At 39.4% G+C, this 120,717-nt stretch overlaps 3 protein-coding genes and 1 long non-coding RNA gene across 7 annotated transcripts; 2 read left to right on the forward strand and 2 right to left on the reverse strand.

Moving 5' to 3' along the window:
* The first annotated feature begins 1,778 nt into the window (after positions 1–1,778).
* On the forward strand, positions 1,779–16,504 carry spag5 (sperm associated antigen 5). Its single transcript, XM_005456969.4, has 25 exons — positions 1,779–1,920; positions 2,735–2,806; positions 2,899–3,027; positions 3,122–5,412; positions 5,529–5,721; positions 5,926–6,042; positions 6,205–6,297; positions 6,454–6,588; positions 7,351–7,470; positions 7,573–7,665; positions 8,795–8,929; positions 9,030–9,123; positions 9,246–9,393; positions 9,556–9,606; positions 9,777–9,951; positions 10,088–10,221; positions 10,627–10,795; positions 12,132–12,231; positions 14,698–14,944; positions 15,118–15,250; positions 15,401–15,481; positions 15,574–15,723; positions 15,970–16,044; positions 16,162–16,242; positions 16,339–16,504. The coding sequence occupies exons 2-25, from the start codon at positions 2,768–2,770 to the stop codon at positions 16,408–16,410; spliced, it is 5,055 nt and encodes a 1,684-aa protein (XP_005457026.1). The 5' UTR covers positions 1,779–1,920; positions 2,735–2,767; the 3' UTR covers positions 16,411–16,504.
* A 1,109-nt stretch (positions 16,505–17,613) lies between these two features.
* Positions 17,614–19,675, reverse strand: foxe1 (forkhead box E1). The gene has a single exon (XM_019359982.2). It carries the CDS (start codon positions 19,302–19,304, stop codon positions 18,198–18,200), a length of 1,107 nt encoding a protein of 368 aa, XP_019215527.1. The 5' UTR covers positions 19,305–19,675; the 3' UTR covers positions 17,614–18,197.
* A 28,388-nt stretch (positions 19,676–48,063) lies between these two features.
* Positions 48,064–119,145, reverse strand: sh3gl2a (SH3 domain containing GRB2 like 2a, endophilin A1). Of its 4 annotated transcripts, none has more exons than XM_013275767.3 (12): positions 118,776–119,145; positions 57,435–57,503; positions 56,900–56,972; positions 56,475–56,618; positions 55,988–56,121; positions 55,736–55,894; positions 55,316–55,419; positions 55,050–55,165; positions 53,403–53,417; positions 52,440–52,451; positions 51,089–51,093; positions 48,064–50,953 (listed from the first exon to the last, which is right to left on the reverse strand). In XM_013275767.3, the coding sequence occupies exons 1-12, from the start codon at positions 118,818–118,820 to the stop codon at positions 50,750–50,752; spliced, it is 1,080 nt and encodes a 359-aa protein (XP_013131221.1). In that variant the 5' UTR covers positions 118,821–119,145; the 3' UTR covers positions 48,064–50,749. The 4 variants fall into 4 exon arrangements, with proteins under 4 accessions (XP_013131221.1, XP_005457027.1, XP_005457028.1 ...); XM_005456970.4 differs by having other exon boundaries at positions 48,064–50,946; positions 51,082–51,093; XM_005456971.4 differs by lacking the exon at positions 51,089–51,093 and having other exon boundaries at positions 48,064–50,946.
* On the forward strand, positions 56,938–93,698 carry LOC112847033 (uncharacterized). Its single transcript, XR_003220316.1, has 3 exons — positions 56,938–57,024; positions 58,517–58,664; positions 93,449–93,698. It is a non-coding gene; the product is annotated as an uncharacterized LOC112847033 (long non-coding RNA).
* Positions 119,146–120,717: the final 1,572 nt, after the last annotated feature.

Below are 120,717 nucleotides of genomic sequence, written 5' to 3' on the forward strand. Positions count from 1 at the left end.
GTAATGTCATGATTTATTTGTTCCTCCCTTTCATCAGGCTTCTATTACCTCCCCCCTAATTGATCTTTTCCTGCTTCTCTGTACTTTATTATCCCTTTACCTTCTTGCTTAAGTATTTATAAAAGTGTGTATTATACATTGTAGATTCACACAATAATCTCAAGACGCTTCTGATCTTTCAGTGCCATTTTGACAGACTTTTCCAATATTGTATAATACAGATCTAAGAGAGGAAGAAAAACACACTACATGAAAGTGATTTATGGTGTTTTATGCAGAGCTGTGTGAGTGCACTTGAGTTCATGGTGGAACGATTTCAGCCGAAAAATGTGAAACACTGAAAATCTAGGTCATCCATCAGGCAGTCGTAGGGAGAACATGCAAACTCCACACAGAAATGCCCGGGCCATGTGGTGGATTCAAACGCTACTGGAAGAATTATCATATTTATTTTCCGCGGTCACCACATCATAAAAGTTGCATGTATAACATCACCAATCAAATATGAGAAAGACACTTAAATGTGACTTTACCCCAAAATAATAATTATAAAATAATAATTTAAAAACATTTGTGTGCTTTATGCATATTATTAACTGTATTTAAAGCAAAAATGTAATTGTGCCAGGGTGTGGTTTGGGGCTCAGCTGCAGGGGAGGGGTGGAGCAGGGTGTTCAGGGTGCCGTGTCAGGGGAGGCTGACACACACCTGAGCTCCATCAGCTGATCATGTCTGTCCTGCAAAAGATGTGCAGGGACTTGAGGTGTGTGGTTGTGTGTGCTACAAGCAGGGCAGCTGGAAAGTTGGGTCTGTCATTTTCACTGCATTACAGGTGACTCCACTCATCCGTCCAACAGCTTCTTCAGTTTGCTGCCATCAGGAGAGACTGAAGAGCCTCCGGGCTAGAACCATCAGACTGAGACACAGCTTCGTCCATCAGGCTATCAGCATGCTGAATTCACTCCCTGCTCTCACACACACGAACTCCAGACCTGCATTCACCTCTTCCCTCTGAATCCTCCACCCCCAAAACACCACCATTGCCTTTTCACTGACTGCGGCCCCCCAGCCCCTCGAATCTTGCCCACAATCACTATGATTGTGTTGGACACTGCTGTTTATATAAGATTGTATAGTATTGCGTTGTGTTGTACATAAGACTCTATTTTATTTTTATCTTTTTATCTTTATATTGTTTTGGTGTACACTGAGGGGCATGGGAACATTGCAGTTTCAAATTCCTGTGTATGACTGTACATATGGTCTTTGACAGTGAAGCTTATTTTGACTTTGACTACAGTGTTGATGACACAGAAGAAGATGCTAGGCAGATGGTGGGATGCAGCTAAAAGAAGAACTGAAATATTGTTTGGGTGGATGGGTGGTTTGGTAGACACCAAAGCTAAACAAAACTGTGTCATTGTCCAGACTTATGGAGCGTATGTGTCACTCTCTGCTCTTACACTTGTTTCCCAAAAAAGGGTGATTTATGGGTAATTTTTCCATGTAGCTACATTGCTTCCAGCTTGTAAAGCCATAAATAAGAAGGCAGTGGAAATAACTGAAGAGTCAGATATTATTTTTTATGCAGACACGTTTTAATAAAACGCTGTCATAAAACAAAACAAAACAAAACAAAGATACTTAAGAGCCAACATAAAAGTGTCAATTTTCTGTCAGCAACAGGAACATGCTGGAGCAATTACATTATTTTCCCGAAGGAGGCAGCAATGAGTAAAGGTACAGCGCTCAACCATCTAGTGCTTCTCTCAACCAACGAAGAAGAGAAATGGACCAATAACAGTGCTGCTATTCGTGTTTTTGAATCAAACGCGGTGGATGGTAGTTCAATACAAGATTTGTTTACCCTGTCCTCGTCTGTTAAAACGCTGGTTGAAGTTAGCTGGTAAAGTTTAAAAGGTAAAATACTTTTATATGATTTAAGGGCGTTTGCCTCGGACAGCTAAGCTATTAATTAAGTGCTTCTGTTAGAAATCTAACTAGAGTGAGTGCAATTTACGGTTAGCTATCGACTTGTACCGCTCTCTTAAACTGTAGTTTACGCCCTTGCAATATTCACTCTTAGCAACACTTTCTGTGAATTTCTTACATTCAGTCGATTTCCGAATTTATTAAATTGATGCTTTAAATGGCCTATTCTTGTCAACTAGGCCAATACGTAACGTCATGTCAGTAAGTGAGCTTCTTAGCTAGTTTGATATGACAAGCAGATCTCTGTGCAGGATTTTAAAGAACATTCTCACATTTTCTATCGTAAAACAACAGTTAAACTCTACAACATGGTTGTTTGCTGTAATCGCCTTTCCTTTTGTTTCTGCTCCGGAAGAAACCTTTATAAGAAGAAGACAACATCCACACAAGGGGTTATGATGGGGCTAATTTGAACTTAACAGACTCTCTCTGCACAAACGAAATGTTTAAAAAGTTCCACCTAACTTGTCTTATACAAACTGTTGAAGTCTCGTGATCGTGATTAAATTCCGGAAAGTTTTTGCAGTCAAGGAAAACTGGGGTTTGTCTTTCGTAACTTGAAATCACATTATTCTCTAGTATGAGGAGCAAGACCCTGTTTTAGCCTTCGTATGGAAAGCCAACTATTTTAATGCGGAGATATTGGTTTTGCCAGAACATTTTACAGCCAAATAGATTAATTCGCATTTAAATCAAATTGGTAAAATATGAAATCTTTTGTCTTCCTGATTTTGTCCTCCAGTTGTAAACATAGTTTTCTGAGAACTTCAGAGTAATGGCTTCCAGGAGTTCAAGTTCCACAGGGGAAGGCTTGGTAAGACTTTTGTACTCAGTTGTGCATCATGTACAGTGTTATATCTGAGCATATTAGTTAATGGTGAATAATTCAACCTTTGTTGATGGTAGCTCTCCAGCCGATCCAGCGAGCGTACCCCTCTGAGAAGTCTGGACAATGAGATTCTGCACTTGTCGACTCCCTCATCGAGGTTCAGATCAAAATCCCAGATCAGTAGCGATGCTGGCAAAATGACAATGGTGGGTATACACTAATACTTACAAATGTAATTTGTTTTTTTCCCCTTTTTTTGGGGGGTGCTGTTTTTTAACCACTACTTATTTTCATTAATAGGGTGATCTTCCACTGAGTGAACAAGAACCCCAGTTGTACTCTTCTCCATCCACCAAAACGATACAAACCAATCTTCCAACAGCTGATATGACAACTACTCAGATTGCTTGTGGACTTTCCGATATAACATTTAAATCCTTCACTTGTGCTGGTGGTGAAGTTGAGATATTAGGCTCTTTACTGCATGCAGAGGAGAGTATTATTTTACCTACAGACCAGGGTACATCTAACACTGAATCTGAAGATGGCATCATCACTGACAGTGTGATAATGGAGTCATGCTCTGATCACATCGAACATCCCTATCATGTTCTCGAGAAGAGCGACCCTTACTCTGTTAACATCAGCGCAGCACTTCCCTGTGAAACTGACAGCACTACACTGGTTTCTTGTGATCTGGATAACAAACAAGCCACAGAAGAATCAACAGCTTTTCAGAGTGACTGCAGTGGAAAGGCAGATCTCACTTGGAAATCCTTCCTTTGTGATGGAGGTGAGGTGGAAGTTTCAGATGCCACCAGATTACACAATGAAACGATTCCTCTGCCCAAGGAAGAGCTTGGTGCTCCTCTAGAGTACGACAGTATAAATTTGACTAACTGCTTTGGTGACTTTGACCAGCAGTGTCAAGAGGAACATGCTGATCATCCATACTGTAGCCACGATGGTGGTGTTGATCCTGTCATTAAGGCTTTATCTGAGACAACAAGTGGTTCAGAAAAACCTGCTAATGGACTGACCGATGTAACCTTTAAATCACTGAACTGCACTGGAGGAGAGAGTGAAATTCCAAGAGAAGAGTCAGTTGTTCTACCAGCCAACCATACTGTTACCAGCAGTGAGACACATGGCTATGCCATAGATTCAACTGAAATAGCTGGTGACTGTGATTTACAAAATGATAATACAATTGGTCACTTTGATCATCCATACAGTAATGTTCAGACTCATTCAGCACCTCCATGTGACAGCCTTTTGACTACCCAGGAAGCATTGGCAGACAGCGCTGAGGATGTAATGGCCAGACACTACAGTGGTAGCCCAGTGGTATCTGATAGCCAGGCTGGGAACCAAGGTGATGTCACAGCTGATTGTTTTATTCCTGCTGAAGATGAAAAATTAGATGAGGCCCAATTTTCCAAGAAGAAGACATCCCTTCTGCCTGAGGACCAGATTGTAATCTGTCCCCTCAGTGAAAACTATGTGTTCACTTCCATCACACATGATTGTTGTCAAGATGCCTTTGAAGATGCTAACAGCCAACAGAACAATGGTGAAGCTGTGGTAGCTACTGACCCATCAGCTGTTAGCAGATCTCTGGTGGCTAATGGATCTTTAAAAGCTTTGGATACTGAAACTGTAAAATGCAAAGGGCAAGAAATGCTTAACTGTACGGTAAATCCTGCTGACAGTGCATTGCCTCTCGTGGTTCAGAATACTCAGATTTCTGACTGCAGCCAACTTGCAGGTTCAGCAGAGAGCCCTTCAGCTGTGGAAATGCAACAGCAAGATCAAGAGGAGCATGTCTCTGAAGTGAACTCCACCACAGGACCCGCTGAATCCAGTGAGGAAAAAGACAGTGCCATTGGCTCATCTGGAAATGCACCTGCTCTTTGTAACTCTGCAGAAAAATCTCATGCAGAGAACCTTACTGATGTACTGAAAGCGCTGTCGGAGTGTCCCTCGGTTGCCTCAGTTTTGCAGTTGGGACTGTTTAGTCCCGTTAGGAGAGCTTCTCTGTCTTTTTTAAAGACTTGTGGGGATCCTGCTAAAGGCAAGTTTGCAGCTGATGACTCTGCTATTGAGGGTGAGAAAACATTGTTTGCTCCTCTTAATGCTGACCATGCTGGGTTGTGGGCGGAGCAACTGGAAAGCCCAATGCCTCGTCCTCTGTTAAACTCCACAGCCTTAGGTCAGAATCCTGGTCTGAGCCCACTCAAGGAGCCAGTTAAGGATTTGGGACAGAAAGTCTGTGCAGAGCCTCAGACTGAAGCTGAGAAACCGCTGCTGAATTTCCCGCTGATTTCCGATGGTCCGTTTCAGCAGCAGCTTCGACAAATGGCAGAGTTCCTCATGATGGCATCTGGAAAGATGGGCCCTGCTGCTGTCTCTGCTCCTGCTCCACCTCCTGCCCCAGTCAAAGCTACTCCTGTAGAGTCTCACAGTGTCTGTGTGGGCAGTAGTCCTGTGAAACTGGTTGACCACAGCCTCAATACTTCTGGCCTGTTTGAGAGGAAGAGAGAATTCTCTGTGGCCGATTCCTGCACTATGACTAACTCGCTCCTCTGGAAGTAAGTGCCCATTGTAAATTGGTCATTTATTCAGCAGTTGTGAGTATAGATAAAGCTAAATCTGCTTTTAGTATTTTATTTGTTTGCCTCTCAGTATTCTTTCATTGGTGTTCCAGTTTACCTCCAGGCAGCCTAGAGTCCCTCCCAAGACAGGAGCTGGAACAGAGGTTAATGTCTAGCATGACGATGGTTGAGGCCCTGGTGCAACAGCTGACTGCAGCGAGGGCACAAGGATGTCCGGTTGCAGGCCCTGCTCCTTCAGACCTCCGGGAGAAACTCGTGCAGACAGACCACACCGAACTCAGTCAGGTAACTGTTGACATCTGCATTTTGTTTAAAGAGGACCTGTTATGCTCATTTTCTACTCTATATTTAGATTTTTGGTCTCTATTAGAGTAGCTTTGTATATTTCACAGCTTAAAATATTCCTCAAATAGAAGCTTTCAACTCTGATCTCATTTTATAACAAAGAATTACAGTTTAAGTAGTCATTTGTTTATATTTTATAACTAGACCACAATGTATAGAGACCTGTATGTGGAGGCTTTGAGTCGGATTGGGGAGTTGGAGCTTGATGGGAGTTCTCTACAAAACCTCATTCAGAGTCTGCAAGACATGAAGGTCACCATGGTAAGTCACAAACAACCACACAGCTCATGTTGTTTAAACTGGGATAAAATGCTCAAACACATCTCACTGACTTTAAAGGTGTGCGTGTGTGTGTGCGTGTGTGTGTTGAGACGGTCAGTATTTTCTTTACTAAGAGTAAAGTGTGTGTATTTGTCCCAACAGACTTCTGTCAGAAGTGACACGGACGCTGCTCTCTCTAACATGAATGAAATGGGTGATATAGTCAGAGAGGACCATCAAAGCCTCTTTTCACATGTACGTACAACATGTTACCTCATTCTGTCTCATACAAGTTAAACAGTATGCTTGTTTTTGTAATTATTCATCAGCTAGTTATGGCTTAATTTGTTAGTGTAACATGATTATGCGCTACAGTTGAGTTGAGGTATATTTTTCTCATGTTGTTTTTAGTATGGGCACATGAAGTCTCTACTTGAGAAATCAAACGACATACAGAGCAGAATGATGCAGAAGGTCAAAGAAGCTCTTCATCAGAGAAATGACATGAGGACTCAAATGGAAGAAGCCTTCACAGCAAAGGAGGCAGTAAGTCCTTTTGTGGTGTTTCAGTTGTTTGGTCTAAATGCAGAGGAACGGTAACCTCCTGAGGAGAAGGGTGTACTATGAAGCACGTTTAATACAGCCAGCCATTCTTTGCGTTAGCTGTCTTGACAAAACCTAAAACCCCAATGAGAGATGAAGCTGGTTCTCAGCTTTCTTTGTTAATCCAGGCTTCCTGCTTCAGACTCTGTTCACAATCACATTAAAGGGAGCATTTATCTGCCATTCGTCTTCTGCATAAGTCTATTAAGAATGTCTGATTGGAGCAGGTTGTGCTCAGAGCATTGGGAAATGGAGATCTATAAAGGTTATTGAAAAATATATCAGTAAAATGGACATTAGTGTTAAAAATAAGATAACAGAGTAATGCTGCAGAGAATCATTAATGTGGTAAATTCGTTAAATGGTGTTTATGTTATTGCTCAGTGCTGCTGTTTATTTCAATTTAAGCAAAAAGTAGCACTTAGAGCATACTAGAATCAGTTAAAATGTTGCATTTCCAGGTTATGTGTTTAGGATAAGTTACCATGGTGATCTAGCCAGGTTAAAAAGAGAGCCACCTTTGTGACACACAAAAACCCCCCTCTGTCTGTTGAACATAGCTCACTGTGTACACACCTCTGCTTTAGCTGACCAACAGTTTTTCTGGAACATATAAAAATATCTGCAGAAGTTATGCTGGCTGTGTGTTTAAGAGGATTATTTGTTCCAGGGGTATTAAATGTGTGTGTGGTTGTGTGTTGTCAGGCTTTCAGTGCGATGGAACAGCTGAGGACACACTGCGCCACAGAAATTGCACTTCTGGAGAAGAGTGTGGGGTCTCAGCAAGAGCTGCTGGCCGCCCTAAACCAGAGCTATCCAGAACTGGTACAGAAAACAAGCCAAAAAATAAACGGCTCAATAATAATTGTATTCAAAGTAATATGTGAGTGTAATTTCTTTGTTTCTTTTTTGTCTTTACTAATGCAGGTAGGGTTAAACAAGGCTTATAATGCAACCCTGGACTCTGCTTCAGATCTTTTGTCTGAAACCATGGATGAACAGTCCGCTTTGATGAAAGAGGTACGCTCATACTAAAAACCTTGGACTGTGACAGTCAATGAACATGTATCACAGCAGTTTCTATATGATGGCAAAGAAACAAAGAACCAATGTTTTGGTTCCAATTCTTATGTTTTCATTTTTAGTTTAATCTGTGTGACATTCGTAGCAGCACAGTGGCTCCGTTTGAATGGTGATCACTGCTGTTGTAATTTGTGGGTTTCTAAAAATACGAGGCTTTGGTATAAAATCCACCACATGAGCATCCTGTACATACAACAGTGCTGTTTTAGGTTATTCTCATAATTACTCATAAGTATACATTGATTATCTTATAATTATGTCTTCCAACAAATTGATATGCTCTCATAAAACTGGAAATAAAATGCATAGGAGCATGTGCTGGTTTGTGGAAGCCCCTGTGTTACCATGTTGAACACAGTGGCCGAGATGGACATCAACTAATCATGTTTTATGTATGTGGCTATAGACCGGCTACATGCATAGCACGCCAAAGACTCAGACGAGCTCCATATCTGTTTGTTGCCGTTCGTGTCGTGTGCCATGGAGGCAAGTTGCATTTTCTGTCTGCACCTTCAGACTCAAGATATAAAAGATCACACCTATGTTTTATCGGTTTCCTGAGAGGCGGTTTCCTTGGCACAGTAGATTGAAGGAATTGCAGAAAGGGAGATTATGAAGGTGACACAGAAGTCACTGTCGTTCTGCTCGATATTTTGTCTTTTTATGTTTGTTTCAGATTTATTTTTTAAGCATGTATATCCTATAGTGGCCACTGTAGCTACAATTATGCTCTTGAATTAGGTGGTGTAAGAAAACAGAATTCAGTTGGCTGTAATCTACTGCCATCTAGTGGTGAGATTTTTATTTTTCTTCCTGCAGTGTACCTTTTTTAAAAATTCGGTGTTTTCTTGTACTTCATCCAGTGTGAACTACACTAATCAACTGATAGACAGCAAGCCAGTTTCAGATCTGAAGTTCGTTCACATTTATGTCTGCGGCCCATTTAATGTGTTCTAATGTTGTTTAGTTGAATTTTAAGGTGCTCTAATACAGCCTTTACTATTAGAGCATTTACTGCTTTGTTAAAATGTGCTAATGCGTTGATGCTAATGCCATCTGTCTATAGCTCTTCATGATCAGGAGCCTTCTGCAGAAAACTGCTCCCATGCTCCTGAAGCTGAACGAGAAAGCTGCTGCTGCTTTGAGAGAGAGGGATGAGCACATTTCTGCAAGAGACCAAGCTGTTGAAGAGCGAGAGCAGGTAAGGCATCTGTTGTATTCAGGATATTTACAGCCTTGTACCTGTAGTCAACATGTCTGATTAAAATTATTCATTTGCTTAAAAAAAAAACCCTCAACAGATTATAGAAGAACTGAATGAAACTCATTCGAATTTCCAAGCTGCCAGGGAACAAATTGGTGATTTAAATCTGCAGGTGACAATTCTGACATCAGGTAAAAACTGAAATAACTCTCTGGCTATTTCACTCCCTCTTTTTCAAAATGCTTTCTTTCTTGACAACCAACGGACTTCAACTTTTTTTTTTTTTTTTTTTTTTTTAAATAAATAAATCCAGAGATGGGTGTACTGCGAGAGAAGTTGACTGAAAAAGAAGAAGAGACGGGTCAGCTAGAGAGGAAGGTGACGGAGCTGTCTGCCACAGTTTCCTCCACGCTGGCGTCCTACGCTTTCTTGGAGCAGGCCCTTGCTGCTGAGACTACAAAGTATGATGCTACTTATTGATGACAGAAATCAAGCTTAGAAATTTAAAAATGAAGTGAAACTGGGTTGGTGGCTACTTGTTAACAGGATACACTTTGAAAGGCAAAAAAGCTCTGAATTGCAGCACATGCTTTAAAATATGCCTTATTTTATTTTTATTTAAGATTGCAGGAGTCGTGGAAAGACAAACAAGAGGCTAAGGATCGAGCAAATGAGTAAGTGTTGGTTAATAGTAAAGGATTAAAAAAAAAAAAAAAAAAAACGAAAAAAGAAGACTTGGAAAGAAAAAAATGTAACCAGTGGTTACATTTTTACTATAATTTTACATAAATGTTGCAGTATATAACCGAATACTGCTGTGTTTTTTCTTTTTGACCTTGTCCAGCTTGGAGGCATCACTGGGTCAGTCGAAGCAGCGGGTGTGCGAGTTGAGTCGGGCTCTGGCTCAGAGTGAGGAGCAGCTCAGTCAGCTGCAGTCCCTCTCACAGTCTCAGAGTCTGCAGATCCAGCAGCTCCAGGATGTCTGTACACAGCTCAGTGGTGTGCGGGAAATGAACGAGGTGAGCATTACAGAGGGTATCTGTCTCATTTAACTCCAGAGAAGCATGAGGCGTTCACTTATTACAGGAATAATATGTGACTTCTCCTTGAGGGGAGGATGTTAGGTTTAATTTTCCTGCTGTCTGTGTGCATCAGTTCCTACAGATGGAGAATGAGTTGGCGAGGGAGCAGATGGCAGAAAGTGAGCGTATGCTGAGGGAAAACCTGCAGAGCCTTCGGGAGAGGAACATCCAGTGTGAGGACCTGAAGAAAGAAGTTTGTCAACTTAAGTGAGTATAAATAAGCCATTGAGGGTGATGTACTTGAAAAGCCCAAACTGAGCCTTAAAAAAACTATCGGATTAAATTTATCATTAAACAAATTGTCTGTCTGGGGATGTCAAACTCATTTTACATCGAGGGCTACATACAGCCCACTTTTCTAGTTCTTAACTACGCTGGTGTAGTATGAATGGCTGTGGGGGCAGGTCTATATCAACAGGAAAAACTGTAAAATGTTCAAAGATTAATACTCACATACATATTTTCTGGATTGGAGTCTTTTGCCAGGCCTAGTCTGGGTCCCTGGGCCTTATGTTTGTAATAATAAATCTTATTGCAAATTCTTCTCATGATGTTTAACATTTTGTTGGCACACTGAATGATAACTTGCCTCTGTGTGTTTGTGTGATGGAGGCTTGAGAACGGGAATTTGCAGGAAGAACTTAAAGCCACAAGGTCCAGAGCCAGGTCAGCAAACCTGGAGCTTGAAGAGAAGATGGCTCAGGCGGTCACGGAAATCACTTTGCTGCATCACACACTGAGGGGACTGACCAACAAGCTCCATGATGAACTTGATGAAAAGGTAAAACACTATCAGAACTAGGCCCGGGTATTGTCACTGATTCCTACAACCGATTCAATTCTGATTCACAAGGTTTGATTCGATTCAGTTACAATATTGCACTTTTTATTTAACCTGTTAAGCCCCAGGGGCTTTTCTGAGGTTCCTGCTTGAGAATGACATGCCCAAAGCGAATTGACTATTTCTCTGCAATTATAAACTCAGTGTAAACTATCTAGGTATAAAAATAAAGCTGGCACTTGTGAGACTTAATCAGAGGTGTAAGCATCACAGCAGATGCCATTGTGTCAAGGTTACTGAGGATAAAACAGAAAATATGAAGGAGTTTTTCCTGGCCTGGTCTGTTATAGCAGATAACCCCCTTGATATTCTGCAGGAGATCAAAAACTGAAGAAAACCATGAATCAGCATATGAACATTACCTGATGCTGGCTTTTAGCACTCGACGGCATCTGTAAACGGAGGGATCCGCACTTTGTTTATATCGTTTTGCAGAGCCTGTTTTTCCTGCTCTTTATTCTTTTGATGTTTTCTCTGTTTGGTGGTTGTTGAAATGGTTTTGTGAGCTTTCAGCTGAGATTCTGACATTTCTGGCAAAATATGTCTATATTTAAATCAATTTCAGGATTTCGATTTAAATTGTGAAATCTTTTTTTTTCTTTTTCTTTTTCTTTTTTTCTAATTTTTATTTTTTTTTTAAACCCGCCTCTAATCAGAACCCAGCAGAACTTTGTTCCTCACGCTGTTTCATGTGCTTGGACTCGATTTCACATCAGTCATGCATTCATCTGCCTTTGTAGGTCTGTGGATGGAGCTCATGTTACTGGCTTCTTTCCCTTTCCGTTTGCTTTGTACAGCCCATTAAAAGTGTAGTTACAATAAACCCTTTTGTATTGTTTAGATTGTCTATTTTACTACTTTAATGCTCTGTTTATTTTAACCTTCGTGTACAGTGCTTTGTGACTGCCTGTCTACGAAAAGCGCTTAATAAATAAACTTACTAGTTTTGGTAATGGTGAAATGATGCAGCTGGAAGCTAAATTTCACAGGTGTTAGATTAATTGGGCCCTGATATGGACTCCACTGTATGTGCAGATGATCTGCAACAAGTAATGCAAATGCATAGAGTATGCAAAGCTTAATTTCTGAAATTAAAAGAATGCGTTGTTGTAGTCAAGAGCTCTTGACATTTGCAGTTGTAATTTGGACATCAGAAGCAATAGTTTACAGCATTTATAAATCATCTTGTAACATCATGTACTATGGAAATGGTGCTATAGGTGCAGTACTGCAGGGATGTCTTTTCCCACTCGGATTTAAATGTCTTACTTTTCAGAAACCACAGATGTGTGAAGAGTCTCAGTCAGTCGACAGCATCATGGTGGCATCAACTGCTGAGAGAGAGGAAGTCAAAACAGACAATCCTGCTGAATCAGGTACTGTTGTTCACCCCATGTGTGTCAGTTCACTCATAAGAAACATGCTAGTTTTTCTTTTTTAATTGATTATTTAAAAAATATAACATGTCAGCATTTGTTTTTATCCTAAACACAACAGGAGGCACTGTGATTGTGATTACTCATTCTCATCATTCTGATTTTCTATGTCTTTTTTCTAATTGCTCTTTGGGTAATAACACAGTTACAGCTGGAAAACATGGTTGAATTTAGTCACTTATAGATAGGGATGGGTATTGATAAGATTTTCACGATTCCGATTCCATTTTCGATTCTGTTTAACGATTCTCTTATCGATTCTTTTTAAAAAAGGAGAACACTAAGGTCGATTAGCTTAGAACTTTGTTTTACATCTTCTCTTTGAACAAGATAGAAATTTAGGAGTAGCATAACCTTACAAACCCAACAGTGAGATCTTAAGAGATCCAGCCTATGGCTCTTCAATGAGGTGTCACAGGGTCCCCGGGGGAAAAAAAATTGTAAATGTAAAATAATAAAATAAATATTCTTCTCTAGCAATAACAAAGTATAACATAAATTATTCTGTAGCAATTACACAAGAATATCCAATAATGTCCCTACAATTAAACACATTCACTTACTGAAAATCGGGGGCATCTGCTGTGGCAAATGGCTGCAAGCCTTTGACCACAAACTTAGTCACTGCTCGGTGACATTCGTCTATCCTGGCCTGAAAGGAGACGCTACCGATAGACTGGAGCGAGAACTGCCAGCGAGCGCCAGCCAGACTCTGTCTCTCTCATCATGGTCACCTAAATGCACAGTAATGGCAGGTTTTGTAATAAGGCAGATCGTGCTAACATAATATGCACTGTTAGTTGATTATTTACCTGCCGCATTAACGGGAGAGGACGTGCAAACGTTACCGCTGCTGCTGGGTTGAGATTCACGAGTCCGGAGCGGAATTAAAAACAGGACATTCATTTAAGGTTATCGCGTGTTTTGTGAGCAAATGCTTTTGCATATTCGTAGTGTTTCCTCCCTTAAATGAAATATCTACTTTGCAAGTATTGCAAGTTGCCCTGTTGTCATCCGTTCTAGTAAAGTATAACCAAACTTTTGAGCGTTTGAGTAAATGACGCTCCGCAACGTGGTGACGTTATTTGGGGCGACTGGAATCGATTGCAAAAATGGCAAACAATTCCAAGGAATTGAAACAGTGGGAACCGGTTCTCAACAAGAACCGGTTTTCCATACCCATCCCTACTTATAGAGTCTCATTTTAGTAGCAACCTCCATCAGATGTTATTGTAACTGCTAATGAAGCTTCGACTCTTTCAGTTGATCAGTATTTGTGAGATGTTTTGACTGTGCACCCCTCTTCAGGTCATGCCTCCACATCTCAGCTGGGTTAAGGTCAGGACTCTGAGCCAATACCTGAACTGTCAGACAGTGTAGCATGCGGGCTGATCCCTCCTGGTGGTGTGTGATGGCATGTTTCCTCCAGACAGTCTTGTCATTTCATTTGTCCACATAACATTGACCCATAGTGAACTGTTTGTTTGCACAACGGCACATTCCTTTGCTGCATCTTCCAGTCAACACATGAGATTTCATTTCTCTGTTCCTACTTTTGGGGTTTTCTTTAGCCTTACAAGTTGCCATGGGGATCTTTGCATCCTCTTGTGGAGCGATGAGCAGCTTTTCTAGCTTGTAACGCTTCATATACGGTGCTGTGACTCCTCGTTAAGAAGAACAGGTTTTCTCAGTAACCAGACTTTACATTGTCGTGTTACTGAGGCACACCTCCTGCAAACCACAATCCACAAACACCTGACTTCTGTGGAAGTTTTTAGCACGGAGGTTCACTTTCTTTTTCAGGCCTGTGAATAATCACTGTGTGTTTTCACATGGAAAGTATGGCTGTTTGTTTATACAGATTATGCTGTCTGTAGTTTGATGAAGATCAAACTATTCAAATTCAAAATGTTTTTACTTCACTTGTAATGTGGTCCAGTGTAGTTATGTTGTTAAGCAGCTGCAAGCAAGTCTCTTTAAATAGTCACGCTGAGATTCCCTCAGAGAGCAGTGTGATTTGAATGTCTCAAACATGATTTGAATACGTGCTCAGCATGTCGCATGTGTCTCCTTTATGAAAAGGAGGTATTAATTTCATTGTTTGAAGGCTTAGTGGTCCAGTACCAAAAAACAAGAAGGCGTCAATAATATGTAATCTAATAATAATCTAAAAAATGTTTCTTCAATGCTTCTTTTCTTACCAACTTTTATATATGAGCTACATATGCACTTCATGTCATCCTGTTTTTCCCTTTGATAAAGGGGGTAGTGGTCAATCTTTTGCTTATAGGAATCATTTTCAGGTGGGAATTGATCTGCACAGCCATCAGGGGCTGTAATTTAAAAAAATGTACAGATAATAATAATAAAGAAATAAACAACAATTAAGTTTTACTCTCTCTTCAGTCCCTTCAGACACTCTCGAACCACAGCGTGAAACTTTGTTCAGCGAGACGAGCGCCTTCACCCGCATCGCAGCCATCACTCCTAAAAAGAATACGAGCACAGTCGAGATTCAACCGGAGGAAGAGGAGCAGAGCGGCCTGGCGGAGCTGCTCACTGGCCTGGGCAACACCGTCACCGAGCTCGTCGGGACTCTGAAGCTGGTGCAGCAGCGCAGAGACGCTCAGCTGGAGGAGCTGCACAGCCAAGTGTAAGCTTTGGCCTCTTTTGGTGGTGTAGAAAACAAAGTGTGAAATGAATTAACTGTTCAAAAGTTGTTGTTTTGTACACATGACATTAACATCAAATGTAATCCAATTATCTTGTTGCTTTTTTTCTTTAAAAAAACAAACAAACCAACTAATATGTGATGTGTTATTCCAGCTGTGGCCTGCAGGTGGAGCAGCGGGCTGCAAAGAACAGACATGAAGCTGAGGTTTTTGAGCTCAAGCATCAACTCAGCCGTCTGGATCAGCTGGTTGAGAAGGGAAATCAGGCTCTGCAGCAGAAATCTCGGGTAAGGATGACTTTTGCTGGACATCTCTTCTGTCCTCACTTCATATGTGATAAGAAAGATCAGGATGGGTGCGGAGGACGGCTGACCGATGGAAATTTGTCGACGCAGAGAAAAACGCTGAAGGTTTATTTTTATTTTTTATTTTTTCAGGATGAGAAAACTCTGGCTAAGTTGATAGTTGAAGTGCAAGAAACCCAGGAAATCCTAAATAAACAGAAGACTGACAATAATGTGAGGCACCCAAATAATACTGATAATGTTTCTAAGCTACTTTGTGTTCTTGTAGTTTTTATTGTCTAAATGCAAATGAACGTTTTCTCCAGGAATTGAGAAGGGAAGTTACTGAGCTTCGTCGCGCTCTCCAGCAGTCGAAGGTGGAGTCTGAATTCCTTCGGGATGAACTGAGGAAAGCTGGCGGCCAGTCGACTAAACCGGAATATTTCATGGAAGAGAACATCAAGTTATTAAAAGAGGTATGATTTATCAAAATCATTATTTATTATGTTTTTCCATAGTTTTCAAGTTTTAAAAAGACTGAGTTCAGATTTTTTTTTTTTTTATTTATTCATGTTTTCTTCTTAGATCAGTTTTATGGTTTTATGTATGTTACTTAAGCTGCAGCACTTGTACAGCTGCTATTTTTAAATGTGCTTATAAATAAAGTTTTTGTTTTTTTCCCCCTCCTCTTTTCTCATAAACTTCTTCCATTTGATTCGTAGGTGGACAAACTGAAGGCCAGTCTTCAGGAAGCCGAGCAGGCCAAAGTAAAAATTCTTGAAAGGGCAAAGAGACACGTAAGCATCGATCGCGTTCCTGACTACCTATCAGCATTCACACTGCATTTATTGACTTAGAGGAACATTAGATGGTCAGCTGATGTGAGCGTTCATGAGGATGTTCATCTCTTACAGCAAATCATCTATCAGAGCAATCAGCAGAAAAGTGAGAATGAGCTTCAGATGTTAAACAAGATGATCAACAGAGTTCGGGAGGTGAGAAATGTTTCATACCATGGAACATATTCTGTAAACCACAGTGTGTTTGGATGTTTGAGATAATTTGCTGCTTTTTTCCTTTTTGCCTCACAGACCTTGCTGTCGCTGCCGGCAGTTGTGAAGAACTGTGAACAGCTCCAGCAGCTCGTTGAATACATTGGCTGATGTGTTTATTTCCCCCGTGTGTGTTTATACATGTTTTAGTCTGCCTTCTAAATGTTCGTATTGTTATTGTGAATAAAATAATTCTTTAACTCTCCTCAGGTTCTCTATTATTATTATTATTATTATTATTATTATTATTATTATTATTATTATTATTATTATTATTATTGTTGTTAATTTATTTGTACATCATGAAAAGATGCTATTAAAAATGATTTTTCTTTGCTGATATTAACCATATCTTTTATGGACACTGAACACACATGCTGAACATGTAAATGTTTACTTCTCCATTTTAATTATAATTTTTAAGTCGTAACGGCAACAAATTTATACTCTTTAAACTCAGAAAAGCTTTTTGTCGCATCTTGGTCTAGTGATGATTCTTTGGTGTACAAAGATGTGCAGTTTTAAAAGAGAAAATCTTGCTTTTTCCCATCACATCAGAAGTTGAGAGAGTCCTGTGTCTCATTCATATTAAACTACAGTGCGAGTGGGTGTAAATGCCACATTACTGCCACGTCTTCTGCTTTTCAAGGAGGTGTGTGCCATCATCCCAGATGCAACAGAGTTGAAATAAAGTGTTTTTTTGTTTTGTTTTTTTAAATAAAAAAAATTTGTTTTCACAAGGCCATGAAAGAAACTGTTATCTATTTATTCCAAAGATTTTCACAGCATGAAGTGGTAAAAGAAAACTTTTTAAATTGGAGAAAAAACAAGTTGCATCCATCACCAAAGAGTTTTTTTTGTTTGTTTTCTTAATTAAAACAATCAATTGTCTTAACTGTAATTGTTTTCTCACGTGTCTCATCTTGTCCGATTTGCAGGCTTTGTGTGGAAGAGGTTTCTGGTATTATGTGGTCTTAACGCAAAGGCATGAAGCATCGGGTGGCAAGTCTATTCATTTTCTTGATTAGTGGATTTGTATGTGGCCAAGTGCTGCGCTGATGTCTCGACATGGCGGCTGAGACCGGTCACGCTTACTGGTGTGGCTCCAGACAGCACTTCAAACCGGCTGAGCTGACCCAGAAAGCATTACAAGCACAAAAGAAAGAGGATTGGGCTTATTTGTGTGTGTGTGTGTGTGTGTGTGTGTGTGTTCCTGCTTTAATTTTGTCTGGACCTTTTGGCCCTCGTTACTTTATAATACTTAAAATTATAATTCACTTGTAGTTGATACAAATATGACTTTGGCACAACTGCTCGTCACAAATTTAAAATCTTTTATTCTTATAGAACAAAGGTGCTTTAACATTTGTTTATTTCCAAGAAAAGCAAACTAAAAATGCATTTTTACTTGGCAACAAAATACAAGCTGATATTTTTTTCACACAAGCCACTTGCTGCAAAGCCTATGACCACGAAGCACAATAATTTATACAAATATTTCATTTAAACTCAACAGTAGTGTAAAATATTCAACTTGCACATTCCAGTTGTAACAAAAAAAATGTAACAGCACACAAAATTATATGTATTTTACAGTCACATACTTGCTGTTTAAAAGGCCTAGACATTAAAACCAAACAGCTTAATGGATATCTAAAGTAAGTTATTATCAGCAGTGAAAATGGGTTCTACAATTACTCAGAAAATCACAGTGGTGTTAAGAGAGGTCAGTCTGCTCAGTTTTGTCCTTGATAAATGTCAAGAACAAAGACAAAGCAGTGGGATTTTGTGCACAGAAATGTCTGGCTCATTTGGTGCCGTCTCAAGTCTCTGTTTTAAAAAAAAAACTAACAAAAAACAAAAGGTAGTGAGATGCTGGGCTTTACATTCTCTGTAGCTTACATAGCAGAAACAAAACGGTCCATATTCCCCGGGTAGGTGGGGTGTCTGAAGTATCCCCCAGTGTTTCCAATAGGACCTGCAGCGCTGTTATACTGGGAGAAAGACCCCAGCTGCACTGGGGAGACCCTGCCGTAATGGTCCACTGTTTCTGCAGGGCCGTGAGCTGATGCGTGGATCCGTCCTCCTGCTGCGTACCCCATGCCCTGGGTGTGACCCTGTCCGTACGAGCCCTGGTGTGCATGTTGGTGCGGATGGCTGTTTTGTCCAGAGTAGGTGAACGCCGGATGTGTAGATGAGCGGGGTGGCACAGATCCCCCGCACGGTTGACTCTGGAAACCCGGAGCTCCCAAGCTGCAGGGACTGGATCCATTCGGAAGCCCTTCGGGACTGAAGCTCCGGCTTTGCTGCTGCATCACCTCTGGTCCTTGACCTGCCAGCATGCTGGCTGGAGTCGGATGTCCTATGATGTTGTTGATGCTGAACATGCGGGTCTGACTGTGCCCAAACCCTGGAGGCGAAGAAGAGGGATAGTAGGCAGAGGGCAGCTGCTGTCCATATGTGGGACTGAGTGTCATGTTGGGATAGACTGAGTTGGTGTACGCAGCTGGTCTGGTAATCTGAACGGGGGAAAAAACTGGTGTTTCATGCACATATGAAGTGTATGTGCTCAGGTCGCAGCGCTTAAACCTCTTCCTGCGTCTCAGAAAGCTGCCACTCTCAAACATGTCCTCAGCGTTTGGGTCCAGTGCCCAGTAGTTGCCTTTCCCAGGTCGTCCTGGCTCTCGAGGGATCTTGATAAAACAATCATTCAGAGTCAGATTATGGCGGATTGAGTTTTGCCATTTCTTCGAATTGTCTCTGTAAAAGGGGAAGCGCTCTGTGATGAATTTGTAGATACCCCCCAGTGTTAGTTTGCGGTCAGGGGAGTTGGCAATAGCCATGGAGATGAGGGCAATGTAGCTGTATGGTGGTTTCCCGCGCTGGAGAGGTCTCTTCCTCCTCCGACCCCGTGGCTGCTCCTCTGTCTGCGGTGGAGGATTGGAGGCAAGCAAGGTGGTATCTGCTGGAGAGTCTTTCTCCACTTTGACCACAGGCATTGTCATGGACAGCTCAAAAAAGGAGATAGATTACTTACTGGAAAAGCTGCACAGCAGAAGTAGTGGCACAGCTTTGACGTTGTTCCCTCTGTCAGAGAAAACAAATTAGTAGGCAGTACCCCGACAGTGCAAATCAAAACAGGAGATCTGTCCGATATGCAGTCCTGCTCCAAGTTCGCATTCGATTGTAAATGCTCAGGGTCCTGAGTCCAAACACTTCAACAGTTCTTCAAAAGCAGTGGAAGTAACCTCTTTTGTGAAGTCCTCTTTCGTTAAATGCGGGTCTTTATTCAGTTTATTCCCGTAAAGTGTAGTCGGTTTAAGGTGAAGAGTTGAAGTGTGAGAGTGCCAATTGTTGTGCTTAAGGTGTGTGTGCGAATGAGTCACTCAGCTTTACCTGAAGAGTGTATTACCTGCACAGACAACCTGAAGGGCCACGCCCCCTTGAACATCACATGCTCTAACATACCTAACTTCAATACGGCTCTTTTGTTCCCCTCTATCAAAGTCTGCATACTTTGTGGAGTGAAGTTTGGTTTCATATTATTTATTTAATTTTTTTCAAATACATATTATTTCAAAGTTTGGTGAGCTATCCTGAAATGGGAAAAAAAAAATCTAAAAAATATTTGTGCTTAGAGTTTCAAATGTTTTAACTGATATTATTACAACTATTAAAAAAAACAACAAAAAACAGTAACATGAGTGTATCAATATGCATTAGTCACAGCTATCTTATCTTGTTTTTGTTCTATAATTGGCCTTTATTTAGTTTCAGTAACCAAAACTGTCAAAACAGATATTTTTTCCTGTTTATATTCAAAGTTTACTTTAAAGCTGACCTCAGTTTATTTTAAAAAGTCCAAAATGGTCCACGTTGTTTTGATGTTTAACACTAAAAGACCTCTTTAGTGGTAACTTAACCTATGAGTTGTTTTTCTATCTTGCTTCCTTGTTTGTTTTGTGCCAGTGGTTGGCCGAGCCAGCTGTGTTAAGAGATGTAAATGTTGTCCAGACAAAGGCCCTCCTGTGATTTCAGCATGCAAAATATAAGGCATCATCATAAAACCTGGGCGCAACCCGAGAGACGGGAATAACCAACTCTTTACATAGAGATTGTTCACTGAAATTGGTAGCGATACTTGGAATAGTTTTAAAGCCAGCTTTAAACAGGTGTTGGTTTCTCTGCGTTTCTGTGGTGCACAAACTGTCGCATGTGCAGCTGATTTGATGTGAATATTGTGAAAAATACATTTCATTGTCGTCAAAGGGTGGAGAGTATTCTGATACTGCTGGTATGAACTCTGGGGACTCCCTGGGTTAGGGTTCACCAGCTTAATCTCTTAAATAAACCGAAAGGAAAACAGAGCAGCACACTCCCTTGCGTAAAGCTGCGCAGGGTTAACACTGCGAGCATGTGACAGAGTCTGAGCAAGGAGAGAGAGAGAGAGCAAACAGCCCGATGAAAAGTTTAGGCCTGTGGGGAGGGCCGCAGATGTGCTGTCCTGGTCTGCAGCTGCAGCACCCTGTTATATGAGGAGGTGGGTGTGGTATGTCATGATGTGAGGTACTTTTTAAAGTTTTTTTTAGAGTAACATGACAATCTACTGTACATGCAGCGCCTTGAAAGAGCATTTCCCCCGTTTCTGATTTCTTTTTTTCTTTCCTTTTTTAAAATGCAGATTTGTCACACAGACAAAGAAAACCTGAGTAACTGCAAAACGCAGTTTTTAAATAATGATTTTATTTACTGAGAGAAAAAAAAGCTATCCAAACCTACCTGGCTCTGTGTTTTTGCCTCACTTGTTAAATCACAAATTAACTGTGATTAACCATATTTTTATTTTGGAACGCAGAGTTCAGTTTCAGTAGCTGCACCCGGACCTGATTACTGCCGGTCCTGTTGAGTCAAGTAATCGCTTAAATGGAACCTGCCTCATAAAGTGAAGAAGGCTAAAAGATCTTGAAAACAATCAGCCCACAATCAAAAAAACCCAAACTCAAATACATATGAAAATTTAACTATTAAGTCACTTAATCTATCAGTCTGGAAAGGGTTAAAAAGCCATTTCTAAGGCTTTGGACTCCAAAGAACCACGGTGAAAGAAACTTGGAACAGTGATGAACCTTAGGAGTGGCCGGCCTCCAAAAATTACTCCAAAAGCACATCGAGACTGGGCAAAAATGACTTTCATTGGAGAGTTCCAAGGAAAAAAACACTGCTGGCCGAAAGGAACACAATAACTCGTCTCACATTTGCCAAAAAACATCTTGATGATCCTCGAGACTTATGTAAAATATTCTGTGGCCAGCGGAGACAAAAACTGAACTTCGAGTCGCGTTACATCTGTATAAAACTAACAAAGCATTTTATAAAACCAACATCATACTAATCTTAAACAGAGCCTTTAAGAAAACAGACGCATTAGAAAATCCTCCAGTGTGTCCGAAATAAAACTATTCTGCAAAGCATGAACGAGACAAAATCTTTTCACAGCGATGCAAAAAACTCCTTTTTAGTTACTGGAAACAATTGATTGCTGTTCTAATATACAAGGGTGAAACAACCAGTAATTAAATTTAGGGGGCAAATACTTTTTGACTCTGGGCCGAGTAGGTTTGGAAAGCTGTTTCCATGAATGAATGAAATTTTTATTTAAAAAGTGTGTTTTGTATTTTCTGATATTAACACTTATTTTCTGATCTGAAACAATTAAATGTGGCATGTGCACAAAAAAGTGAGAAATACAGTACCTGTATTGTGTTAACTGTTGCTTTAACGTCACTTTGACTTTGCTGTCAAACTTGCTTTCCAAGCTCAAAGGCAGCTGAAGAGAAACACATGTAATCAAGTGTAATTGCTCACGCATTTGGCGCCAAGAGTTTTTAAGAGGATGGATAGATTTAGTTTTACAATACCAAGGAATCTACTATAAAACTTTCCAAGTGCAATAAAAACATTGTTGTTTTGTGGGTGATTGGGTTGAATTTATTTGCACAGTACTCCTTAATGAATACGATGTTCTTTATAATAGTTAAATTTTCAGATTAATAGGTTATCTCCTCAATATGATACATGCAACATTTTTAAAAATAGTTAGTCAGCTAAACCCAGAATGTATTCCTATAGTGAACAGTGACAGCTCTATATAGCAATCAGTTAGCTTTAATTAAAATAAATAAATACATTTCCAAGCTCCAGACTGTAAGTAGTATTGTGTGCTGAAGGTATTTTTTATTAGTCAAAGCTACATGATGATCCTGTTGATCAAAGGAGACCACAAGAGGCATCCTTTGTTCAGTGTTGTACAGCATATTTTTTTATCTGCTCTTTATCATTTACTATGTTCATGTAAATACAAATGGATTTAGATATATGCTCACTGGCCGCTTTGTTAGGTACACTGGTTCAGCTGTCTGCTAACACATTCTGAAAATCAGAATGACAAAAAAAAGATGATTTAAGTAACTCTGAATGTGGGATGGTTGTTAGTGCCAGATGCTCTGGCTTTAGAAACTGATGGTCTGCTGGGATTTTCCCACACATCAGCGGTTTACAGAGAATGGTCTGAAAACAGTAAATATCCAATGAGGAGCAGTTTTCTGGGTAACAAAAGCAACAGTAACTTAAATAACCAGTTCTTACAATCAAGGCATACGGAAGAGCATCTCTCTGTGTTACAGCAGCAGAAGACCACTTCCTATAAGCTGAGAACAGGAAACCGAGGCTATAATTTTACCAAATGAGCTCAATAAATAGAAAAGCAGAAGATTAGAAAAAAGTTGCCTGGTCTGATGAGTCTTATTCCTGCTGCAATGCTTGCATGGTATGGTCAGAATTTGGCATAATGATCATGAACGCATGGATCCATCCTGCCTTATATAAAAGATTCAGGCTGCTGCTGGTGATGCACTGGTTTGGGGTATATCTTATCTTAATGACCTTGTAGTATCATATTACCCCATTAGAGCACTTCGCTCTCGCACTGCAGGCTTACTTGCTGTTCCTAGAGTATTTAAAAGAGTATTTAAAAGTAGAATGGGAGGCAGAGCCTTCAGTTTTCAGGCCTCTCTTCTATGGAACCAGCTTCCAGTTTGGATTTGGGAGACAGACACTCTACTTTTAAGATTAGGCCTAAAACTTTCCTTTTTGCTAAAGCATATAGTTAAGGCTGGACCAGGGGACCCCGAATCCTCCCTTAGTTATGCTGCAATAGGCATAGGCTGTTGGGGGACTCCCATGATGCATTGAGTTTTTCCTTTTCAGTCACCTTTTTCACTCACTATCTGTTAATAGACCTCTCTGCATTAAATCGTACTTGTTATTAATCTCTGTCTCTCTTCCACAGCATGTCTTTATCCCGTCTTCCTTCTCTCACCCCAACCGGTCGCAACAGATGGCCCCGCCCCTCCCTGAGCCTGGTTCTGCCGGAGGTTTCTTCCTGTTAAAAGGGAGTTTTTCCTTCCCACTGTCACCAAAGTGCTTGCTCATAGGGAGTCATATGATTGTTGGGTTTTTCTCTGTATGTATTATTGTAGGGTCTACCTTACAATATAAAGCGCCTTGAGGTGACTGTTGTTGTGATTTGGCGCTATATAAATAAAATTGAATTGAATTATATCTTCGTGTCACACTTTGGACCCCTTAATACCAAGTGAGCAACACTTCTGGTATCCTGGGTATTGGAAGATGGATACATCATATCACAAAGCTCAGATGATCTTAGTCACAATGGCCTCATATGATGATTATGATGAAGTTTTTGACATTTTTCAAACCTGTTTCAGTCATTCACAGGCACTATTTGTAACACAACTGCAAAGAGTTCACTGGTAAAAGTAAAAAAAAGTGTTGCAATGATTTCCGTACCAATGATAAATAACTTTTTTTTTAAACGACACTGTAACTACAGGGAACAATGAAATAAGTCATGCATTCTTATCCAAAGAACCATCACGCTGTGTTTGATTGATGGTTTTTCCATCTGACAGATTTGATGGAGGTGCAATGTAATTGGCAGAAGACCTCACCCTTTACCTAAGACACCTTTTTATGCTTGACGGTCATGAACAATTAGAGGTGAGTAATTTCTCAGGTATCCGTTGTTGCTGGAGCTCAGGTTCATAGTTGCCATAGTTTGCTCATGCATCTTGATTTGGCTCTCATACAGCATTTACTGTTCAATATTTGTTCATGAGCCTTTTATCTCGGTGTTTGTGCTGGTGGATTAAATATACTGCTGAAAACTTACACCACTGTCAACATTTGTGTCCAAGAACATTTCTGACATGCTCATGTGCTTCAGTGTCTTAAATTACTTTGTCAACGCAACAAGGTTTCGCTCTTTTCAGAAACGGTACTTTGGTTAAAAGTATAATCCAATCATTAAGAAAATGTTTTTATAGTTTATTTCACTTTAAAACTGCAAAACTGTCCAATTATCCCCTCACTCTGCACTTCCCCTGAGCTCTGCAGGGCATTTTGCAACAGTCTCCTGCAGCTTCTGCTGCAAACAGAGCCCCTAATCCCCTGTGAAGTGTACTTAGGGTTGGCATCACTGAGTAACCCTTAGAGCCTGTTGTCCACAGCTAAGGGCCCTGGAGCCATGCGCCGATGCTGCTGTGAGAGGCCTCGACCCGTCCATCACAGCGCGGAGTAAAGACGCAAATGGCAGCTGGTGGCTGCGACAGCTGCACGCGAGAGCAGAGCTGCAGCCAAGGCAAATGAACATCTCTTCAATTTGTGTCTCCCCTATACTTCTCGCTGTGCCTGTGAGAAACGGCTCTATCCAAACAAAGACAAACAAATTAGACATTTGAATTTGAACACTTGACTTTAACCATTCAGTGGCTGTATACAGGTGGCCTTCTACACTCATACAGGAACAGGGACCAGGATAAGGAATAATGGAAAACTTTAACAGGTGATGTGGTAGGAGGAGAATACAGTATATTTTTTAAAATTGAATAGATAATTATTTTCATTAAAAATGCAAATAAAGCTACTTTTAGGTTTAAAAAATGTTCTGGTTTGTTACCTTATTTAATTTTTTGTATTAAAATGTATGATATTAAGTATTAGTATGTGTGAAACTGCCGAATTTGCAGATCCTTTTTAAAAGATCGCTTCCTTTAATCCTCTAGAGTCAACAGACATGCCGGCACATCCAAATCACATGACTGATTTAGGATGACCTAGCAGCACGACGCAACCTCGCCGAGTCTCCGTTTCAACTTGTGCCAAAAGTGCAGACAAAATATATACCACCTTTTAATTCTAACAGTACAGTTATGTGAATTCTATTGACAGTTTGATGTATATAAGTCCTACACCACAAAACTAGATTAAGGCCAACAAAATAATCATGCTTATGTGGTCTATGTTGTGGAAAAATCTTATTGTAAATAACACAGAAGCTTTTTAGATATTTTATGATGTTTAATGATACTGTTAAACTATGTAAAATAATACGTAAAAAAACCCCCAAAATGTTCTGAATCACATTTAGTTTCTTATTTTAGCTCATCTCAGTAGATATTTGTGATCCTTGTATTCGTTTTGGTTTGATATTGCAAGGCTCTATTTGCTAGCAATGGTTGGTGATGCTCTCCTGAAAGTGCGTGGTGGGATTAGGGTTAGGGTTTAGCGTATACAATGACTTTGACCTCAGGCTTATTGTGAGACTATCTTTTAGGCACAAGTGGGAAGTGAACTGCATTCTTTGTGAGTTGTGCACCATTTAGGTCTTCTTGGGAAACATAATAATATTGTGGTCGTTAAACAATTTAAAAATATTTAAGAATATATTAAGTATATTAAAATATACTAAACACATCCCTATAAGACTCGTTGAGAAAGATTATGTATTTATTTAAAATGTTTCTTGTTAGATTAAGTTTTTTATTTGTCTTTTACAGTTGCGTGTGCAGTGTGCGTGTGTTGAATTACTCAGATCACTGTTGAGAAATTGAAAGCAACTTGTTTGCATTAGCAGCTGCAGGGGCTTGGTGGGGATGCAAAGTCCTGACGGTTGACTTGCTCCAAACCCGGGCCAGTTTACATAACTGAAGCACTGCACTGGCAGGGGTACCTGCCGTTAAATCACTGTGTGAGTGTGTAAGTATGTTTGTGCGTGGCTGTCAAAAACATACTTATTCATAGACAGCCAACATTGTAAGAAAAGGTGGATTGTCACTGTGGACTTTTGTTGTAGAAGAGAAGATCTTTGATTGCTCTTTTTCTTTCTTTTTGTCCTTTCTCCCTCCCCTCACCCCCAGTAGGGGGGTTCAACCTTCAGCTGAACCCTGAGCCTGGTTCAGCTGAAGGTTCCTTCCTGTTAAAAGGGAGTTTTTCCTTCCCACTGTTGCCAAGTGCTTGCTCATATAGGGGATCATCTGATCGTTGGGGTTTTCTTTGTATCATTGTAGAGTCCTTACTTTACAATATCAAGCGCCTTGGGGTGAGTGTTTTGGTGCTATATAAATAAAGATGAAGATGCTTCATCAGTTTCATAGACCTGTGGCAAATACATGATATTTTATCTTTTGGTTGTCGCATGACTACAATTTCAAGTCCTCAAAGTTAAAATATCTTCTGTAACTCATGGAAACTGCTTGGTAAATGGTGCCAGGATGGGCGGCACTAACCATCCCAAACATTTATGCAATGAAGTGTAGTGAGGAGTAGAGTTGCATACACTAGTGGAAAATGAATCCCAATGCATGACAGCACATAAGAGAGCAAACAAAATAGAGCAACAATAATGTATTTACTTTACAATTAAAAATGATTTGAAGATCTCATTGCAGAAATCCTGATAATGAGCTTATTTCAGGTTGTTGCTGATTAAATGTGCGACAGTGATAAATTCCTGTAACATCTGTGCTGTCAGGCTTTGCCTTCTTCTGCCCCTCTCACCTGTAACAGTTTGAAAAGCTTCCAGGACTGTTTAAAATGTGCTCTGTTGTCCCTATTTAAACATTCTGATTGTCTCCCTTTTTGTAAAACTCATCTTTATATCGTTTATTTCAACAATTAGTTGTAAAACAGCTATCCGATCATATGCAGAATGATTTGTTTCAGTCAGTTTTCAGAGCTCATCACAGTACAGGAGCAGCATTAGTGAAGGTTACAAAGGATCTTCTTATGGGCTCTGACAGTGGAGTCCTCTCTGTGCTTCCCTGCTAGACCTCAGTGCAACATTTGACATCACTGATCACAGTATTTTATTACAGAGACAAATTAAATGTACTGCCATATCTAGCTAATTGACTCCAATTTATTTATATAAACTGGGAGTTCCACAGGGTTCTGTGCTAGGACCAGTTCTGTTTATATTATACATGCTTCCCTTAGGCATAGCAAACATTTTCACTGCTATACAGATACTAATCAACTTTATCTATCCATGAAGCGAGATAACATACACCATAACATACACCAGCTAAAACTGAGCTCATTATACTCATAGAAAAATTATATCTACCCAGATGCTTAATCTGGATGGCATTACCTTGGCCTCCAGTAACACTCTGAGGAATCTTGGAGTCATTTTTGACGACAACATATTGTGCTGGACTGCTTTCTTGTATTTGTGTTCTGAAACATCTTGTCTTAGAGTGATGCTGAAAAACTAGTTCATGGATTTATTACTTTGAGGCTGGACTCCCGTAATTCATTATTATCAGGAAATCCTAAAAACTCCCTGAAAAGCCTTCAGTTAATCCAAAATGCTGCAGCAAGAGTACTGACAGGGACTAGAAAGAGAGAGCATATTTCTCCTATATTGGCTTCCCTTCATTGGCTCCCTGTTAAATCCAGAATTGAATTTAAAATCCTTCTCATCACATGCAAGTTCTTGAATAATCAGGCCCCATTTTATCTTAAAGACCTCATAGTACCGTCTCACCCCAATAGAGCACTTCACTCTCAGACTGCTGGTTTACTTCTGCTTCAGTTTGGACTCAGGATACAGACTCTCTCTCTACTTTTTAGATTAGGCTTAAAACATTCCTGCTTGATAAAGTGATAAATGTCATGTAAATTCTGTGACTTTTATTCTACCTCATTTGAACATGTTACAGCTTGCACACCTAGAGTTCAGGGGCAAAATTAATTTCTACATGACATTAAACGACGCTGTGTTTATCTGTGTTACCAAACACTGGCAATGGCTGGCCAGTAGAAAGATAGACCAGATTATCCACAAATCAGAAGGGTTATTTGACCCCGGCTCCGCATGTAAAGTGTCCTTGGTGTAAAATGCTAAAACCCAAACTGCACCACATATATCATGAGTGTATGTATATGTCTGATAAGAATAAACAGTGCTCTGTGAATATGGCTTTAGTGCAAAGTGCTTTGGGCGGTCAGTAAGTGCTATATAAATATCAGATTATTAGAATGTTTGTTCATCTTTCTTAAGTTTTCACCTTCCTAAGCCTGCCTATAATGCTCAGACCCGAGCCTCATCAAGATGGTCCTCGAAAAAAAGGCCACACATATGGCAAAATAATTCCCTTAAACAGAGTTGTTCAAATACAGTTCATTGATCAGTTTAACTGTTAGTTCAATAAATAATGTCTGCAACACACAGGAAAAAGGTAAATGTTTGGAGAGATTTTAGGAAGAAAAGGTTGCAAGTTTTGTTCTTTTTCTTTGGAAAAAATAAGAAATGTTGAGGATTACCAACCTTATCCTTCAAATAAAACTCACATTGGTGTTTCACATCTCTTTGCTGAGGCATCCAGGTGGACTAGTCGTTCTGCACTATTTATTGAAGCCAGCCTGTCCCTGGTTTGACTCCAGACAGGTAGCTGTAACACGTGACATTCCTACTCACTTCTCTTTGTGTATCTTTCTAGAGTCAAATAGGTCATGAAAACAGTAGAAAGGTATGTCACTAATAGAGCACAAGAAGTGTTAGATTACCAACACTAAGAAGTGTTAGATCTTTGATTATAGTTGAAAAAAAATCCAATCAATCTTCATACACAAAAGGACAAGTTGTAATCATTTCAGCCTCAAAAGTCATGCAAACACATTTTCTTTTAATTGAAAGTGTAAAGCAATGCTCATTACTGCTGCAAGATGACTGCAGTGACCTCACTCAGAGAGAAAAGGTTCTGACAGATAAACACTTCCAACACAATATTAAGAATAAGCCACTAATTTGCTAACTGTTTATTTATATATTTGTTCTATTAGAATCACCTTCTTTTTTTATCACTATTCATCAGTCAGTTATGGATCAGGTTTTTCTTTTATATGACTCAAACTCTCTGACTCACCCCTTACCTGGTACAGTATCTCACTCCTTCTCTTTAACAGTGCACACAATTAAAGTCATGCCTGGTTGCAAATGTCAGTGCATCTATGTCAGTTGGGCTCTGTTAGGATCTGTGTGTCAACACCTCATAGATGTCTCAGCCTGCACACGGCCCAGGCAGCCGCACATGAGCATTTTTACCCATGCCTGCACCTGAAAGAAACCTCCATTGCACAATAGGATTGCACGTTAGGTTGGTTATAGAAGTCGAGCGCCATCCTTATTTTGTTCTACTTCATTAACGTGGCTTCATTTTTCTGCGTGTGTGTCTGCTGCCTGACACCGAGGCAGAGAAGAAGCGCAAAAAAAGAGCGACTGAGAGCGCTGTTGTTGCTACAACAGTTTTGTGGCTTCGCTAAAGTATTTCCCATGAAGTAAGGCTTTTGCTGTCTTGTCTCTTGAGTTATGCGATACATCTTCACTCTGTGTGTTTGCAAAGAATGGCACGCAATGCAACCTACAGAGAAATGCCACATAAAAAAGCAGCATATTTTAAGCTTCATTTAAAAGGACCAATTTTTGTAATAAAATATGATATTTTGCTGAGAGTTTGAAAGGGATAATGCTCACATCATTAGGGTACATACAGAACTACTGCCACTAGTATTGGTTGGATTAGCCTAACAACTGTGATATCACCCTTTGAAGCCTCAGAGCCATCTACAGCCTTTTCTTTCTTTTTTGTATTTTATGACTCATCATGGGATGGCGTGCAGAGTTATCAACTTAAGCCAGAAAACGTAGCTACCTAGAGGTGCAAGCATACCCTTACTGCATCAGTGTGACATACTGACACAGCCACCTGTTAATTAGTGCTCGGTAAAATACAAAAGAATTACTAGAATTTCACACAGACTGCTTTGATATGGTGCCAATACAGTTACTTGCACAACAGGCCGTATAACTTGTCAGATAATGGCACTGAAAGCAACAAAAGCCATCTATAGTATATAACGGCCTAGTTCAGCTACCTAAACCAGCTAAGGTGACAGCTAACCCTGACAAATGTATAAAAGTTTGTCATATGATGTCGTGCCCTCGTTGTTCAAGAGTTGTCCACCATATTGAATTCAATCTTCGATCACTAGGGAAGAATGTGTATTCCCCAACTTAGTGGTTGCTGGTTGCTGCTATGTCTGGTAGATGGCGACTTGTGCAAGCACTCACAAAGTAGTATCCGAGCAATCGTAAAGTTTGATAGAGCTCAAGACCGTTCACCTTCAAAGTAAAAGCTACTTTTCAAAAGATTCAACTGTCTCTGTTTCTGGTATGCATCCCACTTTATCACGTTTCAGAACTGCCACGCTAACTGTCGTTGTCTGCTAGCATTCACAAGTAGGTTGTCATCAAACTGTCGGGATATACAATTTTTTTCCATAGTCACTGCTGGTTGCCAGATGGTTGCAGAACATACACACAATCATGGACAAGTTAGCAAAACTACCAAAACCTGTAAAAGCCTCAATAGCACCTAGCATCCTGTGTCGGCATTAGTTTATACTGAGTTATAAAAAAAAATGACGCTCCATACAGTTAATGTAGTAACATTTTTTATTTATTTATTTTATTATGTAAGCTGACTGTAGTATTAAACTTACTGTAGAAACCTTAAGAGGTATCAACTTATTAATTTTACTTGCAGCATGAAAGCAGATACGCGAACAGTAAATATTGTGATAAGTGGAATCAGGTTACAGATAGGCCGAACGTTTAACTTAATTTATGGCTTGACTTGGCCTCAGTTGTCCCTTTTGTCTGTGAGAGTGCCATGCCTCAACCTTATCTCTGTTACTGCAACAATAATGGGCAGTTCACTTTTTACGTCTCATATCTTAACGTTGCTCCTTCAGTGGTGCACAACAAGGCTTTTGTGTGGCATTGCTGACAACTTTTCACCACCGCCTAAATCCTCCGATTCCTAAGCAGGAAGGTACAGGTATTCATCCTGCTTCCACTGATATCCCTGAGCACAGAGTTGTGTTTTCCCAGCTGTCAAACCCCTGACATATCTTTTAAGCTCGGCAGATAAAGCACTTGTGGACAGGGCCTTGGCTCCGAAAATGCATGTTTGTCATTATATGATGTTAGACCAGTTGATTTTTTTTGATATGTGAAGAGATGATAGATTTTTATACAAAGGAAATTACCATTTAGTTTGCCCCACATCTACTTGGACCACACAGTGCACGCATAAACATAAGGTATAAGTGTAAGAAAAGTTTATTAATCATTTGGAAGATTTTATATTTCTGTGTAAATATACTTTCAAAGATGATCAGATCTTCCCACGAACCCTAAAAGTAAAAAGACCATGCTCTATATGATCCAATTTAATCACATTTATTTTGTGGAGAGATCTTATTTTCCCGTAAACCTTGTTGGTGTGATTCGAAATTAATTGTTTCATCAATTATTTCAACCCATTGCAGCATAACATGCCAAAACTGCAACACAAACACCATGTTTAAAGTAGAAGATGAGTTTCTTATATTGGGATACAGTAAAAGCATTCCCCAGTCTGTCTGAGCGTAACCGCAGTCAGTCTGAGTTGGACTGCCATTGTTTGGAGACAGCCTGTAATCAAAAGTGGTTACCCACAGGTTGTGGGTGTCAACCACAATCGACAGTTTGTCTTAGTCACAAAGAGATTGCCATCCTACTTTTACTCTGATGTGAATGATTACTCCAATGAGTCTGCTGCTTCGTGGCTGACCACATAGTGGGGACCATGTAAAGTTACAGAGTGGGGACACTGAGTGCATAAAAGCTGCAGAGTTTTAAACCTCCTCTGGCATTAATAGAAAAATCAACACAAAAACTGTTCACTGTCACAGGTTTCCAAGACTGAGCAGCTCTTGTAGGTGACTTACTTTTGTTCACATAGTACGTTTAATATCAACTAATTTCCCACAACTGATTCAGTTTTTCTTCTTTTAGAAAATTAGAAGATCCAGGTCCTATTTTTATAGAAATAAACATGTTCAAGGAGTTCACAAATGTTCTCTTCCTGTTGATAAAACAATAATATAGAATAAAACACAACTGAAACAATATGCAGAAGAAATGCACGTCAAGTGGCATTTAAATAAAACCTGACTTACCTTCAGTCATCATGAATCATTAAAATGTTGCCAAATTGTTACCGATTTGATACAAAAACCAACTTATCCCTGCTGCTATGACATTTAAAATCCATCCACTACCTCAAGGGATCATTATAATATTGTATCCAAAGAGTTTATGACTCACTGGAACTGATTTCAGCGTTGCTACATGTGGTGCTGATGAGATCTGTTGAAACTGTTAAAACGGGCTTTTGCTATCGTCGAGTTAGGGTATCTATTTCACTACCGGTCATCATAATATGAATGTGTTTACTTTCCAGACAAGTGAGTGTTACTCATCCAATCAAATCAAGACGCAAAATGCTTCTTCTATTCATCCTACGACTCCTTGAGTCTTTTCAAAGAGGTCAGCGACCAAAGCAGCTGTACATTCATCCCTTCATCACTTTGCTAAGTGAAAGCTTGCCGATCAGGCACAACATTTTCTGCCCTGTGGGTTTTAGATTACACCATCTGGCTACTTGGTATTTGCGATGTGAGATGATCTCCGTGCATACATTCACCGACTTGAGCATGACCACTCAAACAGGATGTGGTTCAGAACAGTCCTCGCGCGCGCGTGTGTGTGTGTGTGTGTGTGTGTGTGTGTGTGTGTGTGTGTGTGTGTGTGTGTGTTAAAAGTAGAGAGCCACTAGTATGTTGGGTGTTGCAAGTCTCACGCATACCTGTAGCTGGGCTGTGCAGAAGGAGGCTGGCCTTCTGACTCAGCCTTGCATGGTAACTGCCAAGTAAGACAGAGGGAGAAATCTAGACTGGTATGCTGTTTATTTCAAGTGCCACCTGTGTGTCTGTTACTGTGGGATTTGTATCTCCTCAATCACTGACACATGTGGATTATCTGTACTTAAGGGAAAAAGCCAATGCAAGCCACATCTTGTGTGCAAGCAATCAGGCACTCAAACACAACATATCTTTCCCTTTGTGGATTGAATCTTCTGAAGAGCTGCTACCAGTATAATTGCTGTAATTACCTGGACAACAATGTTATTTCAGTGTAACTTTTTGCATTTGTAAATTTATTACGTTTATGAAATCAGACTGAGCCACCCTGGGGCAGGACTGTTTTAAAAGCTTTCAAACCGCGTGTGTGACATAACTGCAGATTTATCCTCCCGGCGCTCGGCTGGCAGGATGATTGGTGATGTTTGTGTTTTTTGTCATGAGGTGCTCTGGACTTGTGCCTGGCAAATATCGTCAAACATGGATACAAATACAGGTTAATGCTGGGTCAGCTGCTGAGGAGATATTACAAGCGACTGAGTGAGACAGAAGGATGAGAAAATACTATTGAACAATAATGATAATCTCTCTCATCAAAAACCTGGCTTTCCGTCTGTGTCGGTGCAGGTGGAAGTTTGCCCTAAAGCAAAGTAACTTTCCTTTTCTTTGTTTAGCTTCCACAGGTTCTTGTCCTGCTCTATTCACCGTTTGTGCCATCAGGGGGTTTATACGAACTTGCATAATGTACTGTGTGTCTGCTCTAATCCATAAAAAAACACGGAGAAGGAGGTCATCAGAGGTTCATAGATTAAAGGCCTCCATTATAATCCAAATATCAACAGTCCTAATACATAAAGCTGATACAACCGAAAAACAGATGTAATTTATGGGGAGCGGTTTGCTTTTTGTCTTTGTAAATTTTCATCCATGGTGGAAAGCTATCATAATAAAAGGGTTTGCTGTGTAATCTGGCTAAATTATCATCTGTGCGTTCATCTGAGTGCTCCCCTTTCTCACCACAGATCTCAGAAGTTACCCTGGTGATTAAAATGCCAGATGACAGACGGTGAAAACTAAAGAAAGTGACAGTGAAACTAAAGTTCTGATAAAATGAAGTCAGCCATTCGGAGACAAAGAGCTGCCTCTTTCCTGAACCTCGGGCTGAGACACAAAGTGCGCATAGGAGATAACACAAAAGGTTAAAGACTCGGTTAAAATAACTCCGCGACTCTATATTCTGAGAGTGCGTAAGGCTATTCTGAATCAGTTTTAGCCAATAGGATTAAGTTTTGTTGCTTGACAAGTTATTCTGGATTCTTCCACCAAATGACAGACTTTATTTTTACATCTTGGGCACACTACTGCCCAGCGAAGATCAATTCTTATTAAGGGTCTAACAAAGAAATCGTTCGATCACTTCACGCCTGAATCTGAGACCCTGCGTCTGCAGGAGTAAGAAAAAAAGGGAAGAAATTAAAAAGAACAAACGACTGTAAATCGTGTGCGTGCATGCTGTTGAGTTGTGTGTGTGTGTGTGTGATTCACGCCGTGCTTACACACCAATAATCTTGAGCACCCACACGCTGTCATGCATAGAGAAGTTTCAGCTGCACAATAGCAGTGTGATGGGTGTGACTGTCTCTGGGATTAAAGTAGGAGAATAGATCCAGAAACAGACAGGTTCTACCGCCTGGCTCGCCGAGACTCCTCCTTAACGCCGAGCGGGGGAAATCCTGACGCTCTTTAATGTCACGGTATCTGGAGCATTACAAGTAATCTTATTGTGTGTGATCTGATCTTAAATGTCAAGCCTTTCTTTTGAGGTTGTCAGCCTTGAGCCCCTTTTGTAAATGTGAACTAATGAAACACCTTTATTCCCCTACCTATTCCGACCCACCCCCGCCCCCCCCTCGCCCTCCCAGGTTAATTGATTTGTTTGTGTATCAACTTTTTGTTTGGCAGACCATTTGAATGGACTGACGGATTTGCACACCAAATGTTGTCCCATTGCACTGTTTTGCATGCTGCGCGGCTGGCCCTTAACCTGGCACCACTTGTCATGAGAGCCCTTCTCCCTGGTCTACTGTTGGCTCACACTCACAGCCTTTATAGGCCAAACCACTGTGGAGAACAGGAATAAGCTACATGGAATTTAATGTGCTCAGCACTGCCAAACAACCCTATTCTTCGTAAAAAGCCAGATGCAGCGGAGAGCAAGCTTATTGTTCTGTGTTAAATATGAAGGAAGTTTCCATTGACTCCTTACCTGAATCACAGATTCATTCTGTGTACAGGTGTCGGAACAAAACCTTTCTGAATAATGATTTTACACCCCGCACTGTAAATACAACTTAATGACCCCATTTATCAGAGTTTTACAGACTCAACATCAACTGCTTTAATACACGCTTATGTGAGTCACTGTTTTAATTTTTATCTCCCTATTTGTCTCTTTCTGAATACTTTCCATATGTTTTATTGGAGTATGTCTGTTTTTTTTTCTTTTTGTGCACATTTGTTTACATTTGCACATATTTAGATTTCTGCTCGGACACTGCAAACCTTAGTGAATAGTTTCCTAATTTTTCCAGTAACAAGTCGTTGTGTTTTATGTAAGAAACTGCTTTGTTTCTACTAATGAAAGTGGTTTCCTTTTGCATGTTTCTATACGAAAGCCTGCAAAAGTTTCCAAAGCAGGGCAAGGAAGACACAGGAAATGTGTGTGGGAGGAAACTCAAGTTGAGTTGTACTCATCATCCATGAAGGGTGATGTTGCTTTCTTTTCTGTGGTTACACAATATTTCTGTAATGAATGTAAGTTAGAGCAACATCACTGCTGAATTAATCTAATCTAATCTAAGAGTAATTGTACCTGAGAAGCCGTGTGTGGGGGACTGGATACACAGGATTGGCTGGCAGAGCAGCTACGGGCTTTATACACATCTCAGTCCTGTAATCACAAATATAAGGCACATAGAGGGTTTCTTAGGTTAAATAGAAAAATGTGGAAAAAATAGTAGAAAAATGTTGCTATGTACAGTTTTGATTCTGCCTTGAGAACCATTGTTAGGCAGCTGCAGTGATCCTGTATTACTGTAGTTATATTTGTGTATTTGACTGATTCGCTCATTTGTACTAATTTCAAACTACTCACACCAGCAGCAGAACACGAAGAGACAGCCGAATCGACTCTGTGATTCACCTCGAGAAAACTAGCACACGGTAAATAAAGTGATGACACTCTGTGGGATGTGCTTTGGCAACACTGCTTTTCTCCAGTTGATCCTTATTAGCTTTATTTAACTTTGCATTAAATCTCCCCAAATGGTACATAATGTTGTTAGCACGGCCACTGTCTCTCCTCCTGTTTGATTCAACATCCACCCCAAGATTGCCTCCTTAAAGCTGGAAGTCTGAAACTCTTTAGGAAAAATTTGGTATTTTACGGCTTCATTTTCTCACGTTTCCTGGGTGACAGACCTCCTCATCTCTGGAAGTCACTCCAGGGCCAGAAACAATCTCAGACCTGACAGCCGACTGTGGCGTCAGACCCTCAGAGACCATCATGGTATGACTAACCAATTTTCAATAACACACCCACGCACCTGCGTAAAATACTGTTGCTTGGTAGTACCTACATACTTCTTTTAGTCCCTGCCTCTTCTCTTCTTTCTCTGGCCCTGCCATAGCTACCTGACCTGTCTTACTACCTTGTTTGTCATCTGCAATCACTTGCTCTTTGAGCAGCTATGACAGACAGGGGTATTAGCTGCCTCAGTCTAGTGTTGAGAGCTGGGCTTCCCTGCTGAATAGAGAAACTATGTATGAACACCACAGGAAAACATGTAGCGACACACAATGGCACACTCCCAGTAACAGCTGCTTCTCACAGTGTGTGTGTTAGTGCTCTGCAGATTTAACTCTTTTATTAGTTTCTTTCTTTTTATATAAAAATTCCTTTATTTTTGTTAAGTGTTTGTCTCTTGTTAGTGTTATTTAAGTGTGTGATAAGTGACGGAAAATTAGAAAAGAGCAATCAGATCATCTGATATCTGACTTTTAATCAGATTATTAACACAAATCAATTCATTCCTTAAATGCATTTTACTGTTAAAGGGTGTTACTGTGTTTTATACACTGCTGTGCTGGTATTTTAAAAGTGTATCGTGCTATGGCTTAAAAAATACAAAATTTCTCCTCAAACTGTAGTGGAAAACTGCACAGGAGTCAGTATGTACGCAAACACAACAATTACTGTATTATTCTCGACCACAGGTAAACACAGAGCGAGGAGGACAATGAGGATGCCTTTGTGTTCGTATGGCACAGAAATCCTAATCCTGAACTATTGTTACCTTCATTAGTTTCAAAGTAAAGAAAACATGCTTTTCATTATGTTTAATAATGTTCGTTAAAGCAGTGATAGAAAACACTCTGTAGTAAGGTACACTGAGACATTAATACCTAAGCAAACAATTAACACAAATTTATTATTATTATTTGCTCATATTAAGATATGTCAGGGATTACATTTACACTGCTAGAAAGAGGACTTTCACTTGGCCTGAATTTTACATCACCTTACATGTGCTGATAATACAATAAAACTGTTATCGGACTAAATCTCTGTTGAATCAGTGCGTAGTAATGAGAATACTTCTTTGTTTGTTTTGTTTGTTAATGTCGATATTCAGTTGAATTTATATGCTTATATTATCAAGTTGCTCCTATATTCACACAGTACAGGGCCTTAATTTTAGGAAGGAGTTTATTCTATCAGACAAATATAATTTCTTTAACATCATTCTTAGTTCTTTTTTAGCTACACATGGCTAAAGTTAGTGTAACTGTAATTTTGCTTTTTTTAAAATCGCTTTATTAAAAATGTGTATGTAGTGCAGATGATGCATTTTAATTTCAGTGTATTTACTCTTAAATGACTAACGTCATCTCTATGGTACAGTTTTTTTTAAGAAAGCAGTGACATTTATTAAATGTATACGTTTGAAAAAAAAACAAACAGTGATTAAAATTATTAAATTAAAAGTGTGAAGTATATTACATGAGTCAGAACAGACTAACTATTAGAGACATCCAAATCAGTTAAACAGCACCATAAAAATATAAAATATTACATTTGTTAGGTTAGGATTGTTTTCAGCGCACAGTTGTGTTAGACTGCATCAGTTTTATCTACGTGTACTTGATAAATTGGCCGCTCGTTGTGTTTGCCGTGTGTGGAAACCTCGAGATGTTGATTTAGCCGTGGGAGCAGACCGCTTTGTCCTGCGTGGTGTTGCTGGTGTCTCTGCACAGTAAGACATGTTACAGATGAGCGTAGACAGCAGAACCGGCGTTAATGCCCCGCAGCCTGTGGGTGGTAGCAGGATTTGATACTTGTTGTTCCCTCACCTTCACTGAATGTGAGGAACACGTCTGTGATTGGTGTGGGTTCTTTGTGGTCTGCTGCGGTTTGGGGTTGGCCAGAACAGAGATGCAGCGTGCCATTCATGCATTAAGAGCTGCGGTGGATTCAGGTGTCAAAAATGATGGAGTGGTTGGCTGTCCTGCCAGTTTAAGCTTGCCATGGCTGGCTAAGCGAGCGACTGACAGAGTGTGCAGCAACGCTTCTCTTTACACGCACACTAAATGAATCATTGATTCCGACTCGTGCAGACGGGCCTGTTCAGCTTGATTTTAAAAGAATGACTTTGTGAACTTTGATCAAAATAGCTTCTTTGATTAAAAACAACAAATCAAGGCAGATAAATGTATTGTGAAGTAGAAGAAACAGCTGGGAAAGGTCTAAAAGCAGCTGTGGTCAAGGATCATTTGGATTTAAGCAGCTTGATCAGTTGTTAGAAATTTTCAGGAGCCTCTTAAGTGTGTCAGGGTCTGTAACACCGGACGACATCTGGAGACACGATGGCTGTGAAGGATTATTTCTATTCTTTTTCTTTCTTTTTTTTTTTTTTCAAAATGAAGCTGTCGTCTCGGTGATACAGCATCCAAGCAGGCCACCCACCATGAGCGAGGGTCTAAAGGAATGCTTTTTACTGGATTGCTTGCCCCCCCCCCCACTCACTTTCCTCAGACCTTTAGTGTTTGCATGTCTGTGTGTGTGTGTGTGTGTGTGTGTGGGGTGTGTGTGTGTGTGTGGGGGGGGGGGGTGACACAGAAGCGTCATCACATACATTACCCGGACAACACGAGTGCGTGCTCGCGTAGTCTCTGTGTTTTTGTTTGTCTGGAGGTGGATTTTCCACGTGTACTGTGACCACCAGTGTAGTGGCTTCAGTGTGGCTTTAGCTCTTTGTTTTAATTTGTTGACAGATTATTCAGGGAAATGGTAGAGAAAAGGGTGGGAAGTGTTTTATTTTTTAAATCTTTTTTTTTTTCTTTTTCACATGAATGATTTAGACAGAAAATTATGTGGCAACAATTTTGATAATCTTTTCCTTTGTTTATGGGGAAACTCCACAGAGGATAAAGAGAACCACTGCACAAGAACTAATTTCCTTAGTGGGCATTTGAGGCTTGCTCTAAAAGTAAGTTAATCCCCATAGACTCCAGTACTTAAATGCCCTCCTTTACAGCATTAAAAAGCATGTTTGCATCCTGGCACTGATATCTCTTTAATAATGACTTTTCTATAAGTCATCAGAGTTAGGTGCATGGTTGCCTTTGACTTTGCTTTGTCTCGACACAGACAGCTGTCTTGTAGGCCTCACCTCCAGTAAACAAAGTAACTGAATTGGATTTCTCAGCCATGTTTGTGTTGTTGGAGCATTTTAAGAGTATTTTTTATGGAGCTGTCTGACGACTACTATAGCTTACTCAGTTATAGAGCTCATTCAAGAAGTTTATGCTTTAGTTTCTTGTGAGTTTAATTCTAGTATTTTAGTAGTTTTAGTAACACTAATTAGCAGATTCCACCTGCACAGATTATGATGACAGACAGTATAAAACACAGACCTGAACACCATCAGCGATGGTTTAGAAAGTCCCATTCTGAAGCTTTGATGAGAGTTGAGAGTTTCTACCATTGCAATCTTGGTGCTTTGCTATTGGATGTGATTACACAGTGGCCTATGTCTGACTGTGAAACCACATGCTCATTGGCTAACAACCTATGATTATCAGCCAATTTATTCCTCCTTTCTGAAATGTAGTATGACCAAGATTTAGAAACTGGTCTTACATTAATATTTACCCAAATATGACCCAAAATGAGCAAATGAGCCCATAAACTCTTCGGGAAAGTGTTTAAAGAAGTTGTGTCAGAACGCCATTTTCCCATGCCTTTAAGTAAAAGTTTTGCCTTTTGAAACGTGTTGGCTCCAGCACTGGAGCACAGGCAAACCTTCATTTCCAGGTTGTATCATACTTTTTAAATTTGGTGCAGCACCTTTGTTGCAGTCAAAAACCCAACAACCTCCAGGAACCTGTGCCAACCTATTAGGAAATATGCATGTCTCTAGCAACCAATTGTTGTAGCAAAGGTGGACAGCTCTTTAGTAGTATGCGGATGAAATCAGGTGAGAGACCTATACAGGTGGCTAGGGATGGGTACCGGTATCCTTCTGACATAAACGGTAGTAACCAGACCGAAAAGCAGCGCACATTTCGGTGCTTTATTTCGGTGCTTTATTTCGGTGCTTTTTTCCCCTGAGATGTCATACACTTTGGATTCTAGCCAATCATTTTACCTTTGCAAGCGTAGTAGGCGGGCCCAGGTGTATGTTCTTTTAGAGCAGAGCTACAGATTAAAAATGCCCAAGGCCAAGCGATCAAAGTCTGGCTGTACTTCACAGCAAAAGATGCAAACTCAGCAGCCTGCAACAAGTGCTTTAAGCTGATACTGTGATTCTGTGCAAAGGAGGTAACTCCTCGAATCTGATGAAACACCTGGCGACGCATAGCGGTTTTTTAAAAGCCGAGAAATGCGCCGTGTTTGATAGCTTGCTGCGAGACCTCACACCGAGCACATCTACTGCAGGTGGGTTGCCTGTTATCGGACCCGGAGTTAGCAACATCCCCCAAAAACCCGAAGAGGATAGTCCTGGCCCCTAGCCCTGTCAGTGTAGCAGAAATGATGACGGATGATGATGGCAGCAACAGCCGTTCTCCTCTGCGTGAGTAGCTTCATGTTGTTCGTGTGTAATTAACGTTGAGTACGCTAACCACGTTATTAAATTAATGCATGTAAGGTGAACTAGCAAACACCGTCGTAGTTACATGCGGCTGTCTTCTTGTTTGATGGCAGATACTCCCTTCACCCTGGCCAAAGAGGCTAAAATGACCAAAGAAAAAGTGGAAAACAGTTAAACATGAGAGGTTTTTGGACAAAGTTTGTGTTTTTTTCAATTGTTTAAGCACTGCTTCCAGCCAAGAGTGATACCATATATGCCCTATAGCTGCAGAAAAGGCTAACATTGTTATCTTTTTACAAAAAAACAGCTGAACATGAGAGGTTTTTGGACCAATTTTGTGTTCTCCATTCTTTAAGCACCGGTTCGAGCACCGGTTCGAGCACCGTTTAAGCACCGGCACCGTTTCAAAAGTACCGGTTTGGTACTGGTATCGGATAAAACCTAAACGATACCCATCCCTACAGGTGGCTACTAAAAAATGCAGCTTTACAGCACCTCTACGTTGGCTTCATTTTTCAGACGCAGAAAGCTTTTAGAATCTTTTATACTGTTTATCTTTATGAATGGTGCAATAGGTTTAGCTGATAACTTAATACTCTATTCAGCAATGTAATATTGTAAAAAAACGCAAACTAAATATTACAACAAAAACAAAAATAAGCAAAAAAAACCCAACACACCGCACAGAGCACTGAGTCCAAAACCAGCACATCGTATCACATCCATCTTTTATTTGAGGACATGTCAAATCAGAATGTGTGTTTAATCTTTTTGCACTGGTGCTGGTAGAATATGTTTTTCAGCTGTACGTTCAGCAGTTAGTCTCCAGGCAGTTGGGTTTCTTTCTTTTTTTTAACCCTTTGACCTTTTGACCTCCTCCTATTTCTGAAATCAATCTACTGCCCTTGGGTTTCAGCTTCTCACGTGGGAATATTTGCCATCTTCTCAAATAGCAAACTAAATGTGTTATAATTTTTTCCCGTATAGATTCTGTGACTTAAGAAAAATAAATAAATAAATAAAGAGAGAAAGAAAGAAAAAAGAAGGAAATTTGTTAGATCAATCAATAATGAAAAACAGTTATTAAGCAAAGCTCACTTAGCTGTCTTACAAAGTACATCCTGTCCAGACATCCACTTCAGTATTAAAGAGAGCTGTGTTTTTGATGTTAAACTGATTAAAGATAGAGTGGACGTTTCTGGCACAACTTCTTCTTCTACCGTTCTTCTCCATACACCTTCTGAAGAGGCCCAAGCTCCAGCAACATCTGCAGTATAATGAACTATTTTATTATGTGACCACTGTGCTCGGTCTCATCAGGGTCACGGTAAATCATCACTATCAATAAACTGACATAGCCAGACTGAGCCAGCACAGTTCTGGAAAATCATCCTTTGGACAGATGAACGCAAGATCGACTTCTACCAGAATAATGGCAAGAGAAAAAGAATGGAGAAGGCGTGAAACAGCTCATGATCCAAAGCCTACCACATCATCTGTAAAACACGGCAGAGGCAGTGTGATGGCTTGGGCGTGCATGGCTGCCAGTGGCAGGGACACTGGGACACTGGGACTGGGACACTAGTGTTTACTGATGATGTGACACAGGACAGAAGCAGCAAAATAAATTATGAGGCCTTCAGAGACATACTGTCTGCTCAAATCCAGCTAAATGCAGTCAACTTAATTGTTTCATAATTCAGATGGACAATGACCCAAAACATACAGCCCAGGCATCCCAGGAGTTTATTATATATTATATAAAGCAAATAAGTGGAATATTCTTGAATAGCCAAGTCAGTCACCTGATCTTAGAGCAGTTCTTAGAGCATGCATTTCACTGTTTGAAAACTAAACTTTGGACAGAAAGCCCACAAACAAACCGCCACTGGAAGCCACTGCAGTTAAGGTCTGGCAGAGCATTACAAAGGAGGAAACCCAGCATCTGGTGATGTCCATGAGTTCAAGACTTCAGGTATTAGATATTGTCAGGTATTGTCTAATTACCTTTGAGTCCCTGAAGGGATTGTGTTAAAAATGCTTTTGTTCCTCATTTTTTTTCTTTTTCTTCAACCCGCTGAATTAAAGCTGCACTTCAGCTGCATGTTGATTCATCTAAAGTTCATTGTGGTAATGTACAGAACCAAAATTTGGATAGTTGTCCCTGTCCAAATATTTATACACCTAACTGTAACTAAGGTAAAGTAAACACTAGACATGTTCTGGTACAAGTTTAAATTGCTGAAGCATCTGGATGTAGTGTCCTGCTAGTGTTAGTCGCTTTGATCTTCTGCAGATATCTCAGGGTCACCAATATTTTGGCCCTTACAGCAAAGTTTAGTCTTCACGTACAGCAAGCTTCCACCTGCAAGCTCTCATCAACCAAAACCCTCTCGAGGTCTTCTCAGGTGCTGTGGTCATCTTCACAATGGCTCTCTGCAGTTTTTTGCTCTCTAAGAAGATTTTTTGAAGGAAATAGTGGACTGATGTATGCCAGGAAACCATGGTAACTGACTTAAAAAGGGAGTGACACTGCGTGCCATCCTAAATCAAGTGCCTCATCAACTAGATCTTGGTATTTTACTTTCTTCAATTCATGGGAAATGGATGGTCTGTCCTCCCAGGGCAGTGTGGTCAGTGACACTTCTTCTGGAAAGACAAGCTTCTCCCAGTTGGAAATTTGGTGTTTTTTAGTTTTGAATGCTGGGATCTGGTGCTTATTAAACTACTGATTATTTTAATGATTATAAATTATAATAATCCTGATTGGCAGATTATATTTGCTTCATTGCTGCATTGTTATCATACATATGAAAAGGAGCTAATAATAATACTTTCAGAAAGTTGAATGGATTGAAGAGTTGCTTTAAATGTATGATATGCTGAGTATGTTTCATGGAAAGGAAGTCATGCTGTCGCATAAATGTCACAAGCATGCCATAAACCTAAATTATAAAATAGTACAAATAAACGTCGTACCACCCTGTCCCTTTCTTTTGTTGTTTTTAAACTTCAGATATAAAATAATATAAAATAACAAATATAACTGAACCAGATAGCAAGCTTTAGTTCCCCTCCTAGAAACTTGCCTCCCAGAGCACCTTAGGTTTATCACCACTAGAGGATGCTTTACTTCTAGTGAGTCTGACAGTCCAGCGGAGTGAGTGGGACTCAGACAGATAACTGGCAAGGTTCAATATTTAAGAGGATACGCCCTGTATCCACAATATCCAACTGTACTCATATGACAGCGCTCATTACTGTATGTTTTGGTTTGCATATGTGTTTGTGGAATTATCTTTCCTGCACAATGTCAAACAGAGTGAAGGCTGTGTCTATATTTGCTGTGATCAGCAGAGCGACAGGCCACAGGGTGTGTGACACTGAAAACGACATGCACTAATGCTGTTCAAAAGACAGCTGACAGGCCACAGTGGAACAGTGCTGTAGGTGTCCCTGAAGCGAGTCAGTGTCGATGCAGCAGACCAGTGTGTGTTAATTTATGTGTGCATGCAGAGGTGGAGAGGTAAAGTTGGGGGGTTAAACTGTGTGCTTGAAAAGAGGGTGTAGCCAAAGTGACTCATGGTAAGAGACAACGGTTGGATACCTAAAGTCTTTACTGGAGTTATCTGGAGTATAATGATCTGATTGTTTTGCATATTCAACTTCCTTCTATCACACATGGGGCAGCCAGCAGAGTCAGATCGTCCCAGTAAATAAAAAATATTCTATAACTTACTTCCCTGTTCACAGAGATAAAAAGAAAAAATGCTTTCTCCCAGCAGATTACCCTAAATCACCATTCAGGGCCATTTTTCAGGTAACAGTGCCAGCTTTCTATATCTGGTGTCTGTTTTCGTGTGTAAGTGAAATGAAGGTTTTGGATTGTTAACGAAAACTGAATAAATCATAAATAAACCAGAGGACAGTGCCTTCAGCTTTAGCAAGTACAGACAGACATCTAATACAGTCTGAGGGAATGAAGATAGTCTGACAAGCAGTTAATGAAGGATATGGTTTCAGCCACTGTGCAGTGGTAATGTCCTGAAACATTATACAAACAGTGAATCTGAACATAAAAGGAACTTTAAAGTTTGAAAACTTTTGGTAATTTCTCAAAAAATAAACACAAATAAGTACATGTTGAAGTGGAGACGGGTACTGGCTATTCATTCTTACAAAGATATCAGTCATCAGAGGGTTACTAAATTGCCCTCCATCTACCACAAAGTTTGCTTTTATGCAACACATCAAAGTTTATTCTGTAGAAACAGCTTCTCTGACACCACAAAGCAGACAGATTACCACAACACACACTACTACTGCATTGATGGTGATTAAAAAATCCCACAAAATTGCATATTTTGTTTGATGTGATTATTTTGGCTAATGTTAATGCAGAGAAAATGGTTTTTGGTGTGGCTCTGATGAGATTGAAGAAGATAAAATATTTGTTTCCTGTGAAGGAAATCTGCTTTTTCCTCCAGTTTTGACAAATCACGTTCTGTCTTTGAAACTCTGCAGCAAAAATCACATGAATGCTATAAAGGAACATACAGCACTAAGATCAGCACTTATAACAATAATACTAATAAAATGGTAACAGCTTCTTTCTTTGTAGTTAATCTTCTATGGTGTTTTTTTATGGAGTTGCACATCTGATATCTAATTTGTGTTTCTGTTACTCAATTTTCTACAATTTTTATTTGTTCAGTGTCATAATACATCTATCATGTATTATTATTGAGGCCTTACAAACCTAAAAGCCTGTGCAAAATGTGCTTAAACAAGTACTCAGTGGTCTCTGTCCAAGAAATCTTTACACCAGACGCTTTATTAAGTGCACCTTTCCTAGTACTGGGTCGGACCCCCTTTTGCCTGCAGAGCTGAATTAACTTAATTCTTCATGGGAAAAACTCAACAACAGAGTAAACACCAACAATCACATGACCCTATATGAGCAAGAACTTTGGTGTCAGTGGGAAAGAAAAACTCCTTTTTAACAGGAAGAAACCTTTAACAGGCTCAAGGAGGGGCAGCCATCTTTGAGCTCACTGTCATGTTCAGGACACCAGTTTGAGATGATTGGGCTTTGTGACATGGTCTGTTATCCTGTTCGATTTAATGATAATGATACCCATTAGAAGACTGGCATGGTCAGCAAAAACAGCCAGGTTGGCTTTGGAGGATGTTCAGTTGGTGCAAACGGGCTCAAAATGTGCTGAGAAAATTCCCCCCATCATCACATCACCAGCAGCCCGAAGCACTGATCCATGCTTTCATGTTGCTTGCATCAGACCAGAGAGTTTTTCCCCCCAATCTTCTGTTGTCAGTTTTGGGGGATTCCACGTGAATTGTAGCCTCAGTTTCCTCTTCTTAGTTGACAGGAGTAGCAGCCTGTGTGGTCTTCTGCTGCTGTAGCCCATCTGCTTCAAGAATCAATGTGATGTGCATTCAGAAATGCTCTTCTGCATACCTGGCTTGAGTTCCTGTTAACTCGAAGCAGTCTGGCCTTTCTTCATCAACAAAGATTTTTAACCCGGAAAACTGCAGCAGCTGAAGTCACTTAAATCCCCTTTCTTGATCCTCAGTTTGAATTTCAGCAGGTCATCTTGACCATGTTTACACACCTAAATGCACTGGATTGCTTGCTTGTGATTGGCTGATTAGGTATTTGCTTTAATGAATGAACAGTTGTAGTTCTAGCGTGTGCTCCAGTTTTATTACTGTGTGTGTAAGCATTTCGAAATGGTAAATGGACCAAGTGCTGCTATTTCTAACCACTTAATATACTGCTGGCTTTTTAATGTGTAACATTGTATAATTTACACTCCAGTTATGTGTTTTTAAAAGGTAAAAAACTGAAATAAATTAAATAAATTTAGTTATATCCGTTTAAATTACAGGAGAAAAGCATTATTAAGAGAGTGTGATGTTGAAGTATTTAGTTAAGTTGAAAGCTTGAACAAATTTACTTTCCAGTACTGCTGATAGCGGCTGCTCTACAACATTGCTACCATAATTCCTTGTTTGTATGGGTTAAAAAAGTTTGCTTTGTATATCCCAGCTTACACATGCTTGCAGTGTGTTTAATATCTTTTGGAGCCTTTAAGATGCTTGAAGCTACAGCCATGCTTTTGATGACGTTACACTAACAGGGTTATTTAAACATGTCAGCCGTCTTGAAAACACAAAAGAAGATTCTCATACCTGACCCATTTTTCCCCCGCTTCTCACAACGCATCATGAAAGAATCCAGCAGGAAAATGAATAATGCATCGACCTTCTTCTATTTGCAGAGCTAAGTCGACACCCCGCTTCCCCATGTACTGAAAATAACAGAGAGGTGTAGCGAGGTGCAAAAGCTAGTGTTACATGATTCCACACTGAGCTTAGGTTTAGTGTAGATGTGGACAAAAAGATTGTTGTGTGAAGGGAAAATTGTCCAATAACCATTTCTTGGTATTTATTTGAATAAATTACACAGATTTGAACTGAATTACACATTTTTTTTCTTTACATCAAGCGTACAGTTTTAGAATCCAGTGCAGGAAACAAACAAAACAAGAACAGAAGAAAAAAAACAGACAACCCCCCCCCCAAAAAAAACAATCCAAAGACAATCATGTGCAGCACATAATCCCTCCTGCCACATTACTTCCGGGTTAGATACTATATATACATCTATAGAGTATGTGTATACTTCTGTCACAATTACAAAAATAAGATACGTTACTGTAGATGCGCGACTATACACACACACACGCACACACGAGGTGAAAACAAAACACAAAAAGCTGTACAGTCCTCATTGAGGGCAAAGATACACACGATTGTTAAAAAAGTGAACGACAAAAAGAAGGAAGAATTTGTTACGTCTTAAAAAAAAAAGAATAAATATCTCTTTAAAACTGTATCGCTAGACTCCAGCCAACAAAATATACCATCTGTTAACATTGTGCTTCCCTTTGGAAGAAAAAAAGAAAAGAATACATTAAATATGGGTTATCAGCTGATTTTGCATCATTTATTGTAATTTTCCACACAAAGAAAAAAATAGTAAATGTTTATGTTTTACATTTATTCTGTGTCTCATAAAGATGTCTTATGCTGTTTTTTACTCTTAAAAGTCCCCCCCCCAGTGCATGCTTCTCATACAAGCATAGATGAACTGAAATAAATAAATATAAATCAAGCAAACAATTTTATGAGAAACGTGTGAAAGGTCCACCGTCATAAGCATACTATGTCTTATAAGACGAATACATTAAACATTCTTATAGGTTTTCTTTTCCATATAGATCTGCTGAACATAGTGAATTGGTCCTTTGATTGAGGAGACATCCGTGTTTGTTTTAACGTTGAACACTGTCAGAGACAGTAGATGTTAAATACCTCAGCATCAGAGGTCCTCTGCAGCCCCATCCCTGTGCATAACTCGAAGAGTATGCAAACCCAAATAAGCCGCCCGCCCCCGAAATACACGCACAACATTTCTACAAGATGGGTGAAAATAAATAAATAAATAAATAAATAATTGAATAAAAACAGTCAGCGCTGCTGCACAGGCTGTTCTGCAGAAAAGAAAACCTCAGTGATAAAACGTGCACTACAGCTCCCGACTGGGTCGATATGAGTCCTTGGTTATCGGTAGATCACTAAAAGTTGGGGAAGCAATCTCACATAATACTGCATACGAGCATATCGCAGGTTGGAAAAAAAATCGGACATCTACAACAACATCTAGTTTTTTCTAAGCTCGGGCATGACGTGGGAAAGGGGAGAGAGGGGTATGGTTTATACGGTTGTATAACCGTGAAGAAAAAGCTTTTTGTGTTTGCATAATTTTAACCGATATATAAAATTTCCACCAAGACAAAAAAAAAGGAACGAGCTCTCATTGGACTCCTTCCTTAAAACGCTCCTGCCTAGTATCATCGGTGGCTTACAGAAGCTAAACTACAGAACACTACTTGGACTAGTAAGGGATGCGGGAAGAAGAGCTACGCCTTCTTCAGCTGCACGATTATATGGTTTCCTCAGGTGTTAAGATTTATACGTCATTATATCACAACACATCAACCATGTTTCACACTGCTGATAAAATACATGTCGGAGGACTGAGACTTACACACCGGAGTTTTTCTTTACATCACTTCAAAACAGTTTAAACTTCACGACTTGCTGTTTTTAGAAAATCATGTCATCACTTCACTAATCACTGGCTCGGGCATGTGTCACATACTTAATAAAGCTTCACCTCCTAATAGAATACCAAAGAACTCCAGGTTGCAAGCTTAAACTTGTTCCCATCAAACAGACTTTCTGATACCTTCCTGCTGGAGTTTCATTTTTATTTAGGTTTTACAAGTAACTTTGGTATAACATATGACCAATATGTTACAACACATGCACAAAAAAACCATTAAAATACTGTGTTACATGATGAATCTGTTGAGTTTTGTCTAAACTCATTTAAACTGATTTTTTTTAGGACATGACAGGAACATAGTTTCACCCAGAACTGTCAAAAGAGGCAACGACAGTCGAAAAAAGGAAAAGTGAAAACAAAAATATTCAGTTAAACATTTTTTTTAAAAACATGAAACCAGTTGAAAACATGCTTGAACTACAGTCTTAAACATGAAGCATGTGGACCGATTATTTTGTAGTGGTAGTTTGAGGGAAAAAAGAGTTTCTATCTACTGCAAAGGTTTCCACGAAACACAGAGATACAGAGTGTGATTTTGCAAGCCTGCGCTGAGAAGCTTGTGACGGACTGACAGCCAACTTAAAGCGAGACAAAAGCCGGGACGGAAACGGATAAAATGACTACGGAAGCCTGAAGGTGACTCGTGGGATAAGGGGGAAGCAAGACTATAAATGCTGTTTTGTTTTGTTTTTCTCCCCTCGCTTTCTTTAAGAGTGCTTCCTTTAAGTTATCATCAGTCTCGCTCACATCTTCATTGGTTATTGTTTCGTTGCCGTTTTGACTCCTTTAAAGCGGAGTGCAGGTGGATAAGTAGGAATGTTTAGGAAAAGGTTACTGGGAGTACTTGGAGGAGGAACTGGAGGCCAGGATTTATCATGTCGCAGCTTCGGACACTGCTGGTAGTCGAGACATCCTAGTGGGGCAGTGGCACCAGGATATCCACGTAGTTGATGGGAAAGAAGCCCGAGTTGCCCTGCAGCATCCCCTCGTACCAGTTGTCATCGATCTTATTGGTAAGGGTGATGATATCGCCCTCCTTGAAGCCTAGCTCACCTTCGTTCTCAGGGTCAAAATCGTACAGCGCACGACAGCAGGGCTGGTCCATGGGGGCTGGAGAAGAGGAAGAGAGCGGGTCGGAGACATAAACAAATAAAAGGAGAGTTAGGAGAGGCAGGCGAAGGAGATCAGACTCCACACATTGATTACAAGCAGAATAACCACAAGAAAAGCTTGTGAAAGGCTCACCTGGAGACCTGGCTAAAAGAGGGAAAGACAGCAGGAGACAAAGCAAAAGAGACACAAAGCATCAGTAGCCGTGAATATAATTAGCGTTTCAAAGAGCAGTTTAATATTTTAGGAAATGTCCTTATGTATTCTCTTTTTGGCGTAGTGTTCAGAGTTGTTGTGCTATAGCCTGTGTGGCATTTCCTAACATCTGTTTTTGACACGATGTTAGGAAACTGGCTCATCGTTTTCCCTGTGCAGGTGCAAAATACAAGTGAGTGTTATACACCCTTGAGCCTCCAACCTCAGGGGGCAGTAATGAGCACACTACAATTTGACAACAGCACATTAAAAGAAGATAGTTGGCCCACGGACGGCTTGGAAGAACGAAGCCAGTGTGGAAATCCTTTTTAACTGCATTCTATGGCAACACCACCAGATGGCGATAGCTGTGGTTGCGAAAAGACTTCTGGCCCTATTGAGGTTTATGGGAAAACAGGTTTCTGGCTTGACCTCTGTAGACACTTTCCTGATATATTTATGGGCACAGTCATTATGGTCAGATGCAGGATTATCTGCTGTAAGAAACTGCGCGCTCGTTTACATTTAGAGTCAGACCTGTGCGTCTTTGTCACATCCGTATTTTTGCAACCGAGACAGTAATGGGGTAGACACTCATCCTGAGGATTCAAAACAGGACTTCAAAAACCAGACAGTCTGTGACTGTCTGTGTCTTTGAATTACAAAAGAAATGGCTTATTATGTCAAATATATTTCTGGTTATTTGCCCCAACTGTGTTAAAGAGTCGGTGCACTTCCTTTAGACCTCTTTGACCTGAACTAGACTAACATCATCTAGCTTGGTCCTGTCTAAAACTTGATTGCCAGCAGTTTTCCTTTTCACAAATTAACATGGTATACATCATTTGTTGAAGGGTTTATTATTTAATCTGTTTTATCTGGCTCTGAGCAGTTTACAAGGACCTCCAAAAAGTTAATGTTAACTCTCTTAAAAGAATATTAGTGAGGTTTACATGTGCCAGCAGGTGAAATTTGTTAAGATGAGCTGCTACACTGATCTGTCAGTTGGTTGGCTATAGCTTTATATTTATTGTCCAGACAGGGGTGTCCTATGTTCTTATGTAAGGCTCAGCAAATACTCAATCAAGAACATTTCCAAAAATGTCAGATTACTCTTTAAAGAAAAAAAGAGCTCAAGGAAAGTGAACAAACGGGGGTTAGCACTGCAAACAAACAAATAAATACAAAAAAATAAATACAAAGACAAGAATACACTTATTCAAAAGTCCATTTATGGAAGGATAAAAATAAGAGTGATAGCGAGATGTGGCATCTCTTCCCAAGTCACTCTTGCTCACCTGGAGATCTTGCTGCAAAGGAGAAAGAAAGAAAAAAAGAAGGGTGTGTGATGAGAATTTTATCACTCAAATCTTCAGATGGAGAAATGATGAACTGATGGAATTACAGTGATCACAGCGATGAAGAGTCAGTAGACAAGAGAGCAGGAAGATAAACAAGAATTTGAAAAGAGGTGGGAAGGCCATAGACTGTAGACAAAAGATGGACATAACCCCTTACAACATCAACCTCTGTGTTTGCAACATCTGTGTTTGCAACATCTGTTTTGAAAAACATAACAAGCAAGAGAACCAGGACGTGATCCCAGTATACCCTGCTAATGACTTTAAACTGAAGGCTTTGACTCTAAAGCCATTAGAAAAATGGTTAAAGTGAGAAATACATTTTACAAAACTGGGCTTCTTTTAGCAAACCGAAGAGTTGCCCCCTGCTGGCCATTAGAGGGACAAAAATGCAAGTATGAAACCATAAAACTGTGTCCATCTTTTATCTACAGGCTATGAGAGAAGCAGACAGACAAAGAAAGAGTGGGGGGGTAAAATAAGTCAGAAAATTCACAAAAGAACGAAACAGAAACAGCAAATGCTCGTCCGTCGATGCAGTTCTTTAAGTCATTGTTGAGAAATCTTTGTTAGTCAAGTGGACGGCACGTGATTTTCTGCTGTTTGTTTCATCCACTTAAAACTGACAAGTTTCTCTCACACAAAAAAATATTAATTAAAAACAAAAGATGTATAACAAAACAAAAAAAGAAGAAGAGATACTGTGGTATCTCTCCTGGATTCACTGTTGTCTCACCTGGAGACCTTACTGCAGAGACGGAAAAGGGAAACAACATAAGGAAGGGGTGCAGGAAATAAGAAGTAGTAGTTCTGAGTTTCCAGTGTAAATGAAGACGGGTGATGATGAACTGATGATCACACAAAGGTAGAAAAAAAAAGCACAAGTTTAACCTGGCTCACCTGGAGACCTCGAACCTACAAGAATTAAAAAAAAAAATCATAATGGGAAAGAGAAGAGTGCAGAGTTGGATTCATTTGTTCTGGATTGATGAATATTCTGTTCAGTTCATGTTAAAAACTGTAAATGAACAGTAGGGGAAAAGATAAATTAGGAAACCAAAAGATGCACTGTAAATTCTCAAATATATTTTACTTCCTTTATTGGCTGCTGCTATTTAAAAGCAACAAAATCATATTGTTCTTCTGCTGTTTGAACAGCTGGTTTAAATAGTTAAAAAACTGTTTGTGCTTTTGTGCATATTTGCTTTTATCTTGATAGCAGATCGACTCCTTTTTTCATGCTTTCTTTGATGTTGTTACTGTGCCGCTTTGCTGTTAAAAGCAGAAACCTGCATATATTATATTTCATAGTAAATAGCTTAAATGGGAGCGCTGAAGATGTATTCTTTTCCAGAAGCCTTTTATTGTGAAATATATCGAGCAGAGCGTTACTGCAAGCAGGTCATAAAGTCAAGCTCTGCCCACAATCCAAGAACAGTTCCTGTCTGACTTATCAATTTCATAATTCTTGACACTGATGTCTGGTCTGATCTGTACCCTGGGGACGAAGGCCTGCTGTTGCTCTCCCTCCTTTGAATTTCCATGTATGCGCACGAAAGGGCAGAGACATTTGCTCTCCACACACCCCAGGCTTTTACACACATGCATGTGAAAGGGCAGGTGGGTGCCGATGCAGAGCGATGCTGCCAAGTACATTTAAGGGTCTACAATCAGACCTGACTGCAGCATGTGAAAAAGAACGTTTGCACAGGACTCTGTGCAGAGATACAGTGCAGACTGCTTCCATGGGAATTAAGAGGGTAAGTAGCAGTCAGATGCTTAACTGATCGTCACCAAGCGTGACCACCACTACTATAAAAGCAGAAGTTCCGGCAGTTTGCTGATCTGGAGCATTTGGGTGGTTGTTAGCACAACGCCACAATCTTTCCAGGGGTGGACATCCCAGAAAATTCATGCTGATGCTCAGAGAAACTGCAAAAACCCCAAGAGCTACATCTCAGACTCTGCAGGCCCCAGTTAGCATGTTTAATGTTAATGTTCATGACAGTACAATTAAAACTGAACAACTGAAGACTGGACTAAAGTCTGGCTTGCTTGTAGGTTTTTCCAAAAGAAAGGAAAAAAATGGCGGCATAGTGTTGCAATGGCCCAGTCAAAGTCCAGACCCAAACCTGACTGAAATGCTGTTGTGGGACCTTCAGAGAGCTGTCAATAAAGGTGGGATGATGAGCTGCTGAATCATGAGGTGTACTGTATATAGCTTTTTGCTAATGATGCTATAGTCCTGTGAAACTCTTTGACCATTTGAGTCAAATATTAATCAGCGAAAGGTATGAGTGTGAGGTTTTATTAGTTAATCTGTTTCATCTGTGTTAGTGTTGTTTTTTATTTGAGAATTTGCAGTGAAAATGAAAAACAGAGAAAGGTTAAATGAAGGGAAAAAAAATAGAAAGTAGCCCAGAAACTATCCTTGAATACAAAATTAAACTCATGAGATTCTCAAAATTGAGATGAAAGTATACATATAGTACCAGGACTAGTTTCTGGGCATCTTCCTGAACAGTGAGTTTGTATTCTAGTTCTCACCTGGAGAGCGAGCACTGTGGACACCTCCATTTTGGCTCAAATTGATGGAGAAGTCCATAGACGTGCGCGGTTTTGGGACAAACTCTTTCCTTGGTTTGATGGAAGTATCCTTTATCCTAGAAAAAGCCAAAGAATCCCTCAGAGCACAAATAACCGGATTACATTAACCAGATTCTGTTTCTCTGGCTTTGCTGCATTACTAAATAATACTTCAAACATGTAAATCATGAAAAGACCCAGTGGGAGAGTGAAATGTCAGTACTGACCGTTCATCGATCTTACTGGTCAGCTGTGTGAGGATCTCGGCAGCTCGGGTGTGATACTCCACCTGAGCGTGAACCAACGCGGCCAGCTGGCTCACCTGTTCAATCTGTTGATGCACAGGGAAGAAGCACAAGATCTACTACACATCCATACAACAGGCTGATCAGTTTCTACTTTAAACCTTTATCACCAAAGTTTCATACAAATCCAATGAACTTATTTTTTATTTTTGACTGTAAAACTCATCTTTCAGGAATCATTTGTATTTTTTTTCTAGGACTCTAGGACTCTCCTTTCTCAAGGACTTAATGTGAAGCCCACCAGGTAAAATCTAAAATCTAACCAGGATTCACTCTCAGACATGTTCAGAGGTTCACATACGTCATGTGTGCTGATGAATTGAGGAAGTGCATAGTGCTTACATCACTCTCCAACAGGTGGAACATGCTCTGCTCAGCAATCTCCTTGGAGTCATCAAATTTCTCAAGCGCTTGTTTGATTTCGTCATCCGTCACTTTGCCCTGACGTTTCTTCTTATAATCAAAGTCCAGACGTCGACCTTCCAGTTTCTTCAGGTGGTGCTGAAACAAGAAAAAACAGACAGGTGATATGAATTCCCAACCCAGAGATGATTTTCATGAGTCCCCCCCCACCATGCCGCAGTGTCAGAGTACCTGAATCTCCCTGAGATCTTTTTCGTGAAGGTTCTGCAGAGGATCAATAAAGTTCTGCTTCACCTCCATGTCCAGAGCATCCTTAACCTCTCCAAGCTCACGCATGGCTTCTCCAACATCAATCAGAGCAAGACCTACAAAAACAACACAAATTTTGTATTTAGTCGCCACGTAACATGTGAACACGGATTTTGATTTCAGTGTATGATGCAGAAAAATAAGGGGATTTTAAGTGTAACTCTCTCATTAGAGCCTACAGCAGATTTTCAAAACAGGTGCTTCTCTTTGAAAAACATCTTAATGTTCAGTCGTGAAAAAAGGCAGCCTGCTGTGCATCTTGGCTGAAAAACAGACTCATACATTTTTCATGATATTTTTTTCCTGCGTCCTTGAAGGAATAAAATCGTGCTGCTTTGTTCTTGCAGAGTCTGTAAGAAAAGTGTTTGTCAGACTTTCTGTGACCAGCTTTTAATGCGCTGCGGCTCACCAAAGTTTGACTCCTCTCCGAGGTCCCTGCCAAACTTCTGCATGGCCTCCCCCAGGATGACCTCAGTCTGGGTATAGCCCGGCCCCTTCTCTTGGCCTCGGATGCGTGACATGGAGTTCATCATGCTCATCTTTGCTCTTGTGGCTAAGGAGACAGAAAACTAATGAAATCCGATTCTTCTGGGATTCACGTTTGAAGAAATTAAATCTGCAGTCATGATCCATGGCTAAATGGCTAAAATGAGTTTATTGTTTACAGGATGTTTAATTTGCAGATTAATGTGAGTTTTGTTGCAAAATACAAGAAGAAATTAAGGCTAATAAGCATTTTGGATTAACCATTAGCGAAAAGTGGTAACACAGGTAAAGGTCAGCCAGCAACACCAAAAACCAATCCTGAAGTTTGTGGGATAACCATCATGTTACCTGGGTTTGGCTGCAGATACTCAGTGGTCTTTGTGATGATGTCCATCACCGCTCGAGCTGTGGTGTCCACCCTCTGTACACCACAACGTGGAAGGAGATACACGAGGCAAAGAAAAAAATTACAGGTAAGAAATGACAGCTGCAACAACATTATTACACGAGGATATCAGATAGACCACATCACCACACAAGTACTAACACATATCCGTGCTCTGCTCATATCCAGGTGTAACATGGAGCTGTAAAGTGGGTGCAAATCCCAAAGCTATTAGACCTTTTCAAGCGCACTTCTCTTGCAGCTTTTTAGTTTAAATTCAGCGTTGGTGCAAATATGTGTGAAACATGTCTCCACAACTTTAGAGTTTTTACAATAACGTCAGTGTACGAAAACGAAATCAGTGGATTCTTGACCAACGTTCTCTTTAAATGGTCCGTGTTAGTCCAACAAAGTTTTGATAATCCAGTAACACAGCAATAATTTCTGGAAATTATTGAACAACAAGGTGATAATGTGAACGTGTGAGTGCAGTCGTGCCTTTTCCATTACAGTGAAGTCATCATCAAGCTTTGTTCCTTCTGCTCCTCCGACCTTCTCGCTCACTCTCTGCAAAACAAACAAACCAAAAAAAATGAATAATCAGGCCGGCAAATCGTGAAAAGGTGAAATGCTGCGAATGCAAGAGGTCAAAGAAATTTCTGTGATTCTCAGTGATGACGTTAAATTACTGAATCTGAACAATATGAAAAAAGCCCTGAGCAAAGTACAGGCACAGATAATAAAAGGTTTCTCATAAGTGCAAGCTTAAAATGAAGATTCATCATTTTAGTTTGTTTTTATTTTGACTCTGATTAATAATTGAGTTTGCTCTTATTGCTAATATGAGACAATGACGAAAGAGGAAAATTTGTCCGCATTGGGTGACACGGTCATCACTTTTTCATCTTGGTCTGTATCTGTTTGAGTAGATGACTTCAATCTGCCGCTCTCAGCAGCTGGAGCATCCTGTATGTGGATATAAGCTCTTCAAACATTTTGATTTCTTTGCTAGCCCGTGCTAAACAGATCCAACCCTCTGACCCTCCTCAGGTGGAAATGACACGAAATCTAAACACAAGTTGTCACCCTGAAGACATAAAACAGGGTGTCAACGATGAGTGCAATATCAGTCTCAGTGATCATCAGTGAAATGAATCTGGTATTCCAGAGACTGCTGCCAAACACCAGTATAACTTGCTGCAAGATACAATGCATTTATTCCTGATATTTCTAGGGGCAAAGTGTTCTGAAGAAAAAAAAAGAAGAAACAAATTAGCTAAATTTAAGGGAAAACATTTTATGGTTAGATCGGAGTCTCTCAGGTAAACTCACGGACAGTTTAGAGCATGTAAAAGCCTTAAAGTCTGATGAAAATAAAAAGGCTTCCGGTTAGCTCCTGCTTTTTAAAGTTCAGGTTTAGTGTTGACGAAATTCACCATCATGTCTCATTATGTCTGCTGATAGAGATAAAATAAGTACGGGTGCCCAACAAGCTGCAAGCGTTTGCATTTATAGCCTCAGACATGGCACGAGGTATAAATACAGAAATAACTCCCGTGCCCTCGCTCTAACATTTCCAGCTCTGCCACCATCGGGACCAATCTGTGATACGTCCGGGCGCCTTGAGGGGGCAGCAGTCTGACACAACGAGGCCAGACACAGCCCTCAGAGGAAAAATGCTTTCAGGGAATGTCACGATGCGTGACTGAAGAAATCATGAAAGCTAAGGTCAGTCGATGAAATCTTTCCTTGAGCGGGAATAACACTGTACACCAACACGGTTGCGTTTCCTGTGCTGATCACATCTTTAGTGATGTGGACTACGAGGAGCTGAATTATCTCTTGTTATGCGAGCAAAAGTGAGACATGTTTTTCCCTGCTGGTGGTGGTGGGGGGTGATGCAGAGGGATGATCTGTGACAGACAGAGCCGGCAGGTTTATAAGGCTAAGCCTGTGGCAGCAGTTTATGCAGTGTAAGACTTTCTGAGGATTGGTGCTTTATGAGTCATCGTAGCAAAGTCTTTTATGATCTCACTGGTGAAAGAGCTCAATATTCTGACAGCAACATACACACACAGGCACATATTGTACAAATCCAGCAGCCAGATACATTTCCTGTCATTAATTTCCCCTCGGCATGAAATTCTCCTTCAGCTGGTGACAGGTACCTGCCCATGCCTGGCTTATCAGGTGTGTGTAACTTCCTGTTCTTAATCACGCAACAAATTCTTTCTCCTGCCAGACTTCAGGATCAAAGACCGAAAGGGATCAGGAACAAAACAACCCAATAAAATGGATGAGTGTGTTTTTCAAATGTGGAAAAAAAAAGAAGCTGGAGTAATTTATATATGGTTCATGCATTCGCTCATGAGTCACAGCTGTAGTGACACTGCTGCCGATCAAACAGGCCAGCTAATTACATCCTGAACTACTTTACACCTGGAGTGTTATATATAGGCAAGTGCATGTGATTGCTGTGCGTTCCCAGATGCACGAATGGAGCGAGCTGACCGATTACAAAAGGAAAACAAAGACAGGCCGTGTTTTATGTAGAATTATTAAAAAAACGAGCCCACTTCTACATGTGTTTGACTCTGAGCACACGCTGACGTGTCTCAGCTGACAAAACTGACAAAGATTGGGACAAAATCAAAAAGATTTATCTTTTTCATTTTTAATTATAATCTAGTCGGTGTGTCAGCTCAAAATAATTAGTACAGAATAACAGCTGTGCATAATGATCCAGTCACAGGTTTGGTGCCTCTGCAGGATTTTGCCAATTATTCTTTCACCACAGAGAGAATTAGATGATTATTACTCTTCCCATCCGCCCCAGGTTTGGCATGAGCGAGGAAAGTTTTGCTGGGTTTTCCATAATCTTGCATTTACAGGCTGAAATGTCTCCGTCAGGCTTCTCACCTGCTGTCTACAGAACCAAGCAAAACACTGCAGAAACAGTATTCTGTTTAACACTCAGGATTCATACACAAGTAAAACAGACAGTGAATATATATATATAATATAATGTGTATGTGTTAGTCCCCATAGGGAAATTACTCCTCCGCATTTAACCCATTCACCCAGTGAAGCAGCAGGCAGCCACCAGTACAGCGTCCGGGGAGCAGTGCGCTCAGGGGTACCTCAGGGTAGCCGTTTAGTGGATTCGAACCCCTGACCTTCCGATCATGGGACAACCACTTTACCTACTGAGCAGTCCCTGCCTCCTCCTCATATGTGCACACGTTCAATATGCAGCTATACAGTATACAGCAAACTACACATGCTCTCTCACACAGCTTTAGCACTGAATCTACACAACTGCTTTTCTGGATGTGGATTTAGAAGAGCCTTATAACATTAAATATAAAACCTATGCAATTTATTCACCTCAATTCGTTTCCATCAATTCAACATGAAAACTGTTAATTTTGTTGGTGTTAAAGAAGAAGATGTGCAGTGTTCTTTAAAAATCCCTTTAACCGGATCGTCACCTGTAAAATTACGTGAGAATTTAAACACTATTTGCCCGTCAGGACAGAACAAGCAAACATAGTGACTTTGGGTGGGGCAAACTAGATGTAATTTCAGCCCTATGTAATTTTCTCCCTATGAACCTGTATGTTTCCCATAACTAATGACTTATTAGTGTGAATGCTTGTAAAAGCATTCACAGTATTGTTGTTGTAATCTTTATTATTATTAGTGTGAATGCTTGTAAAAGCATTCACAGTATTGTTCTTCTAATCTTTATTATTAGTGTGAATGCTTGTAAAAGCATTCACAGTATTGTTCTTCTAATCTTTATTATTAGTGTGAATGCTTGTAAAAGCATTCACAGTATTGTTCTTCTAATCTTTATTAGTGTGAATGCTTGTAAAAGCATTCACAGTATTGTTCTTCTAATCTTTATTAGTGTGAATGCTTGTAAAAGCATTCACAGTATTGTTCTTCTAATCTTTATTATTATTATTATTTCCTATTCCGTACGTTTTTCGCCGACTATCTCCTTCAAAACCGTTCAACTTAGAAAAACCATTCAAACACCGTTAGATTCCTCTTCTTTTGGAATGGTGTGCTTCTATTTTTCTCATTTTTAACATTTATATTTTTAATTTTATTCACCTTTTTTCAACAAAAATTTCCCATGTATTTCAATGGGGAGACCCTTCAAATCCTCATTCAACTTACTCATTTTCAAACTGTATCTACTTCAACATACGTTGACATAGAGCCACCATTCAAACTTTAAAACGAAGACAAGACATTCAACTATTCAACTTGTATTTATCTTTTCAATATCTGTTATACTTTTTCTTCAGTTCCAGTTTAAGTTTCATGATGTTTTTTCAGCCGTTTCAGAGTTTATAATGGGTGTGTATGGGACGGAATGTTGGGGCTAGAGTGAGACAGCTCAACTGCTAGAGTGAGAGGAGCAAAAAAATTAATCTGAAAATCTTTTTTAAAACTGCTGCTGTGTCCACGGTGTTTGCTCTACAGGTATGATTTTACCCTCAAAACGTAGCCATCGCTGTCCTCTTTCATCCAATGTGTTTACTATTGTACTAGGTGTTATGGTTCTTTCATAAATGTCACAAATGCACAGCCTCCTCCCTCCAACTCCTCCATAGACTCTAATGTTAAAATGGCTCAGAAGGTTCGTTTGAAAACCAGAAGTACAGGCTGTCTTTACACTGTCACCACGTCCATATAATAAACTCCACAAGCATGAAAACTGAGAATTAGGTAGACTGGACATTGCTGTCGCTCACGGTGAAAGAATTTTGTCAATAGGACCTGTACTTTTCATTTGGGAGCGATTTGTTTCGACCTGACTTTTCTGTTCATTTTAAGCAGCAAAAGTGAGGTGCATGTCTGTGCGCGTGTGTATGGAGCCAGTGGGTGCAGTCACTATAGCAACCAGGCTCACACCTGCCTGCCTGCCTAACGAGCTCTCTCTCACTCTGCCAATATTCATCTTAAACACTTCTCTTTCAACTGCTGCTGTGTCCACAGTGTTTGCTCTACAGCCATCATTTTACCCTCAAAACGAAGCCATCGTTGTTCTCTTTCCAACAGCATGTCTTTCAAAGCTCAGAGATGTAAACCTTTAAAAGTGTGTGGATCCAAGTGGAGGGATTACACTTTAGTCATTCAGTGATTCAAAGAATATGAACTTTTAATATTCATTCAGATGTTTTCTGACTCTAAATTTTCTGTTCTCATTTCTTAGGTTTCCCAAATTTTAATTTAAAAACTTTTCAGCTATTTTCCAACTTCTTTTGTGTGAACATCAGCTTTCAAAAGTTCTGCACTTTTGTTTTCAGGTTAAAAACTCTGTATTTTCCAGCTCATTCAACATTTTTATTTTTCACTTAAAATTCAGCAATTAATTCATTTCAGTGCATACATTCAGATTCAAGCATTCACACTGCAGTTTCTTCAGAAAATGCACTTTCTAGTTATTATTTCCTATTCCGTACGTTTTTCGCCGACTATCTCCTTCAAAACCGTTCAACTTAGAAAAACCATTCAAACACCGTTAGATTCCTCTTCTTTTGGAATGGTGTGCTTCTATTTTTCTCATTTTTAACATTTATATTTTTAATTTTATTCAACTTTTTTCAACAAAAATTTCCCATGTATTTCAATGGGGAGACCCTTCAAATTCTCATTCAACTTACTCATTTTTAAACTGTATCTACTTCAACATACGTTGACATAGAGCCACCATTCAAACTTTAAAACGAAGACAAGACATTCAACTATTCAACTTGTATTTATCTTTTCAATATCTATTATACTTTTTCTTCAGTTCCAGTTTAAGTTTCATGATGTTTTTTCACCCGTTTCAGAGTTTATAATGGGTGTGTATGGGACGGAATGTTGGGGCTAGAGTGAGACAGCTGAACTGCTAGAGTGAGAGGAGCAAAAAAATTAATCTGAAAATCTTTTTTAAAACTGCTGCTGTGTCCACGGTGTTTGGTCTACAGGTATGATCTTACCCTCAAAACGTAGCCATCGCTGTCCTCTTTCATCCAATGTGTTTACTATTGTACTAGGTGTTATGGTTCTTTCATAAATGTCACAAATGCACAGCCTCCTCCCTCCAACTCCTCCATAGACTCTAATGTTAAAATGGCTCAGAAGGTTCGTTTGAAAACCAGAAGTACAGGCTGTCTTTACACTGTCACCACGTCCATATAATAAACTCCACAAGCATGAAAACTGAGAATTAGGTAGACTGGACATTGCTGTCGCTCACGGTGAAAGAATTTTGTCAATAGGACCTGTACTTTTCATTTGGGAGCGATTTGTTTCGACCTGACTTTTCTGTTCATTTTAAGCAGCAAAAGTGAGGTGCATGTCTGTGCGCGTGTGTATGGAGCCAGTGGGTGCAGTCACTATAGCAACCAGGCTCACACCTGCCTGCCTGCCTAACGAGCTCTCTCTCACTCTGCCAATATTCATCTTAAACACTTCTCTTTCAACTGCTGCTGTGTCCACAGTGTTTGCTCTACAGCCATCATTTTACCCTCAAAACGAAGCCATCGTTGTTCTCTTTCCAACAGCATGTCTTTCAAAGCTCAGAGATGTAAACCTTTAAAAGTGTGTGGATCCAAGTGGAGGGATTACACTTTAGTCATTCAGTGATTCAAAGAATATGAACTTTTAATATTCATTCAGATGTTTTCTGACTCTAAATTTTCTGTTCTCATTTCTTAGGTTTCCCAAATTTTAATTTAAAAACTTTTCAGCTATTTTCCAACTTCTTTTGTGTGAACATCAGCTTTCAAAAGTTCTGCACTTTTGTTTTCAGGTTAAAAACTCTGTATTTTCCAGCTCATTCAACATTTTTATTTTTCACTTAAAATTCAGCAATTAATTCATTTCAGTGCATACATTCAGATTCAAGCATTCACACTGCAGTTTCTTCAGAAAATGCACTTTCTAGTTATTATTTCCTATTCCGTACGTTTTTCGCCGACTATCTCCTTCAAAACCGTTCAACTTAGAAAAACCATTCAAACACCGTTAGATTCCTCTTCTTTTGGAATGGTGTGCTTCTATTTTTCTCATTTTTAACATTTATATTTTTAATTTTATTCAACTTTTTTCAACAAAAATTTCCCATGTATTTCAATGGGGAGACCCTTCAAATTCTCATTCAACTTACTCATTTTTAAACTGTATCTACTTCAACATACGTTGACATAGAGCCACCATTCAAACTTTAAAACGAAGACAAGACATTCAACTATTCAACTTGTATTTATCTTTTCAATATCTATTATACTTTTTCTTCAGTTCCAGTTTAAGTTTCATGATGTTTTTCACCCGTTTCAGAGTTTATAATGGGTGTGTATGGGACGGAATGTTGGGGCTAGAGTGAGACAGCTGAACTGCTAGAGTGAGAGGAGCAAAAAAATTAATCTGAAAATCTTTTTTAAAACTGCTGCTGTGTCCACGGTGTTTGGTCTACAGGTATGATCTTACCCTCAAAACGTAGCCATCGCTGTCCTCTTTCATCCAATGTGTTTACTATTGTACTAGGTGTTATGGTTCTTTCATAAATGTCACAAATGCACAGCCTCCTCCCTCCAACTCCTCCATAGACTCTAATGTTAAAATGGCTCAGAAGGTTCGTTTGAAAACCAGAAGTACAGGCTGTCTTTACACTGTCACCACGTCCATATAATAAACTCCACAAGCATGAAAACTGAGAATTAGGTAGACTGGACATTGCTGTCGCTCACGGTGAAAGAATTTTGTCAATAGGACCTGTACTTTTCATTTGGGAGCGATTTGTTTTGACCTGACTTTTCTGTTCATTTTAAGCAGCAAAAGTGAGGTGCATGTCTGTGCGCGTGTGTATGGAGCCAGTGGGTGCAGTCACTATAGCAACCAGGCTCACACCTGCCTGCCTGCCTAACGAGCTCTCTCTCACTCTGCCAATATTCATCTTAAACACTTCTCTTTCAACTGCTGCTGTGTCCACAGTGTTTGGTCTACAGCCATCATTTTACCCTCAAAACGTCGCCATCGTTGTTCTCTTTCCAACACTGTGTCTTTCAAAGCTCAGAGATGTAAAGTTTTTAAACTGTGTGGATCCAAGTGGAGGGATCACATTCTAGTCATTCAGTGATTCAAAGAATATGAACTTTTAATATTCATATCGATGTTTTCTGACTCTAAATTTTCTGTTCTCATTTCTTAGGTTTTCCAAATTTTAATTTAAAAACTTTTCAGCTATTTTCCAACTTCTTCTGTGTGAACATCAGCTTTCAAAAGTTCTGCACTTTTGTTTTCAGGTTAAAAACTCTGTATTTTCCAGCTCATTCAACATTTTTATTTTTAACTTAAAATTCAGCAATTAATTCATTTCAGTGCATACATTCAGATTCAAGCATTCACACTGCAGTTTCTTCAGAAAATGCACTTTCTAGTTATTAGTGTGAATGCTTGTAAAAGCATTCACAGTATTGTTCTTCTAATCTTTATTATTATTATTATATCATATTCCGTACGTTTTTTGGCATCTATCTCCTTCAAAACCGTTCAACTTAGAAAAACCATTCAAACACCATTAGATTCCTCTTCTTTTGGACATGACTGCTTCTACTTTTCTCATTTTTAACATTTATATTTTTAATTTTATTCAACTTTTTTCAACAAAAATTTCCCATGTATTTCAATGGAGAGACCCTTCAAATCCTCATTCAACTTACTCATTTTCAAACTGTATCTACTTCCACATACATTGACATAGAGCCACCATTCAAACTTTAAAACGAAGACAAGATATTCAACTATTCAACCTGTATTTATCTTTTCAATATCTATTATACTTTTTCTTCAGTTCCAGTTTAAGTTTCATGATGTTTTTTCAGCCGTTTCAGAGTTTATAATGGGTGTGTATGGGACGGAATGTTGGGGCTAGAGTGAGACAGCTGAACTGCTAGAGTGAGAGGAGCCAAAAAATTAATCTGAAAATATTTTTTAAAACTGCTGCTGTGTCCACGGTGTTGGTCTACAGGTATGATTTTACCCTCAAAACGTAGCCATCGCTGTCCTCTTTCATCCATTGTGTTTACTATTGTCCTAGGTGTTATGGTTCTTTCATAAATGTCACCAATGCACAGCCTCCTCCCTCCAACTCCTCCATAGACTCTAATGTTAAAATGGCTCAGAAGGTTCGTTTGAAAACCAGAAGTACAGGCTGTCTTTACACTGTCACCACGTCCATATAATAAACTCCACAAGCATGAAAACTGAGAATTAGGTAGACTGGACATTGCTGTCACTCACGGTGAAAGAATTTTGTGAATAGGACCTGTACTTTTCATTTGGGAGCGATTTGTTTCGACCTGACTTTTCTGTTCATTTTAAGCAGCAAAAGTGAGGTGCATGTCTGTGTGCGTGTGTATGGAGCCCCTGGCTCAGTCACTATAGCAACCAGGCTCACACCTGCCTGCCTAACGAGCTCTCTCTCACTCTGCCAAGATTCATCTTGAACACTTCTCTTTCAACTGCTGCTGTGTCCACAGTGTTTGCTCTACAGCCATCATTTTACCCTCCAAACGAAGCCATCGTTCTTCTCTTTCCAACAGCGTGTCTTTCAAAGCTCAGAGATGTAAACCTTTAAAACTGTGTGGATCCAAATGGAGGGATCATATTTTAGTCATTCAGTTATTCAAAGAATATGAACTTTTAATATTCGTTCAGATGTTTTCTGACTCTAAATTTCTTTTTCTCATTTCTTAGGTTTTTCTAATTTACATTTAAAACACTTTCAGCTATTTTCCAACTTCTTCTCTGTGGATGTCAGCTTTTAGCAGTTCAGCACTTTTCTGTACATTTCTGTAATTTTGATCTCATTCAAAATTTTTAACTCAAAATTCAACAATTAATTCATTTCAGTGCATACATTCAGATTCAAGCATTCACACTGCAGTTTCTTCAGAAAATGCACTTTCTAGTTATTATTATTTCCTATTCCGTACGTTTTTCGCCGACTATCTCCTTCAAAACCGTTCAACTTAGAAAAACCATTCAAACACCGTTAGATTCCTCTTCTTTTGGAATGGTGTGCTTCTATTTTTCTCATTTTTAACATTTATATTTTTAATTTTATTCAACTTTTTTCAACAAAAATTTCCCATGTATTTCAATGGGGAGACCCTTCAAATTCTCATTCAACTTACTCATTTTTAAACTGAATCTACTTCAACATACGTTGACATAGAGCCACCATTCAAACTTTAAAACGAAGACAAGACATTCAACTATTCAACTTGTATTTATCTTTTCAATATCTATTATACTTTTTCTTCAGTTCCAGTTTAAGTTTCATGATGTTTTTTCAGCCGTTTCAGAGTTTATAATGGATGTCTATGGGACGGAATGTTGGGGCTAGAGTGAGAGCTTCAACTGCTAGAGTGAGAGGAGCAAAAAAATTCATCTTAAAATCTTTTTTAAAACTGCTGCTGTGTCCGCAGCGTTTGCTCTACAGGTATGATTTTACCCTCAAAACGTAGCCATCGCTGTCCTCTTTCATCCAATGTGTTTATTATTGTCCTAGGTGTTATGGTTCTTTCATAAATGTCACCAAAGCACAGCCTCCTCCCTCCAACTCCTCCATAGACTCTAATGTTAAAATGGCTCAGAAGGTTCGTTTGAAAATCAGAAGAGCATGGTGTTTTTACACTGTCACCACGTCCATATAATAAACTCCACAGGCATGAAAACTGAGAATTAGGTAGACTGGACATTGCTGCCGCTCACGGTGAAAGAATTTCGTCAATAGGACCTGTACTTTTCATTTGGGAGCGATTTGTTTCGGCCTAACTTTTCTGTTCATTTTAAGCAGCAAAAGTGAGGTGCATGTCTGTGTGCGTGTGTATGGAGCCAATGGGTGCAGTCACTATAGCAACCAGGCTCACACCTGCCTGCCTAACGAGCTCTGTCTCTCACTCTGCCAAGATTCATCTTAAACACTTCTTTCAACTGCTGCTGTGTCCACAGTGTTTGGTCTACAGCCATCATTTTACCCTCAAACCGTCGCCAGCGTTGTTCTCTTTACAACACAGTGTCTTTCAAAGCTCAGAGATGTAAACTTTTTAAACTGTGTGGATCCAAGTGGAGGGATCGCATTTTAGTCATTCAGTCATTCAAAGAATATGAACTTTTAATATTCATTCAGATGTTTTCTGACTCTAAATTTTCTTTTCTCATTACTCATCTTTTTCTAATTTACATTTATAACATTTTCAGCTATTTTCCAACTTCTTCTGTGTGAATGTCAGCTTTTAGCAGTTCGGCAATTTTGTTTTCAGGCGAAAATTTCTGTATTTTTCATCTAATTCAAAATTTTTAACTCAAAATACAGCAATTAATTCATTTCAGTGCATACATTCAGATTCAAGCATTCACACTGCAGTTTCTTCAGAAAATGCACTTTCTAGTTATTATTATTATCTATTCCGTACGTTTTTTGTAGTCCTACTACTTCAAAACCGTTCAACTTAGAAAAACCATTCAAACACCATTAGATTCCTCTTCTTTTGGACATGACTGCTTCTATTTTTCTCATTTTTAACATTTATATTTTTAATTTTATTCAACTTTTTTCAACAAAAATTTCCCATGTATTTCAATGGGGAGACCCTTCAAATCCTCATTCAACTTACTCATTTTTAAACTCCTACTACTTCCACATACGTTGACATAGATCCACCATTCAAACTTTAAAACGAAGACAAGACATTCAACTATTCAACTTGTATTTATCTTTTCAATATCTGTTATACTTTTTCTTCAGTTCCAGTTTAAGTTTCATGATGTTTTTTCAGCCATTTCAGAGTTTATAATGGGTGTGTATGGGACGGAATGTTGGAGGTTAGAGTGAGAGCTTCAACTGCCAGAGTGAGAGGAGCGAAAAAATTAATCTTAAAATATTTTTTAAAACTGCTGCTGTGTCCGCAGCGTTTGCTCTACCGGTCTGATTTTACCCTCAAAACGTAGCCATCGCTGTCCTCTTTCATCCAATGTGTTTACTATTGTCCTAGGTGTTATGGTTCTTTCATAAATGTCACCAAAGCACAGCCTCCTCCCTCCAACTCCTCCATAGACTCTAATGTTAAAATGGCTCAGAAGGTTCGTTTGAAAATCAGAAGAGCATGGTGTTTTTACACTGTCACCACGTCCATATAATAAACTCCACAGGCATGAAAACTGAGAATTAGGTAGACTAGACATTGCTGCCGCTCACGGTGAAAGAATTTCGTCAATAGGACCTGTACTTTTCATTTGGGAAGGATTTGTTTGGGGCTGACGTTTCTGTTCATTTTAAGCAGCAAAAGTGAGGTGCATGTCTCTGTGCGTGTGTATGGAGCCCCTGGCTCAGTCACTATAGCAACCAGGCTCACACCTGCCTGCCTAATGAGCTCTGTCTCTCACTGTGCCAAGATTAATCTAAAAAACTTCTCTTTCAACAGCTGCTGTGTCCACAGTGTTTGCTCTACAGCCATCATTTTACCCTCAAAACGAAGCCATCGTTGTTCTCTTTCCAACAGCGTGTCTTTCAAAGCTCAGAGATGTAAACCTTTAAAACTGTGTGGATCCAAATGGAGGGATCATATTTTAGTCATTCAGTGATTCAAAGAATATGAACTTTTAATATTCATTCAGATGTTTTCTGACTCTAAATAGTCTTTTCTCATTACTCAGGTTTTTCTAATTTACATTTAAAACATTTTCAGCTATTTTCCAACTTCTTCTCTGTGCTTGTCAGCTTTTAGCAGTTCAGCACTTTTGTTTTCAGGTGAAAATTTCTGTATTTTTCATCTCATTCAACATTTTTCACTTAAAATTCAGCAATTAATTCTTTTCAGTGCATATATTCAGATTCAAGCATTCACACTGCAGTTTCTTCAGAAAATGCACTTTCTAGTTATTGTGTGGATGCCCTCAAAGGGCTTCCACACTATTGAGTTCCTGTTTCTCTTTATTGTGTGGATGCCCTAAAGGGCTTCCACACTATTGAGTTCCTGTTTCTCTTTATTCTTTATTATTATTCTTCAAGTTGCTTCCGTACGTTTTTTGCCGCTTAACTACTGCCTCAGTTTTCAGCCGATTTTCTCAGTTCAAACTTTAAAAAATTCTGCTCTTTCTGCTAATGTTTGCTATGACTTTTGGTGCTCATAACTTCTATACTTTTTGAGATATTGAATTTTTTTTGCAATATTTTTTGCCCATTTTTGCACATTATCAGTGGCCTCACTAGTTTTCCTTGCCCGGTTGAGCCGTGTTTTAGCTCAGTGAGATAAGCAGCCGTTCTCAGACTGGGAGACCCGGGTTCAAATCCCGCTTATGGCAACATTTCTTTCAGTTAACAGTTAAACTTTTTTAACTCTTTTCAACACAAATTTCAGCTTTTCCACCCCTTTTCATCAAAATTTTGTTTTTTCACCACTTTTCAGCACAAATCCCAGCTTTTTCAGCTGTTTTCAGCAAAAAAAACTCTTTTCAGCAGAATTCTTAAAAGAGTTCTGCAGAACTCTTTTCAGCAGAAATTCTGCTGATTGAACTCTTTTCAGCAGAATTTGCACCTCTTTTCAGCCCAAATTCTGCTTATTCACTTCTTCTGCAAAATTTTCAGCCTTTTCACCTCTTATTAGCACAAGTCTCAGCTGTTTTCAGGAAAAACTGTTTTGAGCAGAAATTCTGCTGATTCATCTCTTTTCAGCGCAACTTTCTGCTTCTTTGCCTCTTTTCAGCAGAAATTCTGCTGATTCACCTCTTTTCTGCAAAATTTTCAGCCTTTTCTCCTCTTATCAGCACAATTCTCAGCAGCTTCTGCTCATTTCAGCAGAGTTGTCCGTCTCTCCACCTCTTCTTGGTCAGAGTGAGTTTAGCTCAGTGAGATGAGTAGCTTCCTTGAAACCAGGAGGGCCAGGTTCGAATTCTGCTCAGGGCAATTTTTGTTTTTTTTCACCACCATACAGCTTTTTGCAACTTTTCATCTTTTTCAGTTTTTGAGCAGACAGCTTCAGCAATAAGGCATCCACACAGCATTTTCGCAGGAAATGCAAATTTTTCTAGTTGTGTGGATGCCCTCAAAGGGCTTCCACACTATTGAGTTCCTGTTTCTCTTTATTCTTTATTATTCTTAGGACTTCCGTACGTTTTTTGCCGTCTATCTACTGCCTCAGTTTTCAGCCGATTTTCTCCGTTCAAACTCTATACTGTTCTGCTCTTTCTGCTAATGTGTGCTATGACTTTTGGTGTTTATTACTCTTATACTTTTTAAAATATTACACTTTTTTCCTTTAATTTGTCCCATTGAAATGAATGGAAAACTTCTACAATTCTGCTAAAACTTGCTTGTTTTTGAAACTTAACTACTTTGTCATACTTTCACCTAGAAACTCCATTCAAACTTTAAAATGTTCTCAGACTATTGGGCTATTCCTGAATGATTCAGCTTTTTCAGATCTTCTACCATTTTAATTTTATACCTCTTTAAGTTTTCAGTTGCAAAATTGTGAATTTTCAGAAAATACATGCGTTGTTATGGTTGCTATGCAATTAACTCAGAGTGTGCACTCGTCCTTTCTGAATTTTCTCTTCATGTCTGAACAACTTCTTGCTACTCGCTCAATTTCCACTCAACCCCCACAAATTATACATCAAAACGTAGGTATTTTTGCTGGCTTTCAGAAAATGTCACTATCATTGTTGTGGGACTCATAGATTTTTTGCAAATCTCCTCAGAGTAACATAAAGTCTCAAAACTCTCCATAGAAACTCAATGGAGAGTTTCTTCAAAATCAGCGCTGGAATTCTCTAATGAGAGGCATTTTCAAATCGTCATATCTCCTTAACGAAACAAAGTTGAGACATGACGCTTGTGCCAATATATCTTCAGACATCCCTGATGCTCACAATTCAAGAATTTTTTCCTCACCTATTACCGTTTGGCCATGAATTACACTTGTTTGAGGGTAGGAAATTTTTCCCTCGCTCAGATTTCTTCAGATTTCAAACTCTGGAAATGAGGCACTTTTTTCTCTCGTCATATCTTTTTGATTGATTTCAAGAGAGACCTGAAAATTTCCATGACTGTTCACCAAAGCCTGCTGTTTCTTACGGTGAAAGAATGATTTTGATGCTCCATATAGATTTAGAGTTACAAAACGTTGTTTGAGGGCAAGTCAAGGCAGTTTTGCTTCGCCTCTACTCAGTTACAGTGTATTACAAGTCATATATCTTCAATAATTTATATTTTATCTCTGAATTATGAAGGCCTGAAGTTTTCCCCATCTCTTCTGAACAAATCGGTGTCAGAATGAGCATTCTAGCCCCTACGGTTAGGAAATTATGGCCATTTGTTCGAGGGGAATCCTGAATGTGAGAAATACACTGCAGAAAACTCATAGCTGTCTCTGTGTCTGTGTGTGTAAGTGCTGATTACAGCAGGTGCAGCCAATTTAGCTGACCTAGATATACCAAGCCCAGACTCTCAACAGCCCCTGTACACTTTGCTCTGTGTGTATGTGTGTGTGTATATATATATCTCTCCCATGTTAAAGTATTACTCCTCCATAATGGTATTTGTGCTAAATCAAAGTACTTCTACTACATCTTAGTACTTCTGCTCAATCATAGTATTTCTGCTAAATCATAGTATTTTTGAAAAATCATGGTATTTGTGCCAAATCATGGTTTGGGGGCAGAACCATAATATTAATTTTATGTTATGAGATTACTACTAAGTGCAGGAATGTCTGTTATGTTACAGTTTATGTGCTGAATATAGTATATCTGCCAAATCATAGTATTTATCCCAAATCATAGTATTTATGCAAAATTACAGTATTTCTGCTAAAAAGTAGAAATAGTACCTTTTAGCAGAAATTTCTGTGAAAAGATATTATTTATGTTAAAACATAGTATTTCTGCTAAATGATAGTATTTCTGCCTAATCATAGTATTTGTACTTATTCATAGTACTTGTGCCAAATCATAGTATTTGTACCCAATCATAGTATTTCTGCAATATGATCGTATTTGTGCCAAATCATGGTATCTTTTTGCCAAATCATGGTATTTGTGCCAAATCATGTTATTTGTGGCCAGTTAAAATTTCTGTTATATTAGTGTTACTACTAAGTCATAGAATTTCTGTTATGTTATAGTATATCTGCTGATTATGGTATATGTGCCAAATAATAGTATTTATAGCAAATAATAGTATTACTGCCCAAACATAGTATTTCTTGTAGTATTTGTAGTAGTAGTTGTTGTAGTATTTGTGCAAAAACATAGAATTTCTGCAAAATCATAGTATATCTGTTATGTTATAGTATTACTACTAAGGCATAGTATTGCTACCAAATCATAGCATTCCAAATCATAGTATTACTGCAATTCCATAGTATTTGAGCGAAATCGTAGTATTTGTGCAAAAACATACTATGTCTGCAAAATCATATTATATCTGCTATGTTATAGTATTACTAATAAGGCATAGTATTTCTACCAAATCATAGTATTCCTTCAAAATCATAGTATCACTGCAATTTCATAGTATTTGAGCGAAATTGTAGTATTTGTACTAAATCATGGTACTTGTGCCAAATCATAGTATTTTTTGCAAATCATATTATTTGAACCAAAACATTGTATTTGTACGAAGTCATAGTATTTCTTCTAAATCATAGTATTTCACCCAAATCTCAGTAGTTGTGCTAAAACCCAGTATTATTGCCAAATCGTAGTATTTGTACTGAAACATAGTATTTGTGCCAATAAGAGTATTTGTACTAAATCATAGTACTTGTGCCAAATCATAGTATTTCTGCCATATTGTGCTAGTTGTGCAAAAACATAGACTGTCTGCAAAATCATAGTATATCTGTTATGTTATAGTATTACTACTAAGTCACAGTATTTCTGCCAATTCGTAGTATTTGTACTAAATCATACTACTCGTGCCAAATCATAGTATTGAAATCAAAATATAGTATTTGTACCAAAGCATTGTATTTGTACGAAGTACAGTATTTCTGCCAAATCATAGAATTACTGCAATTTCATAGTATTTTGAGGAATCCCTTTTGTTATAGTATTACTTCTAAGTCATAGTATTTCTGCTTTGTCATAGTATTTGTACTGAAACATAGTATTTCTGCCAAATCATAGTATTACTTCTAAGTCATAGTATTTGAGTGAAATTACAGTGTTTCTGCAAAAACATTGTATTTCTGCAAAATCATAGTATTTCTCTCATCTTAAAGTACTCAATTATTGTATTTGTGCCAAAGTTTAGTATTTCTGCCAAATGATATTATCTCTGCTAAATCATAGTGTCTGCCAAATCATAGTATTTATGCCAAATTATGGGATTTTGCCAAAACATGGTACTTGTGCCAAATTATAGTATTTGTGCCCAATTAATATTTCTGTTATGTTATAGTATTACTACTAAGTCGTAGAATTTCTGTTATGTTCTGCCAAATCATAGTATTACGGCTATTTCAAAGTATTTGAGTGAAATTACAGTGTTTCTGCAAAAACATTGTATTTCTGCTAAATCATAGTATTTCTGTTATCTTAAAGTACTTGCACTCAATTATAGTATTTGTGCCAAAGTTTAGTATTTCTGCCAAATGATATTATCTCTGCTAAATCATAGTGTCTGCCAAATCATAATATTTGTGCCTAAGCGCAGCATTTGTACCAAAACATAGTATTGCTGCTATATCATAGTATTTGAGCCAAATCATAGTATATGTCCTAAAACATAGTATTTCTGCCAAATCATAGTATTTGTCCTAAAGAATAGTATTTCAACAAAATCACAGTATTTCTGCTATGTTATAGTATTTGTGCTTGTAGAAAAACCTGTGTTAGTGTGAGCTACATTACCCAGCAGCCTCTGAGCAGTGAGGGAATTCATGGGACTTCTGAGCTAGATGGTCTTCCTTCGTTCCTGGGCTAACGATTGAGGAGAGAGCTGCTGGGAAGGGGAGCAAATAGCCCATCCTGTATTTGTTGGGGATGGTGTGTGTCACATAAACGTGAGTTAATGTTCCATGCTTAAGATGTTTACCCTGCTACTTGTGTGTATTGGTTTTAGTTACCTTTAGCGTATGTGCTAGTTAGCGATAGCTATGGCAGCACAGTTATTTGATTGTTTTGGGCTTGTTCCTGCTTTGTTTGTTCCCCCTGCAAATTTATGTGAATTTGTACACTGTAATATCGCTGTATTACGTAGTGGCTAAGTAGGAGGCTGACTGTTACTAAGTGCATCAGTGTACATAGGTCATCTCTTGTGTTGGAGTGCCCTCTTGTGGCGCCTTTTGGGTAGTGCCTTAGTAAACGTGAACACTGCAAAGAAGTGGTATCAGACTGGTTTGTAGTGGAGGAATTTGTTGCCAGTTTCTTTCATCTTTAATCCGTATTCATGTTGTAATGTAGTAACTTTTGTGGCGCAAATACCACAATATGGCAGAAATACCATGTTTTGGCACAAATACTTTGATTTGGTATACTTGAGCTTCTTCACCCCTTTTCAGCAAAATTTTCATTTTTTTCACCCCTTTTCAGCACAAATTCCAGCTTTTTTGGCGGTTTTCAGAAAAAAAACCTCTTTTCAGCAGAAACTCTGCTGATTCACCTCTTTTCAGTGCAACGTTCTGCTTCTTTGCCTCTTTTCAGCAGAAATTCTGCTGATTCATCTCTTTTCAGCGCACGTTTCTGCTCCTTTGCCTCTTTTCTGCAGAAATTCTTCTGATTCACCTCTTTTCTGCAAAATTTTCAGCCTTTTCACCTCTTATCAGCACAATTCTCAGCAGCTTCTTCTCATTTCAGCAGAATTGTCAGTCTGTCCACCGCTTCTCTGTGAGAATGTGTTTGGGTCAGTGAGATGAGTAGCTGCTTTGAGCCTGGTAGGGCCAGGTTCGAATCCTGCTCAGGGCAACATTTTGTTTTCACTACCATACAACTTTTTGCAGTACCTCTGATTGGTGAAAATGAGCAGAACCAGGTTGGTCTTTCATTTCATTTCTTTATTTATTTCACACATGGTTCAACAGTGTTTCTTTTTCTACATACAGAACCTTCTGCCTCTTTTCAGCAGAAATTCTGTTCATTCACCTCATCTCTTGTGTTGGAGTGCCCTCTTGTGGCGCCTTTTGGGTAGTGCCTTAGTAAACGTGAACACTGCAAAGAAGTGGTATCAGACTGGTTTGTAGTGGAGGAATTTGTTGCCAGTTTCTTTCATCTTTAATCCGTATTCATGTTGTAATGTAGTAACTTTTGTGGCACAAATACCACAATATGGCAGAAACACTATGTTTTGGCACAAATACTTTGATTTGGTATACTTTACCTTCTTCACCCCTTTTCAGCAAAATTTTCATTTTTTTCACCCCTTTTCAGCACAAATTCCATTTTTGGGGGCTGTTTTCAGAAAAAAAAACTCTTTTCAGCAGAAACTCTGCTGATTCATCTCTTTTCAGCGCACGTTTCTGCTCCTTTGCCTCTTTTCTGCAGAAATTCTTCTGATTCACCTCTTTTCTGCAAAATTTTCAGCCTTTTCACCTCTTATCAGCACAATTCTCAGCAGCTTCTTCTCATTTCAGCAGAATTGTCAGTCTGTCCACCGCTTCTCTGTGAGAATGTGTTTGGGTCAGTGAGATGAGTAGCTGCTTTGAGCCTGGTAGGGCCATGTTCGAATCCTGCTCAGGGCAACATTTTTTTTTCACCACCATACAACTTTTTGCAACTTTTCATCTTTTTCAGCTTTTCAGCAGACAGCTTCAGCATTAAGGCATCCACACAGCATTTTCGCAGGAAATGCAAATTTTTCTAGTTCTTTATTATTCTTAGGACTTCCGTACGTTTTTTGCCGTCTATCTACTGCCTCAGTTTTCAGCCGATTTTCTCCATTCAAACTCTATACTGTTCTGCTCTTTCTGCTAATGTGTGCTATGACTTTTGGTGTTTATTACTATTATACTTTTTAAAATATTACACTTTTTTCCTTTAATTTGTCCCATTGAAATGAATGGAAAACTTCCACAATTCTGCTAAAACTTGCTTGTTTTTGAAACTTAACTACTTTGTCATACTTTCACCTAGAAATTCCATTCAAACTTTAAAATGTTCTCAGACTATTGGGCTATTCCTGAATGATTCAGCTTTTTCAGATCTTCTACCATTTTAATTTTATACCTCTTTAAGTTTTCAGTTGCAAAATTGTGATTTTTCAGAAAATACATGCGTTGTTATGGTTGCTATGCAATTAACTCAGAGTGTGCACTCGTCCTTTCTGAATTTTCTCTTCATGTCTGAACAACTTCTTGCTACTCGCTCAATTTCCACTCAACCCCCACAAATTATACATCAAAACGTAGGTATTTTTGCTGGCTTTCAGAAAATGTCACTATCATTGTTGTGGGACTTATAGATTTTTTGCAAATCTCCTCAGAGTAACATAAAGTCTCAAAACTCTCCATAGAAACTCAATGGAGAGTTTCTTCAAAATCAGCGCTGGAATTCTCTAATGAGAGGCATTTTCAAATCGTCATATCTCCTTAACGAAACAAAGTTGAGACATGACGCTTGTGCCAATATATCTTCAGACATCCCTGATGCTCACAATTCAAGAATTTTTTTCTCACCTATTACCGTTTGGCCATGAATTACACTTGTTTGAGGGTAGGAAATTTTTCCCTCGCTCAGATTTCTTCAGATTTCAAACTCTGGAAATGAGGCACTTTTTTCTCTCGTCATATCTTTTTGATTGATTTCAACAGAGACCTGAAAATTTCCATGACTGTTCACCAAAGCCTGCTGTTTCTTACGGTGAAAGAATGATTTTGATGCTCCATATAGATTTAGAGTTACAAAACGTTGTTTGAGGGCAAGTCAAGGCAGTTTTGCTCCGCCTCTACTCAGTTACAGTGTATTACAAGTCATATATCTTCAATAATTTATATTTTATCTCTGAATTATGAAGGCCTGAAGTTTTCCCCATCTCTTCTGAACAAATCGGTGTCAGAATGAGCGTTCTAGCCCCTACGGTTAGGAAATTATGGCCATTTGTTCGAGGGGAATCCTGAATGTGAGAAATACACTGCAGAAAACTCATAGCTGTCTCTGTGTCTGTGTGTGTAAGTGCTGATTACAGCAGGTGCAGCCAATTTAGCTGACCTAGATATACCAAGCCCAGACTCTTAACAGCCCCTGTACACTTTTCTCTATGTGTATGTGTGTGTGTATATCAATATTTCTCCCATGTTAAAGTATTACTCCTCCATAATAGTATTTGTGCTAAATCAAAGTACTTCTACTACATCTTAGTACTTCTGCTCAATCATAGTATTTCTGCTAAATCATAGTATTTTTGAAAAATCATGGTATTTGTGCCAAATCATGGTTTGGGGGCAGAACCATAATATTAATTTTATGTTATGAGATTACTACTAAGTGGAGGAATGTCTGTTATGTTATAGTTTATGTGCTGAATATAGTATATCTGCCAAATCATAGTATTTATCCCAAATCATAGTATTTATGCAAAATTACAGTATTTCTGCTAAAAAGCAGAAATAGTACCTTTTAGCAGAAATTTCTGTCAAAAGATATTATTTATGTTAAAACATAGTATTTCTGCTAAATCATAGTATTTCTGCCAAATCATAGTATTTGTACTTATTCATAGTACTTGTGCCAAATCATAGTATTTGTACCCAATCATAGTATTTCTGCAATATGATCGTATTTGTGCCAAATCATGGTATCTTTTTGCCAAATCATGGTATTTGTGCCAAATCATGTTATTTGTGGCCAGTTAAAATTTCTGTTATATTAGTGTTACTACTAAGTCATAGAATTTCTGTTATGTCATAGTATATCTGCTGATTATGGTATATGTGCCAAATAATAGTATTTATAGCAAATAATAGTATTACTGCCCAAACATAGTATTTCTTGTAGTATTTGTAGTATTTGTGCAAAAACATAGAATTTCTGCAAAATCATAGTATATCTGTTATGTTATAGTATTACTACTAAGGCATAGCATTCCAAATCATAGTATTACTGCAATTCCATAGTATTTGAGCGAAATCGTAGTATTTGTGCAAAAACATACTATGTCTGCTAAATCACAGTATATCTGTTATGTTATAGTATTACTACTAAGGCATAGTATTTCTACCAAATCAAAGTATTCCTTCAAAATCATAGTATTACTGCAATTTCACAGTATTTGAGCGAAATTGTAGTATTTGTACGAAATCATGGTACTTGTGCCAAATCATAGTATTTGATGCAAATCATAGTATTCGAACCAAAACATAGTATTTGGACGAAGTCATAGTATTTGGACGAAGTCATAGTATTTCTTCTACATCATAGTATTTCAATCAAATCTCAGCAGGTTTGCTAAAACGCAGTATTAATGCCAAATCATGGTATTTGTACTGAAACATAGTATTTCTGCACAATCATAGTATTTCTGCCATATTGTGCTATTTGTGGAAAAAAATAGACTGTCTGCAAAATCATAGTATATCTGTTATGTTATAGTATTATTACTAAGTCGTAGACTTTCTGTTTTGTTATAGTATATCTGCTGAATGAAGTATATGTGCCAAATCGTAGTATTTATAGCAAATCATAGTATTTGTGCTAAAACATAGTATTTCTGCCACATTATAGTATTTGTGTAAAACCAGAATGTCTGCAAAATCATCATATATCTGTTATGTTAAAGTATTACTCCTAAGGCATAGTATTTCTGCAAAATCATAGTACTTTTGGAGAAACATAGTATTTCTGGTAAATCATAGTATTTCTACTAAATAATAGTATTTCTGCCAAATCATAGTATTAGTTTCAAATCATAGCATTCCAACCAAATCATAGTATTTGTGCCAAAACATTGTATTTGCACAAAGTCATAATATTTCTTCTAAATCATAGTATTTCAATCAAATCTCAGTAGTTGTGCTAAAACGCAGTATTATTGCCAAATCATACTATTTGTACCCAACCATATCAGTTCAACTTATTTAACTCTTCTCAAGACCCCAACACCTCTTCTTCATCCCGTTTCAGCAGAATTGTGAGTTTTTTCATCCCTTTTCAGCACAAATACCAGCTTTTTCGGTTGTTTTTAGCAGAAATCTCTTTTTTAGCGGAAATTCCACTGATTCACCTGTTTTCAGTGCAACGTTCTACAACTTTCCCTCTTTTCAGTAGAAATTCTGCTGATTCACCTATTTTAAGCACAATTTTCAGCCTTTCATCTCTTATCAGTACAAATCTCAGTATCTTCTGCTCATTTCAGAAGAAACGTTTTCACCTCTTCAGTACAAATTTGAATCTTCTTACCCCTTTTAAGCAGAATCTTTGCCTTTTCAACTCTTTTCAGCAAAAGATTCTGCTTCTTCACCTGTTTTCAGCAGAATTTTTCAGTTTCTTTTCCGCCATACAATTTTTTGCAGCTTTTCATCTTTTTCAGTCATTTTCAGCAGACAGCTTCAGCGTTATGGCATCCACACAGCATTTTCGCAGGAAATGCAAATTTTTCTAGTTATTATTATTTCCTATTCCGTACGTTTTTCGCCGACTATCTCCTTCAAAACCGTTCAACTTAGAAAAACCATTCAAACACCGTTAGATTCCTCTTCTTTTGGAATGGTGTGCTTCTATTTTTCTCATTTTTAACATTTATATTTTTAATTTTATTCAACTTTTTTCAACAAAAATTTCCCATGTATTTCAATGGGGAGACCCTTCAAATTCTCCTTCAACTTACTCATTTTCAAACTGTATCTACTTCCACATACGTTGACATAGAGCCACCATTCAAACTTTAAAACGAAGACAAGACATTCAACTATTCAACTTGTATTTATCTTTTCAATATCCGTTATACTTTTTCTTCAGTTCCAGTTTAGGTTTCATGATGTTTTTTCACCCGTTTCAGAGTTTATAATGGGTGTGTATGGGACGGAATGTTGGGGCTAGAGTGAGACAGCTGAACTGCTAGAGTGAGAGGAGCGGAAAAATTAATCTTAAAATATTTTTTAAAACTGCTGCTGTGTCCACGGTGTTTGGTCTACAGGTATGATTTTACCCTCAAAACGTAGCCATCGCTGTCCTCTTTCATCCAATGTGTTTACTATTGTACTAGGTGTTATGGTTCTTTCATAAATGTCACCAAAGCACAGCCTCCTCCCTCCAACTCCTCCATAGACTCTAATGTTAAAATGGCTCAGAAGGTTCGTTTGAAAATCAGAAGAGCATGGTGTCTTTACACTGTCACCACGTCCATATAATAAACTCCACAGGCATGAAAACTGAGAATTAGGTAGACTGGACATTGCTGGCGCTCACGGTGAAAGAATTTTGTCAATAGGACCTGTACTTTTCATTTGGGAGCGATTTGTTTCGACCTGACTTTTCTGTTCATTTTAAGCAGCAAAAGTGAGGTGCATGTCTGTGCGCGTGTGTATGGAGCCAGTGGGTGCAGTCACTATAGCAACCAGGCTCACACCTGCCTGCCTAACGAGCTCTGTCTCTCACTGTGCCAAGATTCATCTTAAACACTTCTCTTTCAACTGCTGCTGTGTCCACAGTGTTTGCTCTACAGCAATCATTTTACCCTCAAAACGAAGCCATCGTTGTTCTCTTTACAACACAGTGTCTTTCAAAGCTCAGAGATGTAAAGTTTTTAAACTGTGTGGATCCAAGTGGAGGGATCACATTCTAATCATTCAGTGATTCAAAGAATATGAACTTTTAATATTCATATCGATGTTTTCTGACTCTAAATTTTCTGTTCTCATTTCTTAGGTTTTCCAAATTTTAATTTAAAAACTTTTCAGCTATTTTCCAACTTCTTCTGTGTGAACATCAGCTTTCAAACGTTCTACACTTTTGTTTTCAGGTTAAAAACTCTGTATTTTCCAGCTCATTCAACATTTTTATTTTTAACTTAAAATTCAGCAATTAATTCATTTCAGTGCATACATTCAGATTCAAGCATTCACACTGCAGTTTCTTCAGAAAATGCACTTTCTAGTTATTATTATTTCCTATTCCGTACGTTTTTCGCCGACTATCTCCTTCAAAACCGTTCAACTTAGAAAAACCATTCAAACACCGTTAGATTCCTCTTCTTTTGGAATGGTGTGCTTCTATTTTTCTCATTTTTAACATTTATATTTTTAATTTTATTCAACTTTTTTCAACAAAAATTTCCCATGTATTTCAATGGGGAGACCCTTCAAATTCTCATTCAACTTACTCATTTTTAAACTGAATCTACTTCAACATACGTTGACATAGAGCCACCATTCAAACTTTAAAACGAAGACAAGACATTCAACTATTCAACTTGTATTTATCTTTTCAATATCTATTATACTTTTTCTTCAGTTCCAGTTTAAGTTTCATGATGTTTTTTCAGCCGTTTCAGAGTTTATAATGGATGTCTATGGGACGGAATGTTGGGGCTAGAGTGAGAGCTTCAACTGCTAGAGTGAGAGGAGCAAAAAAATTCATCTTAAAATCTTTTTTAAAACTGCTGCTGTGTCCGCAGCGTTTGCTCTACAGGTATGATTTTACCCTCAAAACGTAGCCATCGCTGTCCTCTTTCATCCAATGTGTTTATTATTGTCCTAGGTGTTATGGTTCTTTCATAAATGTCACCAAAGCACAGCCTCCTCCCTCCAACTCCTCCATAGACTCTAATGTTAAAATGGCTCAGAAGGTTCGTTTGAAAATCAGAAGAGCATGGTGTTTTTACACTGTCACCACGTCCATATAATAAACTCCACAGGCATGAAAACTGAGAATTAGGTAGACTGGACATTGCTGCCGCTCACGGTGAAAGAATTTCGTCAATAGGACCTGTACTTTTCATTTGGGAGCGATTTGTTTCGGCCTAACTTTTCTGTTCATTTTAAGCAGCAAAAGTGAGGTGCATGTCTGTGTGCGTGTGTATGGAGCCAATGGGTGCAGTCACTATAGCAACCAGGCTCACACCTGCCTGCCTAACGAGCTCTGTCTCTCACTCTGCCAAGATTCATCTTAAACACTTCTTTCAACTGCTGCTGTGTCCACAGTGTTTGGTCTACAGCCATCATTTTACCCTCAAACCGTCGCCAGCGTTGTTCTCTTTACAACACAGTGTCTTTCAAAGCTCAGAGATGTAAACTTTTTAAACTGTGTGGATCCAAGTGGAGGGATCGCATTTTAGTCATTCAGTCATTCAAAGAATATGAACTTTTAATATTCATTCAGATGTTTTCTGACTCTAAATTTTCTTTTCTCATTACTCATCTTTTTCTAATTTACATTTATAACATTTTCAGCTATTTTCCAACTTCTTCTGTGTGAATGTCAGCTTTTAGCAGTTCGGCAATTTTGTTTTCAGGCGAAAATTTCTGTATTTTTCATCTAATTCAAAATTTTTAACTCAAAATACAGCAATTAATTCATTTCAGTGCATACATTCAGATTCAAGCATTCACACTGCAGTTTCTTCAGAAAATGCACTTTCTAGTTAGTGTGAATGCTTGTAAAAGCATTCACAGTATTGTTCTTCTAATCTTTATTATTATTATTATCTATACCACATTCCGTACGTTTTTTGGCATCTAACTCCTTCAAAACCGTTCAACTTAGAAAAACCATTCAAACACCATTAGATTCCTCTTCTTTTGGACATTAATGCTTCTACTTTTCTCATTTATAACATTTATATTTTTAAAATTATTCAACTTTTTTCAACAAAAATTTCCCATGTATTTCAATAGGGAGACCCTTCAAATCCTCATTCAACTTACTCATTTTCAAACTGTATCTACTTCAACATACGTTGACATAGAGCCACCATTCAAACTTTAAAACGAAGACAAGACATTCAACTATTCAACTTGTATTTATCTTTTCAATATCTGTTATACTTTTTCTTCAATTCCAGTTTAAGTTTCATGATGTTTTTTCAGCCGTTTCAGAGTTTATAATGGGTGTGTATGGGACGGAATGTTGGGGCTAGAGTGAGACAGCTGAACTGCTAGAGTGAGAGGAGCGAAAAAATTAATCTGAAAATATTTTTTAAAACTGCTGCTGTGTCCGCAGCGTTTGCTCTACAGGTATGATTTTACCCTCAAAACGTAGCCATCGCTGTCCTCTTTCATCCAATGTGTTTACTATTGTACTAGGTGTTATGGTTCTTTCATAAATGTCACCAAAGCACAACCTCCTCCCTCCAACTCTTCCATAGACTCTAATGTTAAAATGGCTCAGAAGGTTCGTTTGAAAATCAGAAGAGCATGGTGTTTTTACACTGTCACCACGTCCATATAATAAACTCCACAGGCATGAAAACTGAGAATTAGGTAGACTGGACATTGCTGCCGCTCACGGTGAAAGAATTTCATCAATAGGACCTGTACTTTTCATTTGGGAAGGATTTGTTTCGACCTGACTTTTCTGTTCATTTTAAGCAGCAAAAGTGAGGTGCATGTCTGTGAGCGTGTGTATGGAGCCATTGGGTGCAGTCACTATAGCAACCAGGCTCACACCTGCCTGCCTAACGAGCTCTGTCTCTCACTGTGCCAAGATTCATCTTAAACACTTCTCTTTCAACTGCTGCTCTGTCCACAGTGTTTGCTCTACAGCCATCATTTTACCCTCAAAACGTCGCCATCGTTCTTCTCTTTCCAGCACCATGTGTTTCAAAGCTCAGAGATTTAAACCTTTAAAAGCGTGTGGATCCAAGTGGAGGGATCACATTTTAGTCATTCAGTGATTCAAAGAATATGAACTTTTAATATTCATTCAGATGTTTTCTGACTCTAAATTTTCTGTTCTCATTTCTTAGGTTTTCCAAATTTTAATTTAAAAACTTTTCAGCTATTTTCCAACTTCTTCTGTGTGAACATCAACTTTCAAAAGTTCTGCACTTTTGTTTTCAGGTTAAAAACTCTGTATTTTCCAGCTCATTCAACATTTTTATTTTTAACTTAAAATTCAGCAATTAATTCATTTCAGTGCATACATTCAGATTCAAGCATTCACACTGCAGTTTCTTCAGAAAATGCACTTTCTAGTTATTATATCATATTCCGTACGTTTTTTGGCATCTATCTCCTTCAAAACCGTTCAACTTAGAAAAACCATTCAAACACCATTAGATTCCTCTTCTTTTGGACATGACTGCTTCTATTTTTCTCATTTATAACATTTATATTTTTAAAATTATTCAACTTTTTTCAACAAAAATTTCCCATGTATTTCAATGGGAAGACCCTTAAAAATCTCCTTCAACTTACTCATTTTTAAACTCTTATTACTTCCATATACGTTGACATAGAGCCACCATTCAAACTTTAAAATGAAGACAAGACATTCAACTATTCAACTTGTATTTATCTTTTCAATATCTGTTATACTTTTTCTTCAGTTCCAGTTTAAGTTTCATGATGATTTTTCAGCCGTTTCAGAGTTTATAATGGGTGTGTATGGGACGGAATGTTGGGGCTAGAGTGAGACAGCTCAACTGCCAGAGTGAGAGGAGGAAAAAAATTAATCTTAAAATATTTTTTAAAACTGCTGCTGTGTCCGCAGCGTTTGCTCTACAGGTATGATTTTACCCTCAAAACGTAGCCATCGCTGTCCTCTTTCATCCAATGTGTTTACTATTGTACTAGGTGTTATGGTTCTTTCATAAATGTCACCAAAGCACAGCCTCCTCCCTCCAACTCCTCCATAGACTCTAATGTTAAAATGGCTCAGAAGGTTCGTTTGAAAATCAGAAGAGCATGGTGTTTTTACACTGTCACCACGTCCATATAATAAACTCCACAGGCATGAAAACTGAGAATTAGGTAGACTGGACATTGCTGCCGCTCACGGTGAAAGAATTTCGTCAATAGGACCTGTACTTTTCATTTGGGAGCAATTTGTTTCGACCTGACTTTTCTGTTCATTTTAAGCAGCAAAAGTGAGGTGCATGTCTGTGTGCGTGTGTACTGAGCCATTGGGTGCAGTTACTATAGCAACCAGGCTCACACCTGCCTGCCTAACGAGCTCTGTCTCTCACTGTGCCAAGATTCATCTTAAACACTTCTCTTTCAACTGCTGCTGTGTCCACAGTGTTTGGTCTACAGCCATCATTTTACCCTCAAAACGAAGCCATCGTTCTTCTCTTTCCAACAGCATGTCTTTCAAAGCTCAGAGATGTAAACCTTTAAAAGTGTGTGGTTCCAAGTGGAGGGATTCACTTTAGTCATTCAGTGATTCAAAGAATATGAACTTTTAATATTCATTCAGATGTTTTCTGACTCTAAATTTTCTGTTCTCATTTCTTAGGTTTTCCAAATTTTAATTTAAAAACTTTTCAGCTATTTTCCAACTTCTTCTGTGTGAACATCAGCTTTCAAAAGTTCTGCACTTTTGTTTTCAGGTTAAAAACTCTGTATTTTCCAGCTCATTCAACATTTTTATTTTTAACTTAAAATTCAGCAATTAATTCATTTCAGTGCATACATTCAGATTCAAGCATTCACACTGCAGTTTCTTCAGAAAATGCACTTTCTAGTTATTATTATATATTCCGTACGTTTTTTGGCATCTAACTCCTTCAAAACCGTTCAACTTAGAAAAACCATTCAAACACCGTTAGATTCCTCTTCTTTTGGACATGACTGCTTCTACTTTTCTCATTTATAACATTTATATTTTTAAAATTATTCAACTTTTTTCAACAAAAATTTCCCATGTATTTCAATGGGGAGGCCCTTCAAATCCTCATTCAACTTACTCCTCTTTAAACTGTATCTACTTCCACATACATTGACGTAGAGCCACCATTCAAACTTTAAAACGAAGACAAGACATTCAGCTATTCAACTTGTATTTATCTTTTCAATATCTATTATACTTTTTCTTCAGTTCCAGTTTAAGTTTCATGATGATTTTTCAGCCATTTCAGAGTTTATAATGGGTGTGTATGGGACGGAATGTTGGGGCTAGAGTGAGACAGCTCAACTGCCAGAGTGAGAGGAGCAAAAATATTAATCTTAAAATATTTTTTAAAACTGCTGCTGTGTCCGCAGCGTTTGCTCTACAGGTATGATTTTACCCTCAAAACGTAGCCATCGCTGTCCTCTTTCATCCAATGTGTTTACTATTGTACTAGGTGTGATGGTTCTTTCATAAATGTCACCAAAGCACAGCCTCCTCCCTCCAACTCCTCCATAGACTCTAATGTTAAAATGGCTCAGAAGGTTCGTTTGAAAATCAGAAGAGCATGGTGTTTTTACACTGTCACCACGTCCATATAATAAACTCCACAGGCATGAAAACTGAGAATTAGGTAGACTGGACATTGCTGCCGCTCACGGTGAAAGAATTTCGTCAATAGGACCTGTACTTTTCATTTGGGAGCGATTTGTTTCGACCTGACTTTTCTGTTCATTTTAAGCAGCAAAAGTGAGGTGCATGTCTGTGAGCGTGTGTACTGAGCCATTGGGTGCAGTCACTATAGCAACCAGGCTCACACCTGCCTGCCTAACGAGCTCTGTCTCTCACTGTGCCACGATTCATCTTAAACACTTCTCTTTCAACTGCTGCTTTGTCCACAGTGTTTGGTCTATAGCAGGGGTGGGCAATTCCAGGCCCCAAGGGCCGGTGTCCCTGCAAGTTTTACATGTGTCCTTGAACCAACACAGCTGATTTAAATGGCTAAATTAGCTCCTCAACATGTCCTGATGTTCTCCAGAGGCCTGGTAACGAACTAATCATGTGATTCAGGTGTGTTGACCCAAGGTGAGATCTAAAACCTGCAGGGACACCGGCCCTCAGGGCCTGGAATTGCCCACCCCTGGTCTATAGCCATCATTTTACCCTCAAAATGTCGCCATCGTTGTTCTCTTTCCAACACCGTGTCTTTCAAAGCTCAGAGATGTAAACCTTTAAAAGTGTGTGGATCCAAGTGGAGGGATCACACTTTAGTCATTCAGTGATTCAGAGAATATGAACTTTTAATATTCATTCAGATGTTTTCTGACTCTAAATTTTCTGTTCTCATTTCTTAGGTTTTCCAAATTTTAATTTAAAAACTTTTCAGCTATTTTCCAACTTCTTCTGTGTGAACATCAACTTTCAAAAGTTCTGCACTTTTGTTTTCAGGTTAAAAACTCTGTATTTTCAGGCTCATTCAACATTTTTATTTTAAACTTAAAATTCAGCAATTCATTCATTTCAGTGCATACATTCAGATTCAAGCATTCACACTGCAGTTTCTTCAGAAAATGCACTTTCTAGTTAGTGTGAATGCTTGTAAAAGCATTCACAGTATTGTTCTTCTAATCTTTATTATTATTATTATATATTCCGTACGTTTTTTGGCATCTAATTCCTTCAAAACCGCTCAACTTAGAAAAACCATTCAAACACCTTTAGATTCCTCTTCTTTTGGACATGACTGCTTGTATTTTTCTCATTCATAACATTTATATTTTTAAAATTATTTAACTTTTTTCAACAAAAATTTCCCATGTATTTCAATGGGGAGACCCTTAAAATTCTCCTTCAACTTACTCATTTTTAAACTCGTATTACTTCCATATACGTTGACATAGAGCGATCATTCAAACTTTAAAACGAAGACAAGACATTCAACTATTCAACTTGTATTTATCTTTTCAATATCTGTTATACTTTTTCTTCAGTTCCAGTTTAAGTTTCATGATGTTTTTTCAGCCATTTCAGCGTTTATAATGGGTGTGTATGGGACGGAATGTTGGGGCTAGAGTGAGAGGAGCGAAAAAATTAATCTTAAAATCTTTTTTAAAACTGCTGCTGTGTCCGCAGCGTTTCCTCTACAGGTATGATTTTACCCTCAAAACGTAGCCATCGCTGTCCTCTTTCATCCAATGTGTTTACTATTGTGCTAGGTGTTATGGTTCTTTCATAAATGTCACCAAAGCACAGCCTCCTCCCTCCAACTCCTCCATAGACTCCAATGTTAAAATGGCTCAGAAAGTTCCTTTGAAAATCAGAAGAGCAGGCTGTCTTTACACTGTCACCACGTCCATATAATAAACTCCACAGGCATGAAAACTGAGAATTAGGTAGACTAGACATTGCTGCCGCTCACGGTGAAAGAATTTTGTCAATACGACTTGTACTTTTCATTTGGGAGCGATTTGTTTCGGCCTGACTTTTCTGTTCATTTTAAGCAGCAAAAGTGAGGTGCATGTCTGCGTGTGTATGGGGCCATTGGGTGCAGTCACTATAGCAACCAGGCTCACACCTGCCTGCCTAACGAGCTCTGTCCCTCACTCTGCCAAGATTCATCATAACTACTTCTCTTTCAACTGCTGCTGTGTCCACAGTGTTTGCCCTACAGCCATCATTTTACCCTCAAAACGTCGCCATCGATGTTCTCTTTCCAACAGCATGTCTTTCAAAGCTCAGAAATATAAACTTTTTAAACTGTGTGGATCCAAGTGGAGGGATCACATTTCAGTCATTCAGTGATTCAAAGAATATGAACTTTTAATATTCATTCAGATGTTTTCTGACTCTAAATTTTCTGTTCTCATTTCTTAGGTTTTCCCAATTTTAATTTAAAAACTTTTCAGCTATTTTCCAACTTCTTCTGTGTGGTTGTCAGCTTTTAGCAGTTCAGCACTTTTGTTTTCAGGCGAAAATTTCTGTATTTTTCATCTCATTCAACATTCAACTCAAAATTCAGCAATTAATTCATTTCAGTGCATACATTCAGATTCAAGCATTCACACTGCAGTTTCTTCAGAAAATGCACTTTCTAGTTAGTGTGAATGCTTGTAAAAGCATTCACAGTATTGTTCTTCTAATCTTTATTATTATATATTCCGTACGTTTTTTGGCATCTAACTCCTTCAAAACCGCTCAACTTAGAAAAACCATTCAAACACCGTTAGATTCCTCTTCTTTTGGACATGACTGCTTGTATTTTTCTCATTCATAACATTTATATTTTTAAAATTATTCAACTTTTTTCAACAAAAATTTCCCATGTATTTCAATGGGGAGACCCTTCAAATTCTCATTCAACTTACTCCTCTTTAAACTGTATCTACTTCCACATACATTGACATAGAACCACCATTCAAACTTTAAAACGAAGACAAGACATTCAACTATTCAACTTGTATTCATCTTTTCAATATCTATTATACTTTTTCTTCAGTTCCAGTTTAAGTTTCATGATGTTTTTTCAGCCGTTTCAGAGTTTATAATGGGTGTGTATGGGACGGAATGTTGGAGGTTAGAGTGAGAGCTTCAACCGCTAGAGTGAGAGGAGCGAAAAAATTAATCTTAAAATATTTTTTAAAACTGCTGCTGTGTCCGCAGCGTTTGCTCTACAGGTATGATTTTACCCTCAAAACATAGCCATCGCTGTCCTCTTTCATCCAATGTGTTTACTATTGTACTAGATGTTATGGTTCTTTCATAAATGTCACCAAAGCACAGCCTCCTCCCTCCAACTCCTCCATAGACTCTAATGTTAAAATGGCTCAGAAGGTTCGTTTGAAAATCAGAAGAGCATGGTGTTTTTACACTGTCACCACGTCCATATAATAAACTCCACAGGCATGAAAACTGAGAATTAGGTAGACTGGACATTGCTGCCGCTCACGGTGAAAGAATTTCGTCAATAGGACCTGTACTTTTCATTTGGGAACGATTTGTTTCGGCCTAACTTTTCTGTTCATTTTAAGCAGCAAAAGTGAGGTGCATGTCTGTGTGCGTGTGTATGGAGCCAATGGGTGCAGTCACTATAGCAACCAGGCTCACACCTGCCTGCCTAACGAGCTCTGTCTCTCACTGTGCCAAGATTCATCTTAAACACTTCTCTTTCAACTGCTGCTGTGTCCACAGTGTTTGGTCTACAGCCATCATTTTACCCTCAAAACGTCGCCATCGTTCTTCTCTTTACAACACAGTGTCTTTCAAAGCTCAGAGATTTAAACTTTTTAAACTGTGTGGATCCAAGTGGAGGGATCACATTCTAGTCATTCAGTGATTCAAAGAATATGAACTTTTAATATTCATTCAGATATTTTCTGACTCTAATTTTCTTTTCTCATTACTTAGGTTTTTCTAATTTACATTTAAAACATTTTCAGCTATTTTCCAACTTCTTCTGTGTGAACATAAGCTTTCAAAAGTTCTGCACTTTTGTTTTCAGGTTAAAAACTCTGTATTTTCCAGCTCATTCAACTTTTTTGGCTTAATATTCAGCAATTAATTCATTTCAGTGCATACATTCAGATTCAAGCATTCACACTGCAGTTTCTTCAGAAAATGCACTTTCTAGTTATTATTATATATTCCGTACGTTTTTTGGCATCTAATTCCTTCAAAACCGCTCAACTTAGAAAAACCATTCAAACACCATTAGATTCCTCTTCTTTTGGACATGACTGCTTCTATTTTTCTCATTTTTAACATTTATATTTTTAAAATTATTCAACTTTTTTCAACAAAAATTTCCCATGTATTTCAATGGGAAGACCCTTCAAAATCTCCTTCAACTTACTCATTTTTAAACTCTTATTACTTCCATATACGTTGACATAGAGCCACCATTCAAACTTTAAAACGAAGACAAGACATTCAACCATTCAACTTGTATTTATCTTTTCAATATCTGTTATACTTTTTCTTCAGTTCCAGTTTAAGTTTCATGATGTTTTTTCAGCCGTTTCAGAGTTTATAATGGGTGTGTATGGGACGGAATGTTGGGGCTAGAGTGAGACAGCTCAACTGCTAGAGTGAGAGGAGCAAAAAAATTAATCTTAAAATATTTTTTAAAACTGCTCCTGTGTCTGCGGCGTTTGCTCTACAGGTATGATTTTACCCTCAAAACGTAGCCATCGCTGTCCTCTTTCATCCAATGTGTTTACTATTGTACTAGGTGTTATGGTTCTTTCATAAATGTCACCAATGCACAGCCTCCTCCCTCCAACTCCTCCATAGACTCTAATGTTAAAATGGCTCAGAAGGCTCGTTTGAAAATCAGAAGAGCATGGTGTTTTTACACTGTCACCACGTCCATATAATAAACTCCACAGGCATGAAAACTGAGAATTAGGTAGACTGGACATTGCTGCCGCTCACGGTGAAAGAATTTCGTCAATAGGACCTGTACTTTTCATTTGGGAACGATTTGTTTCGGCCTAACTTTTCTGTTCATTTTAAGCAGCAAAAGTGAGGTGCATGTCTGTGTGCGTGTGTATGGAGCCAATGGGTGCAGTCACTATAGCAACCAGGCTCACACCTGCCTGCCTAACGAGCTCTGTCTCTCACTGTGCCAAGATTCATCTTAAACACTTCTCTTTCAACTGCTGCTGTGTCCACAGTGTTTGGTCTACAGCCATCATTTTACCCTCAATACGAAGCCATCGTTGTTCTCTTTACAACACAGTGTCTTTCAAAGCTCAGAGATTTAAACTTTTTAAACTGTGTGGATCCAAGTGGAGGGATCACATTCTAGTCATTCAGTGATTCAAAGAATATGAACTTTTAATATTCATTCAGATATTTTCTGACTCTAAATGTTCTTTTCTCACTTCTTAGGTTTTTCTAATTTACAATTAAAACATTTTCAGCTTTTTTCCAACTTCTTCTTCTGTGTAACCTTCAGCTTTTAGCAGTTCAGCACTTTTGTTTTCAGGTTAAATTCTGTTTTTGTTTTTTCATCTCATTCAACATTTTTAACTTAATATTCAGTAATTCATTCATTTCAGTGCATACATTCAGATTCAAGCATTCACACTGCAGTTTCTTCAGAAATGCACTTTCTAGTTTGACTTAAAGATTAAGGGAGGCTAGAAAGTAAGAGCCAACAGAAATGGATGAATAACAACAAAGTGAAGCAGCGTCTGTGGGGATCTGCATGAGAAACTGACGGAATAAGAATGAGCTCTTGGTGGCTGTTTTGAGTAAGTGGAGCAGCGTTGCTGTGCTTGCTGCTGCCCAGCACAGCATTGGCTGCTGTCAGTGTACGATGAATCCCCCCCAGACACTTTGAAAGTGGAGAGCAAAGTCAGTCACTATTGTGCTTTGATGGCTGCAAGACGAGGAGACGGCACTTAAGTGCATCGATGGAGGGAAGATGTGCGCAAGCTTTCCCTCATGTTAGAGACTATATATAGAAAGTCACAGCCAGTCACGAGACAGGGAGTGAAGATTGATCCAGCTACTCCCAGTGACTTACTACACATTATGTAAATGTGTCGCATGCCAACGACCTCACCTAATGGTCAGGAAACCGACAATCTAAAACCTCCCCGGGGTAACCGGCGATGTCACTTTCTTTTTATCTTTCTAATCAGTCTCTCATCCAACAACCAACCCCACGCTTTTCTTTTCCTCCACCCATCACTGTCTCTCAGCGCTCCTACTCTTCTCTTCCACCCCCCCTGCAGGGAAAGGAGACAACAAGGTGAAGTGAGCAGCAGTGGTGGCAGTGTGACGACCCATACACAGAACTGTAAAATGCACGGTTGGCTGCTGGGATATAACAGTAGTGTCGTAGTAGATGACACGCAACCTGTGACGTCAGAGAGACGCAGTGCTGATTTACGCAAGCACACGGACTCGAGGCTGCTTTGTGGTCCCGCCAGATGGAGACGCAAAGCACAGATACGGTTTCCACTGCATATCTTTGGCCAGGTTTTTTTTTTTTTTTTTTTTTAACCACACTGCAGAGCCTTATTCAATTCAATTCAATTCAATTCAATTTTATTTATATAGCGCCAAATCACAACAAAAGTCGCCTCAAGGCGCTTTATATTGTACAGTAGATAGCACAATAATAAATACAGAGAAAAGCCCAACAATCATATGACCCCCTATGAGCAAGCACTTTGGCGACAGTGGGAAGGAAAAACTCCCTTTTAACAGGAAGAAACCTCCGGCAGAACCAGGCTCAGGGAGGGGCGGCCATCTGCTGCGACCGGTTGGGGTGAAGAAGGAAAACAGGATAAAGACATGCTGTGGAAGAGAGACAGAGATTAATAACAGATATGATTCGATGCAGAGAGGTCTATTAACACATAGTGAGTGAGAAAGGTGAGTGGAAGGGAAAAACTCAATGCATCATGGGAATCCCCGGCAGCCTACGTCTATTGCAGCATAACTAAGGGAGGATTCAGGGTCACCTGGTCCAGCCCTAACTATATGCTTTAGCAAAAAGGAAAGTTTTAAGCCTAATCTTGAAAGTAGAGATAGTGTCTGTCTCCCGAATCCAAACTGGAAGCTGGTTCCACAGAAGAGGGGCCTGAAAACTGAAGGCTCTGCCTCCCATTCTACTTTTAAATACTCTAGGAACAACAAGTAAGCCTGCAGAGCGAGAGCGAAGTGCTCTAATGGGGTGATATGGTACTACAAGGTCATTAAGATAAGATGGGGCCTGATTATTTAAGACTTTGTATGTGAGGAGCAGGATTTTGAATTCAATTCTGGATTTAACAGGAAGCCAATGAAGGGAAGCCAAAACAGGAGAAATATGCCCTCTCTTTCTAGTCCCTGTCAGTACCCTTGCTGCAGCATTTTGGATCAGCTGAAGGCTTTTCAGTGAGTTTTTAGGACATCCTGATAATAATGAATTACAGTAGTCCAGCCTGGAAGTAATAAATGCATGAACTAGTTTTTCAGCATCACTCTGAGACAGGATATTTCTGTAGACTACTTCAAATTTAAATAAATAAATAAATATACTGTACTGTGTGATCATTTTTCCCTTGACCCTAATTGAAAAGAATCTATTAATATGCAAACAATGTTCCTTTTTCGACAATATGAAACACAAGCCCCCTCCTGCTTCAATGAAAAGTCATTTCTCAGTCTGCGTCTATAACACGTGATTAAGCTTCACATAAACATGTTATGTTTATGAGGACTGTCCAGTCGTGTCTGGCACAGTCTCAACACATAGCAAAAACACAATTACAATGCTAGCATGAATATGCTACGTAAATTCGCTAACAAGCAGTAAAAAGCCAGTTTTCGTTTTTCAGGCCAGACCTGACACAGCCTTGCAGTAATCGCTCCAATTATTTATTTTTGAGAGATTAAAATTATGACCCGATGATGCCCCAAAGAAGTTCATTTGAACCTTATGACCTTTCAGTCTGAACATTAGATTTCTTTCTCATGGTGGTGTAGAGCAAAGATCAGCGGATCAAAGTTACTGGGATTAATCTTCTAGGGACTGTCTGTCTGTACAAAATGTTATCCGCTCCATAATAGTTGGATTATTTAAAATTGGTGGAGTGACATCACAAATGCAGCAGATCACACAGAACAAGAGGTAAATTAAAAAAACACCGACTCCAGCCAGAAAAAAAGATGCTCCCCCTCCGTTTCTTTTTCCTCTGGCTGCCATCCACACAACGCAAATCAGACTAGATTAAATATGCTAAACAGGGAGAGAAAAGTAGCCCAGAGGTCTTGCCAAAGGCTCTTCCTCTTCCCCTGTCTCAAGATCCGTTACGTCAGCGCTACGGTCAGACAGCGTGTCCTGACACGCTCCCATATGGATGTTTTAACAGCGCATCTACGTTCTTAGAGACTTTGGTGGAAATAACAGGATTTAGTAAAGTTAAACCGAGCGTGATGATGTAACGGGTCACCTTACTCATGAGAGCGATTCAGCTCTCAGGTTCTAGATTTTACTCTGATGAAAAGTAATTACGCAAATCCAATCATCGGAACCCACCGTCTCATGCTCTTTCTTTTGCTTTTGCATTTACGTGTTTTAAATTACGTTCACGCTCATCATCAGTTTTACCGAATTACTTTCTTTTTAAAGTGTGATGTCTGTTTTTCATGCTGCAAGACAAATTACCCGAGCAAGGCGAATAAGATCTGCAGCTAAGATTGATTGTACAAGCTAATGCACACTGTCAGTTAAGGTGTAATTTAAATTAAAGATGTAGATTTTAAAAGAAAGGCAGGGATAATATATTGCCAGATGAGAAGGATTTTCTAGACAGACATCAGCACGTCAGTCTTCACATCAGCAGTAAAAACATATTAAAGGGGATATATTCCATTCACTGAAATATGAAATCTTAAAAGCTTCAGCTCAAAATCTTACACAAGTCAATGGTTGTTTCAGTTCTTTTAGGCTCAAATCCAAGTGAGTTTTTGCCCTTTCCAGGAGCCATTTTCACAGAGGGACTACCCCCTGAACTTTTTAAGACATTACCAGGCAGAGCTGTAAGTGAGGATACAAATGTCAGTTTGATTGGGCGTAAAGTGGACTTTACCCTCTCTGTTAGCCACATTAGCCATGCAATGCACTAACACTCACAATTATTTATGCCTTTTCTATGTTGTGGGGACACTACCAAATAAATAAAAGTAATATACTGGCTCTTCAGTTGCTAAGAAGCCAGGAGTGCATGAAGAATCTTAAGTTTTCTCCTGGAGCTGTTATAAGGTGCTCGGGGTCACAGTTCTGTGGTATGTGCAAGTGGTACCTTATAAGATTTGCTATTATGGAGATTTTGCATTGAATGCATTGCAGTAGCCTAAACTGCAGAGCATTTGCCAGCAGAGGAAAGCATGAACCGAAGAAACAGGTTAGCTCAGTGAAATGTGAAGTACGGCAACTGAATGGAACAAACTGGTATTCTGATCACAAACAACATTTTCTGTTTCCCACGTTATTCTATGTCCATACACACTAACTAACATCCACAGGCCTCACTCACAGAGGCTCGGGAAATGATCGGCGATGCCTTTTGAAATGTTTTGCTTGCAGCAAAAAGGCAGGTTTTTTTTAAGGTGAATGTTTTCCTTTTCCACTTTACGTCGCACTCTTTCCACTACAGCGCAAGAATTAGCTGGTGACTGTTTGCACCTACATGCAATCACAAGGAGGTCTGGCCAGTGATTGCCTGAAGTTTGCCAACCGGTCTGTAGGCTTATGTGATTGAGACTTAAAAATCCTTAATTAACCCCACTTGCATGTCTGGACTGTGGGAGGAAGCCAGAGTAGCTGGAGGAAAGGACATGCCATGCTCCACAGAGAAATGTCAAAACAAACCCGGAGATTCAGATGGTTGCGCTATCGGGCAACAATGCTAATGTCCCCGTGATGACAGCAAGAACCCCCAAAACAAACCCCCACAAAAACAAAACAAAACAGTAAACTAGTAAAAACTGAAAATGTCTTGAATCCGGTTAAAAACACTAGTTTTAGAAATAACTATAAAAGTGTGTTCAGCCTGCTGATATGACCCCTGCTGCAGGTATCATCGGCCCCTCCAGTATGGAAGAAGTTTGGGGTGTTCCTAGCAAACTATGTGCATATTTATTTAAACAGAGGTTTTAATTATTGAACTAATAGTAAGCAGATACCCAGTATTTGACCAATTTTAGCAGTGCTAGCACCATCCACCTTCTCTCCTGGCAGGTTAACATCCACCAGTGTAACACAATCTGGAAAGCAGCTACTTTTAATGACAAATTATATCATGTTACTTTATGCAAACTCTGACTTGTAAGACGAGTGCTGGTAGGATCTATTTTTTCTAACTTTTCAGCTAAACAAGCACAAGTGTTTCTCCCTGCACACAGGCTCTCACTGGGCTCGGCTACCTGGCTGGTGGCTTCAGCTTGGCTTTTAGTGAAGGATATGAGAGTTGTATTGATCCTGCAGTCAAGCTTGCAGCAAGAACCCCAGCGACTTTTTCCTGACTTTAAAAGGTTTTATTCAACACCGTTGCCAGAATAAAACCTTTACCAGGTGCTGAATCTCACTTTTATATATTTATTTGCCAACAATAATTCACCAGCAGGCCGTCACTGCTTGCATTTTGATTAAGAGACCTGCCCACAGGGATTACTAAAAACCCAGTTGGCAAATACAACAGGAGACTTTAAAGAGCAGGCTTTTACACCTGTGTAGGACAGGCTCAGTTAATACTCTTAAAAGGCTGCAATGAAACCGAGCTGACGCTGACACAGAAAGTGTCTGCTGTTGCTTTTAAAAGGAAGTCCAGGGTTCGATTACTTCACTGACTGCAGATCACACTGTGATCAATTCTATATCATCATAGCTGCACCGGCACAAACCAGGCAGGCTGTTATTTTCATATTTCTACACATCCATTTTTCTTTTTATGATTCACAGTTTGGAAATCTGTCTTCTGAGGTGGTTCAGCTTATTTTATCAAAAGAATTACCATAAAGAAAAATGCAGTTTAATACAGAAGACATTTAAAAACAATTCAGTACAGTCTTTCGTATTTATTTTATCTTCTACCTTTCACTGTAAATGCTATAAGTAGAAAGAGTGGGTGGAAATAAACATGGCTTTTTTTGTTGTCTGCATGCTAAATACAAAGTTTTATATTAGGGGAGACCCCACCACCACCATCACCACCACCAAAGGAAAACCGAAGAGATCTTATGGAAGTCCTGAAAAACAACATCGCATTTCAAAGCACTTTATGGGCAAGAAAAATCCTATTAAAACTTATTTTGCTTCATTTGTGTTTTAAATGTATTTTAATTCTGCTTCTATAATTAAAAAACCCCAGCAAGACTAGAAAACCTACAGAGCTAAATTCTAACAGTGACAGATATTATCTTCCATATCTCAGTTAAGCGTGTCAAGTGATTGCATCTGCTAAATGCTAGCAGGGACACTGTTATTATACTGATGCTATGTTTCATATTTCAGTTATTTTTGTCAGCATGCTAATATTTACAAGCTGCCACTGAACCAAAGGCGCAGCTGAGGCAGGAATGAATGTTACCTGATAACAGGTCTAAATTAAACAAACCAATAAATACATTTGACATGGCTTACACAGTTATATGACTGCATGTAAGTTTTCTTTTTTACATGCCTGTTAAAAGTGCACCCTATGATTCAGTAGTGTTTGGAAACAGTTTAAGCAGCAATTACTTGAACCAATTATTTTCTGTGTGACTTCATCACTCTGTCGTAGCTTCAGATCATTGTAGTTTGCAGATATTTGTTCATGCACAGCGCTGTTAAGGTCCGGCCAGTATTTCAGTCAGGTTGAGATCTGGACTTGCTGTGCATGACCCAGTTTGGGCCAAGCTTTAGCTTTTGGACAGATGGCTTCATTTAATTGAGGCCATATAATTACAAGAGTCCCAGGTACCATTGCCCAAATCATCACCCCAGTTCCACAGTGTTTGACAGCTGATACAGTATAAGATGTTTGTGATGTTTGTTTGTTTTTGGTTTTTACCAAAAACGTGTGTATTATGGCCAAACATCTCCACTCATCTGTCCAGAATACACTGTTCCAGAAATCTTGTGATCTGTTCAAATGTAACTTTCCAAAGCCAAGTTTGTTGCCAGGTTCTTTTTAGAGAGAAGAGGCTTTCTCCTGGCAACCCTTCCAAAATAATTGTACCGTCATGAAAATTGTCGGTTTAATCTCTGAAAAAGACAAAAATCCTTATGGCCCCATGCATCTGGAGTAAGAGAGCTTCCAAAATCAAACATGCAGAGATACCTACTGCCTCAGTGGAGTCATGAACTTATTTAATCAGTGACCAACTGAGGCCTGTAGAGTCTGAGACGCAGCTCTTCTGGGGTTTTTTCCAGTTTCTGAGCATTTCACAATCTCACTTTGAGGAGAATTTGTTGGGAATGTCCACTTCTGGGAAGAATGCAGTATTGTACTATCAAGCACCCAACAAGCAAACTGCCAAAACCTCTGCTTTGATAGAGGTGGTCACACTTGCTGATGATCACATAATCAAGGAAATCTGATTATTAGCAAGTGGCTGACACTACTTACCCTCTTAATTGTTCACAGGACTGAGTAGATTCTGTGAAAACTCCTTTTCAAATGATTTCATGTATGGATACGATTACACAGAAACCTGTGGGATAGACGGAGGTTTTTCATGCTGACATCCCACAAGCCCTTCAGAGATCATGGTTTAATATAAAAAGATTAAAATTTAGATTTGATTTAAATGACCTATAGATTCTCTTTGTACACGATGTGTGTTTAAATGCAGATCGACATTTGTACCTGCTTGTCAAACTATATTAATGTAATCCAAGTGCATCCATCCTGCTGTCCTCTTCATACTAGCTTAGGCCATGTATATTCAGTATTAAAACAGTGCTGTTAGCATTAGCATTAGTCACATGGCACATAATGTGAGGCACACAAGGAGCGTGCTGCTGATGCTACTCTCCTCCCCGCTGCCTCCCACGCCTCCCCTCCTCCTTTCCTGCTCACTATTCTAATCCAGGCTGGGCACACGGAGGCCCCTGCTTTAAATACACCCAGGGTGGAAGAGGGAGATTAAAAATGACAAGAGTGATTAGTGAAGCCATTAGCAGGACAGCCCCTGCTGCTGGACAATAACAGGACGATCTCACACTTCCTGTCAGAATTAAAACATCCCTCCCCTCCTGATCCAGTTACCTGCTGCCTAACTGTCCTTTTCCCACCATAGTGGGAGAGATTTTTACAGAGGAAAAACGACACAGTCATCACACGACTCTTATTTTGTGTGTACGAAGGTTAAATTGGTACGTTTATCACCTCCTGTTACCTCCTTTTATGTTGTGAAAAACAGCACTGAGGTACGGATATGTTCGGGTCAGCTGGGAATACGACAGTGAACTGTCAAATCTTCACAAAATATTAAAAAAAATTAAAAAAAAAAAACTACATAAAAATGCCCGGAAGGTTTTTTTCCTCTCTCATGTCCTTTTCTCTCTCGTGTTCTGCTTTTTCTATCACCTCTAAATCCCCCCAAGGCCTCACTGTTCTCATCGTCTTGCAACTCATGCAACACCACGCTCTGAGTTTGGACTCTGACTCACCAATTTGTCTGAATTCACCTTAACTGAAATCTGCAGTACGCTGCTAAACTTTGACCTCAGCTGACCAGGACCTCTAAGGACATAACACCAGGAAGCTGTGAGTGCGTAATGTCGCCCAATTTAGTGGACCTGTGCTCTCGTGGAATCAAGGAAAATCCCTCCGTTATTCTTAAATCGCAGTACTCAGAAACGACGTTGGGGTGGGCTGGCTGTTCCAGACGCAGCCGTTTCAGGATGATAGTAATCCTGCTAAACATCAAGGACCTTGTGAGGTATTAGTGGGGACAAAATTCAGCAATACCGTTCGTTCTAATGATGACTACAATCTCACTCAACCTACCGGGACACAAAAGCAGGGCTCATGAGGCCTTTTTTAATAGCTGTAAGACACCCAGTGCAGACAAACACCCAGACACGACAGGGTGCCAGCCACTTCTCTCTCCAAAACTGCCAGCAGCAGTCCATAGGTCCGCCATGTTGCTTCACTAACCTCCATCCTTTCTAAGAGTGTGGCCCGTGGCTATTATAATCTGATTTGTAAGCCTCTGCGTGGCTCTTATGTAACAGCAGGGATGAGTCTGTAGCTGGGGAGATAGCTGTGCACACATCCTTCCATGTAATGCTCAGTAACTGGGGGAAGAGAGGGAGGAAAGAGAAGAGGGATGGGTGGCGGTGAGGGGTAGTGGTGGTGGGTGAGAACCAGCTGGCTCTGTGTGTCTGTGTGGTGAAAACGTGCCAGAGTTTGCGAGCAGTGGGACTCGTGATGATGACGACGTGACAACGGCGGGGGATGAGTAACTGCACACACGACAAAATTTGTCGGACTGAAAGTTATTTATAGTAATGAGTTATTCTCTGGCTATTATATTAAAAATGTGCCGTTTTATTTTTTGCAAATTAGGGCAGTTATGCTGATGATATTCCAGGCAAGGCAGGGCCAGTGACGCAGGAGAGTAATCCTTTATCTGTTAAAAATAAGACTGATTCTGTCATAAAGTATGAAATTCTCAGTACATCAGAATTCCCTCCAGCAGGTCTGCCCTGGAACCACATGAAGGTGTGAAAAACTCACCATGTTCCTCTTCCATCCACTCAGTGCACTTTTGACTCAGTTGTTAATTTCACCTGTTTATTGAAGTCTTTTTGCCAGTAACTCAGTGTTTAAACCTACAAGCAATTAAGAAAAATATTTACTAAATGTATAGAAAGGGCCCTGAAAACATCATCAGCCCACTGCACAATTTCACTTTTACATATTTAATATACACTTCAGAGTTCCTGCTGCTGGATTGGGTCAGAATGTAATGTTTGTTGGTTATAATGTTTTTTTAGTCTGTAGAAGGACTCAAAGTCTGTAGTGTCAATTTGCCAGTCTTATTTGACACAACAGACCTCAAAATAAAGGAAACAGGACTTCTGTTCGTTCTGATTCGTTAAGATGTTTCATCTCTCACCCAAGAGGCTTCTTCAGTTCTAAAAGCTGATGGAGAGTCCCCACCTCTAGTGGAGTTGTCCCCTTGGATGGGGTCTTGAAAGTCACTGAACCACCCTGTAATCATGTAAGTTGTTAATGGTCAGTTGAGGCAAGGTGTGAATTAAGGTGTATGTCATTACTGAGGCCGAGCTATGACTCCTCTGAGAAACATTGCCTGCCATCATGTCCGTTATAAGGTCACACGAGTCAAGGTGTGTGTGAGGGTTGAAATGCCTGGGAAGAGCTCTCAAGGCTGAGATATAGATGGCTGATAATTGGGTGTTGTAGTCCCTCCTTCACTCCTCTCTCAACCCACCTTTACTCACATGATTGCAGGGTGGATGAACAACTCTCAGGACCCCCCCAATGTGGACAATCCCACTGGGGTCCATTGGCTTTTAGAAGTGACGAAACCTCCTGGATGAAAGCTGAAACGTCTTCATGAACCAAAAAGAAAAAGTGCATCTGCCGTTATTTCAAACGCTGAAGACTGAGAACCTCCACCGACAGATAAGCTCGATGAAGAACTGAATCGTTCGAGCTCAATGATTAAACTGAATCATTGAATTGTCCATTTGTTTCACTTGATTCATTCAGCCTGTTAATGTTTAAAGATTTCTTGCAGGAAGAGTGTTTTGAGAGGCCAGTTCTACTAAAGTGCTTGTCAGATGGTCGATTAGCTTCTTTGTAAGAAAACATTTACAATTATCCTGTTTTTCAATCACTCATTGTGTTTGATGGGCAGTTTTTACTGAACAACAATAAACACCTTTTGATTTAGTATATAGCTGAACAGCATGTCTTACAGATTAATTTTGAATGAGCGTAAACTGACCCTTTTTCTGTCCTGATCATTCAGTATTAAGGTAATCTAGTCGACACAAAGGCTTCTGTGGCGGCTGAGATGGCCAAGTTAGTTTCACAACAACAACAAAAAAGCAAAGAGCAATCGGTTTAGCAAAGAAGTATAGGAGAAGATTACTGAGGGGGATCTTCACTAGGGTTGTGGTTTATGGCTTTTGGAGCATCCTTAAAGGACTGTTTTAATATGTCATTAGCTTGTTAATTAGAAAACAAACCATTAGCATGCTTAATCTATGAATGGTTCCTCAAGATTGCTTGCAGTCGCTAGGATAAAACTGATCGCACAGAGGCTGTGGCACAAAAAAACCTCCTTGTGATAGCTTTGGTCGCTAACAGATTGCATGGGAGACGTCATACTGTCTGCAAATGCGTTAACTGCTAGCTGAATGCTAGTAAAACTTGAAAACGTGCAACACAAACAGTAAACTAAGAATGTCCTCCTTCAAACTAAAGGTCGTGCCAATTCGCTGCAGCCAACACATTTCAAAAGGAGCTAGCTTTATTTTGAGGGCAGGCGGTCTCTGTCAGTACCGCTCTGTGAGTAGTTGGCAAGTGTTTGCATTCAAGACGCTGCCTTGAATGCAATCTATGGCCGACTGTGGCAATCTGCTAGTGACCAAAGCAATTCCAAGAAGGTTTTTGATGCGACACTATATACCTCTTTGCAACCAGTTTCACCAAGATACCTCTAGCAACCCCCAGTAACCACTTGCCAAGTGGTCAGGGATTACACACCGTTCCCTAGCAACCAGCAGTTGCCAGTGGGGTGGGGGTGTCACTGAGTGGTCTCTAGGCCTGTGTAACTGGGGCCTTAATCAGCAAACAGGTAAGATTGTGGTTGCACTACTTAAGGATAACGAGTTTGCACAGCTTTTTATATATTCAGTTTAAAAGAATCCAATTTTTTTTAAAAAAAAGAATCATTATTGGTTAAAAACAGAGGCATTCCTTTTTATTTATCACCAACAGACAATGAGAAACATGACCCTAAAAAAATATTTTACAACTTCAGATGGAGTGACTCACCCTTTGTTTAAACACACGCCCTGCATAATATGTAAATATGAATTTAATGGCACATCGCAGCGTGTTGGTGTTCTCTGTTTCGCTGTACTTGATTGCCAGACTGCAATTTCCATTTCACGTTAGCGTGTCTCTCGGTAGAGATAATGACAGAGCTTTGAGGCCTGCAGAGGACTTGACTTTTTCTAAAACATAACCAAACAGAAAGGCACCTTCTGTGTGTGCAGTAGATTCACAGTGATATAATTTTTCTGTTTACACAGCACTGCTGCGAGTTATATCTGTGTGGGTGTAATGATGGTGCTGTCTAGGAAATGGACGCTGAATATCCGTATTAATGATCGTTATTAAAGAGCTCAGTTGCAACCTGCTGTGTGCAGTGTGCTGTGTACCGTGTGCGTGGGCACGCGTCTGTAATCCACACTTCTGTGACCACATCAATTATCCTTAAGATTAAGCCTGCTTGTGAGTATAAAGTTCCGCTTGACTGTCAGTTTACTAAACATAAAGAACAAGAAGTCGTCTCAACAACTAGACTTATCAGTGCCATGTATGAACTATAGTAACTACGAGGGTTGCTCAAGTCGTGATGTCAGTTTGAATAACATCTGATCCGAGAAGATAGCAAGTGTCGGAATATGAAACAGATGGAATATTATACACTCACAGGCCACTTTGTTAGGTACACCTGCTTGTTAATGCAAATATCTACTCACCAATCACACTGCAGCAAGTGACTCTGAATCCGCCGTGGTTGCTGGTGTCAGACGAGCTGGTCTGAGTATTTCAGAAACCGCTCATCTATACTGACACCTGAACAACCATCTCCAGTGTTTGCAGAGAAAATATCCAGCAACACTAACTCAAATAACCACATGTTATTTAGAATATCTCTGAAGGAACAACATGTCAAGCAAGCAGAAGACCACACGGGTGCCACTCCTGTCAGAGCTAAGAGCAGGAAACCAAGGAACTGAGGAGTGTTTCCAGCACCTTCTTGAATCTGTGTCATTAATTATTAAGGCAGTTGAGGCAAAAGGGGTTCAAAGTGGTACTAGGAAGGTGTGCCTAATAAAGTGGCTGGTGAGTAGTGTAATCCAGGTATATTAACAACCCATCGTTCCCTATGAGAACATGTGATCCAGCTGACTTGCAGATTTGGCGGGCGGAGTTGTTAAAACCAGTGAAAGAGACACAGCAGCCATTTTGTGTGTCTTCTGATTTCTTTGTGTTGTGTGTTTTTTATTGTTCGTCTCAGAGGAAACAGTTCGGCATCAGGAACGATGTTTCCTACGAGAAAAGAATCTGGCTCGTCCGCTGAGAAAATGTTTGACCTTGTACCAAAAATCAGCCTCACACATATATATGCAGTCATGCACTCAATGGCCTGGGTCATTATTCTTCATTTAAAAACTAAGCAAACTCCTCACTGCCCTCCATGCTATCAGTCACTGACAGCAGTCCTCCCACAGAAAACATGATCATTAATAATGAGGCTCAGTGCAAAACAACAGTACTCTTTGCACTGTTTCTGTAACGATTTATCAATTAATCAGACAATCTCGTGAGAACAGCTTTGATAAAAGAAGGATATTTATTTAAAAAAAAATACCAAAGGTTTCACACAATCACAGCCTCTCAAATATAAGGATTCATGTATGTGATGATAAAGAGAATAAAGCATGTTCAGGCTTTTGGCTGCTGGCTGGAATAAACAAGTGATTAAAAGATCATCAAGTCTGAATCACAGAGTGATTAATGATTATGAATAAACGATGATATCACACAACACCGGAGACACTGTAAGAAAATCATCTGCAATACAAAAACATCTCTTTTTAAGTAAAGATAAAATATTGCAGGAAAAAAAAAGCAGAAATATTGGCTTTATGGTGTCACGGAGTGTATTATCATTATTCTTCAATTTTAATAGTGCGTCAGTATAATTAATTAGCTCGATGATATGACTCCAGGTCTTATCTGTTTACATAAGACAAAAGGAAGTGATACCATAGATTGCTGTAGCTACATGGTCTTTGGGACTTTTGTATTTTCTGATTAATATAAAAGGAAACACTTCCTGGCAGCACTATAGATGAACTATACGCAGAGTGAACACATGTTTGTGTTCTGTTAAAAATCTACTATATTTACCATCTGAATGCACTGCATTGTAATATATTAACGTAACAGAAAGCTACAACAGAATCAAGCAGAGCTCTGTGTGTGACAGTGTGACAGGTGAGGACATGTTACAGCGGCGATGACGATGATAAGAAAAGATGCGAGCGTCTAAAGCAGGAGAACAAATAGGTGGAAACAAGTGTGTCTGAGTGTGTGTGCTGTGACAGAGTGCCCGCTGAAAAACGCCATCAGTGAAAAGAACTTCCTGCCATGTTTTTTCTACTTCTTCTTCTTCTTCTTTTTTTTAAAAATCCATCATATTGGAGTCAAACACGTGCTGCAATCCATGAAATCTGCTTGATTAACATTGCTGATGATGCTACCATCAAGCTAAACCATGATTTAGGAGCAGCGCTGGGTAAAAACAAGCAGTGATGCATTTACGCCAATATCGCCCTCCCCAAAATAAACAAATAAATGAAAACAAAAACAAACAAACCCGATTCCTTCTCCGAGACACGTATACAAATTTTCAATCTCACTGCAGAAATAACTCACAAATTACACGATGTCATCAATCTGGATCTAATAAAAGCTGAGGAAATTGAAAAGCCTCGCCAGTCCGACGTTTTGTATATTTGATATTGACTGTCTGCTATTCAAGGCCGGTCTGGTTTGATTAGATTTCCTGCCCACAAAGGAGGTCATGACAGAAGAGGACAGAAAAACAGAAATGCAACGAAACCCAGAACAGCGAGGACTTCTGCTGCACCTTCACATTTATGTAAAAGCAACTGAATTCTGACAAACATAAAATATAGTACAACATACAAAAACGTCTCAAGATGAAATGATAACTATAGAATAATTTTCTGGTCGTCGTCCTATTTTATCATAATCAGTTTTATTTATTTCAGATTTCTGCCAAGTGGGAATTTGAGACTGTTTTGTTAGTAACAGCTGATTAAAATGAGCAGTGAGAAAATAAACAGGAAGGATGCTACAGGCACATAAAATCTATCTATGAAGAAATCTGGTAAATTCAAAGATTTAAAAATGGATACTGACATACACAGCATGCAATGATATGCCAAAAGCTCCTCTATAAAGGTCATTATGCACTCAGTCGCCAGTTTATTAAGCTCGCTTCAGCAAAACTGCAGCATTTCATAACAATTTTACATCGTGAAGGTTTCAGTTTTTGTTCAAGCTTAAAAGGCAGGAGGTGGTCTGCAGTTCCTGTTTGTGCTCATGCAAACTCAGCAGGTTAAATCAATAATTTATGAGATGAAGCTCAGACATGCACATCCTTTGAGTTTTCAGTGTTGAGGCTAATTTTTCTATTTGTGTGCCACTGCAGCAAAAGATACCTAACAAAAACTCTAAGCGGCACCTTAATTTTGCTACTGTTTTTTTGCATTTGGTGACTGACTGACAGTACTTGGGCGCTCAACCTCTGGGTGACGACATCAGGTCACGAGGCGATTGCACTGGTCGCCTGGTGGAAGGATGAATGTTCAGCCTCCAGATTGTCAGTTTACAAATGGCTGCTGCCTAATTTATAAACACAGATAGATTTATAAACAACACTCTGCAATCAGTCTGCATCAGTGAGTGCAACCTGTCTGCAACCTGTCTGCAACCCGTCTGCAACCCGTCTGCAACCCGTCTCTTTGCAACAGGGGACTCAACTGGTTGTTTCTGGTTATTTTCTTGTACTAAAACATCTTTCTGGAGCGCCTTTGTCATTTTTCAGTTAAATCACCCTCCTGCAGCAACTACTTCAGTATCTGCGGAGGAGTTTCTGTTAGCCATCTGGTTCTGCCTGGACTCTGAACGTAAACACTTAATGTGAATTTCTGTGTATTTAAACAGCAGCATCATCATTACATAGATGACAGTGTGGGTTGTGACAGTTAACAGTTGTATTACCACAAAACAGATTGCATGTAATTGCAACTGTAACCCCGTTCAGTCACAACCTGAGACTGACTCCATCTTTTTTAGTCAAAGGACAAATCAAGCGTTTGTTAATGGAAATGCAATGAACTGCAAGGATTTTATTATATTACACGTCAGTATCTCCTTCACCAACATCCACTTATGGATAGGCGGGAGAAATTATGCCAGCTGCTTACAAGTACATCATATTGTGTTGTAAACTATTAAATGCACTTATGACTGATAAAGCTGAAGTGTTACCCACATTACAATTCTTCTAGGACTGCCATACCTTCTTGAGTCACATCATCATCATCCTGTAATAATTTATTTAAATGTCTTCTGCAAACACCTCGTTTCATGACTGCAGACACACACACCTACACAGTCTACAGCCACTTTCTGATTAAAAAGACATCTTATATTGGCTTTTAATTCAAGGTGCCTCATCTACAGCTTTGTCTGTGGGTGGTGTTTGCCATATTGAGTCTGAGCATCAGAAAAATAACCATTTACCGCCAAGCCTGCGGCACATTTTTATAAATCTAGAAGGTGATGATGAGGATTGTTTATATGGAGCACTGAGCCAAATAAATAATTACCCCATGGCACAACAAAGAACACCATGAAGGACATTATTGTGAATGTTTAATTAGAATGATTTATGACTAATAAAATGAACATTTTGAAGCCATATTTATAATAGGATTGTAGCAAAACATTTTATCTCTATTCTCACACCATTTGTAATCATCTTAACATATAGCTCGATAAAATAAGAACTAAACTAAATAAGAACTAAATGAATCCACAAAAAAAACAACCCCAAAACAGCCTGATTGCAGAGTCGTGAGTCTCTGTCACATGGTCTATTTTGCGGTCTTGTCCGGCACATGCTGCACGTTTCACAGATTACCGTGCAGCGCCCTGATTTTGGCTCGCACACAGCTCAAATATGATGCAAAGTCACTGTGCTCCGATTAATCTGAGCATAATCCCTGACAAGCCATTCAGTCTTACCCCCACAGCTGGTGCGAGGCTGTTGTCTGGGCACGAGGCGAGTGAGTGTTTTTTGTGTGTCCAAGTCTAAGATGGAAACATGCATTTTCTGTTTGGGGGGAGGGGGCGGGGGATGTTGAGGTCGTTGGTGTTGTTTTAAAGAAACAAACAAACAAAAAACAGAGGGACCCCACCTTGTCACGTCCTGACATACCCCCCCTCTCAAAACACCCGAAGAGCTGCTTTATCAGACATGTAAGTACAATGAAGCGTTCTGTTCCCGATCCTCATTACTGCCCCTTCATGAGCCAAATTAGGCATTAAACTGAGGACACAAAGCGCTGCCTCCTCGTCAGCTCTGTTCCCAACATCCTCCACTTCTCTCCATTTAACTCCATTACTTCCTCCTCTCATCTCTTCCTGCTCTCTCTTCACAAAATAACCCCCTTTTCCTAGATTTTTTTATTTTTTTAACTTGCTTTCACACACACACACACACACACACACACACACACACACACACACACACACACCATCTGCAGTCAGGGAATGAAACCCATATAATGGACAAGAAGAGCTTCTTCATTCAAACAGAAATATAACAACTGAAAAATCACAAAATTCCTTTATTACCAATATTACATATGAAACACAAACTTCAATAACTGTATTATCTGATATTTTTTGTAATCTTTCTTTCTTTATTATATATTTGACATAATGAAACATCTGAATAGAGAAAAGTGTGATTAGTAGAACTGCTCGCTGCTTAGTTGATGCCCCAGAGGAAGTGGTCACAGTGATCAGGGGTAACTGCTTTAATCTGTAACGCTGCACAGCTTTTATATTTTCCGATACAGGATGTATTGGAAAATATAAAATCATATAAATTAAATATAAACAAAATGAAAATAAATAAATGAGTAAATAGGAATAAAAACTAGCTAGTACTTGGCTACAAACTATCACTGCCTGTCAGATGTGTTCTCAGCTCTGCTCTAACAGTATTATTAACACCTAATATTTTTTTCTGCTTAAATCTAAAACATGGTGCTTTTATGTGACATAAACATGACCTCTAATTCCAAGTGACGGCACAATAACAGCATACGTGTCCCTAAAATATGTTGCAGTTCCTCATCGACATGTCCAAGCATGTAGGCAGCTCAACAATCAGCAGGATAAGCAGGTTTACAGGGAAATCTTCTGCATTCTTCAGGGTTATAAATGCAGGTAATAATGATGTGATCTGAATGTTCCTGAAGTAGACGTCAGTCCTATCTCTGTCTGCAAGAACACCACATTTTGCTTCACAATCCTCGGACAGGAAAATCTTATAAAAACATATTTAAAATGGGCAAATGCTCATTTTTCTTATTAATTAAGTCTGATGAGGATAACCTTGTCCTTATTTTTAGTAACAGGTACTGAGAGTTCCTTTTTACCGGCCCCAAGTCAAAGCTAGTGCCTCTTGCAGTGGCTGATGCCAGGAATACATAATATGAATAAAACATCCACCATGGCCTGAATACTGATGCTGAGAGAGAGAAAGAGGATGAGGAAGGAGTGAAAGGAGAAACCACGGACGGTGAAGACACTGCAGGAAGAAAGAAAGAAAGAAAAAAAGGACCTCTAGCGACTGCTGCTATCAAAATAAGAATGAGTGAAATAGCAGAACACCGGGCACCAATGTTTTCGCTCCGCACACCTTCTTCTCTGACAGATATCAAACTGGCTAAACAATGTTCATTCACGTTTCCTCTGCATATTTAGAAAGTCTACCGTCATCTTTGCTTTTATTCAAAATGTGCTGACAGCACCTAGTCACTGGACAAGCTAATAATAGGGAATATGGGGAACGCTGCAGGTCGTGACTGTCTTTAACCCACAGAACAAAAACCTGACGTCACAACAATGGCAACTCCAAAGGCCAGTGCTCAGTCCATGAGCTCTCCGTGGGCTTTACATTGCGGGTAGTTTTCAGCTGCTTAAACCCGATTAAATAATTTAAGTAAACATACAGGATTTAGTTAGATATACAGCGTGTCAGATCTGTTACTGTGTTGTTTTTGGAGACACCCTTTCCCTGAAATGTGTGGCAGCAGCTCTGGAGAAAGCTAGTCACACGCTCAAAGGTCAATAAAAACTTGTTGTAATACTATCTTTAGGATTAATGCAGTGTCAGGGAAATTAATGATTTGTTTGAGGTGTGGTGATGGAGGTGGCGTTTGACTTTCACACTGGACGAAAACCTGTCACAGTTACTTTGATGTATCTATGTGAAGGTTTAAATTTCTTTCTGAAGCACGCCTAATAAGAAAACAAGAGTTTGCACGTGTGCTGTACAATATACGGCAAAACTGTGTTAGAACCAGCGAAAAATCTTCCAGTTTCAAGACAAAAATCAAACATTATATGTCCTGGAAGTTTACGCAAAACGTAGAAGGGCACTGCAGAAAAGTTTGATATTTAGCTGGGAGGGAAATGACAAGCAAGTGCAGATAATTAGAAGCATCAATGAAGGGGAGAAATAAAGGAGGTAAAAAGATGAGAGGGATATTAATGCAGGTACTGCTGCTGGACTGGATCCAGTGCAGCACTGCTTTTACTGCATTGCTGATCCACTGCCGGGCAAACCTGGATGCACTGGGTTGACTTAAAGAAAGAGCATCCAGGCCTTTGGAGGACATTTCACTTCATGATGTACGTGCAGGAAGAAGCGTGCCACATATGACGCGAAGCAGAAAGGTGGGAAGAGTACAGCACCTATTTGTTCAGAAATCAAGTATTTATTAACAGTAAAGATTTCCATAAGTGCCACCTTGGGTTTGTTCTATGACCTTAAATGGGATATTTTATGCAACATGGTACTGCAGCTCAATATTGTTATTTTTGGACTCTATTAGCCTTGAATGATTCAGTTCAGTTACAGCTCTTACTGATCTTATCATCTCACATTAAGCCCCTCTCCTCCCTCCTCCTCACGGTTTCTTATGATTGGCTGCTCTTTGCAAACAGATGGTTTCCAGGTTGAACCTGTCAAATGAGAGGGACTTCTGGGCTCACAGCCAGAGCTGTATGAGAGGATCATGTTGAGGATATCTGCTCTTAATGACATCATACAGAGCCTACAGCAGGAGTGTCAAAGTTCCTGTTTTTCACTCCTGACTACAGAATGTTTTTAAACAATGAGTCAAAAAAGAAAAATAAATTTTCTGTGAATTTCACAGAAACCTTTAATTGTATAATTACAGTCCAGTCTAGGCAATGAACAACACCTTTATTCCTTACATTAAAGATTTCTTTCATTAACCACAGCAGTGTCTCTTTATCATGTGGAAAAACTGAGACAAACAGCAATTTTGAATTTGCAATTCTATTTCTTATATTAAGATATCTTCTGGTGGATTAAATGTGTGGTTAAACGTCTTTTCACTGAAAGAAAGGGAAGTTTTACTTAGAAGTGTGTTGTATGTGACTTATATGTGATTACAGCATTATAGGCACCATTTGACTACAATTTAAGCTCTGCCATCAAAGTGGTGCTGTTTTTCTAACCTTTGTAAAAGCAAGAACAGGCTGTTTCCCATGCCATCTCTGTTTTACACCGTGTGAAATTTCTGATATTATTTAGAAAAAATTTGGCCAATTAATAGAAAGAATCCATCAAATAACTGAGAAAGAAAGCAAATGTAAGCTGCAGCCTTAATTTAGAAGTAAAAAAACATCCTGCCAATTGTCAAAATTCAGCATTGAGCTGCATTTTTCCCTACAGCCTGCATGTGAGTAAATCCCTGCAGAGCTTTTCTGTCCTCCACACTCTCTCCTGACTTCGGAGAGTTTGTCCTTCTGCTGCAGCCTTCAGCATCTCTTGGCTGAATTCTCCCTCTGCCTCTGTGCCACTCCCTATCAGCACAAGGATGCTTCCTATCCTCCTCTTCATCGCTTTTCTTATCTCTTTCCTTGCTTCACTCTTGTTGTTCCTCCCGCCCCATCTGTTATCTCCCAGCTGGATCTGTTTTACGCTGCACTGCAGTAGGCCTATAGCGAGGATCCAGGCTGAATGAGTCACCCACTTGCAATCTGCTGCCCTAAAGCCCTGCAGGCGTCAATCACATCCAAGGACCCTGCTGCTATCCCCAGGCTCGCATGGGTGTCCGTCCATGGGCGTTCACATTTTGTCACTGCATACTTTTCCAGAACCAAGAGATGATACTGGAAACATATACACGCACAGTGTTACATGCTAAAGAATTTGCCTTTCACCCACAAACTAAAATGAACCGCCCAGTTTTTGAAGAAGCATAAATCAGAGTGGCACGTGCGTAGCTGTTATATTAGCATTCAGCACACACACTGGGAAATCTCCTGTAGAACCAGGCCTGACTGCTAAATAAAGGATCACCACTCCCATTACCCACTGCAAGAAATATACCACGTTCAAATCTAATAACTGCCTCTTGATTTTACAACTCGTAACGGCTCGCAGACAGCCCCAGAATCCAACAATCACTCATCGACATGTAGCTAAACTATCTTCACAGATAATTTCATTTGCAAACAGATCAGGGCTGCTTGTATTTCTGTTCCTCAACTGCATCCTCAGCTCTGATTTCCATCTTTTGGCATCCACTGAAACATAAAAGGTGGCGTTATTACCCAAATATACCAGTGCATAGATTTAAAAGGTAGTGCAGGTTGATTCCAAATTATTCTGTTATCATGTCAATGCACACATTTTTACTCATATTGATGTGCGCTATACTATAGTTAATAAACTGTACGGCATATCGCCACATTGTGTTGATCATTATCCAAGAACAGGCTGAAAACGTGGGTAGTGCATATGCAGAACAGACACGATTCACTCATAGCTAACAGGCTATCTTATGACACTCCTGTGGACCAGTCTGGATCGAGATAACAGGCTCTGCAATGTGTGAGGTGGGGTTGAGATGCACATGTAATACACACATGCGTAATTTCAGTCGTTTTCAGATGACATTTTATGCAACAAGAAGCTAAATATTCCAACATGATATGAAACAAACTGGATTAAGCCTCTTTAGACTCACTATGTTTTAGATGCAAGCGTGACTCATACGGAGGGAGCCAAACTTGGAAACTCGTCAGCTTCTTTCTGACACTGACGAGAAGCAAAGAAACCATTTTATCTGAAAAGCCTGCAAGAGTGAAAACCCCAAAGACTCTCTGTATTTTTTCATCTCTCACTGGTTCTGCCACACGTTCTCAAGCTTTCCTGCTCATCCTCCCTCCCTCCTCTCTCCTGCAGCTTCTATTTGATGAACAGATTTTCGTCTTCCTGCTTGCAGCACCGAGATAAAAACGTGCTCACCGCAGCCCTAAAATCCCCCAAAACCGGTATTGAAAATAGTCCCATCACAAGAAGCTTTTGTTTTCTATACAGTTAGCAGATGGTACAATATAAAAAGCTGCACGTCCACACACACACCATTGGCTTCAAATGAACCTGAAAGCAACGGCGGTATCGTGAAAGTAGAATCTGCTCTAAGCGTGACTCATTTGACTCCGAGGTGGAGTTGACTTGTGACGTATTAAGCCAGAGATCATCACCTTTAAAAATAAGACGGATGAAAACACTGTTTGTGAGCTTAAAAACAGAAGAGGAAGAATACACCGTGCTGTCGTTATAGCAGGTTTAAATGAAATACAAACACTTTCGAGGTATTGTAACCTATTACAGCATGTGCTGAGTTACATCACATAGTGAGAATGACTAATGGATTGCAGATTAAATGAACAAAGTTTTAAAAAAAAAGCAATTCCTAGGGACCCTGCTGGGTTTTACCCTTCATGCCCCCATGCTTCACTTCTTTTTAAAATGGCCCCCATTATTAATGCAGCACACAGGGCATCGATGTCCTTGAGTGAGGGAGGGAGATGTATTCTGTCAGTGAAAAGTGTGATTATGCTTGTGTGAAATAAATTACTCTGTGATGCATGTGGAAAGGTGAAACTGAGTTTGCGTGTGTATTTCATGAAGTCGCAGTTAACTTCAGGGTATTCTGCCTTTTATGAGCCGTTTTTCTCAGCAGTGTCTACAATAAAGAAATGCATCTTCCTCCTCCACTAAAACGAGGATTTTCTGTTGCTCATACAGCAGACGCCATAGTCCTCAACTCCAGACTGAAGCTGCACAGATAATTAGCAATTAGAGACACATTGGGCTAAAAGGTCGATGCAGCATTTTAGGATAAAAAAAATTCCAGTTCACATCTAAAACATTTTGATGTTAGTGTGGTTTTTTGATTTTCAAACAATTACTCCATAAGTGTTGTATACAGGCCTGCTTGTGTGGGTATATCATCTATTTGATGTTCCTGAACTTAATTTTCATATAACCTAATATGCAGTAACATCTGTTATAGTATGTCATTGCTGAAAAAAATCGACTATTTGATATTAATTGTTAATCTGTCATTTTGATCGTATTTTTTCAATAAACTGAATAATAAGGTGATCGAGGGCTCAAGGTGCTTTATGTTGTTAGTTAAAGACCCTCAAATCATAGAGAGAAAACCCCAACAATCAAACAACCCCCTTTAAACAAGCACTTGACCACAGTGGAGGGAACATCCATCAAATCCCCAAATTTATTTTCCAGTCATATATGACCACAAGAACCAGTAAATGTTACTGGGACACTCCAACCAGAGAATTTTGGGGGGCATATTTGCTTAAAAAATGGTCTAAAGTTTATCTGGGAATTTTTATTCACTGATTAGCCAGAGTATGGAAAATCAATCAAATATGAATATCACAGGTAATCAGTTCAGGCTTCCTGACAGTCACTTTAACATGCATCACTGACCAAGCACTGACCTGCAACTCACAGGACCCAAATCATCTCCTCCTGCAGCCCCGTGCCAGACGTCACAGGACAACACTACAGGTTCTGCATCCGTGTCCTGATAGGTCAGAGGTGTTTTAGTGGCACTACGGGGACTTACACAATATCAGGCATATGATTTTAATGCTGTGGATTATTGCCTCTAGCCTGCACTGAGATGTGACAATGATAAAACAATTGAAGTAAAAAAACAAAAGCAGATATGGATATAGATTATTTATTACTGCTTTCTGACCATTATGAATCTCTGATTCTAACACTTCATGCATTGACGGCATCTTCTCGTGTTGTGTGACTTTCTTCTTAAAGTATGGTTGAGCAACATTTGTCATCTGTGTATAACTAGCCAGCTTGCTGGGTTGCTTCCCACATAAGTCTGGGCTTGGATTACAAGGCTGTGGCACAGGAACAGAGGGGTTGAGGGGAACCTTCTGCCACTGGGATTCTGGGGAAGAGGACTGTGTGTGCGTGCGTGTGCGTGTGTGTGTGTGTGTGTGTGTGTGTATAATGTTGAGGAACAGACAGCAGGATACCACAGAGACAACACACTGTGAGCCTAAAGCTGATTAAATCACACTGGGAATAAAACTGAGTAATGAAGACAGCACCAAGTAAAAATCTCCAAGTTCAGAAACAGTTACTGCATATTTAGACAGTCAACAACACCTCTTTATGCATGCACAGATCCACATAAATATAAATGCATATTTACAAATATAAATGCTTATGCATATCCCCACCTCTCTTTTACTCTCTTGCACACACACACACACACACACACACACACACACACACACACACACACAGATTCATCTGATGACGAGAAACGAACATCTGCAAGGAGAGGGAGGGCTGTGCTAATGGGTGACAATAGACTCATCACACAGAATTAACACAATCAGTGCAGCCATCCAATGCCCTGTGTGGGCTGCTGTCTATTTCAAATCAGATAAAATGAGCTCTTGATTAAAACTGAGAAATGTGTTAACAGCAATTTGAGATTGTTCCCAATTACTTCACTTTGTCTTTTATTTAACTCTCGAACCCGATCTAGTCTTACAAACATAATGCACCTAGCGCTGATCTGCAAGCACTGCTCTTTAGGAACATGCAGTCAGAATGTATGATTCATTATCAACACAGGCCTTACAAATGTCAGTGCGACATTAGCACTAATATAAATGACTCATGTTGGGAGATGTGAAAAACAAATGAAAAAACAATAACGGAGTCTAATGCATGTCGATTTTGGATCTCGAGCTGCCAATTGTTTCGGTAATCTCCTCTCCTCACGAACTGCTACTTACTTCTCAGTTAGTCAGTTTCAATGTGCAATTAAGAGTGTTCAGTATCTCCAGGCAGAGACCTTGAATAGACATGTGATTATTACTGTCACATTCAAAGCACTATTCCCCTCCATCTCAGAGACAGCTGCTCATAAAGTTGAAGAACAATGGAAAGTGAGACTTGTCACTAAGACCATTCTGAGATTGGACAATGAGGGGGAGGGCGCACATGTGGGTGTGTGACTCACACAGGCTCTGTGTGTCTTGCAGTGAGGGCCCTGAAGCTAATGGACAGTGTCATTGTGACTCAGCCCTATAAATGGAAAACCTCCCGAAGTTTCCAAGCTAGAGGAAATAAAACTCACTCAAGGCCTTTGAGCTGCTGATGAGCCCATGCATTCAAGGTCCCACTTAAGAGCGCTCTGATTGGCTCCAGAGTTAAAGGTGATTAAACCTTCAGGTTGTGCACTTTGACCTGAAATAACATAATAATACATGACTAGCCTAAAATGAGTGGGATGGGTTGAGAAAGCCTTGGTAACCTTGAACAGAATACCTTTGCGCTGGGCTTGCGCCTTATAATAATAATAACCACCAATGATTCAGTGATGGATGGGGAAGGCTTAATTCAATTTATCACCTGGTGTCCCGCAAAAGGCGATAAGTGCATTTAGAGGGCGCAGAGGTCATGGCGTGCCGATGCTGGTAGGAGCGGATTTCCGCCAAGGCGCACTTAACGATTGCATAACGAGGTGCGCCTCGGAGTTTCTCCTGTACTTAACTCGTCCTTCATTTCAGGGCCACAACTTGCGCATTGCAAGAGTGAGCGACAGCCATGAGCCGCAGCTCCGATGCTTGTCTGCGGGGAATGTCATCTGAAGGGTACGGAGAGGAACCGACGTTCCCGACATCACTGTCATCACAGTGTTGTGCCATCTGGCGCCCAGATGGACACGCAAAAAGCGTGGCACTGAATAATTATCGTGTTTCCCCGTCACGCACTGAATAACCACCGGAGTCAAAGACGACGGATGCATTCTCCCGTTGGTGCAGTGCTGCAGCACGCCAGTGTTTTCAGTGGAGTGCACCCCAGCACCACAACAGCACCAGAGGCAGTAGGTGATAGATGGGGCACAACTAGCAACAACACTGCGTGTTAATACAGCGACATTTAGCGTGAATTAATCATCAGTGGGATTGAATCTCTGCTTTTCCAAACCTCACGCCACTCCTCCTCCCCCCACACAACGTGACACTGTAAGTGGAAGATCTAGTGAGAGCCGGTGCACCGTACGCCGCATCTTCTTACCTGAGTGGCTTTGTGGAATTGCTTTTTCAGCCCCGCTACAGACATGTTCGCTAAATCGAGGTTCTAGCTGGGGATACGAAGTGCTGCTGCAGGTATGAGCAGGGAATCTCGCTCCTAATTGAATCTGGTGATCTTGCAGCCGTGGCTAACTCCCGTCTACACTGGTCTTCACCAGAGGGATCTCCTGCAAGAAGGGGGGTGTACTAAAGCCCTTATCAGGCTATTGGATGTCAAACCCACATGTCTTAAACGGCTCTGACGTCGGAGCCTGCTCAGTTTAAAGCGGCCGCCTCCTCACTACAGCTGAACTCTAAAAAGGGGGCTGAGGTATTTCTAATCTAAGCTCGTTTAGCAGAAAGGACGCGAGACTAACGTGATGCGATACCAAGAAAAAGGATGACATTACTCCTGATGTCTCAATGATTGGAGAGGATCTAGGTGGTAGAGCTACATGGGTTGGTGAGGGGCACTGTGCCCAAATGTGATGTGTGAACGGTTCCCGTGGGAGACAGGGAAGAAAGAAAGAAGTATGACCTTTACACCTCTGCGTTTCAGCATCTCCAGCACCCTGGACAGCGCCCATCTCTCAAGAGAGAGAGCCTTCCCACCCCGGACAACCAGACTACAGCAAACCAATAATTACTATTATCTCCCTTCAGAAAGTCTCTAAGTGTCACAGAGCCATAATGAATGGTTACACTGCAGGTTCGGCTGCAATACCGACTATTAATTGAGAAAAGCAATGTACCATACTAATATGCGTGTACCTACACAAGCTTTCAGAGCGCAGAGGAGAATAAAGCAGTGACGCAAACACGAGAAAGAAATTAAAAAAGCAACATTAAAGCCATCCTACCTATACAACATTTAGCAGAACTCTATTTTATTAACCACTCGCAGAACAGACAATGTTAGACTTTTAAAGTCATTTTGTGTTTATATTTGCCTTGTTTTTATTTTTAAGGCATTTTTAACATCAAATCTCAGAAAAATTCAGAACTCAGAAAAAAGTCAGCTCCCAACTATCCAAATCATATAAATTCTGTACTTCTTCCTCAGTGTATTAAATGCAGCCTACTCGTGCGTAATGGCGCAAAAACTGTTTTGGCATCGACTCACGCAGAAAATTAAATGGAGTGCAGAAATTCACTGTCACGTTCCATCACACCTATAAGACTTAGCTTGAAACTTGCGCACACTCAGTGTTATGGTGTAAAAAAATATCTGATGTTTTCACACACACACACGCTTACGCCTGAGTCCATCACCTCTCAGATACAGACTCAGTCCATTATTAATTGCATCTATTAAAACAATGAAAAGCCTGCTCGAAAATGCAGGACCAACGCGAGCAACGGGTCTGAATTAAAACAAACAAGTCACCTGCACACATTTGTCAGCTCAGCGGCACCCCCTACGGCGCCAGATGGCTAGTCTACTGTCTGCTGGCCACTTGGGCAGACAGTCAGAGACGCATCCCATATGGCCGAGGTTACAGTATTTGAATAAGGCTCGGAGCGACGATCACAAAATTGGCCATGAAATCGTAAATGTGGCCATATCTGCGGCCGTGACGCACTTAAATGAACCGAATCCTAAGCGCGCCGTCGAGAAAATGAACTCTAAAAGGCGCAATCATCCTACAAACTAGATAAACGCAAGCATTCAAATGTATAACTTGTTTTCGAAAACAAAGCACGACCGGCGAAATGCAAACGACAGGTGGTAAAAGTTGTACTGTGTCCATTTGTCTGTGGTGGGAGGTGTGCTTCTCAGCAGCAGGGCGCTTAGTGGGTGTAAGAAGTGCAGAGGCGCTGGCAGCACCAAAGTAACTACCGAAGGTCTCTACGATCAGACCACAGTATGTGCAGGGAGACCAGGCAATACGTTCATAGGCCGCTTTACATTTCAGAGTGCAAATATAGAGCAATATTTCTATTTT

This window comes from Oreochromis niloticus, linkage group LG6, assembly GCF_001858045.2.
Source record: "Oreochromis niloticus isolate F11D_XX linkage group LG6, O_niloticus_UMD_NMBU, whole genome shotgun sequence".
Classification (NCBI taxonomy): domain Eukaryota; kingdom Metazoa; phylum Chordata; class Actinopteri; order Cichliformes; family Cichlidae; genus Oreochromis; species Oreochromis niloticus.

Coding starts and splice junctions, on each gene's coding strand:
- spag5 (XM_005456969.4), top strand. CDS start 2,768: ATGGCTTCCAGGAGTTCAAGTTCCACAGGGGAAGGCTTG. Junction 7,471..7,572: donor ACCAGAGCTATCCAGAACTG/GTACAGAAAACA, acceptor TTACTAATGCAG/GTAGGGTTAAACAAGGCTTA. Junction 15,724..15,969: donor ACATCAAGTTATTAAAAGAG/GTATGATTTATC, acceptor TTTGATTCGTAG/GTGGACAAACTGAAGGCCAG.
- foxe1 (XM_019359982.2), bottom strand. CDS start 19,304: ATGACAATGCCTGTGGTCAAAGTGGAGAAAGACTCTCCAGCAGATACC.
- sh3gl2a (XM_013275767.3), bottom strand. CDS start 118,820: ATGTCTGTAGCGGGGCTGAAAAAGCAATTCCACAAAGCCACTCAG. Junction 55,895..55,987: donor AAGATCTCAGGGAGATTCAG/GTACTCTGACAC, acceptor TTCTTGTTTCAG/CACCACCTGAAGAAACTGGA. Junction 55,420..55,735: donor TCCACCTGTTGGAGAGTGAT/GTAAGCACTATG, acceptor GTGCATCAACAG/ATTGAACAGGTGAGCCAGCT.